Raw genomic sequence first — 130571 nt, 5'->3', positions numbered from 1 at the left:
GGGCTGAGTGAAAGGAGCCAGTCACCACCTTCTGACTCAGATTCCTATGGCGGACTCCCCTTCCCCAATCTCAATGGAGAGGTACAATGGATGAGGGATGCTTTTCAAGTCAGGGCCACGTTTTTCTCATCTCGTCGTCTTCGAAGGGTGCAAGAACGTGCAGAAACCATGTTAAGACAGTCGGGTGAGGATACGGTCCTAGGTCACGCACTAAAACAGGCTATGGATGTCTTGTATTTTGAGATGGAGACTCGGCCAGATGATTTTTCCAAGATGGTCCTGGAAAAACAAGCAATCCAGCCTGAGCAGCCTATGGAAGAAATGCAAGAGGGGGATGAGGAGCCAGAGAAAGATAATGAGCAGGAAGAGCAGAAGGACGAAGAGGAGGACGAAGAAGAGGAGGACGAAGAAGAGGAGGACGAAGAAGAGGAGGACGAAGAAGAGGAGGACGAAGAGGACTTGGATGGTCCTCACAATGGTGACGATCACAATAACGACGATGACGATGATGACGATGATGGCCAGCCTGAGGTGGCCAAAGAGCAGCGGAGGAAGGTCATACAAGACAAACCATCAGGTAAATAATAGTACATCCATTCCTAACCTTTTACCATTTCTAACATTGTCCATGTAGGTCGCAGAAGAAATGGTAAGTAGAGATTATTCAGTTGAATTAAGATACAAACTCTAGCCTTTAGTGTCGAGGAAGGATAGTGCCAAGCAAGGGTCGAAACGTATGTCCAATCCTTCAGAATCAGCAGTGCGCCCAAGTGATATCGGTCCTAGTTCCTCAATAGCAGTTGATGGTAAATACAGTATAGTCGATTCAATGTGCTAATGAGTTTGTTTTTAGTAGCACGGGAGGATACCATCTCAATCGAAGGGAGATATTTGGACATGCATATGGATCCGCCAGTGGACTCTACTTGCCTGCAAGAGTCATCAGAGCTGGTGGAGGCTACTATCCATATCAACGCCAAGCAAGCTGACCACGCTCCACTTGATGCTGCCCATACCACTGAGTCAATCTTGTCCACGTATCCAACTGACGGTGACCAGGCGCCATTGGACCCGCATGAGGCCGCCCCAGCCGCCGAGCCGGTCGTATCCTCATTTCCAACGTGTGCCCAATCGTCTGACTACGCGCCGTTGGAACCTCCCTACACCGCCCCTGCTGCCTGTTCGGTCATGTCCACTTTGCCAACGGAGGCACCAGCTGAAATGGCGTGTGATCACACGCCATCGGAACCACCCCATGCCACTGTTGAGCCAGTTGTACCAGAGTCTACAGCTGAAATGGCATGTGCCCACACGCCATCGGATGTGATTGACCCCACATTGCAGAGGAGAGTATTTCCGCCCTTCACGTTTCCTCGACCAAAACCCTCTCAACGACCATCGGGAGCACCATTCGCTAATATTGTAGATGGTAAAATTGACTTGTACCATTTTTTATGCTAACGCATTTCATTTCAGAGTCACGGCGAAAGTACTGTATCGTTTTTGATCTGAACGGTGTCCTTTTCTCCCATGAGCGTGGCTCGTCCTCGAATGTCACTGCACCCTCCAAAGCCTGCGGTCGCAAGTTGGTCAAAAGAGACAGATTCACATTAATCACACGGGAGAAACTGCGGGATCTAATAATGACCATGCGACACTTAAAACAGAGGGCCGGGTTCAATTTGCAATTGGGAGTTTGGACATCCATGATGCGCCACAATGCATTAACGTTGCTACAGATGATGCACGATCAGACGCGAGTAATATTACCATTTGACTTTCTCCTAAAGCAGGAGGATTGCTTGACTATGGTCCATGTGAGGGGTAGCAAGCCCATCTTCGTCAAGGCAGAGGCTGTAGTGATGAACCGGACTGCTAGGTCAAGTGAAATCCTCATCATCGATGACTCGCCGATTAAAACTGCAGCGAACACGCACACATATGCAGTGCACCCCATCTCTTGCAGTATGGAAACTAGGGAGAAGAAACCGTATGTTCTGGGGGACCTTGCAAAACGGCTTGAAGCGATGGTGATAGAGAACCGGCCAGTCCAGGAGGTGGCTGCAGAAATCAACCAAATGGCAGATGGAACAGTATATCAGAAGCCATTTGATCGGACAGACACCAGTCATCATTTATGGCATGTATATTGTCTAGCCAAGCACTATCCGCATCTCCATAATCTGCTCAACCGGATGGGTTCTTCGACCACTGAACATGAGCGTGGACGTATTAGAGAAGAGATGGCATTACTATTGGGTTTAAATCCTGATAGTGTGGAGAGTGATGAAATTCCAAGATTATTGTATAGGCGTTGGAGGCAAAAAATAACAGTTTGAGATGGCATGTATTTATTTAAAAATGTAACTTATTATGGCATGGGGTTCCATGCCATTGTATTAATATTAAAAGACAATTCTTTGAGAGGATTTGCATTATACTAGAAGTGTTACAGCATGTTATTGGAAGTCTACGAAGTTGTTTTATTAATAAGGGGAAAGTAAAGATTGAATGGGGACTTGGGCTCCACCTAGACTCGGAGCAACTGAGCCAATATTAAAAGGATGGAAAGAAATTGGACGACAATGACAAGGAGAAGAGAGAGGTGAAGCAGTGAGAAGTGATTGAGTAGACATTTCCTTGTTTAAAATAAAATGGCATGTGCCTCAATGCAGTTGAATTTTGTTATATTTATATACTATATAAAGGTTTGGAAACCTTATTTTACAAGTGGGATAATGACAATTCCCACTTTAACGAAATAGAGCTTTATTAGGGTTCTCTTATGGATGGGCTCGGATCTGAAGGAACATCAGGAAGAGGTATTGATGGATCTGTAGGTGGTGCGAATTGTTCCTGATCCCTTTATACAAAGTGTTTTACTTGTTGCATATGCATAATTTCTAGAGGATCGGCCTATTGGATGTCATGTCAAACCTCATAAACTTATGGTCCAATTTGCCACAACACCGATATAGACCTTTCCACTAAGTAAGAATCTCTTTAGATAAACCACATACTATAAAATGGGATAAACAAATCATCCACTTTGTCCTTCGTAGGTGGATGATGATAGGAGTTGTATATAATGAACCAACTCCCCAAGGTGTCGTAGGCTAAAGGATCCCTGAAAGCATGACCGAAATAACAAAGAGTTCATCGGATGAGACTGAGTTTGAGATCGAGTCCAAGACCAACTCTAAGACCGAGTTCGAGATAGAGTCCGGGATCGAGTCTGAGGCCGACTCGGAGACCGAGTTCAAGACAGAGTCCGAGAACCAAAATCGGGTCCGAGACCGAGTCCGAAATCGAGTCTGAAGTCAAGTCTGAGATCGGGTCCGAGATCAAGTCCGAGATCGAGTCCGAGATCGAGTCCAAAGTCGGGTTCGAGATCGAGTCCGAGATCGAGTCTGAGACCGAGTCCGAATATTAATACAGGTCAAGGGGTGAAAGCCCAAAGCGTGCGTCTCCCAGCGGGGGGGGGGGGGGGTGGGGGTTGTAGGGGGTTTCAAAGTATAGTAGAGATAGTGAGGTCCAGGAACAAGTTTTAAAGGAACTCTTCAGTAGGGCTTCCAAACTGACTTAAGGTTGAGACTGGGACCGAGGGGCCTTGGGTGGGAGTGAGCATGGACTACGTTGGTGCCGGAGGGGCCATCCAAGGAAGTGCTCAAGAGCAACTCCCACTCCCAAAAGGGAAACCGACTGCGGTGCTCCCAGCTCATGTGGAGTGGTGCCCCACTTGAGTACCTTGTGGCTCATTGGTCCTCGCCCTTCCTAGGGGTTTGGACCTTCCCTTCGGGATGGAAGTGGGGGGGTAGAGGTACCCATATCGGGCTGTTAGGCCATGGTGTTTCGCCCCGGCGTCCCAAAGCATGTGTTGCACTCAAGACTTGGGATTTAGAGGGTCCCATGATCAAGTCTTGTGGTACCAAGGGATGTTAGGAATATGGAGGCTTGGTGTCCTTGGCTGCTTGTGTCTGTGGGGAGTGTTGCCGAACCTTAAGTCCAATCTAACCCGGGGAAGGGGATTGAGAGAGATTTGGGAATCTGTGGATGGATGGCTAACGCTCCGTTGCTCGTGCAGTGAGTAGTTGAAACCAAGTAGGACCAAGTAGGAGCTGGTACCATAGGCAGGAACCTTGGCGAGAGAACTTAGCTAAAGCCAAAGCGGTGTTGGTCGGATAGACGAGGTAAGTTGGCAAATTGGAAGGGAAAAATTTGTGGCTTACAATTTGGTATCGGAGCCTTTTCCTCAGTTTTAGTGAAGGATAGAGGTGGATTGCTGGGAAATGGCAAAGGCAGGGTGTAAGCGAACCAAGGTGGAGATGGAACCTCCGCTAGAGCTAGAGCTAGAGCCTCCGGTTGAACAAGAGGCTATGGATGAGGAATCCTTGCATGAGGAGGACTTCAATGAGGCAACTTCCAAACAGGAGTCTAGTGGCAAAGTTCAGTTGTCCAAGGCTCGATTGGACGTTCTAAAAGGACAATTGGCACAGACCAATGCCCTGCTAGAGACTCTCATACGCAAGCTAAAGCATGATAAGAAGCAGAAGAAAAAGCAAAAGACTACGGATGCTGGCAGCGCTGACCCTTCGGTAGGGACTGAGGCAAAGCTAAACAAGGTCGATCAGACCGAAGTGGAGTCAGTCCCTCAGGCAGCTCCCAAGTACAAACCAAAGCCCCCACCGGTCTTCAAGGGAGTGAACGACTATAAGGTGGTGGAGGATTGGTTTTACGATATGGAGGACTACTTCTGAGGGTTGCGGTTACTGAGCTCGGAGAAGGTCCCATGTGCAAAACCATACTTGGCAGATAATGCCAAGTCTTGGTGGAGAACGACAGAGGCCAACGAAGGACCGGTGGCCACTTGGGAAATGATGAAGGCGAGGATTCGCGTGACTTATGTTCCTCCAAATGCTACTCTACATCTAAGAGACGAGCTAAGTAGGCTGAAGCAGACCAGAACCATTTAGGAGTATGTGAATGGGTTTATGGCAAAGAGGATACTTGTCACGGACATGGGGGATATGGATGCGTTCCATGCCTTCATATCAGGCTTGCAAACCTGGGCTCGCAGTGAGGTGATGCGTTAGAACCCGACCAACTACAAGGAAGCGTTGGATGCGGCCATCAAAGTGTATTTCAACGATAACCTGCGAAAGGGGAATGTGACGGGGTCGGGGTCCACATTTAGCAAAGGGGCCAAACCAAGGGGAACGTATAGCAAAGGGAAATTCAAGAAGAGTTTCTCTAAGAATGAGTCCTCGGGGTTTCGGAAAGGCAAATCCGGTGGCCAGCGAGCAAATACATGGGGGAGTCAAGCAAAAAGAGACAAACCCACGGATAAGAAATTTAGCAGCGTGGGAAACAACACATGCTACAACTGCGGTGAAGCGGGACATTTGTCCTTACCCGAAAAGGCCAGAGCCAATATGGCCATTAAGTCGGGTGACATCCAAATTGAGGTATGTGATCCAGTCCCTAGCTCAAAGTTACTCATTACACGAGCAACTTTGGTAGAGAGTCATTCGCGACATCTACTAGCCCTCTAAGGGAAGCTCGGAGGTAGTTTTGTTAAGATCCTTATTAACATGGGTGCTTCGGATAATTTTGTGGCTGCAGATATAGTCCGGCAAGTTGGACTAACGGTGCAGTGGTTGGGCGAACCAAGGATTATAGAGTTTGTTCAAGGTAGCCAAAGCACCGATGAGGTACTTCAACAAGCGAGAGTCGAAGTACGGACATGGAAAGTAGACATGGATTTCACCGTGTTAGACATAGCGGGATCTGACGTGATCTTCAGAATGGATTGGTTCAATCGGTTTGTGGCAGCCTTGCATGGACAAGGTAGGAACCTTGTGGTACTAGCGAATGCCCAAGGAAGAAGATCCAGAGTGGAGGCCCAGGATCTAAAGGTAGGGCAATGCAAGGCCAAAGATTCATGCCTAAACCTGGTGTCCACGAGAGGACAACTCACTAAAGGAACCAAGGCAGCCTTTTTGTGCTTACTCTCGGTGAAGAGTGACAGAAAGACGGGAACAGAAGAAGTACCTTTAGTGATCCAGCGGGTGTTGGACCAATTCCAGGATACCATGTCGGAGGAGTTACCAGTGGGGTTGCCCCCCGCATGATCGATAGAACATAAGATTGAGTTAGTCAAGGGTGCTGAGGCGGTGGTTCATCCCCTCTATCGTTTGAACGAGAAAGAACTCGAGGAGCTCAAGCACCAACTAGAGGAGTTGGTGGACAAAGGGTATGTTAGGTTGAGCAAGTCGCTGTATGGGGCACCAGTGTTATTTGTGAAAAAGAAAGATGGATCTATGCACATGTGCATAGACTACCAGTTGCTCAACAAGTATATAAAGAAGAACAGGTACCCTTTGCCAAGGATTAAGGACCTATTCGATAGGTTGGGAAAGGCAAAATACTTCTCGAGGATTGATCTAAGGTCAGGATACTACCAGATCAGAGTAGCAGAAGAAGATGTCGAGAAGACAACATGTCAAACAAGGTATGGGAGCTTTGAGTTTTTGGTGATGCCCTTCGGGCTATGCAATGCGCTGGCAACGTTTTCGGCATTGATGAACCACATCTTTGTACCCTATCTGGATCACTTCGTGGTTGTCTATATTAACGACATCTTGATCTATAGCGAAACGCTAGAGGAGCATGCTGAACACTTGACAAAGGTGTTTGAGAAACTAAGGGAACACCAGCTGTATGCTAAAGAGAGCAAATGTGACTTTGCTCAACAAGAGGTAAAGTTTTTTGGGCATGTGGTGGGCAAGGATAGGCTCAAAATGGACCCTGAGAAGGTCCAAGCGATCCAGGATTGGGAGCGACCATTGAATGTACATGAGTTAAGGGCATTCCTGGGGCTATGCAACTACTACCGAAAGTTTATCAAACACTATTCGAGAGTAGCCTTGCCCTTAACAGACCAAACGGGAAAAGGGAAGATGGTATGGACAGCGAAATGCGAGGCGGCATTTGTCCACCTCAAAGGGAAGTTGAGGAAGGCTCTCGTGTTGACATTACCAGACTTTGGTAAGGACTTTGAGGTAGAAACAGATGCTTCAGACTTTGCGTTGGGTGTAGTTTGAAGCAAGACAATCACCCAGTAGCGTTCTTCTCGAAGAAGTTGGACAAAGCTCAACGGAAGTGGCTTGCCCATGAGAAGGAATTGTTTGCGGTAGTCAAGGCGCTCAAGGAGTGGCAACACTACCTTGGGAGACACTTCAAGGTTTACACGGACAATGTGGCAACGAAACACTTTTTGTCATAGCCCGACCTGAGGGAGAAACAAAGTTGGTGGGCCAATGCTTTAGCCAAGTTTGATTGCAAGATTCTGTACAAGCCTGGGAAGAGCAATATCGTGGCGGATGCGCTAAGTCGAAAAGCGAGCTTGAAGTTAGCAATATCCAGCGCAACAACAACCTTTTGGGATGATGTGCGGATAGCATATGAGAACAATGGTCTAGCACAAGAAGTGTTGTTGCAGAATCTGGAAGCACGGGAAGCCCACCAGAGAGGTGAGCTGCCAACGGAAGTGAAAACAGGCTATGCGGAACGCAACGGACTCATCTATTACAAGAAAACGAGGGTGTATGTTCCAGAAGGGGAACTAAGGAGGGTAGCCTTAGAAGAGTGTCATGACGGACCTCTTGCAAGACACGGCGGAGTGCCCAAGACGATGGGCTTACTCAAGAGGAAGTATCACTGGCCAGATATGGCTAAGGATGTCCAAGACTATGTAAAGACATGTCTAACATGTCAGCAGGTCAAAGCCGTGACTAAGGCTAGTGGGGGCTTGTTGCAAAGCATCCCAATTCCAGATCGTCCGTGGAAATGTCTTACGATGAACTTCATCACGGGACTCCCCCCAAGCGGGGGGTTCGATGCGATATTCGTGGTGGTGGACCGATTTTCGAAGATGGCACATTTCATACCCACCACAACGGAAGTGGATGCGGAAGGTGTGGCGAAGCTGTTCTTCGAACAAGTGGTTCGAGTGTGGGGAAGGCCAGAAGAGATTATCTCAGATTGAGATAAGATCTTCACCAGTAGGTTCTAGAGAACTCTCCTAGAATAGTATCGCACCAAGTTGAAATTCAGCACAGCCTATCACCCATAGACAGGTATGGGGTATTAAGTCAAGTTTGATGGCACTAACACTTCTTGACAGACGGACAAATGGAAAGGGTGAATAGGCAGCTGGAGGATTATTTGCGATGCTATGTCTCGGGAGACCAGACCGATTGGGTAAGTCATTTGGGACTTGCGGAAATGTGTTATAACAACTCACCACATTCGAGTATCGGGGTGAGTTCATGGGAAGTCATTAATGGGCGAGCTATTGAAGGTCCTGTGGAGCTCAGCGTGGCTGAGTATCATAGAGAGTTACCCGCAATGGAGGCATTTACGGCGGAAAGACTTAACATTTGGAATCTAGTGAGGGATTCCTTGGAATGAGCTCAACAAAGGCAAACCAAATACGTGAACCAGAAGCGTCGGGATGTAGAGTTCTAAGCTGGGGAGAAGGTGTGTCTGAACACCAAGAACCTCAGACTACCAAGTGGGATCAGCCGAAAGTTGACCCAAAGGTAAAAATGCATGTATTCCTGGAAATGAATTGATGTTGAGTTCCTTAAACAGGTTCGCGAGGCCTTACGAGATTGAGGCACGAATCGGTAAAGTGGCTTATCATCTCTAACTTCCTCGAGAGATGGGGACGATGCACCCAGTGTTCCATGTGAACCTACTCAAGCCGTACTTTAAGGATCCGCTTCGCAAGGACTAAGTGAGACCTTTACCTAAAGTTATCCAAGGGGAAAAGGAATATGAAGTGGAAGCCATCCTCAATGCGTGCAAGAGCAAACGACAAGGACCCAAGGTGAGAGAGTTCCATGTGAAGTGGAAAAGATTTCCACACTGTGAGGCAACATGGGAACCGGAGGAGAACTTAGCAAACACGCGAAATCTAGTGGAGGAATTTCTGCAAGGCAGAACTCTATGTACATATGCAAAGTTCAATTAAAGTATCAATTTGTGAAGTTGAGCAATGGCATATGTTGGAACCCAAAGGCGTGCTGAAGGTAAGCTAATTAGCATGGGTTAGCTAGGTCGACCAAGCGTAGAGAACTACGCCCGACTCCCCACGGGGATGTCAAATCCGTAGACGTATTCTACAGAGGTTGGGTTTGAGTCCCAACCCCCTAGTAAAGCAAGGCTGGGTTCAAGTCCCAACCCCGTGTGGTGGGGTGAGGAGTATAGGGACACTTATATTCCATTGTCATGGGCTCCTTACCAGGGAGGCTAACTTAGGCACACCGCTAAGTGGGGGGATACCCCCGGAGACATGGTCAACAAGTCGTAGGATTAAAAAAAGAGATGTTCGATGTGGGTATCGAACTTCTTCTATGGGTGGTGGAGGTTTAAGGAACCAACTCCCCAAGGTGTTGTAGGCTAAAGGATCCCCGAAAGCATGACCGAAATAACAAAGAGTTCAAAGTTGACCCAAAGGTAAAGATGCATGTATTCCGTAAATGAATTGATGTTGAGTTCCTTAAGCAGCTTCGCCGGGCCTTATGAGATTGAGGCACGAATCGGTAAAGTGGCTTACCGTCTCTGACTTCCTCGAGAGATGGGGAAGATGCACTTAGTGTTCCACGTGAACTTACTCAAGCCGTACTTTGAGGATCCGCTTCGCAAAGACCAAATAAGGCCTTTACCTGAAGTTATCCAAAGGGAAGAGGAATACGAAGTCGAGGCCATCCTCAATGCGCGCAAGAGCAAGCGACAAAGACGCGAGGTGAGAGAGTTCCATGTGAAGTGGAAAGGATTTCACATTACGAAGCAACATGGGAACCGGAGGAGAACTTAGCGAACGCGCGAGATCTAGTGGAGGAATTTCTACAAGGCAGAACTCTATGTACTTATGCAAAGTTCAATTAAAGTATCAATTTGTGAAGTTGAGCAATGGCATATGTTGGGACTTGAAGGCGCGCTGAAGGTAAGCTAATTAGCATGGGTTGGCTAATTCAACCAAGCGTAGAGAACTACGCCCGACTCCCCACGGGAATGTCAAATCCGTAGACGTATTCTACGGAGGTTGGGTTTGAGTCCCAACCCCCTAGTAAAGCAAGGCTGGGTTCAAGTCCCAACCCCATACTAGGGCGTGGTGGGGTGAGGAGTATAAGGACACCTATATTCCGTTGTCATGGGCTCTTGGCCAGGGAGGCTAACTTAGCCACACCGCTAAGTGGGGGGATGCCCCTGGAGACATAGTCAACAAGTCGTAGGATAAAAAGAGACGTTCGATGTGGGCATCGAACTTCTTTTATGGGTGGTGGAGTTGTAAGGAACCAACTCCCTGATGTGTCATAGGCTAAAGGATGCTCAAAAGCATGACCAAAATGACAAAGAGTTCATCGGATGGGACCAAGTCTGAGATCGAGTCCAAGACTGACTCTGAGACCGAGTTCGAGATAGAGTCCGGAATCGAGTTCGAGGCCAACTCGGAGACCAAGTTTGAGACGGAGTCCGAGATCCAAGAATCGGGTCCAAGACCGAGTCTGAAGTCGAGTCCGAAGTCGAGTCCGAGATCGGGTCCGAGATCGAGTCCGAGATCGAGTCCGAGACCGAATCCGAAGTCGAGTCCGAGTGTAAGCGACTAATTTTTCCATTCTACTTTAGTCACTTAACCACACCTCCGACCACTTGGAGGAGTCTCATTCACAACCTCCATAAGTCCAACTCAAGACTTGGGGCTTGCTAGCCCCGAGAATGGCATCCATGCCACTCAACCTTAGCACTTGGTCCAAGTGCTCCCCATGTCCGATCCCATGATCGACACCCCAAGGTACCACCGACATATCGGCCCATTACGTTAAGGCCATACCTATTCACCTTGGTCACACCGGTGGTCCAACACCACCTACATTGCAATCCTGTCTCTCATAGACGAGGCCATCCATCCATGAGTGATCATCCCAGATCCACTCCTTAGCATCCTTAAGATGCTTGCAGACTTGGGGAATAACCTTGCCCAATATCTCTTTTCCAGTCCCCACCAAGTCCCTCTCTGTCGATGGCTGAGTTCACTAACACTACCACTGGATCAAGGCTCGCAGGCCCGACCTCTAAGTCCAACTTTCCTCTGGGACTTCCTCATTGGGTAACCGTGTCCTTTGTCACCACACCAAAGGGCTACTCCTTTTCCTTTCCACAGTCTGGGACTTTGGGACAACATTTCGGAACACCGTGGCCCTACGTGGGCCTCATGGGTACTCTCCTCGCCTTCTGCCTTTGGGTGCTCTAGCCATGGGCTTGGAGCGAGGTTCCATTGAGCCACACCAGGTATCCAAGTAGGTAGTGCCACCCACACTTGGACTGGGAGCATCGGCCAGTCGATCTCCTGGGGGAACTAGAGCCGGCTCTTGAACACTTCACCAAGCTACCCCGCTTGTCGGCTTGTGTTCACTCTAGTCTTGGACTTCCCAGTGGGCAGCTCATCACCCAACACTGGGTCCGGCCTTCCTGGGCCAAACTGGCCTTTCCTGGCCAAACTGGCTCCACTGCAGTCCTCCCTCTTACTATACTTTTGGAGCTCACCAAACCCCCCAGGGTCTGGGAGACGAACGCTTTGGGCTTTCACCCTCTTAGACTCGAACTCAGACTCGGACTTGGACTCAGACTCGGACTCAGACTCGGACTCGGGCTCGGTCTCCGCCTCGGCCTTGGTCTCGGTCTCGGTCCTGATCTCGGTCTCGGTCTCGGGCTCGGTCTTGACTTCGGACTCCATCTCGGGTCCATCTCGGACTCCATCTCAGACTCCATCTCGGGTCCATCTCGGGTCCATCTTGGACTCCATCTTGGACTCCATCTCGTGTCCATCTCAGGTCCACCTCAGACTCCACCTCGGACTCCATCTCGGGTCCATCTCAGACTCCATCTCGGGTCCGTCTCGGACTCAATCTCGGATCCATCTCGGACTCCATCTCGGGTCCACCTCAGACTCCACCTCGGACTCCATCTCGGGGTCCTTCTCGGACTCCACTTCGGACTCCATCTCGGGGTCCTTCACGGACTCCACTTCGGACTCCAACTCGGGTCCATCTCGAACACTTCCACGTGTCATGTGTTGGTCCTTTTGGGTCCCTTTTTGGAGCCTCACTTATTGCTCGCTTCGTGCTCGTTCCTCGAGCACTTTTTTGAGAGTTCCACTCCCGCTCTCAACCTTTCAAGTCGGAGCTTTTAGTCCAAACGTGTTACGCTCGTTTGGTTTTTGCTTCGGCCACCACCACATGGCACCCTTCAGGCTCCACTTTGGGGCCTAGGGATTTTGTGTCTCACACCGAGATCGAGTCTGAGATCGAGCCTGAGGAGTCCGAGTAGTAATACGGGTCAAGGGGTGAAAGCCCAAAGTGTGCGTCTCCCAGCGGGGCGGGGCGGGGGGGGGGGCTGCAGGGGGTTCCAAAAGTATAGTAGGGATAGTGAGGTCTAGGAACCAGTCTTGAAGGAACTCTTCAGTGGTGCTTCCAAACTGACTTGAGGTTGAGACTGGGGCTGAGGGGCCTTGGGTGGGAGTGAGCATGGACTCAGGTGGTGCCGGAGGGGCCACCCAAGGAAGTGCTCAAGAGCAACTCCCACCCCCGAAAGGGAAACTGATTGCAGTGTTCCAGGCTTATGTGAAGTGGTGCCCCACTTGAGTACCTTGTGGCTCATTGGTCCTCGCCCTTCCTAGGGGCTTGGACCTTCCCTTCGGGATGGAAGTGGGGGGGTAGAGGTACCTATACCAGGCCATTAGGCCACGGTGTTTCACCCCAGTGTCCCAAAGCAAGTGTTGCACCCAAGACTTGGGATTTAAAGGGTCCCATGATCAAGTCTTGTGGTACCAAGGGATGTTAGGAATATGGAAGCTTGGTGTGTTTGGCTGCTTGTGCCTACGGGGAGTGTAGCCAAACCTTAAGTTCAGTCTAACCCGGGGAGGGGGATTGAAGCTCTATTTCGTTAAAGTGGGATTTATTCAGTAAAATGGGACTAGGTACAAATTTTCAAGTATTTGAAAATGACGTGAAATTATATGTTTTTTGTCCAGGGGCTAGACATATCTGGGGCATGGTGACTAGCGCGGTGACTTTATGTCCAGACTGAGTCCATCTGGTTGTATAATAAATCTCATTGTCAAGGTGAACAAGCCGAATCTGAAGCTAAAGAAGAGCGATGGCATGCGCGCACACACTATTTGTTTGTTCATTGAGCGTGTGGTGAGCTTTCCAAGATGAATGTCATTCCTATTAGCCAGACATATCACTTAATGGTGAGAACATTTAGATATTATTCAATGTTATCTTTTTCTAACGAATCTAATTGTGAAGGTGTAGCAAGAGGCATTGCTAGTCTGGAGAAGTCATTTAACTCATTTGACCACCCTTAGTGTATTTTCATGAAACTAAATAACATTCATATTATTAAGGAATTTCTCTAGTACCTTTTTTTTACGACATAGAGGCTTGCATTTCTTTCAAAGGTGATTTAGTAAAAGGCCTGAGGGCACATGCCATTCTATTTCTCATACCGGTATTAAGATATACTAGTGCAAAGGGAAAAAGGTATTTGGTGATCAAGTAAATGGCATGAGGGCACATGCCATTATAAGCCTAAGCGCTAGTGGACACCTCCTTTTTGGTACTCTCAGCGGTACTATCATCCTTCTCCGGGTCAGTTGTTTTGCTTTGGATTGTTGTCTCTGACGTTACTGGGGCGTTCTCGATAGTTGTTAATATTGCCGTTTGTTCAGAAAAATGATCACCTGGAGTATAGTACGGGGAGTTTGGAAGACTTATATATTCTACATTTTCACCTATCTCCTTCTCCGTCTCCTTTTCTGCCTCACTTACAGATTTTGTGCTTGCCATGAGAACGCTCTTCACCCTAAAATATGGAGTTCGTTGTGTTATAAAAGGAAACCAACACACACGCTGCAAGGGAATGATGGTACATAAAGTACATAAGCCCACAATATGGGTTTATGTGCCATTAATATGGGCCACACGCCATATTATTAGATTTATGCACGTGTGATTGGTAAATGCATATGTCACATCATCTTTGTTTTACCTCACACACTATATCAGGCCTCCTCTGATTCAGATTCGGATTGTTCACTTTGAAATAAAATACATTAGAAACTTAGTAAAGGAATATTAATGAATCTCACCTTGAACCCGGGTTATGAATGCTCTTGCTGCATCTCTTGCATGGTCTGGCAAGGTGATGGTGGCACTCTGCTTCCGCATCCAACCATGCACAACATTATCCACCGATATGCTCATGCTGGGATCCCTTGGATTTAGCACCCATCTCTTTTCTGGAAGTCTGGAACCTCTGTCAGAAGTGCAGCTTCAACAGTGCCTTTGATGCAATTTTGGAATTCATCGTAGAGTTGTGGGAGGGTGAGGACATTGGATCGCTGGAGGGACTCTGCCAGGTGACTGAACATGGCATCGACGTCTTCATGAGTGTGCCCAACCATGAGAAAGCCAAGTGTAACCGTTTCAAATATGCCTTTGGCAACAAGCATCGCCAAGTACGCGAAAACGTACATGTTTTTGTTCTCACTGCCAGCATTGTCTGTTTGGAGCAGAAGATGGGGTGGAAGGCCACATCGGCCGCAAGAACTTCCTTGAGATTCTGCTTCGTTTGGATGAGGCTGTGCATTCACTGCGCGACCAGCCTCGTCGGAATGGCATGAGGCCTCACGTGATAACCCTACAATCTGACGGCCAACATATTCACTGGGATGGCATGGGGCCCCACGCGATACTGCAAGCCTTTGCTCCTCCTCCAGTTGAACCCTGTATGGGGTTCGATCGACAAGGGCCTTATGCAAGGGTTGGCCGTTCAGCTCAGTCTGCGCACTTTGCAGAGACCTTAAGTGTTTTGCTAGGGACGCAATCATCATGTTTGCACCCCCGCCACCCCATAGAGGTACAAAGAAGTTCCCATAGTTCTGGGCACCATGCCCATGAGCGATTATGCCAAACAGAGACACAGGCAGCTGCATGGATGAAGAGATTGCCTTGGGGGCAGGATTGAGTCGAAGTAAGCACGTCTTTTTCTAGTCCATTTTGTCGTGGATGATGCAGAGGTAAGAGTCAGGTCTCTCCATGGAGAGAATCCTGTTATGATAATATGCAGTCCTGCAGCTTCTCTGCTCGATGTTGTGGTCGAGCTGCCTTCTAACCAACGTCTCTCGCTCTTGAGCGCTGCAAGAATTCTTCGACAAAGCCATTTTGATAGCAGTGCACTCGTCACACTTTGAAAAGCTGGAGTACTTTCCTATACTCATATCCCTGAACCTGTTGCTCCACAATCTACTAAATCTAGATTGGCTCAGCTTCCTGTAGCCATTACTCTGGAGTTCCCGATTCACATCTTCCAATATGGCCCCCTTGGTATACATGGAAGGGAGAACTCGTTGGGTGTCTCGTGTTCCATCTTCCAAGAGGCGGGTTTTATGTGGTTGCTGCTCGCTACATGTCTCGACAAACCTCTTGAAGATTGCCTCTCCATATACAACATGACCCCTGGTTTTGTGCGTACCGTCGTTCCCATGGACTGCCTGTTGAACCCTTTGTTCCTCGAACTCAGTTTTGATTCTGTAGAATGTGGTTCGAGGGACTCCATAAATGATTCTCCATGCCTTCATGCAGACCAAACCCCTCTGGAAGACCATGCCCCCCACCTGATGTTCTGAAGCATCAACAGATGACCGTAATGCCTCATACACAAAATTGCGAGCTGCCTTCCAGGACAATGTCTTGTATCTTGCTCTCTCCTCTTCAATAGCATCCCAATCAGCATGTTGACAGCAGCTCCTCTTGCAACAAGCAACTGTCAAGACCATTCGAACCTCCATCGCCATTTTCTGCCTTTTCGGTTCGTTGCTCAGATCCCTTTGGCTGCGCTTTAGGAAGGTGTACTTTCTTTTCCCATGAAGAGATGTTCTGTCATCAATTGTAGTGGTGTTTGATTGTGAATCCTTCACATTCTCAAACACTAAGTGCCTCAATTTCCACCACACAATGCTTCCAATAGTCAGACTGTTTTCTTCTGTGTCAACAACCTCTAAAATCGCAACTCCAATATCATCCCAGCCCAATTCTTGATTAGCAACCGCATCTCTTGGATCGACAACTGTGGCTAAGCCCTCAGCTACCACCTCCCCCTCGGGGTTGTTTAGAAACACCTTCGCCTGAATCCATGTAGCACGGTTCTTAAGATCCACGGAGGGAACATGCGTCGCACTTGCGCTGTCCCCAACATCTGCTTTCTTCTGAAGATTTTTCAAGGCAACAACAACATTTACCCCGACGACCATCTCTCCTCGTTCAATAGCGACCACATTCCCATCGAAGACAGTCTCTACTGATACAGCAGCATTGCCTTCCCCAAGCCTTTGACAGTGTATAACAAAGTTCCGATCCATAGACACAAGGGTCCCTTTTGCAACTCTCTTCCCACCATTCAAAATGTAAACTTTTTCCCCAACCCTGAAGGCCATTCTGAAAGTGCAGAAAAGAAGTTAAGACCATACAAAAAATGATTAGAGAATGGCCTAAATCATAACATACCAAACAACCTTAATAGCATGAGGCCACATGCCATTATTCAAACATGCTATTGACACCCACGTGAAATTTTGCATTCACAAAATTGGCATGAGGCCTCATGCCATCTTGATATACACACAGCTGTAGGCAAGTAAAAACATACATGACAATACGCTAGCCATGAAATTGCAAGGGCCCAAGATGGCATGTGGCCTCATGCCATTTCTAAATGTGGTCCTAAGCCATTCCATGGTGAACATACCAGGAAGCACAAGTGCCGAATATCAAGAGGAAGCAGTAGCCACACCAAAGACAGTGCCGCTCGCAACACCGCAACTACTCGTAGCGCCGCTCGCAACACCGCAACTACTCGTAGCGCCGCTCGCACAAACTGCCACTCGCATAAACTGCCGCTCGCAATGGCGCTCGCAATGCCGCAACCGCTCATAGACGCATAAACCACAGCCCACAACGCCGCTTACACAAGCAGCGCTCACTGCGCTCAGCGGAACCAAGAACACGGCGCACAAAAATGATAGACCTAAGAATGAGTTCGAGAATTCAAAAATAACACACGCTTGAATGTCACATCAAATCCTCTGACAAACCAGATCTTATGACTCCTCTGACAAATTTCAAACTAAGTAGCTTCTAGACTTTGCTGTCGGAGGTTGAACTTTGTCACATCATGTCCTTGCCTCGATCCAGCTGTGCCATGTCAGTGATTCGAACTTTGCCATGCCATGTCAGCGATCCGCGCCAAGATTATTCGCCGTGTAAAGGAATAATTATGCTCTGTGTGTACGTCCATTTATGGCAATATAAGGCCACACGCCATTCAAAGAATAATGCTAGTCGAGCATTTTTTGGTGCATTTTTGGGTTCAAAATTGCATGAGCCCACACGCTATAAAGTTTACCTGTACCAAAAATAGAAACAGCTTTATTTACTTGGGAATTTAAGTGGTTGAGGCATTTTTAAACTTACAAACACATGCCCTACTTACATTCCTTTGGTTGCTTAAAATTCAAAAATATTATAAACCTTTCTTTTTGCATTTTCAATGTTTTCAATTATGGTTTTTGATTTTCACAGGACCAGCCTAGTAATCTATTTGCATCCCGTCATGTTTATAGCTAGCTTTCGTTTGTCCCCTTCGCTAGCCTGAGATACATCTGCTCGGCATCTGCCTCTTACAGCATTTGCCCAGAAAGGGCATCTTTCTTCACGCAGCATTTGCCACATGTTTAGGGTTTAGGGTTTAGGGTTTAGGGTTTAGCAATTCAGTAGCTTGATAAACATGCAAATACAGAACTTGATGCAAAATCCTTTGATATGTCACTAGGACCATAAACACATTTCAATAGAGAGGGTCCTTTCATTTCATAACTCTTTATGTAGATCTTGGTGAAACCAGAGTTAGTGAAGTTAGTTTCTTGTGATCCCGCATCTGATTGTGATGTCCCTTTGTAGTGTCGATGGAAAGGTCAATGCACACCAAACTGTAAAATCTTGGAGCAAAATAACGGTCGGATCTATGGCAAATGCCCCTGAAACATTGTAAGGCTCGTGTGGTCTCATGTGGTGTCCGATCGAGATGCTTCTTTGCAGGGTCATCAAGAAAGACATTGTATACCATTTTGTAAAATCTAGTTGCGATCTAACGGTTGGATCTCCAGAAAACTCAAAAAAATCTCGCGCGTGTCAGAATATCCTAGGAATATACTCCTATGTGCCCTTGAAAATGGCATGCGGCCCCACGCCATTCAAGAGATAACGCCAGATGACGCCGAGAATTTTTTGGTGCATTTTTTGGGTTCAAAATTGCATGAGCCCACACGCTATAAAGTTTATCTTTCCCAAATAGAGAAAAGTTTATCTGTGTCATGTGAGGTAGTTACAGTCCTTTGTGCTCGGCATCTGCCTCTTGCAGCATTTGCACTGAAAGGGAATTTTCTCCATTCAGCATTTGGCCCTGAAAATGGCATGCGCCCACACGCCATTCAAGGAATAACGCCACAGGACGCCTGGATTTTTGGGTTTAAAATGTTTAGGGTTTTTTGGGTTTTTTCAAAATATTTTGGGTCCAACGTTTTTTGGGTTTCTTTGGTTCAAAATTGCATGAGCCCACACGCTATAATATTGATTTGAGAGAAAAATAGAAACAGATAGAATTTCTTTATTTACCTGAACATCTGCCATTTTTGGAAATACAAGATGCTTTGGAATATCCAATCATGCATGGTATAAATATAGCGAGGGTATTAAATGATATCCCAATCATGATCTTTCTTTTGGATTTCGCGTGCATGCAGTCCGAGGAATGATGACGTTGCGGATTTCTTTTGGATTTTGCGTGCTTGCATGCGCACGGGAATCCAGAAATTAATGGTGGCGCCCAAGTCCGAGGAATGATGACGTGGCGGGATTACCAACCGTTGTGACATTTCGCGCGTGTGAGGTTAGGTTTTGCATTTTGCTTCGTACTCGCGCTCGCGCTCGCATCACACTCGCACTCGCGCTCGCATCACACTCGCACTCGCGCTCGCATCACACTCGCACTCGCGCTCGCATCACACTCGCGCTCCCGCTCGCATCGTGCTCCCACTCGCGATCACGCTCACTTCTCTACAGGTTTCTCGTGTGCATCGGCGTCCACTCGCGCTTGCATCACACTCGCGCTCGCATCGCGCTCGTGTGCATTGGCGTCCACTTCAAGACACACCCAGTTTGTAACTTCGCCGCCAACTCCGCCGCCCACTCCGCCACCCACACGCAGCCCACTTGGCGTCCCGGGAGATTTCAGCGCCACTCTCCAACTGTAAGTGGCAGAGTAGCCTTGCTGCTACGATCCGCTGCACACATAGTGCACATTCGCCAGCGAGTCCGGCCTCGATTGTCACGGCCTCCATTCGGCTTCAAATGGTAAGTCTTTTAGGCCAAGTAGAAAATGGCATGAGGCCACATGCCATTCAGTAGCAACATTGGCATGCACCGATTGGGCTCTCGAGTGCAGTCCGGTTACAGATGGCGTGTAGCCTCACGCCATCTTAGGATGCAACCTCAAGACATCTGATGCAGTGGTGAATGGCGTGTGGCCTCACGTTATTTCCAGCTGCTAGCTTTTCATCTGTCAGCTCTAATTGTTGTGCATTTCTGAACAGGCGAGGAATTGCGTTCTTCTTCCAACCACTGTCAATGTGGATGCAGAGAAGGGGGAGGAGCTCACCAGTTGGACTTTCGGGATGGAAGGCGAGGATCTGATGCTGTACAACACAGATGGTGGGAGAAAAGAATGCATGGGGATCCTCATCCAAGTGACAGACACTCCATGCAGTTCCATGCAAGAATATGGACTGGCACTTGTGGTAGAGACAGCATCCGCCTTCAAGATCCACCTTGCACATCCTAGCGGCTTCCCGGAGGGGGGCAGCGGCTATGAGGAATTCCTAGAGGGAGCTAGGGAGAGGTTGTCCAGGAGGCCCACAATTTCAAAGACGCTGCGGGTCTATGAAGATCACATGGAATCCACGGACCTCACCTACGGCGATGTTCAAAAACTATATTCCAACATTGAGCCGTTGAGAGTGCCTCCAGTTCGCGAAGCGAAGGGGAAGGGGGTCGATCTGGAAACTACCCTGAAGCTGAAAAGGGTGGTCAAGCTCAAGCCGACGTCCGACTCTGCTGCTCCAAAAAAGAAGCTACTCGGTGATGCCATTGCCTCGGGTTCGAACACTACACCCACCAAAAAGAAGAGCTGCAAAGAGCAGAAAGAGCAAGAAGAGGCAGCAAAAATCGTCGCAGATAATAGTACTTGTTACTATTCCAACAAAGTATATACAATCGACGTGAGCCGTATCGACATCCAAAGCAAATACAACCACAGGCTAGTATCTGATGAGTGGGTGGAGAAACTGAAGCAGAAGATGCTGGCAAGTCCAGTAACACCCGACATCGCAGACGTGATCCCCTACTACCAAACAATGAAGGGCGAGACGAGGTTTCCAAACTTGATCAATAAGAAGGTGTTGGACGATCAGAACATCTGGTTCTATGCCGTCTCCGGGCAGCATTCTAGCTTGGCGATGCAAGAAATAGTTCTGGATATTATGGTGGGCGAGGAGGTGAAGAAAGTCTTCAAGAGAAGAGTTGTCCGCCTGATAAAAGGCAACTCGCCCCTCCGATCTATCATATCCATCTCCCACGCGCAGAATGTCAAGCAAGAAACGTGCTACAAATCAGGTCTGCACGAGACATTGGCATGAACACAGAAGCTCTGGGTTCAACTGAAGAAGCCACAAAAACCAGGACAAGGACGTGCACTAGCAACTAGCGCCTGGCAGGTAAGCCTCGTTGCATGTGGCATAGCATGTGGCCTCACGCCATTTCCATTGCAGGAATTCTCGAGTCTTCTCTCGAAAACACTGGGGGTCAATGACACACTCAGCATCCATAACATTCTATTCGCGACAAAAGTTGTTTTTGACAAATGGGTAGATGTGCTGAGGAGGTACCATGACGGGGAGTTGCTAAACTCAATGGGTGTGGAGGACGGCCGGAAGCCCAATGATTTGAAGCTCAACGCCTTGCGTTTCTCGCGGTCTCTAGACGACGACGACCTTCTGACAGTGGCTAATGCTCTTCTATGTGGTGAGGTAGTCTTCAACAAGACCAAAATGACTCCTGGCCATATTGTGACATACGAGGACTTGTGCACGACTCTGAGAGCTCGTGCGCTATTGAAGGATTGGATCTTCGAGCAAGTGGCCGTGGAGAGGGTGAGCATCGACACCACGCAAGAGATGATGGAAGAGCTGGACTTGTCAAATGAAGACATCGACGAGTACGTGAAGGGGGCCCCCAAGTTCATCGATCTGCTGCGGGATGCCACGAAAAGTAAAGCTGAGAAGTTGGATTAGTATCCAAATTTCATTAAGAGGGATGTCGACCGTCGGCTTCAGAAACAGCTCGACCCCGCAGCAGAGGCCTATCGAGAACCTTACCGGGTATACGTGAATTCGGATGAGGATCAAAGGTGGAGGAGCATCGTTTCCCGCGGAGATGAGCAGGTCAAGAGCATCTTTTGTGTGATGGACTTCACAAACGAAGAGATCACTCATGCAGACGAAGTCAGCTCCATCATTGACTTAATGGTGGGACTTGCGGAGGTGGAATCTTCAGTCCACTATATGATCTACGACTCCGAATCCTATCACAAGTTTTGGAAGGCCTTGAACGAGGTGAAGGCTCGGTTGAAAGGCAAGGAGATGCGGGAGATCCATGGGATAATGGCTAAGAAGAAGATACCGACGAATGTCCGTATCTTCACACTCGCCCTTGTTATTGGTCCTGCAGCAGAGTGGGACTGGAGTGACTTCCCAGCTTCGTTCGACAAGGCCGATCGAATTGATCTGAGGGAGGTCAATTTACCCGTGCCTGAGGAACTGAAAACGGCTATGGAGCTTTCGAATCCAAAGAAAGCTCTAGGTGCAGCATAGGAAATGCTCAGCTGGGTCTTCAACGCAATAGCGGGTGACACCAAGGGCAAATGCGTTGTCGAGTACAACTGCGGCGGACTATTCTTTCGAGCCGCACTACTCAAGGGTGTCCCGTGTGTTGCGGTGACAAACTCCATTGAAGAGGTGACTTCAATGGAGCATATAATTACAGTTGCCAAAGAAAAACAGTATCTTCTCTGCGAACCTGGTGAGTACGCACTTTAAGTTTAAATGTTATCTCACAAGCTCTGTATGCAGGAGCGTGGCCACCCCCAGATGCTGAAACGGCGTTAACAGCTACTGATGTTAGGCCGAGCTCACAACCTGCACAAGGTAAGGTCACGTGAGGCCTCACGCCATTTTGATTATAGATCGTTGTGAATATTCAGACACGAGGACTGAAAAGCGCACTGGTGGCGCGTCGAAGAAGGACAAACAGACAAGCAATAGGAAAAAAGGAGGTACAAATTATATTTGCAATGGCGTGTGGTCTCATGCCATTCCTTGCAGGAGACACTTCTTCAAAGGCAAAATAGGCAAGCACCAGCCAAGCTCAAACTGACAGTGGTCATAAAAAGCGAAAGCACGTTGGACAGTCGTCGGGATTAGAGGCGTTTGATTCGAAAAGGAAGAAGGGCAACGAAAAGATGATAGGTAATGCCTCGCGGTTATGGCGTGTGTGCTCATGCCATTCATTGCAGATCAAGGGCTGAGTGAAAGGAGCCAGTCACCACCTCCTGACTCAGATTCCTATGGCGGACTCCCCTTCCCCAATCTCAATGGAGAGGTACAATGGATGAGGGATGCTTTTCAAGTCAGGGCCACGTTTTTTTCATCTCGTCGTCTTCGAAGGGTGCAAGAACGTGCAGAAACCATGTTAAGACAGTCGGGTGAGGATACGGTCCTAGGTCAAGCACTGAAACAGGCTATGGATGTCTTGTATTTTGAGATGGAGACTCGGCCAGATGATTTTCCCAAGATGGTCCTGGAAAAACAAGCCATCCTGAGCAGCCTATGGAAGAAATGCAGGAGGGGGATGAGGAGCCAGAGAAAGATAATGAGTAGGAAGAGCAGAAGGACGAAGAGGAGGACAAAGAAGAGGAGGATGAAGAAGAGGAGGACGAAGAGGACTTGGATGGTCCTCACAATGGTGATGATCACAATAACGACGATGACGATGATGACGACGATGGCCAGCCTGAGGTGGCCAAAGAGCAGCGGAGGAAGGTCATACAAGACAAACCATCAGGTAAATAATAGTACATCCATTCCTAACCTTTTACCATTTCTAACATTGTCCATGTAGGTCGCAGAAGAAATGGTAAGTAGAGATTATTCAGTTGAATTAAGATACAAACTCTAGCCTTTAGTGTCGAGGAAGGATAGTGCCAAGCAAGGGTCGAAACGTATGTCCAATCCTTCAGAATCAGCAGTGCGCCCAATAGCAGTTGATGGTAAATATAGTATAGTCGATTCAATGTGCTAATGAGTTTGTTTTTAGTAGCCAGTAGGGAGGATACCATCTCAATCGAAGGGAGATATTTGGACATGCATATGGATCCGCCAGTGGACTCTACTTGCCTGCAAGAGTCATTAGAGCTAGTGGAGGCTACTATCCATATCAACGCCAAGCAAGCTGACCACGCTCCACTTGATGCTGCCCATACCACTGAGTCAATCTTGTCCACGTATCCAACTGACGGTGACCAGGCGCCATTGGACCCGCATAAGGCCGCCCCAGCCGCCGAGCCGGTCGTATCCTCATTTCCAACGGACTCAACGTGTGCCCAATCGTCTGACTACGCGCCGTTGGAACCTCCCTACACCGCCCCTGCTGCCTGTTCGGTCATGTCCACTTTGCCAACAGAGGCACCAGCTGAAATGGCGTGTGATCACACGCCATCGGAACCACCCCATGCCACTGTTGAGCCAGTTGTACCAGAGTCTACAGCTGAAATGGCATGTGCCCACACGCCATCGGATGCGATTGACCCCACATTGCAGAGGAGAGTATTTCCGCCCTTCACGTTTCCTCGACCAAAACCCTCTGAACGACCATCGGGAGCACCATTCGCTAATATTGTAGATGGTAAAATTGACTTGTACCATTTTTTATGCTGACGCATTTCATTTCAGAGTCACGGCGAAAGTACTGTATCGTTTTTGATCTGAACGATGTCCTTTTCTCCCATGAGCGTGGCTCGTCCTCGAATGTCACTGCACCCTCCAAAGCCTGCGGTCGCAAGTTGGTCAAAAGAGATAGATTCACATTAATCACACGGGAGAAACTGCGGGATCTAATAATAACCATGCGACACTTAAAACAGAGGGCCGGGTTCAATTTGCAATTGGGAGTTTGGACATCCATGATGCGCCACAATGCATTAACGTTGCTACAGATGATGCACGATCAGACGCGAGTAATATTACCATTTGACTTTCTCCTAACGCAGGAGGATTGCTTGACTATGGTCCATGTGAGGGGTAGCAAGCCCATCTTCGTCAAGCCAGAGGCTGTAGTGATGAACCGGACTGCTAGGTCAAGTGAAATCCTCATCATCGATGACTCGCCGATTAAAACTGCAGCAAACACGCACACATATGCAGTGCACCCCATCTCTTGCAGTATGGAAACTAGGGAGAAGAAACCGTATGTTCTGGGGGACCTTGCAAAACGGTTTGAAGCGATGGTGATAGAGAACCGGCCAGTCCAGGAGGTGGCTGCAGAAATCAACCAAATGGCAGATGGAACGGTATATCAGAAGCCATTTGATCGGACAGACACCAGTCATCATTTATGGCATGTATATTGTCTAGCCAAGCACTATCCGCATCTCCATAATCTGCTCAACCGGATGGGTTCTTCGACCACTGAACATGAGCGTGGACGTATTAGAGAAGAGATGGCATTACTATTGGGTTTAAATCCTGATAGTGTGGAGAGTGATGAAATTCCAAGATTATTGTATAGGCGTTGGAGGCAAAAAATAACAGTCTGAGATGGCATGTATTTATTTAAAAATGTAACTTATTATGGCATGGGGTTCCATGCCATTGTATTAATATTAAAAGACAATTCTTTGAGAGGATTTGCATTATACTAGAAGTGTTACAGCATGTTATTGGAAGTCTACGAAGTTGTTTTATTAATAAGGGGAAAGTAAAGATTGAATGGGGACTTGGGCTCCACCTAGACTCGGAGCAACTAAGCCAATATTAAAAGGATGGAAAGAAATTGGATGACGATGACAAGGAGAAGAGAGAGGTGAAGCAGTGGCAGGGGGAGGAGAAGTGATTGAGTAGACATTTCCTTGTTTAAAATAAAATGGCATGTGCCTCAATGCAGTTGAATTTTATTATATTTATATACTATATAAAGGTTTGGAAACCTTATTTTACAAGTGGGATAATGACAATTCCCACTTTAACGAAATAGAGCTTATTGGGAAAGATTTGGGAATCCGTGGATGGATGGGTAACACTCTGTTGCTCATGCAGTGAGTAGCTGAAACCAAGTAGGAGTTGGTACCATAGGCGGGAACCTTGGCGAGGGAATTTAGCAAAAGCCAAGGCAATGTTGGACGGGTAGACGAGGTAAGCTGGCAAATTGGAAAGCAAAAATTTGTGGCTTACAGATAGGACTATCTCCCACAGGAAGTGGAACTGAAGGACATGTATCAAAAAGTGGAAAAGGCAATGTATTATAATGTTGTGCTAGGTGAAGGGCATCAAAGGTGGCTAGAGTAAGTGCATGCAGAAGTTTTACAAGATCTTGACAAAGTGTTAGCCACAACATTCCCAGCTTGATCCGCTCTGAGATATTTGGCTTCGCACAAAGCAAGAGACTTCAGAAACGAATGCCAAATTGCATCACTGACTCAGATGGCCCTTGACAAAGACGATGCAATTGTTGGAAGGCATCATCACAATTGTTAGCATATCTAAATGCGCATTTAAAGATGTTTAGGAGAATACTCCAATACTTATGAGTGGATGCACTCAAACTATTGTACCACTACAGCACCATCTTTTGGAGACACGTAGAAAACTCATGCAAACATTAAATATCATCCCAAGAATGATATGTAATAATCACTATGAAGTGATCAAACCAATAATACACATCATCTCGTATTTCCATAGAAGAACTCTAGCTGAACATGAGGATTCGCAACAAAAGCAAAAGGAGTTGTATTATGTGTTGTGAATGCCACCATCAATTAAGTTTGGTTGTTCAACTATAATCACATAACATCAAGCAATTGCACCAACTGTTGCTCTAGAGTTAAAGGAGGAAGAGACATTACTCTACTATAAAGATGAATAAAAAGGAAAGAGTAAAAGAAAAAAAATGGAAAAAAAATTAGAAAAAAAGGAGATTTAAACAATGTGAAAGTTATATCTAAACAAAAATTCCAAATCCAAGCACTCCTTAGGAACAATCAAAGTTGTTCCTCATCTCTACCAATGTGAGTGTATGGGATATAGAAAGATAATATAGGAAAAGTGTATATCAATTAACCCAAAAACCATAACTTATATACAATAGTGAATGGTTTAGATTGAAGTCAATCTGATTGCTACCAAAATCCCACTATGCTAATATTAGTATATGGCATTGTAATTGTACACTTGGACCTCATATATTAAGTTTATTATTTATATCTTGTAAATATAAATTAAAATAATCAATAGGATGAGTTATTGTAAAGTCTTATAATTTATAATCTCAAAATTCTTCCCATAAACTAAGATTGCAATAAATACATAGAAACTACTAAAAATTATCTTAATTGTTGTAGCATTTGAAATGAACATGCTTTATATATGCATTTTTCATTCACTCTATCATTATCAAGAAGTCTCATTTTAACTGTAATTTTCTGAAATGTGTGATATAAAATATTATCAATAGTTCTTAAAAATTCAAATGATGTTATACTTTTTTTCATGTAATAAAATAAGTCCTAAATGATAGTATTCAGTCTTAAAAAGGGGATACTAAATACATCCAAGAGAAGTTTCTCTTCCAAGGTTGCCGTTTGTCTGTTTATTAAACACATAATATAAACAAATTTGTAGATGTATTGCTTAGCATTTAAATCAGGTTCAAACCATTTTGTTAATATTGTTTCATTATATGTTGCATGATTTAGAGCATTTATCTAAGTTCCTTCTGTAAAATAAACATTTTAAATTTTTGATAGATAACTAGATTTGCATATTATAGCTTGTACATGATCATGCATTTTGAATTTAAACAACCACTAAATAGCTTTAGAGGCTCAAATGTATATTGAGTATTCAAAAAAGTTGAGATTCATCCCAATCAAGTGTGGCGTCATGCTGCTAAGTAGTAGTTTGTATTTGTAAAGTTGCACAATCATATCCTTTATAAACATATTGAAATAAATATTTAATACTTTTAATAGCTGCATATATATAAGCTTTATATTTTTTACAAAGATATGTTTTATATGGTACAATCCAACAGTTATCAATAATGTGATTCTTTTTAATATATATACAACTATTATCTAGTCGTCAATAACCATCAATACTCAATGTTGTTTCTTTGTTTAATTTTTTGGATATCCTTTTGTGCATACATCATTCTCCATACTACATGGAATTGGGACATTATAGTTTCAAAAAGTATAGCACTCACAAGATCCTAAATCCTGATACTCATATAGGCTCTTAATACTCAAATTTGAGTATTTGAGCATGTAACTGCCTTCTTGATGGATTGATTATCCCTCATGGGGATGTGTGTGTGTATAACACAAGAGATATGGGATGAGGAAATTCATGCAAAGATATATTCAAGAGATATTCTCAAGTGCATTAGTATATTCTATATATGAGATGCTTAGCATGCTATAATTACTTTCAACTTCTCATTATCTTGAATTGCAACAAACTGATTGAAGATTGGCTTAAAATACTCCTCATGGGTATCACTAGAATTTCAATTGCTAGCCCTCTTAAATTGTGATTTGGATTTAAATTGTAACACATAATGATAAAGTTTAATGAACTTGTCAATAGTTGTTACCCATCAACCAGCTGAATAAACTTATATATTACGAAATCATAATTAAATTTACTGTATAGTTGGAAATTTGATTTAATATAGAGTAAAGAAATATGAAAAGAGTATATTTGATTTCTAGCATAATCCTCAAACATATCAAATACCCATAATATACTTGGTTCTTTTGGTGAACAATACAGATAAATAAAAATAGTCATTCTAAATCATCTGTTAAAAATCCTAGCTGTTTGTTTAAAAGAGAAGAAAATAAGATATCCACAAAGGGAGAATTCCACAAAAATATCCATAAAAGGAGAATTCTGATTCTAATGGCCTGAAAATGCTATGCTTTGTACTTGGGCATCATAATTATCACTAGTAGATACATGCCTAAATAGAGGGAGGGGTGATCAATCACTGAATTGAGGAGGGAGTAGCTGCTTCACAATGGAGTTATCTTACAAGAGCCCAAGTACCATGAAAGGGAGTTGCCTTAAACTGCACATAGATGTCATGTGAGGGAGGGGTAACCAATCACCCTGAATTGATCATGCCAGAGGATGATACCCTAATGTAATAAGCCCTTCTTTGCTAGTCCTTCTATGCTGTAAGCTAAGTCAATTGTGGAATCTAGAGAAATATTACCAGTTCTTCGGAGTAGTAGGAGCATAAAGTTTCATGTGAAGGAAGAACTGATCTATCATCATACTTGGTCTCTATGGGTTCCTAGTAGTGATGGAGTCACTAGAGTGGATTTATTGGTCTATTCCATAGAGTAGCAGCAAAAAGTGTCACTGGGAAATTTGTAAGGCTCTTTGGCAATAGAACACACAAGCAATGCCTCCAAGAACTTTTAAAAAAGTTATGTAAGAAGGTTGAAACATTCTTAGTAAGTTGGCCATTGAATGTTAAGAGGATTTAGAATGTACCAAATACTTAAAATCACTGTTGCCAAAATCTAAACACACAAAGAGGTTACTCTATCCAAGAGAGAGAATTTTTTTTTCAAAGTTTTGGGTATTGACAAACCAGATACACCTGATTAATTGCCCAGATGTGCCTCTTCATTTGTGATTGCTTGGCTCCTACTTTAGAACTCTCTACCCTGTTGTAGAAGGGTAACGACCCACCCTTCAGGAGAGGATTTACTCCCTCTTCTTTGGAGCTTTTGCAAGAGCCCGAGCATGCAGCTTGAATTGCCTTAAATTGAGGGAGCTTTGGATTGCAGATGATGTGATCATCTTATCTAGGCATTACATTGAGCTGCTAAGTACAATAGTTCAATTGTGGTCGTGCCAACACTTAGGAACACAAATGGGAGGAAGTGAATGCCTCTTGTGCTCTAAACATGTGTCAAATTCCCGTCTTGCTCCAGCCAATGAGCATGACTACCAGGCCTGCCTGATCCAACAACTGTGAGCCTTTGCCCCTTATCATTTTATTGTTGTAGATATTTTTAAATCATTTGGAAATTCCTTTCAATTGCAATTTCATTTTGTTCATAGAGGTTTATTATGGAAAGAAAAGGAAAAAGAAAAATTGAGACAAAAGAAAAGCTTCATGAACCTTCCAATTCTTCTGAGGAAAACAAACTTCACAAATCTTCCAAGGAAAACATCATGCCAATCCTCATAAATTTGTGGTCAAACTTGCTGTAACACCTAATACAGCTTTTAGTTCTTCCCAATGCACCAGCTAAAGGGTCCTATAAATGAGTAATTGCCTCATACATACCATAAGGTATAGGCTCAAAATGTTCCCACCCTTGGACCACTGTACCTGCTATATAGATGCCAAACTCTCTCTCTTTTCCTTGGTCACAAGTAGTTTGAAGTTGGGTTGCTTGAGCGTTAAGCACAGATGGCACGGAAACTTGGATGCTTCAAATGGGTTGATCTCAAACCCCTCCACCAGAAGCTTGCACTCTGAATGAAAAACTCTTGTTCTATAGCAGATCCTTCATCTTGAAACCATTCCATGACACTAAACTGAGCATGAGAAAAAACAAACTTATATTGTTTGGATTGTTTCTTGCCACAATTGGTGGAGTACGTTGATCAGATTTTCCATCAAGTCAGATGTATGGGGACCGTCGGGCCATGGAACATGAAACCCCTGAAATGGCGAGCAGTATACAAGCGCATTGCATGGAACATGAAACCCCTGAAATTGGCAAACAGTATACGAGGCGCATTTTGAAACCAAGAGAGGACTAATAGCTCGTGCGCTACCGTTGCCATGAGAGACATGGATGGCAGTTCCTTCACATTCTTGCTTGCTTGTAGAATTAAGTTCAAACTTCTATAATGCAAAAGAAATAGCTCCTAGACCTTCTCATATGCATTGAGCTATAAGGTTTTGTGTGCTTTGGCAATGTAGAGCTCGGGATCAAATCCGGTAATAAAACCAAGCTCCCTCGCCAGATTTTCATCCCACTGGTAAAAGCGTCTGACGAGCTTTTTAATCACGGGCTTGTTCCTGCACATCCAAATAATTCAAAACCAAAATCTTACCTCGAGTAGATGAATTTTCCTAGCACTTCTAGAGTAGTATCAGATGTATAAGTCACACAACATTGCTATGCTTTTGTGTGACCACACATTGTTTCTTGCCAGGATAATCTGCTTGCTCTAGTAGAGCATTGACGCTGCAACACAATTATTTTCACTAAGCACACACACAAATCCAAGTAACATGAGAGATGGATAACTTAATCTATTATGTCCGGAGGCTTTTAACACGATAAACTAAACTATCCATATTTACAATTGTTAAACAAAAAAAAATGATACACTAAAACAACCATTTTTTATTTTTTATTTTTTGTCAGCAGGTATATAGTCGCTCGAAAGTAACATCAGAATGGTCAAAATGGAGGGGCTTGACAAAGGGCTTGCTTAGAACCTAGTCTAGAGCTCGAATCTTAGGTCACGAACCATAGAAATTATATTTATAGAGGAGGCTCAAGTTAAGGAAGCGTTATTAAAGTTTGAGACACACCTGTGATAAAATGTACGTATGATAAAAAGTATGGCATGAAGGCGTGTAGAACCAGAGAAAAGCTGAATCCAGGCAGTGAAGGCAGGCGCGCGGCGCGATCAGGGCGAGGTATGTGAGCATTCTCCAGGTTTTCTTGGCATGGAAATACGCTGCCAGGGTCGATTGGCATGGATTTCGAGGTCTAGAGCATGCATTCTAGCGGAATGAAGCAGCATTTGCTTGTAGATCTTCCATTTCTAGCGTTTCTTGCCCTGGGCACACGGATTTCCCTTGCTTGTTCTACGTTTTGCTCTACCATTTCGATTTCCTTTGTGCTACCATCTTAGAGCTTAGATTTTACTAAAGTTCTAAACGTATCGTTTGGATTTTCAGGATGGCGCCAGTGTATGCAAGTCCGATCTCCATTCCAGCAGACGATCAGGCAGGCGCCGTGGCTGTTCCAGCCTACACTCCTCCGCCTTTGCCGACCGCCAGGCAAGTCAGTGGAGTGCAAGTAAGATGAGTTTCTATGGCAAGATTGCTCGACTGGGCCTTGAGTCGGCGTGGAAAGGAAGGACGCTTGTATCGTCCTTGTTGAGGGCGGAGTGGGAAGAAAGGGCCACGAATATTGCGTCGTCGCAGCTAGAAACTACTTCGAGGATCAGCACGAGGATAATGGCTGCACCTGCCTTCGAAGTGGCTGGAACTATGTCACCGGGTGCCTTGCGCATCGGCTCAGGGATTCTGCCTGCAGAACTTTTATGCTTTGTCATTCCGAAGCATGAAGTACGACGGGGTGATGGACAGAATGCCTCTTATAAGACCGCTACTAGAACTTGATGACCGCCCTGTCGAGTTCCGGCAAATCGCAAAGCTCGCTGGTATAATGGACGTGCTCGTGTCCACCGAATGCAGATTTCTCTGCGATCTGGAACATGACAAGCAGGTTTGCACGACGCTTGTATCGGGAAATAACGATGCTGCAGCAGACTCGATACGGGCAATTAGGTATAGATCTGCAGACGGTGAAATCCTGACCATGCAGGACAAGTTTCCGAAACGCCCTCTGTCTCACTCAGATGTTGATGCTCCCGGCTTTCCGGAGGACTATCTCTGACGAGTACAAGATGCTGTCCAATATTCAGCTCCGGCTTTTGGTTATGCCTCCTCAGTTGAAGCCGATGCATCATCCTCGTCACTTTTGGAAGCAGCATTCCCTGGACAAGGTCATGGGCTTCATCATAGTTGATGCAGCGAATGTGGCAGAGCTGATGAAACTGCAGCGACATTCCTTGGGGCAATGAATACTGGTGATAGGCTCAAAAGGAAATTCAGATCTGTGAGACAGTTTGTAAGTGCAGCTCCCTCCATTCAACGGCTAAGTTGCGAGATCTATTAGCTCAAAATTCAGTCCATGCTTACTGCTTACTTTGTGAAGCTCGCTCTTTACTGAGTCTCCATGCTCACCTCTCATTTCAGCCTCTTCTCAGGCCACGAGTGTGGCATTGCTGCTTGGTAAAGCGTATGCTTGTCCTGTTGTTTTTCAGCAAGTTTGATTGGTAAGAGCTTGTATTATACCCACAGAAGCGAAGTCACCATCACCCGTGCCACTTATTCGGTAGCAAGTCACCAAAACCTTGAACTTATCATACAAAGCCCCACTGTTGCTGTTAGCCAGGAATCTTTTCTCACTCTGGTCAATCAAGTGATCATTTCCTCACCTCATTCGTTTTGCGGACTTTTTTCTCTTTGATATCTTCTCCGGTCCAGCAACAACTGAGAAGCCGCCATTAGATGAATTAGGAGGATTGCTATCTGGAGGAGCGGGTGATTGAGCTCCTACCAAGAACTTCTCCGACTTCGCTTCGAACAGGGAGTGTTCCTTTTCTTTTGCCGGATCAAAAGCCACCGAGATCGTCTTCTTCCCATCGTCATCACCTCGTGCTGCTAAGAATCTGCTAGAACTGCCGGCCTCGAAACCGCTCGCGGAGGGAGAAGAAGTTAGCGATGGAGCTCCACCACCACCAAAGTTCCCCTCGAGAATAGAGCTAGCTTTCTCGACCCGTGCAGCGAACTTGTCGATATCGGAGGCTGTCCCATTGGCAAATGAAACCGTAACGCTTCTGGTCTTGGTCTGATCCCTGCTGACAACCAAGACTTAAGAGCTGCTGGAGTTTAGAAAAAGGAATACCTTGTGATGACGGAGGGGGGCGATGGTATCTTTGGTGTTGGCGGCTCTGGACCAGAGCGAGAGCGTGTTGAAGGAAATGTGAAACTCGAAGAAGCTGACAATCCAGTCAGCGGCGCCAAGCCACCACGCTTCGTCTGGAGTAGCAACACAACGGTTACGAAATGGTCGCACTGGAAATGAAGAAAGAATGATAGATACTTGCCTTGTAAAGGGGTGGATTCTCTGGAACTGTATCTGTCGAAGAAAGCACATTTTCTGCCGCCGTAACTCTTTTTCCAGAAGAAACCCTGCTCGCTTCGGTGGTTTTTCTCGCGTCAAGGTCCCTGAAAGGACTTTTCTCCAGTGTGTCAAGGATTCTCCCAGCAGTGCGCGTTGATTGACTAGGCGCGGACAGCTTGAAACCTGTCCTCTCTTTTGTCTTGCGGAAGCAAGTCAAGTCCATCGAGTCGGCATGAGGCTTCCTCTTTTGCGCAACGCTCGGCAGGATACTTGGACCTCTAAAACTCATCGAACCAGTCGGTGAGAGATCCTTCGTGCCACGCGCCAAAGGCGAAGAGTTTTCGGCACTATCCCGCTTCTTCAAAAGCTGCAAAGAAAGCGTAGCGTAGAATTTATCCAAGCAGAGAATGTAAAATACATTACCTCGCGACCACCTGAGATTGGAACCTGAATCGGCGTCCACCGCTGAGCTCGAGACACACTAGTAGACGGCTTGCTTACATGCTCGTCCCCGTAAAACCTCGATCTGATGAGCTTGATGTAGCGCTCACATTGCTCCCTGCGCGGCACAAAGTTACTTCGTGATTGAAAAAAAAAGAAACTACCTTGTGAGCTCCTTTTCAACAAGAATGCTCTCAAGGTCATCAGCTTCCACAGGATCACAGGGACCATTCTCGACCCTGACAGGATCACACGGCCCATTCTCAAGCCGGGCATCGTCACGATCATCCTTAGCCACCTTCACAGCGAGAAACAATAAACTAGTAAACGAAAGAAAAAGAAAAACCAAGAAGAAAAAAACCAGACTACCTGCTCGTTCGAAGGGAACGCTAGTTCCAAAGAAGGTATATCATCGCCAGTTCCATCCAGTTCCACTTCTGCAAGATCAAACCGCAACTTCACAAAAACCCAAAAGAGATCAAACAAACCCACCAGCATTTGGCCGAGGAGGAGCTGCGATAGCCGGAGCTTGGCGCTTGAACAGTGAAGTGTACAAAAATGTAGCACTCTTGGTTAGAATCCTAGATGCCGAGCCTACAATTCTGCCTCCAATCCATCCTTCCTTGCTCTCCGCGAGCGCTGCCGCCTGCCTGGGATGCCTTGCGGCTGCCGCTGGCCTCTCATACGGCGTGCTAATCCTCGCGCTGGACGAAGAACCTTTCTTGAGCTTGAGCTTGCTGCTACTACCGCCGCTACCCGCGTAAGGCGTCCTATCCCCTACCTCCGGCGGCGCCATGGACGATTCATGCGCTTCCATGAAGAACCGCGATTGATCTGGCGCTCATGGCGCGCGTGGAGTAGGAGGCATCGCGCGCCACCGTGCTAAAACCCTAGCTCCTCACAAATGACTAAACCACTCACAATGCGATCAATCGAAACAAAGAAGCGCCGTTGGATCGAACAATAGAAGCCCTAAAACCCTAAAAGGAATGGGGGCAATTTAACCCACGGGTTAAAAGTTATGTACAAATAACTTTGTCAAAATGGAAGGGGGCCTAATCTAGGCCGTCCGTTTCCGTATCTAAGATCATCTCCAATCTTCGTCCTCTTTAGATAGCTCGCGATGGGCTGAATCCCACTGTCCTCCACCAGCATCGCTACGGCCTCTGGAGTATCAGGCCCAAAATCTGTCAGCCGAGGCCCCCAGTAGTGGTTCATCCTCATCTCCTTCTCCTCCGCCACGATCGTCGCCCCAATCCTCATCACAAACTTGTGTGGATCGAAGGTCGTCACGCCCTCGGTCAGCGCTGGCCGAAAGATCGGCTTCTGGCGGCTATGGAATCCCGGGATCGTGCCCTCGCTCTCGCGCTTCCTCCTCTGGTAGCGCTCGATCACCCAGTTCCCCGGATCGCCCATTGGATTCCCCATGAAGAGCATACACTGTAACAAGATCTGGGACACCTCGCTCGTGCCTGTCCTTCGCAAAAATCTGGCCAAAAATCCCGGATTCGTGTCCGTGGGCGAGAATGGGTACTCGTCCACATCCATCTCGATCGCCCAGCCGCCGGATCGATTGTAGTTCGCGAGGAAATGGGCGTAGGAATTGTCCTGCTCGTAGTGGAAATCCGAGCCCTCGAGCTTGGGGAAGAGCGAGTAGAAGCGGTGGTATGTGAGAGCGCCGGATTCCACATATGGCCGGAGACTTTCTTCCTGGGACTCGGATTCATCGTGGGCGGTGTCATACCAGTAGATGTGCTCCACCCCTGCGCTGCCCATGTAATCGATCCACTGCCGGCACTCGAAAGACGTGATGTTGAACAGATCTGCCGCAAACACCCTGTTGAAGATCACTGCGACGAGGAAGAATCCATCGCGCTCGTGTCCTTTGATCGAGGGGGCGCCCGAATCGCTCCCAAAGTGGACGATTAAGCCCGCAAGGAATATCAGCCATGCTGCCAAGAGAAGTAAGCATTTTCTGCCTAAATCGCCGCAGCCATTGCCATGCCAAGACGATCGTCCCGGGGAGAATCGCGCCATAGCTGCTAGCTTGCGCTTGTGCGATGGATCGATAGGGTTGGGTCCGCCCTCGATCAGATGAGATCCATCTCTAAGCTCATCGCGTAAATCTGAGTAATCTCCTCTGTTCAGCAAGCTAAGGGTCAACGTGGAAATTATGCATTAGAAATCCAATTGAATATCAAATGGTTTGGAGTGCAATCGTGCCAACCACCGTTAATAATATCCCTAATATTTTCTTCTTTATGTTGGTGGTGTAGAACTTTTCTTAAACAATCAGAAAAGCGAGAGAGAGAGAGAGAGAAAGAGAGAGAGAGGGAGAGAGAGAGAAATAAGCCAAAGGGACCCAAAGTCCTCAAAAAACAAAATGTTAGACTATGTATTCTTTCTTTTTTTCTTTTCCTTTTTCTCTTTCACTTTTGCATTCTGTGTATGCAAGGGGCCCTCCCTGCTCCGGAGTGTCCAAGACACATACTTTTTGTGCTATTGTTTAATTCTATCCAAAAATTTATCTACGCCAGGTAGTAGTATATATCGCTTTTTACTGCGCGTTTTTTGGAAAAAAATTTGCGAGCACATCCATGAAGATTCATTTCTCTCCTGTGGAAGAAACCGGCGCTTGTTCCTCTCTTTCCTACATGGCTCTTATGTGGAACATGACTTGCGCTTATGACATGGTATAGGCCTTCCCGAGATGGCTGGCGTAGAAGGATCCAAAGATTTAAAGCATTACAAGTCTTCAAGTGAGAGTGGAGCGCGTACCTGATGTCACTCCCCAGCGAGTGAAAGGCTGGTTTATGAGCCTGGAAATTGAAAACCAGCACAGGAGGCCAATTTTTGTCATCGATGAAGCTGACAGGTTGAAGCAGTGGTCCAACAATGATGTAGCTACTCTCTTGGGATGGTTTGTAGCCATGACAAAGCAGGACTAGACTACGGTAGTGATTATGTCCAGCTCCGGTGACTTTTTTCTGGAACGGTGGTTCCAGAGTCACAAAAACGTTCCGCAGTGGAAGCCTGGGGCACTTTAGTGAAAAGAATGGACATTTGTGGCTGCCCTTTGCTGCTTGAGAGCTGCGTGTTCGACCTGGGACTCAGCATGGAGGTAGTTCTAAAAGGCATGGTAGTGGCTGAGTTGGCCAAGGTTTATTTGGGACTGGAGCATGGTTGCGGCTGGGAACAGGCCAAGTTCAGGGAGGTGATGAAGCTCATTGTGGCGCATGTCACAGTTTAACGCTGTGTCTTCAACGGGGATATTGCCGAGTGCCTGCAGCAGGTCAAAGCCATGCTCTCTTGCAAGGTGATAAATGTTCGGCTGATTGGCTTACGATGACCTCGAGGACTTCCACAAACCTGCCAATGTCTATGACTTTATCATGGCAAGGTCTCCTGCTGTCGCTATGAAAATGTTTTGTGCCGGTGAGTTTGACGAATCTGACGGTTAAATTTTAAGATGTATGTAATTATTCTTAAATAAATTTGTTTTGCCGTTTGCTTTTCAATACAAACACGATTTGCAACCTGATAAGACTTTTCTTGTTAGAGTGTTGATGTTGATAATATATAGCAAATGAACAACAAGCATTGCCCCAAATGGTTGCTCTATAATTTATTTTAGCTCGCAGAGGTGTGTACTCGCTATAGAAATGCAAGCCTGTCAGAAACGGCAGCTTTGGCCTTTCTTTCCTTTTGAGGGTTGAGCTCACCATGCTTTGACTACTTAGCAGTAGTGGCATCGATGGATCAAGCGAAGGAAGTGAAGATGACGACTCTAACAACAACAATGTAAGGAATGTTTTTGCCTCGTTCGTCACTGCTTTAAATCTTGATGCTTTCCATCAAATGGTTATGGATCCGGAAGGTGACTGATCTTTACAGTCTGTTCTCTAAAGTAGCTGGAACTTCAAGAGCAGCAATATACAAGGAATGCTTAAAAGATGCTGGTAGCCGTAATGTATTTGTATTACATGTATTGAGTTTCCTTTGTTGGCCCATTCATACAAAACACTTTTATACAAATTTTATTAGCATGGTAAAATATTGTTTACTAACTATGCAATTCCCTCTAGTCTTTGTCCTGGATATTTATTCACAACTGCTTAGCAAAATTAAGGAGAAACTCTTTTTCCTGTCGTCATCTCTTAAATGGCTGTGTGGAGAATCGGGAGGAAGAGCTGGGACTGGAACTTTTTGACAGGATGAAGGCTATAGAAGCCAGACGATTGAAGTTTTGTTGCTGGTATCAAGGCCTGTGCTACTCAAGCCGAGAAAGAAGCTGGAATGGAGATCAATGCCAATTTCTCTACCAAGATCAAGCTAAAGTTTCTGGAGATAGGGATGACTTGAGCTCGAGCTCAAACTATACGTGTTTGGTCTCGTGGATCTCCTCGACTGTTGCTGGGTTTTTGTATGCACCGATACACCCGAAATCAGATATTCCCGAGATATCCTTTTTACTTGTCATTTATATAACAGCAGTTTTCTAGGGCAGGGAAAAGCTATGGAGGAGGTGGAAGCGGCCGTGGAGTTGCTTAAAGCAGTCATGGAATTCTCAAGGACAGGCGTGAAACCTGACTGGATAGAGGTGGATTACCGTCGACATAAGGATTGTAGGCCTAAACAGGTTAAATCTCAAGAGGAGTTGGAAGAGATTGACAGGAAGAAGAAGGAGCTGTGGGAATTGTACAGCCATGGAAATGTATTTGGCACTATTTGCTCCAGGTGGTTAGCTATGGGCGCTGTGGATTTGATGATTCGGATCTCTTGTGTAGCAGGGAGCATCCTCCAGAGTATCGAGGTAAATCAGGCTCTATCCTAGATAATGATTTAGCGTTCGCTCGCCAGAGAGTCCAGAATGACCAGGTTGAGAGGAGGATCTTGCCTCTAATTGGATCTAAGTCATTGAATAATGAATGACGATCATTCTCCCAGAGAAATTTCTTTCCACTCGCAAAATTTGATTTTGCGCGTTGCCGTCATCCAAGAGGTGAGCCCCCTTGCTCTCTGTGTGTTTTCCAACCTCTCTTTGTAGGCCGGGGTGGAGAACGGTTTGGCAAGCTTCTGCATATGGTACGGTATTTGCTCGGTAAGATCTTCGACTTTTCTCTCTAGCCAGGATGCCGCAAGATACACACCTGTCCATTGTCATCACGTCTGGAAAGGTTGTTCGTTTGGTACATGTTTCCAGTACATCAGTGCCGTAAGCCGCGATCCCGAAGTTTGAGAGGGCAGTTTGTTTATCTTTTTCCCTTCTCATCCACAATGTTCCAGAGGACGTAAAGGCTGCAGTTGATACTGTGATCAACAGAAACAAGTAAAAGCTTCGCTATGCTGCCTTTAAAGGTGAGGTTTTCGCTTTAATAATCTCCCTTCTGCAGCGGCATTGGATTCCACGACGGCAGCCGTGCTGAGCGCTGATCAGAGAGAAGCTGCTAGGGAGAAAACAGAAAAACCAACAAAGTTCGTGTTGGACCATCAGGTTTGTCTTCGTCACCTTTGCTTGATCTCCCCGGTACTAAAGTTGTCCGATTTTTTTGTTGCAGGGGGTCATCTGCTGGGTTCCCGAAGCTGCGACGGGTGACGGCCGAAGCTCAGCAAGCTGTTCAAATCAGAGGTAAAGTATGAGAATACCTCTGGAAAACTTTGTCTTTTCATACCTTTGTGTGTAACTGCAGGATCCACAACTCCACTTGAAGTGCGGGGATTGCTTCCAGTTCGAGCGCAAAGGTATCACACTAATTTTTCTTTGGGACAGTGATTCCAGCTCGCGCAAGAGAAGCTGTGGGGACGCCATCCATCCAGTCGCAGCAGAATTGTCGCTTCTGGGGTTATGGACGAACCAGTTGACGTGATGGAGGAGGAAAGAAGTCTTGAAACACACAACCAGCTCTAGCAACGGGCGGGGAGGAAAAAGCTGCTCCAGAAGAACGAGCTGAGGCGTCTTTTTACACTTCTCGGCTGCTTTTGTTGGTTTTCTAGCTGATCTTGGTTCCAGCGGCAGCAGCAAAGCAGAAGCATCCCTGTGCCTACGACTTCGTTTGTCCTACTTTTTCACTGAATCTCTAGTTTTCTGATGCTTGCGATCGCGCTAGATTTCGGACCTTTCGTTTGCTTATCACGCACTAGTCCAGCATCAAATCGAGGTAGTCAATTGCAAGGGGAAGAGGTTTCAAGCTCCCAGCTGAGGAGAGGTATGCCACTTGCTTCATGGCTCGCAAACGCTCGAAAATATGGATGGGGGCGTGGTTCTGTTTTCGAGTCAAACTCTCTGGTTTATAAAGAAAGAAGCTTTTGTAATAGTTTAGTAAATGTTCATCGGCACATCACTAGAAATTGTCCATCGGACAATACACTGACAATAGACCATCCACTGGCTAAAGAGTCTAGGCATATTCTGCAGATGTCACTTGCAGTGGTTGTCGTCGTGTGCAGCCCAGCTGCCAGCAGGGCAAAAATTGATGTGGCCCTTTTTGAGACATGTGTTTTTTCAAAAGGCCCTTTAAATATTGGGCCAAAATTTCTTTCACCTGAAAGATGTGCTTCCATATAGCTTCAAGGGCAATAAAACAAAATATTCTTTCAGAATATTCTCTCTTTCTTAATGGACAAATGAATATTCCAAATTAAATACAATGTTTCTCTAGGAATCTTCTCTCAATTGATTGAAATTTAGATTGCAAGCCATAGTTGTCTTGTTTAGGGTACATTTTTCCAGAGAAGAAAATGGATGGGCAGTAAGAATCTTCATCCAGTTCTAGAAGGTATGCATACTATACATTGATGCATTTAAGTTATAGATCTTAGGAAAAAGTGTGGCCCATTGCTGAATTGGCTTAAGAAAGCCTAAAAAACCTTGGAAGAGGAAGTAGTTAGAGCATTAGTACAGGAAATACAAGAGGAAGAAGATTATACATAAAAAAAGCAATGGCCACTCAAAAAATTTTCAACCAATTGGACCCCTTTGTTATCCTTGGGCTTTTAATAAAACTAATGACAAAAGTAAAATAAATTTAAACTTTTTCTTTTCTTAATTCTTTTACACATGGGACTTGAGAATTAAGCTATGAAAAAAATGTTTTTACTATAGTAAAATCTACTATTATTCAATTAGGAGGTTTAAAAGATCATGATAATTTTAGTGATCATGTAGCTTCAAAAAGGGATAGAGATTACAAATGATGATTTGAAAAAGACAAACAAAGGAGAATAGAAGCATCAATAAGTAATTTGGTTTCACAGGAGGAAAGGAAAATCATACAAGGTTATGAAAGTGAGTTATACTTATGCTACTCTAAACATACCATTACACAGATTTGAGAGGCTTTGTGAGAGTTATAGGAAAGTTAGTGTTTCAGATTTCCAAAGTTGGTGAATATAATTTTTACATGAATCCAATCTCAAGAAGGGAAATAGTTTTAGTAATTGGGGATGTTGTTAAAGAGGGATTTCTTTTAGAGTTGCAAAGAAGTATTTTTTTTAGCTTGATGTTGGATGAAAGTACAGATAATCGATTTAAACACACTTAATTCTTTATGTGAGCTATCTCAGAGACAAAGAAAAGGGTGTTTAAATTACAAAGTTCATTCAATTGCTACCTCTTCAAGATAATACAACTGAATTAATTTACAATGGCTTAATTCAAGCAATAGATAGTTTAAATTTGGACTTAAACAAACTTAAATAGATGTAACACTATGCTAGGGTCTATTATAGGAGTTGTCCAATATTTCAGAAATAATAGTCTAGGATTACTTGGTATATATTGTATAGCATATAGAGAAGCATTAGTAATAAAGGATGAATTCAAATTGGATGAAGAGATTTTCAAGTTTATAAATTCTATCCCAAATAAAGTATATTCTTGGTTGAGAAGGAGTGCAAATTGTTATCAATTGTTGTTTGAAAGCTATGATCTTAGCTTTGTTACAAATTCATAAAGTGTAATGACTGTTATGAGGGCAAGTTATGAAATGGTTTGTAGAAATTATGTTGGTGGTTCTCTAGCTTTGGCAATATAAATTGCCCAAGTGGTATGACATCTTGAGAATCTTTTAGGTATGTTTGTAATTGTTTTTTATTATAACTGTTCATTTTTTAATAATTTTATATGTTTATTATAGGTATAGTTTTTTATTCACTTCCTAGCTGATGTGTTTACAGAGTTGAATAAACTTAATCTAGTGTTCCAACACAAGAGAACATTATTGGTGATGATTGGCAGCTTTTAGATTTAATAATCTAAAACTTTTCAAAGGGATATTTAGTAGATTGCAGGATAGATTCAAACTTTATTATTTGGTTTTTTATCTACTGTTAAATTTGGAAAGCTAGAGTACTAGGTATATAGATAAATTATTTCTCATGTTTTGAGTTATAAAGAGATTCTTTGTAAGATTAAAGTTTTGGAGTTGAATGCAATATTAAATATACAAAGAGGATCACTTAAAAACTATAAAAGTATTGCAAAGAAATACATTTAAGAAGTGGCTAATGGTTTTAATTGATGCTTTGAAAATCTCTCATTCTTCAACAATTTAAAGACTTTTCATCTTTGTTCAATTTTAGATGATTTAATAGAGAAGAGAAAAAAAACTCAACTTAAGCTAAAGAGACTTCTTAACAAGATCAATTGTAATCAAACTATCATTAACATGAAAGCTATGCAAGAGTTAAATGATTTTACTAGAATGTTGAAATCAACTAAAGAAAAAATCATGAATGATACTTAGCGTGACTATAGAGATGAAAAATTTGGTGGAATATATTTTTAAGTAAGAAAAAAAATTTATTCAAGTTTAGTTTTAACTTTTGTATTTTTAGATCTTATAAAATTATAACAACTTTGTATAACAATTCCAACTAATACTATTCCATGCAAAAAAGGATTTTTCGAACAAAATAACATAAAAAATAAAGCTAAGAGTGGATTTACTTTGGAGATGTTGGAGGCATTGATGATGATATTCATGAATGTTTATAATCAAGATGATGTGAATTGGTGTAAGCATTCTAAATTTAGAATGCAAAGAAAGAAAAACATTCATGTAATTAACCTTTCACTATAATTTTTCTTTTTATCAATGAGAAAAAAAATTTAGCCTTTTTTAGATGAAAGGTAGATAAAAAAATTATTTTTTAATTGAAGGTCAAACTTTACCCTTCAAATTTATGCCATACAACCTAAAGACAATCTTCAACTAATGCTTTTAATATACCATATAAACCTTGCATAATTGGTTGCATTTATCCATTGAAAAGAAAAAATTCTCATGGGAGAAGTTTATGTATTGTTTATTGGGTTCCTTTAATTCCATAAATAGCATACATTGGTTTTGGGGTCAATTATGAAGAGAATTCTATAAGGTTTTAGTTGCTCCTTCAGGATTGCAAAATCCAGAATGACGCCATTTACTACTAGTGCAACCGCTATTTACTAAGGTTCCATGGGTTTGATAAAAGGGCCCTTATACCTTTGTCATTTTTTTACTTTTTTACTTAATTAAATTTAATTTTATTCATTTAGTTTTAAGTTTAAATTTAAATTATTAGCCTGGTATTATCATTTTTTTACTTTTTTACTTTGGTGAATTCATAAACTTAAATTTAAATAATTAAATTTGATGAATTCATAAACTTATTATCTGTCTTAGTAAACTCTTTTTAGCCTCTCTTGGATTTAAAGTTTAAAATTTTTGTGCTTTGTAATGCATGCTCAACAATAACTCATTTTGCAATTTAATCGGTCTATAGATGCCATAAAGCTAATTAAACTTCATGATTGTCTTTTTGAATTCCTTGGCTACTTTCTTGAACTCCACTATTGATTCCATGGGTTCTTCTAGGAATTATTGAACCATCACACTAGGGCACAACATAGTCAAATTATAGTTGTTACGTAAAGATTGCAAAGGCATTTGGCACAATACCATATGCAAAACTATTCCAGAGGCTAATAAAACTATAAGCACCACCAAAACTCATTTACATCATCTAACTCTTTTACGTAAACTTTAGAAGCAAGATATTGAAGTCTAGCAAGGATGCTTGTTATCCCCTCATGCTTTTTGGACTATTCATTGATGGACACAAACAACTTTTGGTATAGTAAGAACTCTCTACCATCCAATTGGCAAGGACTGAAAGGGATTTTTTGAAATATCTTAATTGCATCATTGATCCTCCTAGACTCAATGATTGTGTGTTCTTCTATCTACTACTTAGACACAATAGTAGCTACAAGACCAAATTAATGTTTTGCATGGAGAATGAACTCCAACTCAACCTTAGTAAAACCAAGATCATGGTCTTTGGCTCCAACTAAGAGGTGACTTTTCATTACAAAGGCCAACAAATAGAATACAAGTATATTAGATATGTTGTCCATTAGACCAAACCATGGAAGTTTGAAGTTGAGGAATGCAAGAAAGCAGCCACATGCCCACTCAATCAGACTGCTTTAGAGCACATGTCACTAGTTGGGAAGTCAAGAAAACATACTACTTTACAATAGTAGTTGTCAGGAATCCCCCAATTCTTGCCACATTCCTGACTCTCGCCGGATTCCTGACCCATTCCTGACTCTCGAGACACTTCCCTATTCCTGACTCTCGAGACACTTCCCTATTCCTAACTCTCGAGACACTTCCCGATTCCTGAGTCTCGAGCCATATTCCTGATGATGATGTGGCGCCTCCTCGACCTTAGCTATATTTAGGCCGTCCTCGATCCAAGAGTGGTGGAGCTTCATCAACCTATAGTATATATAGGTTAGCTTTGTTCCATTTCTCCACAATCTGAATCAACGCCAGTCTAAGGCCTCTTCTTTGTTTCCACTAGCTTTTCTCTTTGTCTTTAGCATTTTCTAGTCTTGATCTTGTTGGGGGTCTTGACAGTTTGATTCAGATTGTGCTTTTTGCTTTTCTTTTAGCTCGTTTTGATTATTTGATTGCCTTTGTCTTTTTCCCCCCTTTCTTTTCTTTCTTCTTGCCAATGGAGTCTCCAAGCCATCCTGATTTCTTTGCCGAAGTCCTTGCAAAAATCCAGTCAGAGAATACCGAGCTGAAGGCGACCCTTCTTCGCATGCAGCAGGAGCTTGCTTCACTTTCGGCTCAAGGATCCAGCAAAGTTCCTGAACCGAAGGTGAGTTTCCCGGCGAAATTTTCAGGCAAGTGTTCGGAGCTTCATGGATTTTTGAACCAAATGGAGCTGATCTTTGCACTTCAACATCGGCGGTACCCCACTCCTGAGTCTCAAATCGGCGCGATTGGGACGTTGCTCGAGGGTGCAGCTTTGTCATGGTTTTCTCCTCTTCTGGAGAAAAGCATGAAAGGGGTCGTGGTTCCGGAGCTGATGGATCTTCAATTGTTCAAAGAGAAGCTCGAAGCATGTTTTGGCGAGACGGATCGGGTTCGGGCTGCTACCACAAAGATGAGACGTCTCTCTCAGGGGTTTCGTCCTGCCTCGATCTACGCTGCAGAGTTCCAACTCCTTGCCTTGGACACTCAGTGGGATGAACGGGCCCTGATTGACCAATTTCGTTTCGGCCTCAACAACGGTGTCAAGGATTTGTTGCTCACCATGGAGGATCCCAAGGATTTGTCGGACGCCATCAACAAAGCTGTTCGATGTGACAATCGTCTCTTTGAACGTCGTCAGGAAAGTCGCCGCGCCGCTGTTTTTCCGTCCCAGACTCAGGAATCCCAGCTTGAGTCTTTGGGGCATAGTCCTGAACCTACTGCTCCGGTCCCGATGGATATTTCTGGTACTCCCCGACTCATTAGAGGGAAGTTGAGTCCTGCTGAGAAGCAACGTCGAATATCTCATAATCTTTGCCTCTACTGTGTTGATCCTAATCACAAAGCAGCTGTGTGTCCCAAGAAGCCTCCCCGACTGCTCGAGTTCACTCTGCCTCAAAGTCCACCTCTGTTGCAATCGGGAAACGACCCTGTCCAAACAGAGTAGGAGCTGTCTGTTTGGACTCCCCGAATAAAAATCACTTTTCTTCCTTATCAAGCTCCTCACCACCTTTCATCAAAGCCACCACCAATTCCCGCAACTTCCGCGTCCCATGTCTCCTTTCTTTCACCGGACAATCAGGACTCAAGGCTTTGGCGCTACTGGACTAGGGTGCAACTTCCTGCTTCATGGACACGGACTTTGCTGCCCGACATCACGTTCCTCTTTCTCCTACCATACGGGATCTGAGGGTTGAAGGCATCGGCGGGCATTTTGTGTCTCCATCTTCTGGACTTAGGGAAACGTTGCCCGTTCGAGTACACATCGGGTCCACCGTCACCGATATCGCCTTCAACATCATCAACAGCAAGTCCTCCTCTGTGGTGCTCGGTCTTCCTTGGTTCCAACTACATCAGCCTCAGATTTGTTGGAAGGACTTACAGCTCATCTCTCCCACATCACCATCACCCATGGCTTCCCTTGCTGTTCATCAAGTTCGAATCAGGAAAAGTTCCCTAAACTCAAATCGGGGTTCTGTTCCTGACTCTACGAAGTTTTCACCCTCTTCTTTTTCCTCTCTTCCATCTTACCCTGGACAGTATCCTCGTCTCATCATTCCATTTAGTCGTACACTTCCTCCTATCTCCACAATCACTATGAAAGAACTCCTTCATGAAGAACCTATTTTCCTTTTTGCTTCGCATGTTTTTCCTGTCAGTCTTCCTGAGAAGTATCATGATTTTGGGGATGTGTTTGACAAGAAAAAAGCTAGTGTATTGCCTGCTCATCGGCCTTATGACTGTCCCATTGATTTACAGGAAGGAGCGTCACCTCCGTGGGGGCCTATCTACGGGTTATCTCCGTCCGAGCTTAAAGCCCTCAAAGAGTACGTGGATGAGAACCTTGCCTCGGGGTTCATTCAGCATTCGCAGTCCCCAGCTGGAGTGCCTGTCTTCTTTGTCAAGAAGAAGGATAGGAGCTTGCGGCTGGTCATTGATTACCGAGGTTTGAACAAGGTGACTGTTCGGAACCGTTATCCGCTGCCCCTGATCTCGGACCTGTTGGAACGCCTCGGCGGTGCCCACTTCTTCACCAAGATTGACCTCCGTGGCGCATACAACCTGATCCGGATCCGGCCTGGTGATGAATAGAAGACTGCGTTCCGAACCCGCTATGGCCACTTCGAGTACACTGTCATGCCATTTGGCTTGACAAATGCTCTAGCAGTTTTCCAACACATGGCAAACGACGTCTTTCGGGAGTTTCTTGATCAGATGGTGATCGTCTACCTCGATGACATCCTCATCTACTCAAAAACTCAGGAGGAGCATGACGAACATGTATGCAAAGTGCTAGCGAAGCTGCGAGAACACGGCCTATACGCGATACGCGAAGCTTGAGAAATGTTCCTTTGATCAGCAGTCTGTGGAGTTCCTTGGGTACATTGTCACTCCTGAGGGTATCACGATGGATCCTGCCAAAGTCAAGACTATTCTCGAATGGGAGCCTCCACAATCAATGTCGGACGTTCAGGTTTTCCTTGGCTTCGCCAACTTCTACCGCAAATTCATTGATCACTACTCTGACATTGTCCTTCCTCTCACACATCTCACTCGCAAGGATGTTCCCTTCTCTTGGTCTGCTGCTGCCCAGCAAGCCTTCGACACACTCAAGGCGGCCTTCAGTTCTGCTCCTGTCTTGATCCATGCTGATTCCTCACAACCTTTCTTCATTGAGGCTGACACCTCCGACTTTGCCATTGGTGCTGTGCTGTCTCAACTCGGAGCGGATCACGAACTTCATCCGGTCGCTTTCCATTCTCGGAAATTCCAGCCTGCGGAGATCAATTACGAAATCCACGACAAGGAGCTCCTTGCCATCGTGGATTCCTTTGGAGAGTGGCGCTGTTTCTTGGAGGGGGCAAGCCATCAAACAACAGTCTGGATGGATCACAAAAATCTCGAGTACTTTGCCACTTCCCGAGTTTTAAGCCGTCGTCAAGCAAGGTGGGCACAATTCCTGAGTCGGTTTGACTTTGTTATCAAGTACAGACCTGGAAAGTTTCAAGGCCTTCCTGATGCTCTTTCAAGGCGCTCCTATCTCAGTCTCAGGCCTGGTAATCCTGCTTTCGATCAACAGGATCAAGTTATCCTCGGTCTTGATCAGCTTCAAGTTATGGCAATTTCCCTGGCCCCTCAGGACTCCTCCTTGATGGATGCAATCAGAAACGATCTTCAATCCGATGATCTCGCTAGCGACATTTTCCCCCATCTTCAGGCTGGACACCCAGTGACTCCCGACTGCCGGCGATTTGACGAGTTCGAGTTCTTAGATGGCTTATTGTACCGTGGGGAGCAGCTTTACGTTCCTAAAGGTGATGCTCGAAGGTTGGTCCTGATGGCGTGCCATGATAGCCCGACTGTTGGTCACTTCGGCATTGCGAAAACCTATGAGCTAGTTGCACGGGACTTTTGGTGGCCTCACATGGATGACTACATCAAAGCTTTTGTTACCTCCTGTGACACTTGTGCTCGGAATAAGGTACCTCGCCACCTTCCTTCAGGTTTGCTTCGTTCCCTTCCGGTCCCTTCAGGTCCTTGGGAATCCATCTCCATGGATTTCTTGAGTGATCTTCCGAGTTCTGGAGGCTTCAACAGCATTTTAGTCGTGGTGGATCGCTTCACAAAGATGGCGCACTTCTTGCCATGTACCAAGGAGTTTTCGGGCGAGGACATGGCAAAACTGGTATTCAGGGAAATTTTTCGACTTCATGGGATTCCTACAGATGTGGTTTCGGATCGGGGGCCTCAGTTCATCTCTCATTTCTGGCAACAGTTTTTGCAGCTGCTTGGAGTGAAGGCCAACCTCTCTTCGGCATATCATCCTCAAATTGATGGGCAGTCTGAGCGAACGATTCAGACGTTGGAACAATTCTTGAGGTGCTTCATCAACTATCATCAGGATAACTGGTTCGATATCCTTCCCCTTGCTGAGTTCTCCTATAACAACTCTGTTCACTCCTCTCTTCGAGTTTCCCCCTTCTTTGCGAACTCTGGCCGAAATCCCCGATTCAATCTCTCACTTCCTTCTCCATCTGAATCCTCTCGTTCAAATCCCCGCTCTGAGGCATTTATCTCCAACCTCCAGGAAATCCACAACTCCATCTCCTTCCACCTCCATCGTGCTCAGGAATCTCATAAAACATTTGCCAATGTCCATCGTCAGGATTGTCCCTCTTACAATATCGGGGATAAAGTCTGGCTCCTCAGATGAAATATCTCCACCACCAGGCCCTGTCCAAAACTCGATTTCAAACGCCTTGGTCCTTTCCCTATCACTGCCATCATTAATCTTGTCACTTATCGCTTTGCACTTCCCTCCTCATATCAAATTCACCCCGTTTTTCACTCCTCTCTCCTTGAGCCTTATATTCCCAGTCCTATTCCAAATCGGGTCATTCCTCCGCCTCCACCAGTGCAGCTCGAGGATGGGTCTGAGTACGAGGTTCAGGACATCCTTGATTCCAAGATTTCACGGTCTAAACTCTACTATCTGGTGGACTGGAAGGGTTACGGACCTGAGGAACGCACTTGGGAACCTGCGGACAACCTGATTCATTCTCCTGACCTTGTTCAGGACTTCCACCGCCGCTATCCTTCTCGTCCCAGTCCTCATTCTTTATCTCCATCTCCCATCCCTCGCCGCTCATCTCATCCTCCTCTTCGTTCTCGTTCACATCCTCGTTCCACTCGTTCTTGAGGAGGGGGTGCTGTCAGGAATCCCCCAATTCTTGCCACATTCCTGACTCTCGCCGGATTCCTGACCTGCAGACCACATTCCTAACTCTTGAGACACTTCCCTATTCCTGACTCTCGAGACACTTCCCTATTCCTAACTCTTGAGACACTTCCCGATTCCTGAGTCTCGAGCCATATTCCTGATGATGATGTGGCGCCTCCTCGACCTCAGGTATATTTAGGCCGTCCTCGATCCAAGAGTGGTGGAGCTTCATCAACCTATAGTATATATAGGTTAGCCTTGTTCCATTTCTCTACAATCTGAATCAACGCCAGTCTAAGACCTCTTCTTTGTTTCCACTAGCTTTTCTCTTTGTCTTTAGCATTTTCTAGTCTTAATCTTGTTAGGGGTCTTGACAGTAGTGCTCTAGGGAGCTGAAATGTCAGGGATATGAATGACATTGTAAGCGACTAATTTTTCCATTCTACTTTAGTCACTTAACCACATTTCCGACCACTTGGAGGAGTCTCTTTCACAACCTCCATAAGTCCCAATTAGGACTTGGGGCATGCTAGCCTCGAGAATGGCATCCATGCCACTCAACCTTTGCACTTGGTCCAAGTGCTCCACGTGTCTAATCCCATGACCGACACCCCAAGGTACCCCCGACATATTGGCCCGTTACGCTAAGGCCATGCCCATTCACCTTGGTCACACCTTTGGTCTAACGCCACCAGCATCATAGTCTCGTTTCTCAAAGACTAGGCCATCCGTCCGTGAGTGATCATCCCAGATCCACTCCTTAGCATCTCTAGGATGCCTGCAGATATGGGGAATAGCCTTTCCCGACATCTCTTTTCCAGTCCCCACCAAGTCCCTTCTCGTCCATGGCCGTGTTTGCCAACATTGCCACTGGATCAAGGCCCGTAGGCCTGACCACTAAGTCCCACTATCCTTTGGGACTTCCTCACCATGTGACCGTATCCTTGGTCACTGCATTAGAGGCCTACTCCTCTTCCCTTTCACCGTTTGGGACTTTGGGACAACATTTCGGAACACCGTGGCCTTACGCAAGCCTCATGGGTACTCTCCCCACCTTTCGCCTTTAGGTGCTCTAGCCATGGGCTTAGAGCAAGGTTCCGTTGAGCCACGACAAGTATCCAAGTAGGTAGTGCTTGGACTGGGAGCATCGGCTAATTGATCTCCCGGGGGAACTAGAGCCAGCTCTTGAACACTTCACCAAACTACCCTGCTTGTCGGTCCGTGTTCATTCTAGTTTTGGACTTCCCAGTGGGCAGCTCATCACCCAACATTGGGTCCGGCCTTCCTGGGCCAAACTGGCTCCACTGCAGTCCTCCCCCTTACTATACTTTTGGAGCTCACCAAACCCCCCAGGGTCTGGGAGACGAACGCTTTGGGCTTTCACCCTCTCAGACTCGAACTTGGACTCGGACTCGGACTTGGACTCGGACTCGGACTCGGACTCGGACTCGGACTCAGACTCGGACTCGGACTCGGGCTCGGGCTCAGTCTCGGCCTCGGCCTCGGTCTTGGTCTCGGTCCCAATCTCGGTCTCGGTCTCGGTCCCGGTCTTGGTCCCGGTCTCGGTCTCGACTTCGGACTCCATCTCGGGTCCATCTCGGACTCCATCTCGGACTCCATCTCGGGTCCATCTCGGGTCCATCTCGGACTCCATCTCGGGTCTATCTTAGACTCCATCTCGGACTCCATCTTGGGTCCATATCGGACTCCATTTCGGGTCCATCTCGAACTCCATCTCAGACTCCATCTCGGGTCCATCTCGGACTCCATCTCGGGTCCATCTTGGGTCCATCTCAGACTCCACCTCGGACTCCATCTCGGGGTCCTTCTCGGACTCCACTTCGGACTTCAACTCAGGTCCATCTCGGACACTTCCATGTGTCATGTGTTAGTCCTTTTTTTGGGTCCCTTTTTGGAGCCTTGCTTATGGCTCGCTTCGTGCTCATTCCTCAAGCACTTTGTTAGGGGTTCCACTCCCGCTCTCGACCTTTCAAGGCAGAGCTTTTAGTCCAAACATGTTACACTCGTTTGGCTTTCGCTTCGGCCACTACCACGTGGCGCCCCTCCGGCTCCACTTTAGGGCCTAGGGATTTTATGTCTCACAGACATGAAAAGGAATAGGACAAAATGGAAATGGTGCAATATAGTTTTAACCTGGTACTATATGGAATCATGATCATGGAGAAAGGCTTGTTCTAGCAAAGGACAATCCCCCACATCTGAAAACTAATAACTTGTAGACCATTGCCAAGTCCAATTTAGACACACAAGCATGCCATGGAGGAAGCGAGGAGTGAGTGTGGCAAAGGGGCAACTGGGTGCTATATTATGCATTTCTCCTGAGGATCTCAAGGTTCATTTCAAGTTTAGCAGTCCACCACTTCATGTTAAACCACCAGCCATTGGAGGCACTGTGCCCTAAATGTTTAATGACTAACTCTAAATTAGTTGTTGTTAAGAGATATATTAATGACTATAATTTTATAATTAGCCAGTGAATGAACGGCTATAATTTATAAGTATATAACCTATGCTTGGTTTAGGTTTTTCCTCATTGTGTTTTATATTTTCTTTCTTATTTTCTTTTTTTTAGTATTATGGCTAAATTGAAATATGTAGATCATACTCAAGATAGTATTTTTTCTTTTTCTGATCTTATTGAGAAAACTAATAGTAAAGTAAATTCTTTTACTTTTTGTATTACAGTTAATCTTCTTCCAGAAGAGAGAGAATGTGAAAGATATCATCAACCAATGAAATATTGATTGATGCGGTGAAAAGATCTCTTCCTCACTATAGTACAACAAAAGGATTATATAGTTCTTACTTTCAAGAATATATTTGGCGAAAAATATATATTGAAAGAAAGAAAAATGCATTTAATATTCTATATAGTCATATTAAGCTATACAATCAAGATAATACTGTTTGAGTAGAATAGATAGTATATTTGATTTTGTACTTTTAAATACTTAAAAATAATTAAAAATAATATACTAGAACAATCTTTAATTTATAGTAATGACGTGCCATGCGTATGTAAACAATGAGGTGGCATGCAAATCCAAATAAGAAAATGGGACCCACCCTAAATAAAAGGGGTGCTGTAATGTGCATTCTACCCAAGATCCTCACATGGACTGGTCATACATTGCACTTGTAAAATGGATCAAGGTCCAGGAAGCCCACACAAAATATGACCCCAGGAGATCAATCCACAAGAACAGGTCAGATCAGCACTTTATGATTAGCTCTCCCCTGCGAGGCAACGCATTCTAGTGCGGTACAGGGTGGGAGCTCACTGCCTACTCATCACCACCTCCGACTTTGTCCAGTGTGCAGCATGTCCGTGGAAACGGTCAAATATGTAGTGCAAGAATGTCCAGGATACCCGGAGCTCAGAGACACACAGATCTCATGGGATGGATCCGTGGCCAACATCCTAGGCACATGAGAAACACAATACCAATTGCCAGGTTTTTGGACCACATGGAGGTCCTGTGACAGCGAATTGGCACTTAACACGTACAAACTTTGCTGCTACTTGAACGAGAAAGGAAACAACAATCAGAACATTGTGAAACATGTTAAGCCTAAAAAACCCTTATTTATACAAGCTTGCCTTTGGTTTTAAGGTCTAATCACATGGATGTAATGTGGAAAGCCAATATCCCAGAACAGCCTCCAAATCCATACTGCTGCTTTCTGTCACAACATTGTACTCCACCTGAGATTTCTAAATTAAAGCACTAGAAATCTTCAAACGAGAGCGGAGCGCGCACCTGGTATCACTCCCCAGCGAGCAGAGGGAGCAACCCCACCCTCAAATGTTAAACCAAACATTATGCACGAATTATTAACATGGCGATGACGTCGATGACGGTTTCTTTGACAGGTGCAAAGAAATGACCAATCTGCTCTCACTGCACGAGCTGTAACTGCGCCACTGTGCCACGATCACTTGTTAGATCATTTTATGAGTTTGTCCGGTACAATCAGATTGAAATAGGCCTCAACTGCATCGCTGTAGTGATAGGACCAAACAATTCTGGCAAGTCTCAAGCACCTTAGGAAGTCTGCTCAAAGCCCAGTTGCCGCTCTTCTACATCGACATGAGGGCTGCGGACTTCAGTACCCCAGAGCTGGCTGCTAAACAGATTGCAAGACTGCGAACTTGGGCTTCTTGTCTCCTTGGCGTGTCATCGGCCCTTCTAAAGACAATTGGGGCTGACGTTCAGGGGCGTAGACGTTGACGCATCGAGCTTTCTCCATCTGCCAGACGAAGAGCCAGAGAAGGACTTGGGCTCTGTCATGGGCTGGTTTATGAGCCTGGAGATTGAAAACCAGCACAGGAGGCCAATTTTCATCATCGATGAAGCTGACAGGTTGAAGCAGTGGTTCAACAATGATGTAGCTACTCTCCTGGAATGGTTTGTAGCCATGACAAAGCAGGACCGGACTATGGTGGTGATTATGTCCAGCTCCGGTGACTTTTTTCTGGAACAGTAGTTCCAGAGTCACACAAACGTTCTGCAGTGGAAGCTGATTAAGTTGGGGCACTTTAGTGAAAAGAATGGCAAGGCATTTTTGTCAAGCCTCGTTGCCAAACACATAACAGCTAGTGCCACAGTTCCTGACTCGTGGTTGGAGCAGAGGGTGTATAACATTTGTGGCAGCTGCCCTTTGCTGCTTGAGGTGTGATGGATGTGTTCCACCTGGGACTCAGGATGGAGGTGTAAAAGGCATGGTAGTGGCTGAGTTGGCCAAGATTTATTTACACGGTGGCAAATCTTTGACAGCCAAACTACAGCATGTGCCACAATCACCTCCCTGAACTTCCACCCATTACCATGCTCCAGTCCCAACTTCAACGGGGATATCGCAGAGTGCTTGCAGCAGATCAAAGCCATGCTCTCTTGTAGCATGATACATGTTCGCTATATTCCCGACAGAGTGGTTTACGATGATCTCGAGGACTTCCACAAACCTGCCAAGGTCTGTGACTTTATCATGGCAAGGTCCCACTCACCATGTCGCTATGAAAATGTTTTGTGCTGAGTTTGACAAATCCGTGTAATTATTCTTAAATAGATCTGTTTTGCCATTTGCTTTTCAATATATGAAGGCAAGCTTCGTTTCCTGTTTTTCTGTTTCTTTTTTCCCAAACATGATTTAAGACTTTTTTTGTTAGAATGTTGATAACATATAGCAAATAGCATTGCCACAAATGGTATGTTGCCCTATAATTTATTTTAACTCGCAGAGTGGACCTAGCCGATGCGCAACAAGCTGACTCGCTATAGAAAGGCAAGCCCGTCAAAAACAACAGCTTTGGCCTTTCTATCTTTCTTTCAAGAGTCGAGCTCGCCATGCTTTGACTACTTAGCAGTACTTCAAGTGAAGGAAGTTAAGACGACTAACAACAACAATGTTTTTGCCTCGTTTGTCACTGCTTTAAAACTTGATGCTTTCCATCAAATGGCTAGGTGACTGATCTTTAGAGTCTGTTCTCGGTCTCGGATGGAGTAGCAATATACCGCTCATATATTTATTAGGTTTGTTTCACAGCCGTAATGTATTTGTATTACATGTATTGAGTTTCTTTTTCTGGCCAATTAAGGAAATAAAACACTTTCAATTTCATTAGCATGGTAAATTATTGTGCTTACTAAATATGCAATGCAAGTTCACTCATGGTCCCTCTAGTCTTGTTGCTGATCACATAAACGTTCTGCCCCTTATCTAGAAATGATATTCATTCACAACTCCTTAGCAAAATTAAGAAGAAACTCTTTTTCTCCCTTATTCCTTCAAAACTGTGTACAATGCCAGGTGGACTGTTTTGAAACCACTAGTTTTTCTCAAGGCTGCGATGCTGTATTTTGATCGACGGCGGAGGTTCGCGCACCTTCGTAATGATCGTCGCAATGATCGATCTTATTTTCGCTTGCTGCTAGGCTAGGGCGATCAATCGCTTGATCCATGGCCGCGACACGCCGGGTCGCCGACAAGATCGCTAGGAACATCTATGACGACATCTACAGGTGTAGTTTCAAGCATCAGATCGGTGTCAATCTCAAGCTGATGATGGATTTCGGCGCATTCCCCACGGAGAAGAATCTCCTCATCGCCGCGCAGTTCTTGCGGAGGGAGCTGCCCGTCAGGCTCTCGCACAAGGTCGTGGAGCTGGAAAATCTTCCATTTGGTCTCTCATCTAAGGCGCCAGTTCTAAAGGTTTGGAGTTCTCTTTTTGAAGTGTATGGCGTTTTTTCCTCTCGTGAATAACTCCGAATGGAAAATGTTCCTGATCGGCGGCAGGTTCGAGATTGGTACGTGGAGTCTTTCAAAGAAATTCACGGATTTCCAGAGATCATGACCCCCAGCGACGAGCTCGAGTTCACGCAGCTAATTCACGACGTGAAAGAACGACACAACCATGTCATTCCAATGCTTGGCTTGGGCATCCAAGAACTCAAGGCGGAGCTTGGATCAACCACGCAACTTCCAGAAATTCACCAGTTCCTCAACCGGTTCTTCTTGTCCCGGATTGGGATTCGCATGCTCATCGGTAAGTAGTCTCCTTTACGCGTTCTTTGGCTATTGTTCTAAGAGAACTCTGTGTAAGAACTTTGGATGGTTTCTCCTTCGCAGGACAGCATGTAGCACTCCACCAGGAAAATCCTCCCGGCTACATTGGCCTCGTCTCCACGCAAGTTTCTCCCATGGAAGTGATCCACAATGCTGCGTCCGATGCACGGGCGATGTGCTCGCGGATCTACGGCCGCTCTCCAGACGTACACGTCGTTGGCGATAGCGGCTTGAAATTCGCGTAAGGATAGAACCTTTTTGTTTTCTTCCTCGTTTTGACTCGCGCTTATCTCTTGCACCTTTATAGCTACGTGCCGACGCATTTGCATTGGATGGTCTTTGAGCTGCTAAAGAATTCCTTACGGTCAGTCCAGGAACGTTTCTCTACAGCTTCCAAGACTCCTCCCGTGAAAGTCATCGTCGCTGGTGGCACCGAAGACGTAACCATCAAGGTAACTCAGATCAAATCTCCGCAAACTTGATCATCAAACTCCTGGTTTTACAGATATCTGACGAGGGTGGTGGTATACCCAGAAGTGAGCTTCCAAAGGTCTGGAGTTACTTCTACAGCACTGGTGAGATTCCACTGCTGGACCAGAACAGATTTCTTGAGCAACCAAGCGATGCCATGGCTGGATATGGCTATGGACTGCCAGTCACTCGTTTGTATGCTAGATACTTTGGGGGAGACTTGCAGCTTGCGTCCATGGAAGGCTATGGTATAACATTCTCGTGTCAAAAGCTTTCTAAAACTCTAAGAAAAATTCTTTTTTTTTCAGGGACTCAAGCTTATCTCCATCTCAGCAGGCTCAAGAATACAAAAGAGCCATATGATGTTTTGTGCATATAAATGCACTGACAGATTTTGTATATATATAGCATTAGATGAACTCAAGGTTTGGAATCTCTTTATACCATGAAAACTTGGAACTTTACAAGAATTGGTACATGCTTTCAAACTATCCCTCAATCTCTCTTGATTCCTTCAGCTTTTTCTATGTTTCTCCACTTATCTTTAAGATCAACCTGTTGAAAACAATCACTTCTCTGAGAAAAAAACATAATCCCACCAAAATTACCTCAGTCCTATTGTCAAATACGTCCAGGTTGCTCTGCAAGATGGCCTTCCAGCGACCTTTCCCAAAGCTGCAAACAAACGTAAAAGCTCAGTGGAGGAAAAAGGAGATAAACAAAAAACACTACATTTCCACTCCTTTCCGAAGTGCTTCTTCCTCTCGTGCCGTCCACCGCTTGATTTTCCTTCTCCGAAGCAAAGAGACTTTTGGTTCGATTTTTTGCAAAGGCGAGGGTGCCTTTGTGCTGCTACTGGGAAGATTTACGCGCCTAGAAGCCGACGGGGAGGTGTCCTCCTCAATGTCATCGTCGTCGTCGTTCCACTGGAGAGTCACCGTGAGCTCTGTCAGAAAAATGGAAAACATGCCTACCTCACGAGTTCGAGCGGTATGGTTTCGTTCCATCATGCTCATTTTCCCTTTGCCAGCCGCATTTCCAAGAGCTTGTGCTTGTTGCTCTTGCTGCTTCGAAGTAAGGTTTGCATCCAGTTGAGCTCTCTCTTCCTGTCGATTCCCACTTCCACTTGGCTGGGGTGGCTCATCAGGATGAGCTTCCTGCTGCTGTTGATCTGGCCGACCCTGCTGGTTCAAGAACCCATTCGCTGTGCTCGTATCTTCTCTTAAGCTCCGTGCAACCTCGACCGCCTCTGGAAGAGGATCGCGAACTTGCTTCCTGAGATTATACCGACTGGATTTTAGCTCGTTCACAGCTTTATCTACGGCCGGAGTCTGCAAAGCCTCTGACTCGTAGCACCGTCGTCTTAGCTTTCGCGTAACTGGTCTCTCAGATTCGCCTAGAAGAAAAAGTCCCATAAGATAACTATAACTAGGAAAAGGAAAAAGAACAGGGAGCTTACCACTCCATGGAGGACGACTCATATCTGCTTCTTCTCCATCCAAGCTTGCGAGCAGCGTCTTCCTCACTCGCTTCTTCTTTGGATCAGCACCACCATCGTTGTTATCCTCACACTCCCGGGGACGCTTCTCTCCACCAGGCACGTACCGTCCATTGGCGATATCCTCGTCCACCTTTTCCAGCAAAACCTGGCCAACATCTTCCCACGCGAGAGCCAAGAACCGCTTCACAAGCTCATCCACAGTCTCCCTCTTGTTCTCTGCCAGGATAAACTTCGAAAGCCTGTGGTTGGCCTTGAGGCTCCAGAGATCACACTTGATGTTGTTCCCTTGGCAAAAGTCGGGCTCCTCGGTGTCCTGGACCACATCTCCCCAGTGCCTGTCCAGAGCGTCGGTAAAACCCTCCCAGTCCTCTTTCCCGTCTCTCAAGTGCTGCAAAGCAAGCTCCGCCTTGACGAGAACACCCACCTTCGACCACATAGAATCCATCTCACGCCTCCGCCATCGCCTCCTCGTTTTCTCGTCGCCACCTTGCTGCCCTTCTTCTCGATCCACCACTCCCACATTTTCCTCCTCCTCGTCTTCTTCTTCCGGCCCCTTCCTAGTCTCGTCTCTAGCCAGCCGCTCCAGGCCTTGCAGCGCGAACAAATCCCTCTCGGCGTAGCACCCGGCCTCCACGTCCAGCGACAGCAGCTTGAGAATCGCCAGCTTCTTGATGAATGGAGTGTCGGGGATGGGGATCGCTTCCAGCAAGCGCGTGGCGATGGAGAAATCCTGGCAGTTCTTGAGCGCGTACTCCCAAATCCATTCCTCCTGCTTGCTGTGCTGCGCCGCCTCCTGTGTGCTACACTGCCCTTCCCCGATCAGTCTACCATACGCTACAGGGAGACTAATTCCTCTTCCCATGCCCAGCTCCTTCCACCTCTGCCCTAACCCTAAATTTCTTTCTTTCTTTCTTTCTTTGCTTTATTCCAAGTCTCTATTGTTCTTCACATTCGTAAGTTTCCACCTGAGAAAGAAGAAACACACAATGAGAGCGAGAGAACCAAACCAATCCATGGAAAACTTCCAAGCTTACCGCAGTAGACGAATTGATTGAAATCCAGAGTGATTCTTCCTTGGCGAGTTGTGTCGAAGGCATCAAAGAGGTTCCTGGTTAAAGAAAGAAAGAGTTTTTTAGACGAGAGGAAGAAGAGATCCTTCACCTGGCTGATTGCAAGTAGATGCAAATCGAGATGAAATCGTCCAGACGAAACTGGCCTGTTCGCTTTTGATCGAAGCTCTGAAAAAACCTGCGGTGAGCAAGCATGGCTTGGAATTCTACAAGGTACTCGCCTGGCATGCCATGAAAAACGATGGTTGATCCAGAGCGTATCCAGCCTGCGCCAAGGCCTATCGCAAAGATCAAAGGCGAAGTTGGCAGCAAAGAACAAGAACGCAAAAGTACCTTGTGCATATCACTCAATCCGAGAACTCCACTTCCTCTGAAGAAAAAAAACAGCGATGGAAGAACTCGTAAGAACTAGAAGTTCTTCCTGGAAGAAGATGAGCTCGAGACTACCTGCTGCTGGTTGTGAAAGCATTTTGGACCTGGTGTAGTGCACAGCTTGTTTGGATTTTTTTTTCCCCGAATTTTCAGCCAGGGAAAGAGAAAAGAACAAACAGTCTCCTCTTACCAGGGATAAGAACTTGTGAAGATTCACGAACTCTGCCAGGGATAGAAGAAAACAAACGATTTGATCGATCATGACAACGAATTTCCAAAGAAAGAGACTACCTTCGAATGACATTGTCCCGTTTTGATCCCGGTCATACATTCTGTGAGGAGAGAGAAGAGAGAAAGGAATTCACGCATCACTGTCTGGAGAGATCTAGCGCCAAGGAAGCTGACCTGATCATCTGAGCTACCATGGACTGGGAGAATCGAAGATTTCCGGCAGCCAGTGCCTCCTGCAGCGAAAATTTTCAAATCCGAGCTCGAAATTTGGCGAGATCGCGCATTCCAGAGCACAGACCTGGAGCTCCGTCACGTTGATCGAGCCAGATTGATCCACATCCACCGACTGGAACCACACGCGCAGCGCCTCCGTGTCCGCCATACCCACGAAGAATTAGGGCTCTTCCTAAGCTTTGACATTTTCTTCTCTAGGGAGATTCTCTAGGTAGAACTTTCTAGGCGCGCGAAATTTCCATCGACCTGGCTTTTGGATGCGTCAAGATCTTCTGGAACTCATCGATTCCTGCGGCAGCTTGTCCGAGGCCACCGAGATCCACGCGCTCGCTAAGCGAAATCTCCGCAGGGCCGATACCTTCGTCCACAATCGACTGATCCAAATGTATGGGCGGATCGGGAGCCCGGCGATGGCGCGCCAGGTTTTCGACGAGATCGCCACCAGCAGCAGGGATTCCTTCTCCTGGGTTTTCATGTTCTTGGCATACTCCAAGAACGGGCATTTCGACAACGCAAGAGAGATTTTCGATTCGATGCCGGGGAAAACTCTCGTGGCCTGGACCGCGATGCTGGGTTCTTGTGCCGACATTGGAGATCTTCACGGCGCCAGAGAGATCTTCGATAGAATGCCACTCTGGGACGCAGTGTCATCGAACACGATGCTTTGCGCATTGGCCCAAGCCGGGCATTTTGAGGAAGCATGGCAATTGTTCCTGGGAATTCCACACAGGGATCTTGTGATATGGACTTCCATCCAGGCAGCACTCTCTCAAAAATGTAATCTGGTCGATTCGAAGTGGGTCTTCGATGCGATGCCGCAGTACAATCTAGTTTCCTGGAACTCCATGCTTGCAGCATATGCCCGTGCTGGACATTTTGGAGAAGCCCAGCGATTCTTCTCCCAGAGTATGCCAGAGACGAACTTGGTCTCTTGGAACTCGCTGCTCCAGGCATTCGCGCAGGGAAATCGTCTAGATCTTCTCCGGGAGTGCTTCGATCGAGCAATGCCCCAACGGGACGTGATCTCGTGGACGACTGTTCTTGGCGCGTATGCCCAATCGGGACTATACCAGGAGGAGGTTGAGGAGATCTTCGCGAGGATGCCCGAGCACAATCTCGTCTCGTGGAATGCGATCCTCGCCGCCGCGACGCACAGCCAGCGATCGCGGATCTTTGGTCGAATGCCTCGGCATGATCTTGTCTCGTGGAAGACGATGCTTTGCTCGTATGCCCAGGCCGGGCATACGCGCCAAGCGCTGGATTTCTTCTCTCGCGGGATGCCTGCGCACGACCTCGTGAGCTCGAATCTAGCGCTCTCGCTGCGAGCGCAAGAGGGCGATTTGGAGCAAGCCCAGCAGCTCTTCGATCGAATTCCAGCCCCAGATTCCTTCTCCTGGAACACGCTCTTCAGCGCCTACGCTCACAGCGGCCACTTCCAAGCCGCCAGGGATGTGTTCGATCGAAACGCGAGGAACAGGGACGAGATCTCGTGGGCTTCGCTCATCGCCGCGTACGCGCAGCAAGGGCACGTCGATCGAGCGCGCCAGATCTTCGACAGAGTCCCAAAGCTCGATGGAGTAGCGATCTGGAACTCGATGCTCGCCGCGTACGCACACCACGGCAAAGATCCTCTCGACGCTTTCAGCCTCGTGAGTTCCATGGCAGCGACGTTCCAAGCGCCGCCGGATGGAGCAGCCTTTGCGGCAGTGTTGATCGCGTGTAGCCGCGCCGGGGATTTGGAGAGAGCCCAGGAGTTCTTCGCATCCATGGTGAGTGACTTCCAGATCGAGCCGACCAAGCAGCACTACTGCTGCGTGGTGGATCTCCTGGCAAGGTCGGGATTCCTTGACACTGCCAGGGACGTCGCGACGAGCATGCCATTTGCTCCAGACGCTACCGAGTGGACGTGCTTGCTGGGAGCCTGGAAAAATCACAAGCTCGAGCAAAGAGTTAGAGACCAAAAGTTTGTAACGCAAGCTTCTCACAAACTATAAGACTGCTTGGAACGTAGTAGTCTGTCCTTGCTTATTACCGCGGCCGTGTTATATAGCATAGAACTACACAAGCAAAAGGAAAGGAACGAGGAATTGAATTGCTTACACTAAGCTAGCAGAAGAAGGAAGCGTACTTGCGGGACGCTCTTCAAAATCTGGCGGACGGGCCACTCCCTGGTTTTAAAGACTCAAACTTGTCCGAGAAAGAAAAAAGAATCTCTGTCACTCCCCAACCGTCAACCCGAAACCAAACTTGTAGTCTTTCTTCCAGTGATCAATCTGGGCAGCCAGCAGCACGGGAGTTAGCAAGGAAGTATTGACAATGGCGGCGATGCAAACCTCCGCCGACAGGAGAAACGTAACGCCGACGTTGAGTCTTTCCTCCAAGAAAGCGGCCACGCAGCCGTTCGTGTCGAGCCTGCCTCTCACACGACTCTGCCGAAAAAATGCATGAAGAGCTGCTCAAATCTAGAAGCGACTTACCTGTCGCAAAATGTAGTCGTAGCCAATGCTTGTTATGGCTTCCTTCGTGAGCGCGTTATATAGAAAATCCGTCGCTAAGTTCACCTGGAAGTTCTCGTTTGATTAACGGAGAAAAGAAGAATATTTTTTACCTTTTGCGACACCCTTTGAACATAAGTTAATGACACCATTCCCGTAGTCGCAACTTGACCAGTGGCAATCTGGAAAGCCAACAAAATGAATCATAGATATACTTCGACTTGGAAAAATACAAGGAAAAGAGAACTAACCACTTTATCGTTGCTGTAGCGCGCAGCAAGTCCAAGACCAGATTTTCTTTGGTGACCAACCCAAAACACCTCACCGCCGAGAGCTAAGCTAGGAGTGATGCTCTGGAAGTCAAAAACCACACTGAGAAAATCTTTCTTCGAAATCACGGCCACTTTACCTGTATATAATTTGCTCCATAAAATGCTCTGTTGCCAAACTGGAACTGCGTTTGGTAGTCTTTGCCCTGCATTTCGACTCTTAGAAGAGTAAAATAACATAAAGATTGGAGGCTGACCTTGTAGTCGAACTGGAACATTCCCTGTGAAAAGTGTGGCTCGTTGGTTAACTGCCATGGACAAGAAACGCATTAGAAACGTCTACAAATGCCGGAAGGAGATGGAATCGTTATATCGTACCTGGGCGTTCAGCCTCATGGAGAAGTTTTCCGTGAAGTCGGCTTTCACACGGGCATTCAGCCTTCCATCCGTTAAAACTCGTCCTACAAGAAAAAGCTGGCATTCCAAGACACTCAGCTAGATTTACCAAAACATTTGAAGAGAAAACAAACCCGCGGGCTCAAGAAGTTCGCACCAAATTCATAGTGCGCGCTGGGAACTTTGACGATTTGCGGGGATTGCTGTGGAACTTCTATGGATCCCATCAAGACACTGTAAAGATTGGATTTTTACAAGAAATATAAAAAGAAAATCTTGATACCTGTGGCTCAGAGAGAACACCTCATTCAATGGCCTGTTGAAATCGAATCTTAGGCCCTCGAAGAGATCTGGCTTCAGAGCCACTGGAAGAACACGCGATGAGACAATGCAGCCATGGAAATCGCTACTTACTGGACACCTCCCGCTGGATTTCCTCATACTTGACAGGGCACGGGAGATTGAAGTAGTCGACCTTAGCATCTGGCTTCTCATCCTCCTTGGCCGGGGGAGCTGCTGGGGGCTGCGGCGAAATCTTGTCCGGCGTCGCAACTGGCGGAGGCGGCGGCGCGGCAGCGTGCGATAGATTGCTTCCCATTTCCCACACCGGATTGGAGCTGCGCGAGCGGCTCTCTCAGACCTCCATAGCTGCCCGGGCACGCGAAAGCGCCTAAACCCTAGGGCAATCAAACACCAAAAGTTAGGGTTAGGGTTTTGTGGCCATAGCTATAAAATCTTTGCCCGCCCGGGTTCGAATCTCTTTATAAGCGCCCTCTAGATTCGTTTTCCCAATGCATGAGGCATGGCGAGGCATTGAAACGAGCTGATTTGCGCGAGGCCGTGCGGCAAATCGAGCAGCAGCGGCGCGATCCGGATGGAAATCTCTGCGCGTTTCTCTTGCGGCAGTGCGCCGGATCCAAGGCGCTGCTCGAGGGGCGGCGAATCCATGCCGTGCTCGCCGATCATGGCATGGATTCACAGACCCTACAGGGCAATCTCCTCGTTCACATGTACACCAAATGCGAGAGCTTCCAGGAGGCGCGATCGGCATTCCAGCGGCTGGATCGCCCCAATGTCTTCTCGTGGAATAACATGATCGTCGCCTACACCCATGCCGGCATGGTGGAGTCGGCGCGAGAGATCTTCGAGATCGCGCCACAGAGGTCTGTGGTCACTTGGAACACGATGATCCAAGCGTATGCGCGAAACGGGCATATGGATTGCTGCCTCTGGCTCCTTGACAGGATGCCGGAGCACGACGCAATCTCCTGGAATACCGTGATGAGCGTGCTCCAAGATCTCGACCACGCCATCGATTTCTTCCACAGGATTCCTCACAGGGATCACATCTCCTGGAACGTCTTGATGAACGCTTTCGCGCAGAGCGGGCGAGAGGATCGGGCGGGGCTTGTGTTTGAGAGGATGCCACAGCTGAGCATTCTCTCCTGGAACATTGCCATCCAAGGCTATGGTCTAAAGGGGCATCTGGAAGAGGCCAAGACGCTGTTCGATCGAATGCCCGAGGAAGACGTGGTGGCTGGAAACGCAATGATCGGGGCGTATGCCCAGCACGGGCATCTGGGAAGAGCGATCGCGGTGTTTGATCGCATGGAGCAGCGCAATGTGATCACGTCCACTTCGATGATGGTGGCGTTTCTTCACGGTGGCGAGCTCGATCGAGCGCGCTGGTTCTTCGATTCCATGGCAGAGAAGAGCGTCGTGACTTGGAACGCGATGATCCACGCCTATGCCCAAGCCGGGCATATGGATCACGCGAGCAAACTCTTTCGCGAGATGCCCACCCGCGATGTGCTATCTTGTAACGCGATGCTCACCGGCTATGGCCTTTGCTGCGACGCCAAGAGCGCGCTCCAGATCTTCGAGAGAATGCCGCAGCGAGGAACCTCGTCTTGCAACGCGATGTTTCGAGCATTCGCCCAGAACGGCGAGCTCGATCGAGCGCGGGAGATCTTCCACTCGCTCATGCGACTCCGCGACGTCGTCTCCTGGAACATCGCGATTGCGTCTTACGCCCAGAGCAGCGATTTCTCCCCGGCAATCGCCCTCTTCCGCAAGATCCCATCCAGGAGCGTTGTCACCTGGAACACTCTCCTCCAATCTCTGAGCGAGAATGGCCGGTTGGAAGAAGCTCGCGATCTCTTCCAGTCGATGCCCGAGAAGGATCACGTCTCTTGGACCGCGATGATCTGCGTCTATGGAGCTCACGCTCGATCGGCGGAGGCGAAGCTGGTCTTTGATCAGATGCCCAGCCGGAGTGTGATCTCCTGGACCGCGATGCTCAATGGCTACTCGAGCAGCGGAAAGATCGAGCTCGTAAAGCTCGCCTTTGATCGAATGCCACACTGGACTCTTGTCACGCTCAACTCGATCGTCTCGTCGCTGGCCCAGAGCAAGTTCGTGGTCGCCGCGAGCCAGATCGTGGAGAGCATGCCCACGCGCGATGGAGTAACTTGGAACGCGCTCCTCGCTGGCTACGCCCAGCTCGGCCAATCCATCCGCGCGAGATCCATCTTTGACAGGCTCCCCGAGCGCGATCTCATGAGCTGGAACACGATGATCCAGGCGCATGGCATCGCGCGCGAAGCTCTGGAGGCCAGGGAGCTCTTCGATCGAGCGCCCGAGCGAGACGTGATCTCCTGGAACACGATGATCAACGCGTACGGGCTGAGCGATCGCGGCGAGCTGGGGCTGGAGCTCTTCCGGCTCATGGATCTCGATGGATCGGCCAGGCCCGACGTGACGACGTTCGTGAGCGTCGTGGAGGCGATTGCGAGCGCCGCGGCGATCGCCCAGGCGCGGATCATCCACGCGCTGGTGGTGGAATCTGGATTGGACACCGACGTGATCGTGGCCACCGCGCTCATCAACATGTATGGGAGGTGTGGGCGAGTGGGTCGAGCTCGCGAGATCTTCCAGGCGATGCTGCTGCACGATGGCCGCGAGGTGGTGGACGTGATCAGCTGGAACGCGATGATCGCGAGCTGCGCGAGCAATGGCCACTGGATCGAGGCGCTGGAGCTGTTCTTGGCGATGCAGCTGGACGGGAGGAATCCAGAGGCCGTGACGTTCGTGAACGTCTTGAATTGCTGTAGCCACTCGGGCCTCCAGGAGGATGGATATCGCCACTTTGGATCGATGATCCAAGACTATCACCTCACCCCGGGAGTGTTCCACTTTGTAATCCTGGTCGACTGCCTGGGACGAACTGGGCGGCTAGACGAGGCCGAGGAATTGATGGAGACGATGCCATTCCAGCCCAATGTGGTGGTGCTCACCACTCTACTGGGCGCTTGCAAGAACCACAAGGATGTCAAGCGCGCTAAGCGCATCGCCAGGAAGCTCGTGGCTATGGAGGAGCAATCCGAGTGTCCGGCGGTGCCGTATGTGCTGCTCTCCAACGCCCAGGCCGACGATTTGGACCAATCCATCCCCGAGATTTGCCAAACGATCCAAGACCAAGACGCGGAGGAAGAAGACGCCCAAGAACCCTAACCCTAGAAATAGAAACAGGGCATTTTTTTTCTTGCGTAGCTAGTCAGTGACTGCGATTTTGGGCGCCAAGGCCAGATCTGTGCTAGGGTTATGCTGGTAGTGGATCTAAGGATCTGAGCTCTGGGAGCCGGCGCCATGAGGAAGCAGTGGATTTTGATCGCGCTCGTGATGGCGTCGCTGCTTGAGGTGATTGGATTCGATCGAGGCCTGCATTGGCGGCTTGTGTTTCTCATTCTTTTGTGTTTGCTCTTCGCAGTGGGCGCAAGGCTGGCGAAAAGCACAGGTAAGCATACTTTCCTTCCAGATCGATTGATCACTCCCAAAATGCTGCCATTTTTTGTTCTCTTCTAGATTTCTATGGATGAAGCCATGAATTCCACCGGGGCCTTGATCCAAGCACCGGGGATTTTCAGCGGGTATGGTTTGCTCGACGCTGTTTTCTCGAGCTTTTCTATGATAATTGTCAGCGAGGTAACGTTTGCTCGTCCCGGAACTCTCCGTTGCTAATGGTTGCTGCTTTAGGCCTAATTCTTTTGTGCTCCTCTGGTAGATTGGAGACGAGACTTTCATCATCGCAGCTCTAATGGCGATGAGGCATCCGCGAGCCATAGTTCTTTCTGGAGCTCTCACCGCGCTTGCTCTCATGACTGTAAGTTCTTTCAAGCTTTCTTTGCTGTTTACTCAGGTGCTTTTATTCTTTTGCGAACAGGTTTTCTCCACTGTTCTTGGAAGAATAGTTCCCAATCTTATCTCGCGAAGGCACGTCAATAGTTTTGCCACTGGTATGGATTTCTCTTCGATCCTTTCTTTTCCTCAGTTTTCCCTTGTTGCAGTGTTGTATACTTTCTTTGGATTGCGGCTATTGTATATAGCGTGGAAGTCTGGCGTCACCGAGAAACAAAACGAGCTCGGAGAGGTACCCAAGCTTTGCTCGCTCATTTCCAACTTCGTTCCCGCAGGTGGAAGAGAAACTGGAAGGCAGCACGCATGGAAAGTCAAGAGTCCGACAATTTTTCACGAGGTTTTGCACTCCAATCTTTTTGGAGGTACGTTTTGGTGATACACTCCAAGTTTTCATTCTCTGGCTGATCATTTTGCCGGTCGTTTCAGTCGTTCATCCTCACGTTTTTGGCGGAATGGGGAGATAGAAGCCAAATCGCAACGATTGCAGTTAAGTTCGCATTGATTTTCCTTGATCCAGCTCAAAATTTTCGTCTTTCTAGCTTGCTGCTCACAAAAACGCTGTGGGAGTTACACTGGGAGCGATCGTTGGACACACCGTGTGTACGAGCATTGCCGTCGTTGGCGGTCGAATTCTCGCCATGAGAATATCACAGAGAACCGTGGCGCTCATTGGAGGTCTATTGTTTCTGGGATTTGCTACGAGCTCTTACTTCTATCCTGCCTTGTAGCACGATCTCCACCGTTAATTGACAAACGCCACTTTGACGGCCTCGATTCTTTGACGTGTGCTATCGTTTTCCCGCCCAGTGCAGAGCTAGCTAGGGTTTTTCGTGGATGAGAGCGCGATGGAGTCGCCGCGGACGGATCCAGCTGCCGGGGATTTAGATTATCAATGCATTCGATCGGAATTCATCGGTGGGCTGGATCTCGCGCGGCTACTCGGCGTCCTGGAGAATGTGAGTGTTTCTTGGTATAAGCGATTCTTTCTCACAGCTCTTCAGGTCCAAATCCATGGCTTCCAGCGGCGGCACTATATGGGCGCGTGGAGGAATTGCTGAAGCAAGCTTCAATCTTTTCCAATTCTCGTGACTGAGGAGTTTTTGGAAGCGCTGGCGAAGCTGTGTGTGATGATCTTGTGACTGTGGATTTCATTCGGAGGGAGGTCTTGTCGTTGAATTTGCAGCTTTTGTTTGCCATCGAAGATCTAAGCGATCATCCTTAAGGTGAGCGGTCGTATGTAGAGATGAGGCCTTAGTGATTTTCCTTTTTCTTTCGTTCTTAACAGGCAAAGTTCTTTGTGGGAAGCACTTCATTACTAGGCTTCTGACGTTGGCTTGAAGTCGGGGTCTTTAAAACTCAAGCGTGCTTCTGTGGAGACTCTCTGTGTCTTGATTACTCGATCGGCCGAGAACCAGAAGTTTCTGATACTTCACGTGACTGGATGGTGAGTTCGGCTATGCATTTCATTTTATGTTTCTAAGGTTTTCATGCAGCTACAAGCTTTTCAAGGTTTTACTCCCGAAGTGTGGAGACTTCCAACTTCAAGCTAGTGCTGCGGAGATGCTTTTTCAATTAACAAGGGCACACAAGAGGCTCATGGACATAGTTGATGACGATGCTGCGAAAAGGGCAATGCTATCCATGCACGAGATGAAAAGGCCAGATGTCAAGACCGGCACTAGGAACTTCGTTAACTTGGTCAATGAGTCCCTGGGAGCATCGAGAGGTGAGAGGTGCTTTAGCGTTTATTCTTTTCGAGCCTTACAAGTTTTCATCGATGGCAACGAACATACTTCTCACGAAGAAGTATGGGTGCATATCGGAGTGGAAACTCACCAAGCAAAGTACGAGAGTGCAATTACAATCAAAGTTGCTACTGACGTCAAACTTTACAGGAGTTTGAAGGCGCTGCAGAGATGGATTTTGATTTTAAGAATATCAAAGAGATCAAAGGTGAGTTACACTCACAAGTACGGCTAAGCTAGTTATGATGGTTTAGTGCTCTCCTCGTCATCTTTGGAGCTCGTTATTTGGAAGCCTCAGGACGATGCTGCCGTTCCAACAAGAACTATAGCACGCTTTCGGTTTCCTTCAGAAGGTATACGTTGGTTTTTTCTAATGACCGGTTCTAAAGTCTACGTGGATCGGTAAATATTCGTTGCACCTCAGGATTTGTACTGATCGATAGAGGCTCTTTGAGAAACATGCTAAACAATTAAAAAAGACGTTGGCTCGAGCTCGTGATAAAACTGCTCATATAATAACTTTCACCTCAGAGGCGATCAAATCGAAAATGATACGTGTTGAGCATAATCAGTCCTGTATCTTACACAATCTTACCAACAACAAATGAGAAAGCCAAGAGCTTCAAGATCTGAAAAGCGAAGTAGGATTCTCTCTCTGTTTCTCTGTGTTGTTTCTTTTTACTAAACGAGTTTTTGCTTGGATCAGAGCTAACGCGGAAAAAATTGATTGCGCAAATGCAAAAGAGGGATGATTCTTGCCGTCCGAAAGGTTGGTTGAATGTAGCCGGTTTTAAAACTGCAAGTGTATACATTAACGCTAGTCACAGGCTGCCAAGCACATGCAGGGCTTCCAAGAAAAATACTCCGGTAATGGACACTGTGGAGTTATAAATTGCGGGGTCGTTTAGCATCTTACAAAATCATAATTCTACGCGACGGTTTTCATTCTAAGAAAATAATTTTTAAGGCTGTGCATCAGGTATGTTTTTCAATTCTTGTTTCGAACCTTTGCTGCTTTGTTTCCTCTGTCCACTTACAGACACTGAACCGGTTATACTTCAAGCCTTTTGACTTGAATAAACAGCGTCCACATCATCCAGCTCCAGTAGCTTTTCCATAAGACCCTTGTTCAACTCCATCGCTTCATCATCAACCTAGGAGCATCATCCCAGTCGGAACAAAATCAGGCACTAGCGTTTCGATATGTTACCTCAACTTGCGCGTTTGACACGAGCTCTAGACCCGAGTCGACGCTAATTGGGAACCCGGCCTCTACAAGCTTGGATTTTACAGGTATGTAGTCTTCCGCCTTTGTTATCACTTTGAAGACCCTGTTGGAAAAAGTGTAGAGAAGCTTTGCTTTTATGACACTAAAGCAAAAAAGCTTTTGGTGTACCTGTCTTCCAGGGAGGCTTCCTCGTCTTCCGGAGGCTCAATGACATCCTCGGCACCAGCGTCGGTGGCTGCTACAAAGAGCTCGTCGGCACTCACGTCTGCGGCAGCTTTAACGCAAAGTACACCAGCTCGCTTGAAGTCGAAGAGAACCGAGCCGGAGCCAGCCATCTTGGCTCGACACTTCTTCACCACTTCTCGAATCTGACACGCCGAGCGATTAGGATTGTCCGTAAGAACTTCGACCACGATCCCAACGCCACCAAAGCCAAACACCTGCAAGCACAGCTTCACGTAAGAAAGCAAAAAAGCAAAGGTTCTATCTTTTTAGCTAACACGCGCTTTGTGTGTTTCTACCTCGTACAGGATCTCACTGAAGGATTGGTTCTCGGTGTCCTTCGCTTTCTTCATGTTTCGCTCGATGATTTCTTTCGAGACATTCAGCTCTCTCGCCCGTTGAAGCACCGCTGCCAGTTGCAAGTTTGACGCTGTGTTGGCACCACCCTCCCGAACACTGCTCAAGAAAAAAACGAGAGTGGGCAACAACACTAGAAATCTCTGCTGCTATCGAGAGCACGAAGAAGGCAAGTTACACGCTTTGGCGACTTCCTTGGAGATCCTGTTGTTGATCTTGTCCCGCCGCAAGCTCTGTGCAGCCTGCACCAAAACAACCAAAGGTCAGGCCAGCTTTTTCTTCTCCTCGCCAAAAACTAATCTTTTACTTTGGTACCTTCCTGGTTGCGATTTTCAGTGCGCGCCTGCTCATCTCACGGCACGAACTTTGCCGCATTGCGATGCCTGGAAAGATCCACGACGCAAGAAGAAAAGTTCCGCTAAGCATGACAAAGGAGAGAACTCTAAGAACCCACCTCTTCTCACTCGAGCAGCAGCAGCCCTCATCGTCTCGAGCCCTAAAAACTGCGATCGTTTCCAGAGTTTTGGCCTCTAAAAGGTAGGACAAAAATCTCGTCTCGTTTGGCATTTTCCAGTTCACCCATCGATGGCTTTCAGGTGTGCATTCACCAATTCCTGACAGCGATCCGTTGGCGAGCTTGTCCCTTTTACATGAAAAAATCTGCAACAGCAACACAAGCGTGTTCCATTCGCAACAAACGAGTGAGTTCTCGTGTTTTATTTTTCTTCTTCTTCTTTTGCTTGCAAGCAAGACCAGATCAAAGTTTTCGTTCTTTATCTTCTTCTCGCTAGATCGCTGCTTGTTCTTGCTTGCTTTTGTGCGTACACGAGATTTTGATCGCAGCGGCAGGAGTTCGTGATTTCTGGACGACCCTTGTCTGTCATCATAGATCCCCGCACGAACACACACACACACGTCAATCATTTGACAAAACGAAAACAAAAAATCGCGAGGCTTTGATCATGGTATGATCATGGGAAGCAAACATCATGATCCCAGAACTTTTGACCACTCGGACGAAGTGGAAAACAAAAACAAAGACAGGAAGACAATGGCCAAACACCCACAAACACGCGAAAAGTTTTGAGTCATTTGTGTCGTGCGGACTACGTCGGTAGCATCGTGCATGCATTTCGGATCATCATCGATCCAAAAAAAATAGTGGAAGAAATTTCTACCAAACGCTCAAAATCAAATCATCCACACCCACAAACACAAACGAACAAAACAAGGAGAAAGTACTTCATTCGTTTGCAAACACAGTTGGGAGTGACCATTTCCGGGACGGAATGGCGAGGCGATGGACGGGCCTTATGATGCCAGGCATTTTGGGGCCAGATGGACGGCCCTAATGACGCCTGGTATTCTGCGGCGGAAGAGCCAGCGGATGGACGGCCTCCCAGCCGTTAGTTGCGGCGGGCCAGAAAGCCCGACACGGGACTACAATTACGGGACGTGGGCCACATGGCCAACACTCAGGGAGAAATTCGGCCACCTGACGTTGGTTGTAATGTAACTGTCGAATACAGGATACGAATACCACACGACTAGACCCCGCCTTTCAGACGGATATTCCGGCCATCCCCTCTTACGACCGTTCACCTACCATGGTGACGGAGCGGTGGCGCCGCGCGGTGAAATATTCCACACGCCGCGGCGGAATGTACCCCCTCCGCGGTGGAATATGCCAGTGGCTTGGAGAGCCAGCCAGTGCGAGCAAATATCGTTGGCTCTGGAGCAAAATGGCAGGGCGTGGCGAGGCCCCCTCCTCTTCTTCTTCTACTCTCGCACGGCATTGACGCCCATCGATCGATCGATCGGGAATATATGTGCGGCAGCGCTCGGCGGCGGCGGCCGGGCGGCGGTGGTGGTGGCTCGGATGGCAATTCCTGGCCGGATCCAGCGGCGGCGCTAGGCAACAAGGGGACGAGCGGTCGGGAGGAGCTATCGTAGCAATGGCGGTAAGCGGCACAGCGGTCTATTCGTCGTCGTCGTCCTCCTCCTCCTCGCATTGAGATCTTGTAGTGTACCACGGCAGCAGCATCGATCCAGGGTCACTTTCTCCCTCCAATGCCGAAATATTTCCAGGGTTCTAGGGTCTGGACGGGGTCGCAGATCCCGCATTCTCGGCCAATTCACAGCGCGCGGTGAGACGCCGCGCAATGCACGTCGAGATTGGGAGGAATTTGGAAGATCCGTGCCAGGTCGTGGTCATCGTCACGCATTCTTCCACATTTTGACGAAGAACACGCGCAAAGAAGGTGCTATCTCTATCGCTTCATCTTCCTCGAGGGAGCTTGCTAGAGCTAGAGTAGAAACAGGGCGGTAGAAGGAGATGGGGTCGATCGATCGATAGGCAGTGGCAGTGGCAGTGGGAAATCTCGAGCCAGGATGCCGCCGAGCTTCGATTTGTCGGAGCTCTTTGGGAGCAGGGGCGGGGCAGTAGGGGGAGGAGGGGGAACGCCAGTGGTTGTCAAGATGGAAGATCCAAACAACTGGTCCATGGTGGAGATCGAAGGACCCAACGCGGCCCTTCACGGCGACAAGGATAGAGGGAAGAACGCCAAGCAGCTCACTTGGGTCCTCCTCCTCAAGGCGCACCGAGCAGTGGGGTGCGTCGCGTGGATGGCGCAGGGGATCTGGGCATTGCTCGCGGCCATCAAGACGCGATTGGTTCTTAGCTCTCGCTCGGGGGACTCGGACTCTTCTTCTTCGTCGGGGAAGCCACAGCACAAGGGCAAGCTCCACCAGTTTATCCGAGGATTCCTGGCCTTCGCGGTGGTGATGCTCGTCGTGGAGGTGTGTGCCCACATTTTGGGCTGGCACTTGCGCTTCAACCGACCACATTTCCATCTTCCCAGCCCCAAAGATCTCAGCCTCCATAGCCTGCTACAAACCATCTACCTGGGCTGGGTTTACGTAAGAGCTACTTTCATCGCTCCTCCCCTCCAGGCGCTGGCCGACGGCTGCATCGTTTTGTTCCTCATCCAGAGCGCGGATAGAGTGCTGCTGTGCCTGGGCTGCATCTGGATCAAGTACAAGAGGATTAGACCGGAAGCAAGCGTGGAGTTACTCGACTCTGGCGATCCCGAGCTCCCGTACAATGGCTATCCCATGGTGTTGTGCCAGATCCCGATGTGCAACGAAAGAGAGGTATGTGCACTTCTTGCTTTCCAGTTCCAGTTCCAGCAATGCTTTGATTGATATAGATTGGTTTCATGAGTTCTTCTCTTTTTTCTTGTAAGCAAACCCTGTCATCTTTTCTCTTCCTGCTCGATTGGTTGTTTGTTTTTAAAACGTTGAGCTGGCTTGCTTGAGCACTTTTCATTTTTTTCTGAGTTGCCTTTTCTGTTCTCGCTCGCTAAACAGGTGTATGAGCAATCCATTTCAGCAGTGAGCCAACTCGACTGGCCTAGGGACAGGATCCTAGTTCAGGTTTTGGACGACTCGAGCGACGAGGAGATTCAGATGCTCATCAAAGCTGAGGTCCTCAAGTGGCATCAGAAAGGGATACGAATTGTGTACAGGCACCGACCAATCCGAACGGGCTACAAAGCTGGCAACTTGAAGTCTGCAATGACCTGCGACTACGTCAATGACTATGAGTTTGTGGCGATCTTCGACGCGGATTTTCAACCAAGGCCTGATTTCCTGAAGCGGACAATCCCTCACCTCAAGGTGCTCCAGCTCAGCTTGAACTGGTTTGTCGTTTTGACATGCTGGTCTGTGTTCTGCAGCAAGATCCAAAACTAGCGTTGGTACAAGCACGATGGGCGTTCGTGAACAAGGATGACAACCTGCTTACGAGGCTCCAGAACGTAAATCTCTCGTTTCACTTCGAAGTCGAACAGCAGGTGAACGGAGTGTTTCTCAACTTCTTTGGATTCAACGGGACCGCTGGAGTCTGGAGGAAGACGGCCTTGGAGGACTCAGGTGGCTGGTTGGAAAGGACGACTGTGGAGGACATGGACATTGCTGTGCGAGCTCACCTGCGAGGCTGGAAGTTTATTTTTCTCAACGACGTCAACGTATTGTGCGAGCTTCCAGAATCGTACGAGGCCTACAGGAAGCAGCAGCATCGTTGGCATTCGGGTCCAATGCAGCTCTTTCGATTGTGCTTGCCAGATGTTGTCACAGCGAAGGCAAGTATTTCGTTTTCCTTCTTTGTACGTTGTTGCTGACTTTGAAAGGCTTTGTTGATTTTTCCAGATACCATTGTGGAGGAAAGCCAATCTCGTCTTTCTCTTTTTCCTGCTTAGAAAGCTCATTCTGCCATTCTACTCGTTCACCTTGTTCTGCATTATCCTTCCCATGACCATGTTCGTTCCAGAGTCACACTTGCCAGTCTGGGTGATTTGCTACGTCCCAGCTCTCATGTCCTTCCTCAACGTTCTCCCGTCCCCTCGCTCCTTCCCTTTCATCGTTCCCTACCTTCTGTTCGAAAACACCATGTCCGTCACCAAGTTCAACGCTATGATATCGGGACTCTTTCAGCTCAGCAGCGCCTACGAGTGGGTGGTAACCAAGAAGAAAGGCCGAGCGTCGGAAGCGGACTTGTCATTAGTCACTCCAAAAGAAGAACTGGCGGAAGCTCAACAGTTGCTCCGCGGCTCCTCGGATTCACAGGTGGAAACTCTGGCAAAGTTGCAAGAACAGGAACAGGTTGCAAGGTCCAAGGCTCCGGCTCCATCGCCACAGAAGAAACCGAAGGCCCGGTTCTACAGGAAGGAGCTGAGCCTGGCTTTCCTGCTGCTCACGGCGGCGGCGAGGAGTTTGCTCTCGGCTCAAGGCGTGCACTTCTACTTCTTGCTCTTCCAAGGGATCTCCTTCCTCGTCATCGGGCTCGATCTCATCGGCGAGCAAAAGGATTGATGTCCAGGTTCCCGGATTGGCGAGCAAAGAGCTAGAGTTGTGACCGTTCTACGCAGCGAGCGACAAAAACAAGCACGACGTGGGAGGACTTAAAAACTATTGCTGCTGGTAACAAGGTTCTCTTTTCGTTCTTTCGTTCTTTCTTCTTTCATTCTCGTCTCTCCTTCGTTTTCCTCCATTTTCTTCTCTCTCTCTCTCTCTCTCTCTTTCCTTTTCCAGTCGATTCATCGATCTCAAGAGTGGCTGACTGTTTGGTGGTGGCAGCCAATTCAGATTATTTTTACAGACTGGATTCTTCATTCGGGGCTAGAAACAAAACAGGGATATGGATAAAATCGATTGATTGCTACTGTCACTCGAGCTTGCGCGAGAGTTTCTATATAGACAACGAACGAGAGCGAAGAAAACTCCACAGCAATCGCTACTCCCTCGGTATTTGATTTTCAGGCCAGAGAATTCTTTCGGGCATCAACACCAAGAAAAAAAAACCATCGCAACGAAAAAAAAAAAGAAAAAAGAAGATCAACGAAGGAACATCACATCCATGACAAGACAAGAGTATGTGAATAAGCAAGCGAATGTGGTTAAAAGGGAAAATTTTTCTTCTTTCCTCTTCGTCCTCTATCCTTTTTAGCCCGGTTTCTAGATGTATATCGATTCATGGCGAGAGTTAATAAAGAAAGTTCCAAGATTGGAGAAACAAAAATCTGTAAACGTCGCTAAGATCAAAGGAAAAAAAATATCAGAAACGATAACAAAGAAAAAGTTTCTTTGCAACAAACATTATAATTGCCAACCACTTATGCCACCGAAATCCACCGGAAACCCAAGCTAATTCCGTCCGTTGCGCATGTCATTAAATCGTATGACATGGTACCACCCGGGAACCGTACATTAAGTTCTTCCGTCTCGCAAGGATTGTCTTCCGTACCAATGTTCTTACTAGCTAGAAGAGAGCAAATACTGCTCGAGGGCTTTAAAGGCATCTAGCGCCGATTGTTGCGAGCGACTCGCAGCATTGTCAGTGGAGTCACGATCATCCCTGCTGCTGCTACTGCTGCTGGTGCCAGTGGGGCGTAATTCGTAGTCCAGGCTCCAGCTCGCGACAGTGGTGGATGATCGATCGGCTGGACCCGGCCGAAACCTCACCGTGGCGACGTAATGCGTGTACTTGCTCGCCAAACTTCCACCGACAAGCGTGTAAGTCGATGTCATGGAATTGTTATCCTCTGCCAGGATCTTTTGCAGCGAGAAAGATCCAGCCGGGAAATCTGTAAGAAAGAGAGAGCGAGACTTTTAATATTTTTATCATCTTACTCGTTTCTACTCGTTTCAAGTTCGTGCGAGGGAGACCGTAGATTCATTCGAGCGTGGAATTCCCAAGAACTTGGGAGGAGTGAAAAAGGTTCTTGGAAAGTTACGTGAGATCCGGCAATGCAGGGCAAGATCACGAATGCAAGCACACGTAAATCATCGAAAGCACAATCTATCCATCGCTGGGATCGGATCAAGCTTAACACATGGATGATCATTCTAGGGAGGAGCAAACTTAAACTTGCCTGGACCGTAAGTGACTCGTCGCAAACTTCCAGCCCCTCTTCGTCCACCATCGTACTCGTAACTTTGGATGACATTGGGCATCATTCTTGGAAGCCAGGAGCTGGAATCTTTGAATGCTTCCCAAGCCCGATCGCAATTGACGTTGAGGATAATCTCCACCTTCACATTTGCCACCACCATGATTGATGATGGATCGATCAATCGATCAAAGGAAACCAAAGAGGAGAGGAGATCTATATGAACAGGAGAACAACGAGACGTGATTGATTGGGAGGATGTGTTTCTTTGGTTACAATGCTAGGAAAAGACCAGAGAAGAGAAATGCATATTTATATGTCGCAGCACAAGCGTGTCGGGGTTTGCGTGTCGTTTTGCGTTGATCCAAAAAGATTTTCTCCCCAGAATGTACAAAATCACTCCACTAGGCAAATGCAGCGTGAGGAGGACATAGCAATTGGCCAAATTACGTAAAAGCCCACGAGTTGAGCCAATTTCAACTCAAAGTCAATGGAAGTCAATGGAAGTCCAACACAGTCTTTGAAGACTTTTATTGACTGTTATTGACTGTTATTGACTGTTATTGCATTTTTCTTAAAGGCAAAATAGTAATCTGACCTAAAGGAAATGGGCGGGGAGGAAGCGGCGATCGTGGCTGGCGCCGACCCCTTTGGGGCGGCGCTCAAGGATCACCTGGTGGAGTATCTGCGCGGCAAGGGCATCGCGGTGGAAGATCGCGGCGTGGGCGACAAGTACTACCAGGTGGGCGAAGAAATTGGGCAGCGAGTGGCCGAGAACAAGGCGGCGGCGCTCAAGGGCTTGATCGTGTGTGGCACCGGCATCGGCGTGAGCGTCTTCGCCAACAAGTCCCGCGGGATCTACGCCACCCCCTGCTCGTCCGTGGCCGACGCCCAGAACGCCCGATCGATCAACAACTCGAACGTAATCACGCTGGGCGCCGTCGCCACTCCCCCGGCGGAGGCCGAGAAGATCGTCGACGCGTGGCTGGCGACGCCATTCAAGTCCCCGTGCCCCGCCAACCAGGGGAATCCATGGCCGGAGGAGATCCACACCTTCCTGGACAAGTCCCTGCCCGAGATGGAAGCAATCGGCGGCGCCGCCAGTGCGAAGAACCCTAATTCCAGCGGCGCCGCCGGTTCCGATTGCGCCATCTGCGAGCTCGCCAGCGCCAGGAGCTTCGATCCGGTGGACATCATGCCCGGGGGCTCGTGGAAGATCCTGCGCCAGGAGCCGACGAGCGCGGTGGTGCGATTCAAGGCCGGGAGCCTGGAGCCGGCGCACCACCACACTTTTGGGCACGACGTGATCGTCCTCGAGGGGCGTAAGCGCGTGTGGAATGTGACCAAGGGCGAGGTATTCGATCTGGCGACTGGGGATTTCCTCTACACGCCCGCGGGGGACGTCCACCGCGTCCAGTACGTGACCGACACCGAGTTCTTCATCCGCTGGGACGGTCTGTGGGACATCCTCCTGGATGAGGACCTCGCCGCCGCTAGCGCCGCCGTGAAGAAGGACAACTGATCGCACTGAAGATCCAGCATTGTGTTGCGCGATATCACTTGGGTGAGAGTGAGAAGTTCGATTGGATTTGCTAGAGAAGAGGTTGTACATCTACTATGTTTGATTTTATTTTGGTCAAACAAGTCAACTCTGAAATACTCGGTGTGATTATTGGGAGCGCATCATTCTTGCAACCTTTTAGAAAGTGAGGATGTCATATTGGACTAGGTAGTGGCAAAGGCTTGATTCCCCCGGTTTTGTGTTGAGGTACAAGAGTGCAGGCGTGCGAGGATCGAATGTGGTGGTGTTGAGATGGCATATGACACCCACGGATTTGTTTATCACCAAAGCAACGGTTTGAGGGATGAAGTGGCATGCATAGACAGCCCATGGGTGTGGAACCAGATGACACACGGTTCGAACTTCTGGAAGGTGCTCAATACTATGGATGGAGATGTTACTAGCTTTCTCACCAAAACGATTTATGTGGAGAACTTGTGTGACGCGACGAGAGTGGAGGAAATCCAAAAGGAGTTCAGGCGAGTGGAAGCAATGGCAAGTGGAACAGTATGTGGCATACATGTTTTGCATCTTTGTCTTCGTGGAGGGTGAAAGGGAGAAAGAGTCAAGGGTAGGGAGCGCACTGCCTTCTGGAAGAAAATGGCGGGGATGAGTGCTAAGAGCTGGGACCAAGAGATGCTTTCCAATATGGAGCTGCGCAGTTGTAAAGAACGAGCCGTTTTCAACCCTCCATTCGTTGGTTGTGTTCAAGTAGATCTGCAGGATGTAAAACCTTTGAAACGCAGAGCTTATAGCAAAGACCTCACCTTATACTCGAACCCGAGTGGCTCAATTGCCGCTGGCATTCTTGCAAACGAGCTCATGTTGTGAGCCTTGGTGGGGAGTATCAAGCTTGGATTTACCAAACTCCATCCGTAAGAACGAGCGACGATGATGCACAAAATGAAGAAGCACAAGGATGCCGAATTCATCTAGAAAAAAACATCAGAAAACAGATTCCGAAGTAAAAAGAAAGAAACGATCGTTACCTTGCTCCACCTTTGCTTCGTTTCCGTTCTACTCTATAAGCTCTAGCGGGCTGTTCCTTAAAATACCTGGTGATGGTCAACATTCCGTGCAAACATGTGGATTTTCATTTCATGTAGGGCCATTTGTGCTTGCACGGAATGTGCATACATTCTTTGTGTGCTAACCTAAGAATATCTCAACGCAATTCTTAAATAGTTTAGAGTATGTGTACGAAAAGTTCATTGATGGAGCAGCTCAGGCAGCAGCTCGGGGAGATCGAAGCCATTGGAAGCGTCATGGCGCTGCTACAATGGGATCAACAGGTAACACTCCCGGCAGGAGCGCATCAGGCTCGCAAGCGCCAGGTCGAAGCGCTGGCCTCGCTCCTCTACAAGATGCAAAACTCCGAGGAGCTTGGCAGCTGCCTGGAGCGCGCGCGGGAGATCGATCCCTCCACTCTTTCCGCCATGGAACGTGCCACGATCCGCGAGGCGTACCGGGAATACAGCCGAGTGATCAAGACGCGGGAGAGCTTGTACAGGAGGATCTCGGGCCTGGAAGTCACGGCGCAGGCTACTTGGGAGCAAGCACGCCGCGAGAACCGGTTCGATCTCATGGCCCCGGTTATCAGCGAGTGGATCTCGATCCGCAAGGAGGAGGCGGCGGTGGTGTCGCCGGGTATGGATCCATATGACTACGTGCTGGACGAACACGAACGTGGGTCCTCGGTGCAAAAGATGGATCGCATGTTTGAGCGGATCAAGCAGCCCCTCATCGGGCTCCTGGCCAAGATCAAACAGCCCGATTATGACACGCCAGGCGTGGCATTTCCAATGGAGCCGCAGAGAGAGCTTGCGAGGAAGATCATCCAGGACATGGGCTTCAATGGTCGGCTGGATGATTCCGTCCATCCAATGACAGTTCCAGTCTCGCCACCCTCGGACGTCCGGATCACGTCCAAGTTCATCGAGAACAATCCCAGGTCTGTGCATGATTTCTTCAAAGTTCTTCGAACATCTAATATCGTCTTTGAATCAGCGCAGGTTTGGCATCTTGGCGGCGATCCACGAGACCGGACATGCGCTATACGAGCAAGGGCGAGTCGAGGAGCCGGGCTTGATCGCGTTGCGACCGCTTAGCACGGGAATGCACGAGAGCCAGTCGCTCTTCTGGGAGCGCATGGTGGGCTTGAGCCGCGAGTTCTGGGATCACTACTGGCCGGGGTCTGGCCTTGCGAAGCACGGCGTGATAACGGGCGATGGCTTCTACCGCTACTTGACCAGGGTGAAGCCCTCGCTTGTGAGAGTGGAGGCCGACGAGATCACGTACCCCTTGCACATTCTCATCCGCTACGAGATCGAGAAGGGATTGTTTGATGGGAGCTTGAGCGTCACTGAGATTCCCAGCGTTTGGAACGCCAAGATGGAGGAGTACCTCGGTGTGACTGTTTCAAACGATGCTCAAGGTTGCTTACAGGCAAGTCTAGTCGATCGAATCGCTTCTATCTGGAGCTTGGAATCACGATACTTGGATTTGCAGGACATCCACTGGAGCTTGGGGATCTTTGGATACTTCCCAACCTATGTTCTTGGAGCGATCTATGCCTGTCAGCTGTTCGATGCGGCGGATAGAGATCTCGGTGGCCTTGTCCGCCAAAACATTGCGCAGGGAAAGTTTGCGCCACTGCGCGAGTGGCTGCGTGACAAAGTTCACAGCATTGGGCGCTTGTATGAGACTGCCGAGGAGCTCCTCCAAGTCGTGACTGGTAAAGGCATGGATCCCGATGGATTTGTCCGCCATCTCACTCTAAAGTATAGTGAGATCAATCTCAGTACAAGAGATTAACAGCGAGCCCGAGCTCACGAGCTAAAAAAGTCAAAACAGTCAATGTATTGACTGTATTGACATTACGTGACTACTCATTGACTTGAATCAACTGGATTTCCTGGAAGAGATCGTTTCCTTTATGCTATGCCGGAGTGGTGTGGTGTGATGAAATTCAATACTGGATGCCTACTTTAAAGCTGTTCGTCTTGGATCTGCGAAATATATATTTCTTCAGATGCCCGAGAGGAATCTTGTGTCATGGACTGCTATGGTTGCAGCAAATGCCAGAAATGGAGATTTGCTTTTGCTGGGAAGAATGCCATTCTGGTCCTCTATTAGGCAATATGTGACGGTTTGTATAGATGAATGCAAATGATGTTTTTATTCAATGCCCAGAAAAGATCTGGTCTCGTGGAACGGAATGCTTCATGCCCAACACGGGCATTTGTAAGACTGTCTTGGGAGCTTTGATCAGATTCCAGTAAGGAATCTTATATCCTGGAAAACTCTTCTGTTCACAGCGGCTGGAGAGAAAATTCTTCCGTGATACGCCAGTGAGGGCTTTGGTTTCGTGGAACTCGCTGCTATCGCCGTGTTCTCAGGATGACGATCTGGAATCCGCGAAGAGAGTATTCGATGTAATGCAGGCGAGAAACTCGGTTTCTTGGAATTCACTGCTTATACTCGCAGATGAAGCAAAGAACCTCATCGATGAACGGGATTGTGTGTCCTGGAATCTAATGCTCTCAGTGTTTTCCCTGGCTGGAATTGTGTCGATCCAGCTACTCTTGGATCGCATGGAAGAAAAGAATCTCGCCTCGCTAGCCACGATGATCCATGGGAATGTGATCCAAGCCGAGAATCTCTATGCTCGAATTCCAGAGGTAAATCTCGTCCTTGTGACTGCAACGCGTTTGTTTGCTTATGTCCCAAGCGCTATAGATGGAAAAAGCGTTTAATACATGGCTACAAGGCGACAACCTTTATGCAGTATCTGCAAATGGTGAATACTATGCGGGATAAAGGTGTTGAGCTCTATTGGCCTCTTGGACAGAAGCACAAGAAGATCTTTGCAGCATATCAGGCTAAAGGGCATTGTTTGTATTCAGTAGTTGGGTAATGGTCTCTCCAATCCCTTGGGAGGGATGGCTTTGCTATTTGAGGTGAAGGTTGGTATACACCACACACAAATGTCTACCTTTTACATATTTGGCAGCAATTACACTAAAGTGGCCACAATATCACAACAACTCCTTCAAATTCTCTCCTCAAGACTACAAAGTAGAATGTTTGTAACAGATCTGGGTCCCATGATCTTCTATGCCACCATTCCAGAGTGGACTATGTGCAGGAGTGATGTGGCGCTGGCTGGACCAATCGCCGTGCAGGGACTTGTGAGCTGGACGTCTTTGCTGGAGCACCTCCATGACGCGGAATGCCATGCTGTCTGGCATGCCACATCAGAGCCAGGTGGCGTGGCGCTGCTTGAGCTTGAGTAGCTCGTTTGCTACGCCCACACCCGCAACCTCGCGGAATTCCTAGTGGAGTGATCGCTGCTCTCCTTCGCGTGGATCTCTCAGGGCAAAGAAGAGTTTCTTTCATAACACTCGATTGATCGATCGTGGATCAAACAAAACCCCAGATAGACATCTAGATCTGTGCGAATCTAGTTCGTGGACTGGAGGTAGGCCTCGACCGCCTTGAAGGATTTGACAAAGGCCTCGACGATCCCGTCAATGTTGGGGTTCTCGATCAAAGGCTCGTAAGTGAGCACCCACACCATAACGCTCCCCTGGCCATTGGGCTTGACGGTGATGGTGGCGGAGTGAGATTTGAGCTGCGAGCCGAGGTATCCTCCCTCGATCAGAGAGGCGCCAATGGTCATGCTCGATTCATCCAAAATCGTTACCTTCTCCTTGATGTAGGGGAATCCAACGATCTCTGCCAAGCGAAGATGATGGAAACGATCAAGCTTGCGAGAAGAGGTGTGTGATGATCTTACCAGCGTTGAAGTTCACAGTTCTAATGCTTCCAATCGCACCGTCTCTGCCCTCGACCTCCACGCTGGTCACCACGGGCTTGACGGCCTTGGCGAGCAATTGAGCGTCCATAATCGCTGCCCACAACTTTGGAGCAGGGATCGCGAGGGGCAGCTCCTTGGTGACTGTGGAAGGGGCCATGTTGCCTACTGCGCAAGAGGGATCCAAAACCATTCAATTGGATCGAAGCAACCAAATCGAAAGCTCTGGCTTACCTTGACGAAGGAAAGTGTTTGCTTAGCTTGCTCTAGGCTTCTCGACCGCGATCAAACTTTTTTACTCCAAGTCTTGGCAGATGGAGCTATTGTTGCGGCAAGGAAATTTCTCGGTCAGTGGATTTGGTTGTTGGAGGTCTCGTCAAAGTCGTGTGTTCCAGCTAAACCAAGTCAAGTTCTCTGTATCTCGATTTGGGTGTTGGCTGCTCGTTCACGGCTCCAAAGATCAAGTGGAACACCATGCGCTCCTCCACTTAAATGCTCTGGATGAATAAACTACGAGGGCGCGAGCGAGAAGATCTCTCTCTCCGGAATCCTTGAGAGCTCGAGGCGATGGGCGAATCGAGCGTCGACTTACGTCGCTGTTCTAGCGGCCTGCACAAACATCCGGGAGGAACGTGAGCGTGGAGATGGAGGGAGCGAGAAGAACCCCACAACAAACTTGCAAACTTGTTTGCACACTCTTGTTGGGCACCGCAAGACTGCCAAACACAGAATATGGATAGATAGATAGATAGATTGGGGTAAAGACATCCACGTCCAGGCCATGGAGAAGAAGCTCGACGCGAACCACCTTTTTCATGTGTGGATCCAGTCGCAAAGCTTGCAAAATGCTGAACATCTGTAGCTACTTCAGCTCGAAAAGCTTTTTTGTTTTAGAGCTCTGATGGCTATCTCTGTTTGAAGAAAACAAGCACTTGTCCAGTATGCCAGGGACGTGGCAAATTATTCCTTGTGAACACCCATTAACTTTCAAGAACACTGCCAAAAGAATAGCTATAGATCTCACTTTTGCCAAGTCAGCTGGATTGCCTGGAAGAGATTGTTTCATGTAGGAGCCTCTCCAGGGCGCGGGAGCTCCACCGCGCTTGGGCTTGTCATCCCAAGAGCCGTGGCGATTTCCTGGTGTGGAACAGGGTGATTGAGATGTATGGGCGGTGTGGGAGCGTGGCGCTGGCCAGGCAGGTGTTTGATTCCATCCCTCTCGATCGCAGGGACTGCTTCTCGTGGGGAATGCTTCTCTTGGCGTGCTCCAGGAATGGCCGTGTCGACGATGCCAGGCGGGTGTTTGATGCGATGCCGGAGCGGGATGTGGCGTGCTGGAATTCAATGCTGGATGCCTACCTTAGAACTGGCAAGTTTGGATCTGCAAAAGAGATTTTTTCCCAGATGCCCGAGAGGAATCTTGTGTCGTGGACTGCTATGGTTGCAGCAAATGCCAGAAATGGAGATCTAGAATATGCTTTGAGCTTACTGGAAAGAATGCCATGCTGGAGTCTGATGGTCTGGAACTCGCTCTTTTCAGCAATATGTGACATATTCTGTATAAGAGAATGCAAATTTGTTTTTTATTCAATGCCGAGAAAAGATCTGATCTCGTGGAACGCAATGCTTCAGGCACATGCCCAACACGGGCATTTGGAAGACTGTCTTGAAAGCTTTGAAAAGATGCCAGTGAGGAATCTTATTTCCTGGAACACACTTTTGTTCGCAGCGGCGAGCCATGACAGCCTTGAGATGGCGAGAAAATTCTTTCGTGATATGCCAGAGAGGGATTTGGTTTCGTGGAATTCGCTGCTATCGGCATGCAGCGATCTGGAATCCGCAAAAAGGGTATTTGATGCAATGCCGGCAAGGAACTCGGTTTCTTGGAATTCACTCCTGGGGATATATACTCGCTGCGCCTCTGTAGATGAAGCAAAGGATCTCTTTGATCAAATGCCCGAACGGGATTGTGTGTCCTGGAATCTAATGCTCTCAGTGCTTTCCTTGGCAGGGAAACTTGACTCGATCCTGCTACTCTTCGATCGCATGGAAGAAAAGAATTTCGCCTCTCTGGCCACGATGATCTCTGCTCATTCCCAAGCTGGGAATGTGATCCAAGCCGAGAATCTCTTTGCTCAAACTCCAGAGATCAATCTCGTCCTTGCGACCGCAATGCTGAGCGCTTATGCCCAAAACGGGCATCTCAACGCTGCCAAGCGTTTGTTTGCCACGATCCCAGAGATGAGCGTCGTGACGCTTAACGCGATGCTGACTGGACTGTGTGCCGCGGGTGATGTGGCGCTGGCTCAGCAGCTTCTGGACCAATCGCCGTGCAGGGATCTTGTGAGCTGGACGTCCTTGCTGGCGGGCTATGCCCAGCACGGTCATGTCGACGTGGCACGGAGCTTGTTCGACGCTATGCCATGTCACAGCTCTGTGACGTGGAATGCCATGCTGTCGGCATATGCCCAGAACGGGTTCGCCGACGAGGCGAGACTAGTCTTTGCTGGTATGCCACATCGGAGCCAGGTGGCGTGGCGGGCGATGGTGTGTGCCTACGCGCAGAACGGGCGGGTGGACGCGGCGGAGCGCCTGAGCTTGGCTATGCCGGAGCAGCATTGTGTGTCTTCTTGCGCGGCGCTGCTCGTTTGCTACGCCCACACCCGTGATCTAGCAGAATTCCTCCACGAATTCGAGAGATTGGGAGCTCTGGGCATGGCGGACGGGATGTTCTTCACGGCCTTTCTCGTGGCTTGCAGCCGCTGGGGGCGGGTCTACGATGGGCGATGCTGCTTCGCAGCGATGAGCATGGATCATGGGATTACGCCCGGGAAGCAGCACTATAGCTGCGTGGTGGACCTCCTGGCGCGATCGGGTCACTTGGGCGATGCCGAGGAGCTGATGCGGTCCATGCCCTGGATCCCCGATGCGATCGATTGGGGATGCCTGGCTGGAGCGTGCCGGATCTACAGCGATCCGGGCAGGGGAGTGATTGCTGCTCAGCGCCTGATCTCCCACGATCCTGGATCCTTCGCGTGGATCTCTCTCGCCAACAGTTTCTCCTTGGCAAGATCTACACCTAGAGTAAAGCCCGACAGGGCAAAGAAGAGTTTCTTTCATCACACTCGATTGATCGACCGAGGAGAAACTTATTCCTTGGATCAAACAAAACCCGAGAAAGAAAGGCGACTAGATCTGCGCGAATCTAGTTCGTGGACTGGAGGTAGGCCTCGATCGCCTTGAAGGATTTGACAAAGCCCTCGACGATCTCGTCAACGTTGGGGTTCTCGACCAAAGGCTCGTATTGGAGCACCCACACGATAACGCTCCCCTGGCCATTGGGCTTGACGGTGATGGTGGCGGAATGAGATTTGAGCTGCGAGCCAAGGTATCCTCCCTCGATCATAGAGGTGCCAATGGTCATGCTCGAATCATCCAAAGACGTCAGCTTCTCCTTGACGTAAGGGAATCCAACGATCTCTGCCAAGCGAAAGCAAACATGATCGAGAGATGGGAATGATAGCAGTGATCTTTCTTACCAGCATTGAAGTTCACAGTTCTAATGCTTCCAATCACACCGTCGCCGCCCTCGACCTCCACGCTGGTCACCACGGGCTTGACGGCCTTGGCGAGCAAGTGAGCGTCCATGATCGCTGCCCACAACTTTGGAGCAGGGATCGCGCAGGGCAGCTCCTTGGTGACTGTGGAAGGGGCCATTTGGATCTTGGTAGAAATGTGGACTGCTGTGCAAGGAGATTCGAAACCATTCAATTGGATCGAAGCAACCAAATCGAGAGCTCACCTTGACGAAGAAACTTAGGCTTTCCTTGCCTCAACTTGCTCTGGCTTCCCTTTTATACCTCGGACCGGGATCAAAATTTTCTCAATCCAAGTCTTGGTAGATGGAGCTATTGTAGGCGATTGCGGCAGGAAAGCTTCCGGTCTTTCTACAGTTAAAGGATTTGGTTGGTGAGGTCGCGTTTCCTTCGTCAAAGCCGTGTGTTCCAGCCAAACCATTTTCTTTCTCTTCTTTGAGCACGCAAAGATGGGTTCAAAAAACTATGAATTGTTTCTTTACAGATTTATTGTTGCACAACGACCTTGACTAGCGCACGTTGTTTGTTGCAAGACTTGGAAAAATCTTGGTGTTCTACCATAGCTTTGAGCCCGTGCTTGCAAGCAAATCCTCGCATTTGGACCTCTCTCGCAAGTGAATCACCAGGAACTCGTCCGGTGGTAGCCCGGCTCGGCCTTCTCCCAAGTGTTGCTTGCCACGGGCTAGAACTCCAGTAGGATCCCACAAGAGTTTGCGTAAGTTGTCAGCCTATCTCCGGTTTGACGCATCACAGCTTCCGCCGTGTGGGTGAACTCGATCCCAGTGATCATCATCTTTTCTGGAGGACCTTCCGCTCGCCGGGAAAGAGCTTCGATGAGCGATGGCCACTGGTAGCCGTAGAGGATCCCATAGTCAACTATGTGGAGATACTTACACTCCCCGGCAAGCCTCGGGGATGGTCTGGTTCGCGAAGAACTCGGTGGCTCGAAGGATCGGGAGGTTCATTTGTACGGCCAGAGTCTGCCTGGTGCTCAGCTCACGTCCCTGCACATGATGTGATGCATTTGAGCTCCGTATCTTCTCAATCTCGCGACGAGTGCATTGGTGAAGTAGAGCGCTGATCGATGGAGTGAACTCTCTCCCGACGAGGCAAGCCTTGTCAATGCTTCTGCATGCCGGATCTTTGGCGTCCGCTGCTTGTGCACAAGCCATGTGGAGACCCTCGAAGTGTGCCGGATCGCTCGTGAGTGGATCACTAGGAGGACGAGCAGCTCCACCAGGGCGACGACCAGCGGCACCAGGAACTGCTGGTCGAGCTCATCGCGACAATCTCTTCCGAATCTCCATCGGGGGCTTCTTCTCCACCTGGTCGAGGATGTCTTGGATGCATTTGAGCCTGGAGTTTGAGGGCTTTTCTATGGGAATCCCTGGGCGAGGATAGATTGACGGGCTTGAGACGTACCTGGTGCTGGAGGAGCGCCAGCTGGAGCTTGGAGCACAGATATTCGTGTCCCATTATTTTGATTTCCTTGGTGCATAGTTTTGATTTCCACGATGGAGTGCACGGAATCCGCAGTATCTGTAACTGTCAATCACTTTTCACAAACATTTTGACAAATCGTGGCTCCATTTTCTCTTGCACAGTGTGTATAACTCATTTGTTCACAGTTTCCATTTAGTATATGTTTTAGATCCTAATTGCAAATGTGGAAGTGTCAGCTAAAGAGCCGCAGGAATGTAGCTCGAAAATTCCCGAATGCCTCAATTCAGCTGAAAAAAAGACGAACAAAACTTGCTCTAGAACAGCTAATGAACTGGCAAGAACTTCCCTGGCAAGAGCGTCAAGAAATGGAAAACATGCTGCAGCCCCAGATGCTGCGAAAAGGTATTTCAACTCTCTTTAAAAGATGAACAAACTTTCATAAACAGATTTTAAGTACTATATGAAGTCCAAAACATCTCTCTTCTACCTTCAAATTTTCTTGGGCACCACGTTTCTTCTTGCATTGTTATCCATTGTTAGGCGGCCAGCTTTGGTATTTCTTGTCAGGTGATCACCTAATCTTAATTTTTTTCCTTAATGAAGGGGAAAGTACTACACATTGGTTGCCATGCACTCATCGCCGTCAAAGTCACATCTTTCCAGCCCAGAAGCAGCCACTTCTCATCCATTCCATACGTGAACTTCTTGTGGCTCGTCCACACAACCTTGACCATTTGCAGCGCTTGATTGCTGATGGGCAGCTTCTCAAACCCTGCTCTCGTTGCCAAATAGTTCCAGGTTTTGTACGAGCTGAGGCGTTCAATCCGATCGGCTCCCTCGCAGGCCACCATGTTCATGACGGTCTTCTCCATCAACCTGTTGAGATACTCGAGCTTGGGCGGATCAATCACTTGCATAGTCTCTTCAATCTGCTCCATTCTGATGTGGATATCTCTCCAGGCCTCCCGGAAGCGGTGAATGAAAAACGGGGAGCTTAAGTCGGTGGTAACCACACACTGCACGAACAATGCTGGCTTGAGCCTAGCAATGTTCTTGAAGAAAATCTTCCTGGGGCTCTCCATTAGGATGTAACCATCCTCTCTCAAGTGCCTCATTCGCAGCTTACAGTTGATAACCAAGAACTCGTCCGAGGAAAGGTGGTACCGCGGCTCGGCCTTCTCCCAAGTGTTGCTTACCACGGGCTGGAACTCCAGTGGGACCCCGCACGACTTTGCGTACGCTATCAAGCCCTCGCCAGTTTGACGCATTGAGGCTTCCGCAATGCTCGTAAGCTCGATCCCGGTAATCATCATCTTCTTTGGAGGGCCTTCGTCACGCTGGGAGAGAGCTTCGATGAGCGATGGCCATTGGCAGCCGTAGAAGATCCCATAGTCAACTATGTGAAGCTTAAGGTTCCTCTGTCCCCGGCAAGCCTCGAGGATGGTCTGGTTCGCAAAAAATTCGGTGGCTCGGAGAACTGGGAGGTTCATTTGCACTGCCAATGTCTGCCTGGTGCTCACCTCCTTGGACATGATTCTATACATTTGGGCGCCGTATCCTCTCAGCCTTGCGACGAGGGCATTGGTGAAATAGAGCACTGCTCGATGGAGGGAGCTCTCTCCAGAATATGCAAAGCTTGTCAGCTCTTCCACGAGCTCGTACGCTTGTGCTGAATCGTTGGCGGCCACTGCTTCAGCACATGCCACTAGCAGACCCTCCAAATCTGCTCCATCGCTCCTCGCGAGCACTGGATTACTAGCCGGAGAAGTGGACGTTTGGAGCTCATCTTGATCTGATGAACAGGAGGAAGATGGGTAAGAAGAGACGATTGCTGTGAGCTCACCCAGCAATCCGCTAAGAACCTGCTGGGCCTCCTGGCTAGAATCCTCGGGCTCATCCTCCTGGTCGAGCATCTCCTGGATGAACTGGAGCCTGGAATCGTCGTAGACTTTGAGAGCTTCGTGAGAATCCCTGGAAGAGCTAAAAGGTACGGGCTTCAGACGCACCTGATGCTGGAGGAGGACCCTTTGGAGCTTGGAACTCAAATCAGCGTGACCCATGATGAGAAAAAGTCGCATGTCCAAGCTTGATTATTGGTTCACTTTATTGAGAGCTTGGAGCATTTGTGCCACGTGGCCGATATTCTCGGCCATTTGGTCCCACCTAGTTTAGATGTTATTTTGCAGGTTAACACATGATTTTATTTAATGTCCACTTTTGTAAATTATATGATGACATTTGATGGGCATATTCATTTTCCCACTTTAATTTGTTTTTCTTCATCCTAAAATTAGATTTCTTTTCAAACTTAGTATCATTGGAGAGGTTACGATGAGGAATTGCTATAATAATGAGAAAATGTATAGATTAAATCTCATGTCTCTAAGCTTTAAATTTACATATTTTTGGTGTGGTTAAAATTGTTTAGCTTACTGTATGTCATTATTTCTCTATGAGTAATAGAAGACTTCTTCGCTCCACAAGCGTATGTAGAAAAAAACGAAGCTGCTAGTAGTTTTAATAAACTCTTTATACACAGTCCTATTCAAACTTGTCTTTTACATAATTTTATTCAGGCTTGTGATAAACAGTATGTTGGCATCTGTGAGACCAAGTTTTGTGATAAGTTCGCTGTAGGGTAATGGTTATGACAATTAGATAGATTTCATAGTTAAATTGAAAAAATAAAGAAGAATAAAATAATTGAATTTAAAATTTATAGACACTTTACCTCATGATATATTGAATTTTACTCACTTGAAATATCATTATTAATCTCACTTTCATTTTAGTTTTCAATTTGTAAAGTTTTTTAAGAAGAACAAAAATACTTTATAAGAACAATAAACTTGCAAAAATGATTTTCCTATATTAAAAGCCTTCTTTTACAATGTAATATTTAAGATTTGCCACAATAAATGAGGCATAATTTACATCTATAATTTTTTATATAAGGCTTTTAGATTCTTCATACAGTGTATGTGTAGAATGTAATATAAAACAAAAAGTATTACTAAATTTAAATTTAATCTTTTTCAAATGTATTTTAACTTAATGTCATTTGTTTAAAAGATCAAGATGGCTTTTATGAAAATGAATGTTTTGGAGTTAACAGTTATTTCCCTCAATAACAACTCATTTTTCAACATCCTTGTAAATGATTTAAATGCCCATAAAGTTGCATAGAATAAACTTTTTGATATATCGTAGATAAATCCACTGAAATTATGCTCAGAATGATAAAAAATTTATTAAATAAGACTAAGGTTCAAGATTAATCTCTTGAATTTAAACTTCCTAGGGCTTTATATTATTTAAACACAAAGATATTTAACCTCAAATATCCAAAATCTCTTAACTAAAAACAAAAAAAGATGCATTTTTATTTATGGACTATTTTCATTTTATATTTAAACCTCTATAGATCAGTTTTTATATTTAAACCCTATATATCATCTTTTGATAATAAAATAAAAAATGACTTTACAATGACTTTACAAGTGATTGCTTATAAAAAAGTGGTATAAGGAGTTCCAAAATATAGTAAAGATAGTAAGGCTAAAGACTTAGTCTTGATGAAACTCTCTAATAATATTTCTTAACTAAATTTAAATTGGAACTAGGGATTAGTAAAATTTAGTTTAATAGCAATTCCCACTCTTAAAAAGAAAATCGACTCTAGTGTTTTTAGCTTAAGTAGAATGGTGTTTCACTTGAGTACCATAAAAATTATTACTCTTTATCTCTTCCCTTTGGGATGGAGGTGGGGAGTTAAGGTACTTATATAAGATCATTAAGCCACAGTGTTTTCCTTTGAAATTTTGAATTAAGAGATTCACCTAAAGCTTAGGATTTATAAAGTCATATGAATAAATTTTATTATACTATAGGATGTTAGAAACTTGGAGGCTTAGTTTACTCACTATTTATGCTTATGAAGAGTGTAAATAAACTTTAAATCCAATCTAACATAAAGAAGGGGGATTAGGAGAAAATTTAGAATTTTGTGAAAAGATGAGTATCACCTTATTACTTATGTAGTGCAAAGGAAAAACAATTCTGAGGCACTAGCTCCATTCGAATTTGTTACACTTGTCCTTATTCTACCACTATATTTAGTTTCATTCCACTATTGTATTAATTGAGCTTCACTATATTAGGGTTGGATGTTTCATTTTGACTCATTATGTTTATCCTTACTTCACAATTTATATTATTTATTTTTGCTCCACTATTATATTCACTCGTCTTCACTCTATCATTGGGGTTAAAATTCCCATCCATCCCCTCTACCCCCTCATTTGAAAAAAAAAAAGTTTAAAGTGACAAGGCAAAAAGGAGAAAATGAAAAAGGGAGGAAGAAACATTGTGGAAAAAGAAAAAGTGGATAAAGAAATTTTGAAAAGAAATTTTTAACAATTGTCAAAGTAAAAATAGGAAAAAAAAAGAAAGAAATATGTTCAAAGTTTGGAGAATAAAGGATTTATTGTGATAAAATACTTTGGCTAACACGAAATAAGTAAAAAATTCACACTACTCAACCTCATTAACACACAATTTAATATTTAAGATAAGAAAATTAATAGAAAAGTCCATACTCTCAAGAGAACACATAAAACCCTCAATAACAACAATAAAACAAACACTTTCAACAACACTCATAATCAAGGATATGCACTCAACCCAAAATACTAGCCAAAATAGTTTAACCTTAGAGATAGGGGAATACTTAACAGCACAATTAATCAAAGACTTTGCCAAAGAAACAGAAATAAGATTCTCAACTTTCTGCACACACTCAAGATTTAAATTAGTATAAAGAGGATAAAAAATATTCAGCTCAACACTAAATTGAAAATGAGAATCATAAAAGTAAAAAATGATCAATATGTCAAAAAAAGGAAATATTGTAGATAAGGAAGGAACACTAAGAATATATGTTTTAAGTCAAAAAATAAAAAAAGATTAGGAAAGAACAGAAGGTAAAGAGAAAGGATTAAATTACAAATTAATCTATTCCTTTTTAAACTTTATAAACATTATAAATGGTAAAGAACTTAAATTTTTTTCCCTACAAAATCTTCAACTTATCTCCAAAGTTATCTCCATAATAATCAAGCTCCTTATCACAATCCAAAATCCATTCAAGCTTGTAAATATCGTACTCATATAAATTTGATCCTCAAATATTCTCCAAGAACCAAATTGCATTATCCATAGCTTGCCAATTAATATCACGCTCCACATCAACAGAAGATGGCAAAACACCAAGAATAGAATAAACTATGTAATTACATCCCATAGAAGTTGGAGATAGCAACATATCAAAAATGAGTGCAACACTAATATGATTACACCCCACAACACCAAAAGTTCAATTTAACGGAGCAATATTGGGAACAAGTGACATACTCCTAGATTAATGAAAGTGTGGTATAATAGAAGAAAAGAATACAATAAATATCAGAAGAAAGAGTAAATCTAAGCACAGTGATAGTTAAAGTCATAGATTTCACAAAAAACTAACATAAATCTAAATCTAAAAGAGAATGAAGAAATAAAAATAAAAAACACGATCCCAAACACTAAGTAAAACACTGCCAAGAAACTCTGCCTTTTAAAGATAAATTGCAATATATGAATAAATATATTAATTAAGGTTTAGCCCACTATTTATATACAAGAATGAATGGACTATATTCAGTTTCAAATGGATAATTTATATGCTATAGTATTATAATGCCTAGCCACATGTATATATTTACAAACCTTACAAATTGAAATTTAAATTAATGAATCAAAAATTGAAAATACGGATTATTATTAAAAGTTAATTATAAATGCGAGCATATGCCAAGCATAACTGGCTTTAGGGTTTTTCTTAGGGCTCATGGGAATTTCACTAGCAGTAGGCATTCCCGCGGCTCTCATCCTCGCGGCGGGGGCGGCATTGCACGGCAGCATCCGCCATCGGATCTTCCTCCTCCCTCTCCTCCACACTTCACTGATCGGATTCACTGTAGCCCTCTTCTCCCACCCGGGGATCAACAATCCGCGCATTCTCGCCAAATCCTCGCACGGCTCCTTCCCGCTCTGGAGCTCCCTCCTCTTCTATCCCTACCTCGCCGGTACGCGGCTCTACGTCCGATTCCGCCGGCGCGCGGGCCTCGAGGCCACCTACACGGAGATTTGCGATGGATTGTTCGTGGGCGCGTGGCCATTCCAGCGCGATCACATCCCTCCGGGCAATCCCGCGGTCGTGGATTGCACCAACGAGCTACCCAGGACGGTGGGATTGGAGCTTCCCTATGTGTGCATCCCGGCCTGGGATACCAGATCGCCATCGCCGGAGGGCATCGAGCTAGCCGTGCGCTGGGCTCTCGTCAAGCGCTCCCAGAACCATCCCATTCTCATCCACTGTGCCAAAGGTAGGCTTCCCCATCACTCTTTTTTCTTTCTTTCTTCTTTTGCCATAGCTAGGCCTAGTTGAAAAGCAATGTTTTGATTGTCTTCTTTCAGCATTCTTTCGATTGGCATTTTGTTCCTCTGCATTGATGATCTTTCCCTCGTTCTTCCTCGGATTTTTATCGGCGCGCATTGAGCGTGCTTTAGTTTTCATCTTGGCTGGCGGGGCGGGCCTTAGACGATTTGGATGCTTGTTGTTCGTGCACAGGTCATGGGCGTAGTGTGGCTGTTACGTGCGCGCTGCTGGTGGCATTGGGCGTGGTGGGCGACTGGAAGGAAGGCGAGAGCCTGATCAAGAGACACCGCCCACGGATCCGTCTCAATGCAGCCCAAAGGAAATCTCTTCAAGAATGGCGTAAGTCTCAAACAAATAACCTTTTTACCTCTCTGTCGCTCTGTAGATACCGGGGTTGATTTTTATTCTTGTGTTATGTATCAGAGCTTCGGCGGTATTGATATGTTATGTACTGATGGTCTTCGTATTTGTTGAAGCTGAACCTTGAAACTGTGTTTTCTCTTCGTGAAATATACTTCTCTTAGTACTGATTTTAGACAAGCTTTATTAGATATTTGGGATATTTGTCACTTTGATTCATGAGGTATTTTTTTAAGCTGGTTCATGTGAAATATTTATATACTTTTCTTAGTATTGATTTTAGACAAGCTTTATTAGCCATTTGTATTGCTCCCTTTGATCTAGGAGGTATGGTTTAACAGCCATTACCTCTGGATGCACCATGCTCCCCATCTTTGCAGGAAATGGCCAAACGCATGAAGCTCGAGAGCTCTTTGATGCCATTCCCCAAGAGATGAAACCCCTGTTCTTGGGCAACCCTTTGGCTGATAGAAAGGCTCAAGAGGACTTAATTTTCTTAATTTAATCGAAAGCTCCCATGTGTTTCAATGTGCCTCAGCCGCTAGCTCTAGCTAAGGTGGCAATTTCAGCAACAGCTAGTAGAAAATTCACAGCTGTGAAGACTTCCCTTTATTTATATCGAACCTGTCTATGTCTACAGTAAGTTACGTCATCTCGCAATAATTGAGGCACACATACCATCTTACTACGAGCATTTAAGCGGAGATCATATCATCCTCCCTAAATAGCAGTAGCTCTCCCAATCTAAGCCCAAGTTACTCCTGTTCACAATGGCTCACACCCCAAATCCAGAATCCCCATTGCTCAAGCTTCCCCGCTTCTTCTCTCTCAAAGCCGACAATGGTAAGTACCTCATGCTCAAGTCCGATGGCACCCTTGCATTCGAGTCCGACACCACCACCCGATACACCACACATGAGGCGGTCTACAATGCCAATGATTCCAACGCCTCCTTCGTCATTTGCTCCGCCAACAAGCACTTCTGGCGCCGCCACTCCTCCACCTCTGCCGTGGTAGCCGACCTCAAGAACCCGCCCAGCGACACCGATGCCTCAAACCGGTTCAAGCTCCAACCCGAGGTCGCCCCAGGAAAGGTGGCACTCTCCTCCGTCCAAGACGGTCTCTTCCTCAAGCGCTTCAACACCCAGTACCACGCGTTGCTCGAGGAGCCCAATGAGATCTTTGCCATGGTAGAAGTGGTGGAGTCGTCCTACTACGTTGTCAACATGCCCGAGTACGTGGGTTTCAAAGGTAGCAATGCCAAATACCTCACGTGCTTGGTCGATTACCCTGTCATACTGGATCCGTTCGTGCTCACAGAAGAATCTGCTGACGTTCGTCTTACCACCCACCAGGTACTGCTGTTTTCGTCTTTCATCTGCTTGCTTCCATTCGCAGCCCCCTTACCAGGTGGAGTATCTCCTGAACGGCAAGATAGCTCTTCGATCCAACCAAGCCGCCTCCTGGACTTCAAACAATTACTGGAAGGCGGACCAGTGGATTACACCGGACGGTGACACTCCCGACCACCCTGAATGCCAGTTCGATCCAGTCCGAGTGAACAGCACCACAGTTGCTCTCAAGAGTGCCAATGGCCTCTACTGCAAGCGTGGAAGCCCGTCCTTCACCAACGCTCCGAACGCGATCTTTGCTGAGGCATCCGACTACGAGGAAACGTCAAGCCACCTCGTGGTCGAAGAAGCTGTGATGAGCAGGCAAATCTTTAACGTGACTTACCTGCTAGATCTGGCGAGTGCAAGCGAGGAGGAGCCAATCGGTGTCGCCTATGGATCTGCCACGAACAAGGGCAGTGAGCCTGCAGAGATGGAGATCAGCGTGAGCAAGACCACCACAGTGAGCAACACCAGGTCCTTCCACAACTCGTTCACCTTCTCCCAGAGCATCACGCAGACTTTGACGCTCGGTGTGCCATTCTTTGCCGACGAGAGCACCGAGATCCAGATCGGAGCCGAGCAAGAGTTTGGAAACCAGTGGGACGACACTTTGTCCGAGGAAGTCGCTTATCAGACGACTTACAAAGTAACGATTCCTCCAGGGAAAACGGTACGTATGAGAATCTGCCTGTGCGCCTTTGCTCGATTGATTAACTGACATCCTCTGCTATCCATCCAGGGAACTGTGCAGGTTGTGATCAGCACTGCGAAACTGGCCGTCCCGTTCCACTACAAGACGAGGGACACGTCGCTCAATGGTGTGGAGCGTGAGCCTGTGGATCGCATCGACGGTGTCTTTGATGGTGTGCTGGCTTTCAGGACTGATGCGGAGATATATGACGGTACCAAGACATACCGCATCCCTGTTCCCATGAAGCTGAACGTTACAAAATAGAACACTCTACCTTGGTGATAATAAGAAATAAAAGATCCGTACAATCGCATAAATAAATCTGTACTAACACTGAAAAATATCCCCCTAGAATTCATACAAAAGTTGGTGAATCTGGCATTTTGCATGTATGGATTTACTATAGGGTGTTCGCGAAATCGGATACCCTCAACTTTGCATCCACCCTATGATTTTATCCTTACACTTATTTATTAAAACAAAATATTTAGAGCATATATCTTTGCCTTGAACGGCGATCTAAAACTAAAACTTTCGAAAGAAGACCAGTTCGATCCAGTCACCACAATCGCTCTCAAGGGACCAATGGCCTCTCCTGTACGTGGAAGCAACACTCTGGCCTTGGTTTTGGTGGTCGAAGAAGCTGTGAGGAGCAGGCAAATCTTCAACGTGACGTACCTGCTAGATCTGGCGAGTGCGAGCGAATCGGAGTCGCCTATGGACCTGCCACGAACAAAGGAAGCGCGCCTCCTCGGATACAGTGTCTGGTTTCCGAGCTCCTCCTCGGCTCCGATCTGGATCTCGGTGCTCTCATCGGCAAAGAACGGCACACCGTTCGTCAAAGTCTGCGTGATGCTCTGGGAGAAGGTGTACGAGTTGTGGAAGGATGCTCACTGGTGTGGTCTTGCTGCATCTCTGAAGTCACGCACCAGACGTCTTACACAGTCACGATTCGCTCCAGGGAAAACGGGGAAAACGGTACGTAAAAGAATGAGGCTGTGCGCCTCTGGTCGACTGATTAGCTCACATCCGTCGGTATCCAGGGAACTGTGTAGGTGGTGATCAGCATTGATCCCGTTCCATGGATCGCATCGACGGTGTCTTTGATGGTGTGTTGGCTTTCAGGACAGATAAATCATTCCCTGTTCCCATGAAGCTAAAGGGTACGAAATAGACAAAAGGAAGCCTACCTCGGTGGTAATAAGAAATAGAATAAAACGATGCTGGATCACATCACAAGTTATACAGAAAACACTGGTTACTCATGGCTCCATCTGTAGCAAGATTGTAAGGCTGGGAAAATGTCCGATAGAAAAATAAAGCTTACTGCCCATATTTATCCTTCATTTTCTCGGCGATGCGATCCGCATTCTTGCTTGCTCTTCGGACGTCCTTCGCGGCCCTGAAATAGCAACACCCCATGAATCAATAGCCAAAGAAAACTCAAAGGAACCCATACAAGTCGACACTCAATCTTTGAAGAGCAATAGATCGCCGTTGAAAACTCTCCTGCGGTCCTTCCGAATTTTTAAGCTGGCGAGCCAGGCTCCCGAAGAAGACCCCCAACACCTTCACAGGGCGACAATTTAGTTAGCCAAACTTTGGCTATACCACATAGTTTGCAAACCTCGGCAACGACCAGGAAGTAAAACGCCCATGAAACACGTCCAATAAACGACTCCACCTACATTCACAATCACCTACAATAAAAAGATACGATAAGCCCAAGCTCGTGAATAACATGTACCTCATTCGCACTAAAGCGCTTAGATCGAAAACTTCTCGCCACTTTCTCTCTCTGCGACAAGCGAGTGAAGCTGAGCCCAAAGTGACAAGGTGATGCGTACGTTCGAAAATGAGGCCAACGAGTAGACGATGGATCCAAGAGCAGCAAAACAATTGAAAACGATATTTATCCAGAAGCAAGGACCGACTGTCCTTCCTATGCCTGAAGCACCAGCCACAATCGTTACCCCTCCAAGAATTATAAGAAGCCTACGCAAACAAAACAAGAAGTTAGATTCCCAGAACAAATAATTACATCACTGCAACTGACCACCCAGGCGAAAAGTTGGGACTCCCTCCTTGTATGACCGGAACCATTATAACAATCAAGCCTCCGCACACCTAGGTAGCTGAAGAAATCAATAAACGAGCCCCCAACAAAAGAAAACAAATCCGTGTACCAGAATGAAAAGATGTAGCAGGTTCAGAGCCCAATCTATCGCCGTAAGCGTCTTCATATCTGAACAGAGAACTTAGTCTCGCAAAGAAAATTTCGAAAGTGTACAGAACCTGATCGGATCCGAAAGGCTGTTTTCATCTCCAAAAGTCTCCCCCGAACTTCCCCTGCCATGTCATTAGCTCATACACGACACGCAGTAGTATTAAAAACATACGACTTGTTGTCCGAGTGAGAAAAAAAAAGTCGGGCCTAAAGCTTCAACAAATACAGCCCAGTTTACAATTAGAAAAGCAGCTACAATTATAGTAAAATATACAAACAGCAAGTCTTAGCTCTGGTGCGCTCCAACTCACGACTGAGATGCAACGTACGTCTGATACGGGGAACTGCGAGTGCCAGCCCCGTTACCACTCGTGGAACTATTCCCTCCCTGCGCTCTGAAAGAAAGAGGTGGGAAGTCCTCTTCTTTCATTTGGTAAGCCCTCTGGTTTTGCCTGAAGTAGCAAAACGAGTTTCAGTGGCCACAATAATCGATAAAACGTTTTGGTACCTTTGCTGGTCATTCGGGGAGGACGGCTGTTGTCTATCTTGACCCGCAGCCTGCTGCCCCTTAGAGCTCACACGAACGGCCCCAAGCTCAGAGCCCTGCACTGCCCCAAGCGTCCCAAACTCAAGCGGTTCGTTGGACGGGTATACAACAATCGACGTGTTCCCATTGCCGTTCATATACACCTGAGAATAAGCTTCCGGTGTCCCCGGCGGATTGCCAGAAGATAATGTTACTGGAGCTGCATGAACTGCGTTCCTGTTAAAGCTGTCATGCCATCCTCCTTTGTCACCTGCTTTCCCATGTCCTATGCGACTATTCTGACCACGGCCCACACTACGCTGATAACGAGGAGGTGCATCTCTTTCACACTCCCGTTCTTGATAGCCATCATGTTGGCCTCTGTACTGCCTTTCCCGGTAAGTCTGCCGCTGCAAGACACAACTTAATCAGAACCAAGGTTTGAAAAGTAGTTTATGACAATTACCGTCCCAGGAAGATAGGTTCCGGTGCCCGCGCGAGCGTCTCCATTAAAGCCAACAGGTCCAGGAAAAGATCTTCTAGGAATTCGTGGAGACCCCGGCCCATGCTTCAAGTTGACGTTCGAATGAGGTCTCCCAGGACCTTCCCAGATGTAATGACCTTGTAACTCCTTAGCGAAGGGGAAAAATGCGTGCTGCGGAAGGAACATAGGACCAGTCTGGCAGGCTCGCCCGTAGTCCAAGTTCCGAAGATGATTAGCGAAGTCACTGCTCAAGAGATCAGACTGACAAACTTGAGCACCATGTCCATCTGTCAACCTGTCTGCGTCTGGATCACCAGAACTAACAGGAATTCCAGCAGCACTGAGCCTTTCCCCAACACCGAATACCATGTGCTGCCCCGCCTGGCCGTCTTCGTGTAGTGCATTTGGTGGCATCTCGTTCAGTGTTTCTCCCTCTCCACCCTCGCGCGGCAACACGTAGTACGAGTTGTAGAGAGGTACATAAGAGAATGGAGAATAGTAAAACGGAGGAACTTGGCCGTCCCCCGGTCTTTGCTTCCGAGACTGCATGTTACTTGAAACGGCCGCATCGTATGTCGAAGAAAGTAAATGCCCAACCGGTATACCAAGAGACGTTGATGGCCGTTGTGGAGAATACACAGGACTAGATGCTTCGGAGCTCGGACTTGGTGGTACTGTGACGTCTGTTGGAGGACTTAAGCCAGAATACACCTGAGAGCCGCCTTGTAGAGCTATATGCGGATACGAAAAAGTCCCATGGTTTAGCGCTGCCCATGATCCTCCAGGCGGCGGCGGCGGCGGTGGTGGTGGTGGTGGTGCGGGAACAGTATCTGTATAGGGCAGCTTATCTTCCGAAATCGGCCTTCTGTCGTCCGAACACTCCACTTCGCCCGTCTTATCACCTGTCTCCGAAATATAATCATTTTGTTGAGAGCGTACTGCGTAATTATTCAGCTCCTGAATAAGTTCACCAGCTGTTGCATTCTTATCAACCTGCTGGTCGTTCTCCGCCTCTAACACACCCTTCTCCACAACCCTGGGAGATCCTTCACTGGACAGCTTTTCATCCGGCGAAGACATCCTCTCAATGAACTCGGGAGCATCAGGTCGCCTACCGCTCCCATGCCTGTCCCACGTGTTCAAAAAGAACTTATCCACCTCGTCGGCTACATCCTCTAGAGGGCATTCCAAAATACGGGCTAGCTTACGCGCGCCAAAACCAAATGCATTGCGAATCCGGTAGAAATTTCCTGTTTCGTCCAATGACAGACACTGTCAGGAGAGAAACCTTACATTAGCAACAAACCTTTGTTCACGCTGCGGCCAAGATTATTGGTAGTTTTTAAAGGATCTACCACGTTTAGGTACTTCGAACCAAAGACCCGGCTTTGGACAATACTCCCGTTTATGTTCCCGTTGGGCATAACTGCATATGCACGGCTGCAGGAGTCCAAGAAATGCTTAGTAAGTAGCAAAGGTCCTCCATCTTTCCGCGGTGGTTCAGCTGTAACAGCACAAGGTTAAAACCTCGTCCAGAAAACAGAAAAGAGAGGTTACCTTGCATATCGGGAAGAGCCGAGAGTGGAATAGGTCCCCATAAACTCAGACAATATTTATCCCAGTCGAAGTTGCTAAAGAATTCCAAGAAACGATACAGTACCTGCATCAGCCACCCTTCAAACTAAACGGGCAATAGAATGGTTATAACTTACCCCCAAGGGACCGCGAAGACTTGCATGGAATACGTGAAATATATAGAGCACGAGTGTCTCTAATGCGTATGTGGATATCAAACCATGATGTGCTCCGAGAATGCGGCTTTCGTAATAACACCAAGCCTTCACAAGTATAATGCTGCGTTTAAACAAATGGTCTCGGCCTATCAACCGATCGACCTGATAAGTTACGAAGGATTAGAAAACGAGCAACATGTTTAGAACTAATACCTCCTCCAGAAAACATAGTGTGCATAAACCACCCAACTGATTAAAAGAAATGTCGACAACAATGTTCTCCACCAGACACTTGATGATCTTCACCTGCAAAGCCAGGTAGCAAGCTATCATCTATTCGTCACGCTACAGAAAGGAAGAGAAACGAAAACTACCTCGGCCTGGATGTACTGAACCTCTTTCACCCGAAATTCAGCATCCTTACTGCGTTCCTCCGCTTCAAGCACAGCGCGGACGTCATTCGCCCATGATTCCTGTAAGTGCTGATGCCCACTGAAAGCAGTCAAGTCGATATCCCCATCCGGAAGGTATGTTCTCAATGGCACCGAGCCGAATGTAAACACCTACACAGTGACCCACACACTGAGCTAGAAACTTGGTGTCCACGTACCGCAAACAAACAAGAAAAAAAGGAAAACAAAGAGAATTCTCACCTCACAGTCGAAGCACTTGCGAATGAGACGCTCCACGTAGTCCGCGACGGCCCGCCGCCGATCCTCGGAGAATTTGGTGGGCTGAATGCGTGTGATGAGCTCGCCAGTCCTGTTCTCTGCCTGGAGCCAGCGCTCATCGTCCAGAGACGAGAATAGAGCCGCGAAGGAGGATGATCCGTCAGGCAAAAGGCCGCTTGGCTGTGGCCAGCCTTCAGGATCGCCCATGCAAGCCCCAATGCAGTAAGGCTCACAAAGATTTCATGAACTGCAGCGCCTAGATATCCCACTACCGATGATTCCAATACCTCCTGCGCGAAATGTAGCGCCAGTTCTGGAAGCACCGACGCCCATCCGCTCGCCGGCGCCGACGATCGATCGATCCCCTGAAATTTCACGATCCTCCGGCGCCGACAGCCGCTGCTATCTTCGCCGCGAATCTCCCCTCAAGAGGATCACATTTACAGCCGCCACACCGCCCCACCCACCTCCCTCTTCCCAGCAAACCCTAGAAACCCTAGCTATGGCGTGCTAGGTGCAAGGAGCTAGTAGAATTACGTTTTGACTTTTACTTAACCAGATTGGCAGCATTGTGGTTATTTACGTCTCTCTGGGCGGTCCCCGGTTCGAATTTACGGTGGCGTTCTTACTGGCGACCAAGATTATCACATTCCAAACGTTGATGTAACGCGGGATCTCGACCGTCGCGCGCCGCGTGGCGTGGAGCGAGCGCGGCCGTGGATGGCAGCACCCCGACGGCCGCGATGCGCTCTCACTTGCGCATGGCAACTGCCGTTGGCAACTGCTCTTTTCTCGTTTTGTCTTCTGGTTTGTTTTGTTTGGCCACACTTCGCCTCTCAGGTTTCTCGCTTGCGCCCTCAGCGACAAAAAAGAGGGGGAAAAAAGAGAACAAGAGATTTGCTCTAGGGCTTCCTCCAGCTCTCTTCTCGATTCTTTCGATCGATCCATTCTTTTGATCTTCTCGATCTTCATCTTCCTCGCGGGAGCTCAATCCACCGCCGCGCCATAATCCAGGCGCGCGGCTCGAAGGCGCGCAGGTTTGTGACAATCTCGCTGTTCTTGTGTGGATCCTACATTCTTTCCTCGTGTTCTTCCCCTCCCTTCTTTGTCCTTTTCTTCTTCCTCTCGACCGGACACCAGGTAGGGCTTGGATCAAGTTGACCTAATCTTCGTCTTTCTTGTGCGCCTGGCAGGGAGAGCACGACGATTTGATGGCTTCTCCAGCTGGAATCTCCAAGCTCCTGCTCGTGGCTTGCCTCTTGGGGATGATCTTGTCCGCGGCGATCGCCCCGGTTGAATCGCATCGGCCTCTCTTGGATGGGGCGGGCGGCAGCTCCTTCTTTGGCCAGGAGATCGACGATCTCTCCCTGGAGCAGCAGGAGAAGGTCATGGATAATCTGGCGCGCAGCATGGATTCCGCCAATCGGCGCCTCTTGCAGCAGGATCCTTACAGCGGATGATCGATTGCGAGGATCAAATGGCCTCGCAGTAGCTCCTCCACACCCAAAGATTTTTAGATGATTCTTCTTTCTTCTTCTTCTTCTCATAGAACCTACATTCTCTCTCTTTTGGTTGTTTGATCCACTCCAATAAAGGGCTTCTTTCGTTTCACGCTGTTCTTCGTCTCCATCGATCACAGAGAAATTTTGGGAAGCTCCCATCCATCGATTGATCGATCGGCCATTCCTTTTCAGTTAGAGAAAACATTCCTGGATTTTCTGTCCGTTATGGAAGTTTATATTCCTTTATAGGTACTAGGATTGGCGGGCTAGGGTAATTTGAGGGCGCGAGGCGCGATCGCCATGGATCGTGGAGGAGACGATGCGGCATCGCTGTGCAGCAGCTCCACCAGATCATCCGGTAAGCGGCGATCCGATCTTGATCCTCTCTAGAGTCCAGCATTGTCCTCTAGCAGCTCGGAGGTCTTGCTTCCTGATAATCCAGCCGTGTTGGATGGATTTCTTGCTTTTCCTCTGGAGATATCGCCTGGATTGCTGGCACTGGCGATTTCATCGCAGTCCAGATGGAAGGGGAGTGTGTCTCTGTCGTAAACGTGTGGTTTCGTGTGACAGGAACGAGGTGCTCGTTTGGGCCGCTACAGTCCATGGCTGCTCGTGACGAGCTACGACGCCGGCGGAGGGAAGAACTTCGAGCGAGATATGAGAACACTAAAAGGCAAAAGGAAGTACGTCAGCATTGCGTTTGTTTTTCCTCATCTTCCAAAGAGTTTGCTTTCTTTTCAGATGGAGCTGAAAGCGAGGGTGCTGAGAGAAGCGGAGCTGGAGAAGCTACAGAGGAAAGCTTATGTCGAGCAAAAGAAGCTGGCCGAGAAACAAAGGCTCGAGGTTGGTCAATTGTTTTTGGCAAGCTCGGATCTGATGATCGATGAGTTTTCTTTATTGGTAGAAAGAGGAAGAGAAGAAGAAACAGCGTGAGCTGTGGTGCCAGCAGTTCGAGCTTGCAGCATTGCATTGCTCGCGGAAGAAACTTGTGTACTACGGAATGCTGCCATGGAAGAGACTGATTTGGAACGAGAGGTAGGCGCTCTGGAAAACTAAGTGGGATGATTGCAACTACAAGTTCTATAGGTTGGCGTTACATGAGAAGGTCGCTGTCTGTACAGAACGAAGATGGACAAGGCGTGGACGCACTGTTCATTGGTTCTAGAGCGGAAGATGTTTGCTGCCTGGTGGAGCTGTGTCTCGGATAGGATGAACGAGGCTGCAGAAACAATCGGAACGTTTCGGGGGAGATGGTGCCAAGTTCTGTGCCTGCGCTTGTGGCTTAAGACACTGAAAATGACAAAGTTCTACTGCTCCCACCTGGTGAAAAGAGGTCTTTATGGCTTGAAAGAGGTACTGCTAGTCCTGAACACGCGTCCAAAGCTAACATTCTATTGCAACAGGCTGTTGAAACTAGAAGTTTCTACGAGGAAACCAGCGCCATTTGTAACCATATTCGCCTGTGCGAATGGATTTGGAACAAGTGGAAAGTGGCATCAAAGACCTCCAGGAATGAGCTCTTTCTAAAAGAGCAAATCGCAATCGGCCACGCAAAGAGGTACGCGGATTCTAACAAGTACAGCTCAGACTTAGACGTCTCTTTTGGTTGGTGGTATCAGAGCTCGCTGCGTGCGCTGCATGAACGCTTGGAAGTATGCCATTTCAGACGAGCTGTCTGAGAAGAAGAAACAGGAAAGCCGAGCGGCAACTTGGGCCAAGATCAACACCTGGCTGGAAGAATATCACAGGGTATGGTTAAATCTACAAAAGCTTGTGATGACGCTAATTCCCGGCAAACCATGGCAGGAGAGAATCGCAAAGCTCGAAGAGAAAACAACACCACCAGAAAGAGGTTCTCTGGAGCAAACGATAGGATCTTCGTGAAGGACAGGTGGCGGCCTATCACGTGGCCAATGAGCGTTTGTTCCTAAAATTAGCGACGCCATCGCCGCCGTCTATCGGGTCTCGAGGCGCATGGAGGAAACGCACAGGGGCAGGGAAAAGAAGGAAGAAAACGAGCTGCGCACTTGCTCGGGGGGTGGGAGCTTCATTACTATCGTCGTCGCGGTGCTCTAGCGACGAGCAACGATTGCTGGGGAAAAAAAATGCTGGGCGGAGTTGGGAAGCACGACAAGTGATGCGGGGAATGTAGGCAGGGAGATTTGGTTTTTCGGGGGATGGCGTCTTCGATTCTTCCAGGTTCGGTTGCTCGAGAGCCTGACAGCGGTTGCTTCCCCGAAAGGGTCGGCGACAGCGCGTCCGGATCGTCGTGCGTGCTCCATGATGAAGAGGTGGCCGAGAGCTCGGGTTTTCGCCAGGCACGCATCGATAAAGGGGCTGAGGAGGACTCTGGCGAGTGCTCGGCCTCGGGGTCTGGCCGTTTTGAGGTTCCCGACGTTGACAACGGATGGGAGGTGGCTTTTGATTCGGACGAGGACGATGGTGGCAAGCATCCGGACATGGATAGGCAGCCGTTGTTGTTCGAGAACGGTAGCAGTAGCAACGAAAGTCAGGGGGCCGATGAACAGGACGAGGGGCTGACAATGCCGCCGTTAGTCGAGAAGTCTGCCTGTTTTGAGACTGCTCCAGTCCCGGCACCGGCCCCGCATCGAAGAAGAGAAGTGTACAAGATGCCAACGCACAAGGAGCAGCCGGAGAGCCATCTCCTGCTATGGCCAGTTGGTTTTTTGATCAACGCGATCGGCTTCCAGTTCAAGATGATCGGCTACACCATGTCAATTGCGATGCTACTGTTTAGCATCTGCTTCTCGATGGTGACGGAACCAATCCATAGGACTGTGGAGGCCAAGAACAAGGTGACGGGGAAGATCAGCGATGGCATCTCGGTTATAACTCAGCTCCAGATTATGCTCTGGGAGGCTGCTGCAGACATTGGTCCAAAGGTGAGCAGGATGGTGAAGAGGATGGGATATGGTGTTTTGTCAGCGGCATACGTGTTTATGCTCTTGAACCTCCTCTTGGTTCCTGCCATTCTCATGGACATGGTGCTGATGTCCCGGCTCGTGGAAGAACCAGTCCAGCTGCGGGAAAGCATAAACTTCGACTACACCGAGGCTCGTCCGAGTGCACGAGTTCCTCTCTTCCCTCAGGTTGTAACGGACAAGAGCGTCAGCAGCTTGAAAGCCTGGGCAATCCCGAAGACGCACAGCTTCCACATCACGGCAACCTTGCAGCTACCCGAATCCGACCACAACATACGCCTCGGGATGTTCCAGGTACGTATGGAAGTTCCTTTTCTTTCTTGCTTTCTGGTTTTTGTTTGCTTTGGACGTGGTTTGCTCACAGACTTTGTGAAATAAAACAGGTGACGGCTGAGATCCTGGCAGTGAACGGCGTGGTGCTGTCTCGGTTCACTCATCCCTGCATGCTCCGCTACCGAAGTCGTCCGATCCGGTACGCAAAGACAGCTATGCTGGCGGTGCCACTTATCCTAGGACTGGAGGTGGAGTCGCAGACTCTCGTCCTAAAGCTGGTGGAAGCGTACGAAGAGCGATCGAGCAGCAGCTACCCGGGCAGTGCCAAGATATTGCTGGAACCGAGGGCCGGATTCGGTCCTGGAGCCGGGCTGCCGGAGATCTACAACGCGGAGGTGCTCGTCCAGTCGCAGCTTCCGTGGCTCAAGTCGGTCCTGTACAAGTGGAAGTGGACGTGCTACGTGTGGGGGGCGGTGCTCATCTTCGTGCTGGAGGTGGCAGCCATGGTGTGCTGCTGCCGGAACGTCTTGCTGGTATCACCGTCGGGAGCTTCTCCAGAGAAATCACCAGCGGAAGAACAGGCGGTGAGGCGGCCAGCGAGGAGGAAGAGGGTGTCTTTCAAGGACGATTTGCCGCGGGCGAGGGCCGCCGCCGCTGGAATCGGGACCCGGCCCAGCGACATTGATAAGTTTGTGGAGAAGGAGCTCGAGGCCTTGTCCGGGACCAAAGAGAAGCTTTCGTCCGTGCAGGAGGGAGGAGGAGGGGCCTCGAGTCAGTAGTAAGTAAGTTTGCTTCTCAATAAACAAGAGCTATCCAAGAGCTATCGCTTCAAACAAGTATACGTGGATCATGATCTCACGACTTCTTTCAAAAGAAAAGTGAAAGTGATGCTTTCAGCTTGTTCACGAGTGGTGTGATTCGTTCCTTCTCAAATTTTCCTCGGTGGTGTCTGGTGAAACTTTCTACCTGAAAAAACCATGAAATCAAACTTCAAAATGAGTTTACCTGGTCAAAAAACCTGGGCATCTCCTGGACACTGGGACAGCCCGTGCAGATCTTTCTCAATGATTTTCTCAATGATTTTCACAGCAAAGCCTGTCATAACTTATCGGTTGCCATGGTTGGTCAGGTGGTGCTTAGAAGAACTCTCGCAAATGGTGCAAAGGACACTGCACTGCAAAACTCTTCAAAGGACGTCTCTGCCCGGTCACAAAACAAATGTGAAGCACAAAACAAAGAGAAGAATACAAAGAATAACATACCTGAAGCTCATCGAGTCTCTTAAAACAAGCTGCGTAGAATCTTCGCAATTTCCTCTGGAGGAACAGGCGCCCAGGAAAATTGACTACCACCAACCATGGCCAAGAGCTGATCCATTGTAGGATCTAACCTGGTACGTTCTTCTACCAAGCCGTTGATGTATACCAGACATAGCAGTTCCAGAATGTCATCCATGTCGTAAATCATTTTGTCCACTTCTTGGTCGAACTCAGAACCGTGATCTCGCACTCTTAGATTGGTAAGCAGTATGGTGTTTTGGGAGGACCATCCTAAAAAAGCTTTTACGAGCAAAACTTAGACATTGCATTGAAGCTCAAGCACCTGTAGAGAGTCGAAATCCCGGGCGTGTGAATCTGACAGTGCAGTAAAAATGTTTGTTCTTGAGAACCACAAACCTGTTCCAAGAGAATCAAACTTTCATCACTGACCGTTCCATCGGAGGAGCAGGCTGTAAGCTCAAAGATATTATCATTAAAACTCAAGCAAAGGAAACGCTTTCACGCAGATCTTCGACGCTGGACGAATTGTTTAACAAGAACGCAAGCTCTTAAGGTACATGCTGTGGTTGCCAGACATGGATTTGTTAACACCTATAAACAATATCACTATATGCAAATGGATCAATCGGTTCAAGTTACCAGCGTGGTGCACCGGACTCCAGTCGAGAGCAAATCCTTCCACCCCGTGAGAAAAGATAGGCATAGCTTCTTTCGGTGTAAAGTTCTGGTCAGAGGCTCTGGACGTCTCAAACCCGGTGAAAAATAGGCATTAACGTCAAACCATGGCCAGAGGCTTCAGACCTCAACAAGGGGTTCTTGTGGTGCTTTCATTTTTCTCGGAGAAAAGTTCTTCCCAGAGGCAAAGAGTGAAAGAAAAAAGGATATGCTTTGATTACGACTTTTCATGACTTTCTGGTCAACAACACCCGTGCTTTCCAAAAATTAAAATCGTCTTCACGAGCGCTCGCGTCATCGAAGGTCGCCGCTGACTATTGGATGGTCAACTTTGCGACCATGAAAGCCACCGGGTACAGGAGCGGCTGCCTCATGGACAGGACGGTCGAGACTCTTTCGGTGCCGATTGACTGCCCCTGGAATCCGGAGGTGGTCAAAGCTAGAATGGCCTCCAGAAGCTGGTAAGAGTTGCTTTAATCCCCGGTCAGGGATTTTTTCGTTGCCAAGGTTGCTGAAGAGCCAACTCTGGCGATTAATCTCATTCCCTTCGACCTGTAACTACTACTCAGCGATCGAGCCACGAGTCCGCAGGGCTGGTCTTTCAACACCGACGTGCTTACCTTGAGCAGCTAGTTTCCAGAGCTGAACGCTTGATTGTGCGTCTGCATTTCGACTTATTTCAAAGAAGAGTGAAAGCAAAAAATGGATGTTTTGAGCTCGCATGTTTGTCAATTCTTTAATTTTCTGTGTGTTGCATGCAGCAACTTTAGTATTATTTGTTAATCCATTGAAACATGTTTAAAGAATAAACTAGAATATATTAAGTGTTTAAGGAAGTTTATAAATTGTAAATACAAAATTACAACCAAAAACCAAAAAGCTCAAACCAAACTTTAAAATAAGTTTCTTTCACATCTCTGTGACCAGGAACACCACGTCATGCTTTCCAAAATTTTGCACTTCATCTGCTAAGTACTTCTCAGCCAGCATGTTATAGCTCTTCGTGAATTGTCGTTTGTGAGTTTGTATCGGACAGCTCTCACTGATGGTGGTGAGGACTTGCACTGCGTTGCAGAACTCCTCCAAGGACATCTTTGCCTGCTCACAGGACAAATGTGAAGAATTAAACAACAAACCAACATACCTGAAGCTCATATTCGAGCATAGAAAACCAATCTAAATCCTTCATATGATTATGGATTTGAATGGAACAATTAATAAATCTCTTTAGCATTTTCTAGCCTTGCAGCTTCAAGTAGCTTTGGACCTCTTTAGGGATCACCTTTGGAGGAATCGTCGCCCATGAAAGGTGATCCATCAATGCTCCATTGGAGTCAATCCAGCCCTTTGATGTAGTTATTATGGATGTTGTTTGTTCATCGCATCTATGTTGGGTTTTGTAAATTCTCTCTCAAGATCATGATCATGTTCTGGCACTTAGAGATGCATAAATCATTTTGTTCAAAGTATCAAGGTGTATCAGTAATTCATTTTGAGATTTCAGACTCCAGAATGAAGGCCTGGGTCAATCCTTGTTCGTCCGAATCATCAATTTCAACCCTCGTCAGAGCTAATGAGTGAAGTGAATGTAAGGGTCTTGTAGCGACGAAGTTGCATGGATGGCAAGATCCTGAAAGGGATCTTGATGACTCGAAATGCTGGGCTCACCTAGTGGTAGTGTGAAAAAATCTGCTTTTCATGAGTCTCACGACTGAGTAATTGAGCAATATCCAGGCAATACCAAGATCATGGGCGAAGGCCTCCTCACTTCATTTGCTTCACCTTTAGTTATAGGCTAATCCTTAATTCGGAGCTTTTGCGATCCAACTGCTAAGCCGATTGGAATCGACGGAGGTTCCTTTTTAGGGTTTACCAATCTTTTAACAACAAAGATAAAAAGGCTTAACGACCTCCTCTTAAGATTAAATATCTTTTAACGTTATGCCCCTTTGACCATTTTGAATCCAAAATACACTATCGGCATCTTAAAACGTGCTTGGATGGATTTTGAGATTCAAATATACTTCACTTCTAGAGGAATGCTTGCACAAAACGTTCTTCAATATCAATCTCACACACCATGACACTGCTCCTCCAATGGATGTGCTACTCGCTCTCGCTGCTCATCGATGCCAATGCCCAGATTCTTTCAACATTTGGAGGACAAGCCCCACATCGTGCCCCACATTTGCGAGCGCTTCCAGTCCGGGGTCTCATCGCGTTTGGCGATTCCCTGTCCGACACAGGTAACGCGCAAGCCTTGTTTCCCGACGGTGTGCCCGGGGGATTCCCTTCCGGACTGCCGTACGGGATCACCTGGCCCGGATCCAGTAGCACGGGAAGATCCAGCGATGGAAAGCTCATGGTGGACTACTTTGGTACGGGGTCAAATAGTTGTTTTCATGGGCAATCATAATCGAGCAATCCGTGGTTTCCAGTGAAAGCTCTCGGTCTTGGAGAGGGCGCGGTGGCTTATTTGGAGGATTTGCGCCCGGATCATAGGAAAAGTGTGAATTTCGCGCAGACTGGAGCTACTGCCGCCGCTGCAAGCTTCCAAAATCCCTTCCACCTCATGCTCCAAGTGAAGCAGTTCTTGCAGTTTCGAAGAAGGGTGATCAGCCGGGCTCGAGAAATCGATCAAGGGACAGGTACTTTTGTTGTGGCTTGACAGAACTTTGACGATGGCATTTTTATCCTCAGTAAAAGGATGCAACAACTTGTTGCCAGCCCCGTCTTTCTTCAAGAAATCTCTGTACTTCATTCTCGTCGGCGGGAACGATATCAATCACAACTTAAAGCCGGAGTTCGGGAACAAATCGCTCGAGGAGATTCGCGATTCGATCATCCCTCGGGCGGTGGCCGCTGTTGAATCCGCAATAAGAGTGAGTAACCCGAGTCTCGATGGCAAATCTTAGAACTTTCCGAGCAGACCTTGCACCGGCATGGAGCGAGGAATTTCTTGGTTTTCGGCCGCCCTCCACAGGGTTGCACGCCGCTCTTCAAGACGCTGTACGGAGGCAAGAACCCGGGGGACTATGACGCCGGCGGGTGTCTAATTCCGTACAACAACCTCACGCTCACGCTGCAGCTCGGGCTAAAGGCCGCCACCGATCGGCTGAGGAAACAACACCGCGACTCGAGATTCTTCTTTGCGGATCTCTACAACTCGTTCCTCCACATCAAGAAGAACGCAGAGCGTTACGGTGTGGCTATTCTCTTGAAGTTTCCTAGCTGATGATCAGGATTTTCATACAGGTTTCGCAGACACAGACAACGCGTGCTGTGGATCCGGGAGTCCGTACAACTTCTCACCCCGGAGAAAATGTGGATCGCCCGGAGTTCCAGTCTGTGTTGATCCCTCCAAATTCGTCTCTTGGGATGGAAACCATTTCACGCAAAAGTACCACAAACTGGTGGCCAACTTGATCTTGTCTGGCAAATTTGTTGACCCCCCCTTTAATTTACGCCCTAAAAGTTAGAACCCTAAACTAAAAGGAAAGCCCTAAAATGTTGACACCGCGGCGGACACGCAAGCCCTAGAGTCACTTCCTTCAATGCGCTCTACCAAACCGTGGAATGGAGATCTGGCATTACTCTGTTCCATCCTTGATTGGATCCGTCCATCCATCTTTTCCTTCAATGGCATGGCGTCGCAGTCCTGGCGAAGAACGCGTCCCTCTCTCTCTCCTCCTCCTCTGATCCCGAATCGGCAGTCGTTAATAAGGTAGTTGCTGCGATTCCATCCTTCCCAGGCAGGCAGGCGATCGATCGATTCCATCGATCCACGCGACGGCGGCCACGCAGCAGTGGATCCATCCGTATAGGGATTATGGGGCGGTCTTTGCCGGCGGCATTGGGATTGTCCAGGGACAAGAAGAAATCCGGCCATGGCATCCGCAGCTACCAGAGATTCGTGAGCTCCATCGATGCCGCGGAGTGTAGCAGCAATGTGGAGCTCCCGCCGGTGATTCGCCTCCGCCCGGCCGATCGGCCAGGCGACCGATCGGCGAAATCCAAGTCGGCTTGCAGGAAATCTCCGTGCCCGGTGTCCAAGATCCACCAGGCCATGGCCAGGGCGCCCGGCGTGGTCGCGAGGAAGATCAAAGGCGCGTGCAGCAAGGTTCTCGGCAATGGCGGCAGCTATCTCACGGATCTCTTCGCGAGCAACCAGCTGCTCATGCATTTCACGGCGGCGCCAGTGAGCATGCATCGCAAGCGCCAGATGTATCCGACTGTGGGATTCCGGCCTACATCCAGCGACAGCGTGACCCCGTGACCGCGGAGGAGTAAGAGCTCTCTCGAAATATTTCCATTCTTCCTGCCATCCACCGATCGGTGCGATTGCTCACTGTAATATTTCCTGGATTGGATCGATGGTCGCTTCGATCCATTCCCCCCAAAATTTCTCATAGACAAGAAGCTCATTGCCTCTCCAGTGCTAGGGTTTCTTTGTTCTTTCTCTTCTTCCCGGAATGCGCTGCGCCAAGAACGCGGTGTGAGAATCGCTTGGCTCGATCTGTGAGCAGTCACTCGCTTGTCGCAATCCAGGTATGGCGATTGTCGCTCTTGCGCGTCGAGATCGATCGAGGTCGATCATCTATCTCGCTTCTGGCTTGTTCTTCCAGACACAAGAATCCACAGCTAGTTTTTAACGTACCAGCGAATGATACTTAGTGCATATTCCTCATATATATCGTTGGTTCTTGTGCTCTTGGTATCTTTGTATTGGAGGAACCCTTCGCTTTTTCACGACTCTGCAAGAATCTTCTCGCCGAATTATCGGAACATGAGCTCTTCGGATAAGCCCTCTAGCATCTACGACATTACTGTCAAGGTTCGCTCGTTTATACATCTCTCCAATTGTCTAGAAGTTCTTCCCATTGTTTTACAGGATGCTACAGGAAACGATGTTTCTCTCGGCAGCTACAAGGACAAAGTTCTCCTGATTGTAAACGTTGCATCGCAATGGTATGTTTGTTGTCAATCGAGGTGTGCTCTAACCGGTTTTTCTTCTTCGGCAGTGGCTTCACTACAACCAATTACAAAGAACTCAACGAGCTCTACGAGAAGTACAAGGACAAGGGTATGAATTTCTTTTTTCTGGCTGTGAAACTTATGAGCTCTCTCTGACTCCAGGCTTTGAGATCCTGGCCTTTCCGTGTAACCAGTTTGCCGGGCAAGAGCCTGGCTCTAACGAAGAAATCCAGCAAACCGTGTGTACTCGATTCAAGGCCGAGTTCCCGGTTTTTGGGAAAGTAAGTGGTGATTATCTTTTCAGTTCTCTCCTAATTTTTCCATCGTGGTGTTGTGTCAGGTGAACGTGAATGGAGCAGACACAGCTCCTGTTTTTAAGTACCTCAAGTCTGCCAAGGGTGGGGGCATTTTCGGCGACTTTATCAAGTGGAACTTCAGCAAGTTTCTGGTGAGCAAGACTGGTGAAGTTGTTGAGCGCTATGCTCCAACTACAAACCCATCCAAAATCGAGGTCAATTTCTTGCCGCGCTACTCTCTTTCGGTGCACTAACTTCTTTTCTTGCAGAAGGATATCCTGAAGCTTCTGTGAGCTTCGTGTGTGAAAGCAAAGGTACACCAGTAAAGTTACAATAAAGAAAGGCTATCATCGTCTGTGAGTGAGAAGGTGTTTCTGCACTTCGCCTTCTCTTGTTTTCTCGCTAAGTGAAGCAGATGCTAGAAACAAGCGTGAAAGCCCCGCCATCCGCAACACCGGAAGCAACCACATCTCGGGCAACGAAAGCTCCCCGCTGGAAATCCGCCTGGTCTTTACAAGAGCTCAGAAACGCCGTCCACGCCACGGGATCCTCGCGAGCAGCAGGCAGGTCTTTGATCACCTCTTGCGCATCACTCGTCTGACCCGACCTTCCCAGCATGTCCACAAGGCAAGACCAATGCTCCGGAGAAACCTCGAGTGCAAAGTCGTGGACCATCGAAGCAAAGCAGGCTAGACCGATACGCAAGCTCCCAATGCGGCTGCAAGCAGTGAGGATTCCCACAAAGGTGACGGCGTTTGGAAGCTGGCCGTGGAGATTCATGGCGTGGAAGAGCTCGAGCGAGGCAGCGGCGCTATGACCAGCCTGAGCATACGCCACAACGAGAGTCGTCCAGGACACCACATCGGTCTCGGGCATCGAGCGAAAGATCTCCGCCGCGACGTCCACTCGGTTGCTCCCGGCGAAGGCCTCGCAGATCGAGTTCCACGACACCAGGTCGCGCAGCGGCATCGCATCAAACACCGCCTTGGCTCGATCGACGCAGGAGTTGAGCGTCAGCGCGGCCAGCATCGCGTTGCTCGATGTGGTGTCGTGCTTGCTCATCGAGCTCGCGAAGAACTCCTCGGCGGCTTCGATGAGACCGGCTCGGGCATAGGCGGAGACGATCGTCGTCCAGGAAACGATGTTCTTCTCCGGCATTCGATCGAAGGCGAGCTTCGCGGCCTCGAGATCGCCACTCTCGGCGTAGCCATGGACGAGGGCAGTGGCCGCCACCACTCCAAACTCGGGCATTCGATCGAAGAGCTCTTGGGCTTCCTCCATCTTCCCGGCCTGGGCATACGCAGCAATCATGGTGGCGTACGAGAACGCGTCGGGCTCTTTGATCCGGTTGAAGAACTCTCTCGCTCGATCGAAATCGCCGTTCCTCGCGTGCGTGGCCGCGATAGACGTGCACAACACCAGATCCAGCTCCGGCGTTCGATCCAAGAGCTCCACGGCTTCTTCCAGATGCCCTCTCCGGGCATACGCTGCCGCCATCGCTGTCCAGGAGACCAAGTTTCTCTCGGGCATGGCGGCGAAGATCTCTCGCGCTCTTGGCAGCTCGCAGGCCGTGATCATCACCGTGGAGGAGATCACGTCCCACTCGGGCATGGAATCGAAGAGCTCCTGCGCTGCCGCGGGATCCCCAGCCTGGGCATACGCCGCCACCATCGTCGTCCACAGCACCAGGCCGCGCTGGGGCGATCCATCGAAGAACTCGCGAGCGAGAGGGAGGCGATCGTGGCCGATGCAAGCCCGGATCACGAGGCCCCAGGAGAAGAGATTGGGGCGATGGATCGAGTGGAAGAGGTGGAGCGCCTCGGCCAAGCCCCCGCATCGAGCGTAGGCCTCGAGGGTGGTGTTGGAGAGAAAGGTGTTGCGAGAAAAGAGGCTGTGCTCGAGGATCTTCGCGTGGACCTTGTGGCAATCCTCTAGCTTGTCGAGAGATTTTAGAAGCTTTGCGCAGGATTTTACTTCCACTGGCAGTGTGTCCATCTTAACATGATCGATAAAAAAAATCAATCCAAGCTATGAAGTAATAAATCAAACTAGAGAATAAGATGGGAAGAAAAAAATTATGTATATTATTACCATCCTTTGTATTTCACATCAATTTGCATTTATCCTTGGGTTTCGAGTCCGATGACTTGGGTGGCGGACTGGCACTGCTCGGTCCCTGCCAGATAATCTTTTAGTTCGGCGAAGGAAGTGCTATCTTCTTACCGTGACTAGCCTTCCAGGAGTGATCCCACTGGATTGTCTGTGTCCCTTTCGCGGAGAATTGGATGGCTTTCGAGGGGACTGCTGCTGCTGCTGTTGCTGCTGTTGCTGCGGTTGCTGGTTTTGCTGGTTTTGCTGCTGGTCGAATTCTTGTTGCTGCAGTGCCATGGCTAGCTCCAAATCCGAGCTGCACCAAAGACGTGATGATAAGAACCGAGACACTATAAAACCCAGTCATACTTGTAGCTTGGATCAATGGAAGTTTGCGGTGCCGGGACTGGCTTTCCCATTTGAGAGATGTAATCCTGCAGCAAAAGTAAAGATAAATACAGAGATCCTCCACTGAGATAGTTTGTAACAACTCACAGCTGTGGCAGCGACTGCGTCACGCTCATTCCAGGAACTCGTGTTCCGATCGTCCGCCTTAAACAACGTGAAGTTGCCGGTGAAAAAGACAGAGTCACCGTCCACCTACAGCACGCAACCGTCAAGCAACGAACGTCACCCTTCAAATTAAATCACCTCAGTAAGTTTTTCCCACACGACATCGGGTTCGTTGAGGTAGCCTTGATCTGTCACAAGCAGAAAGAGATCTCCCTCGTACTGCAACACGACGATAAGCACTTGTAGCAATTACCGAATAACACAACCAACCAGACCTTAAACATCGCACTGAAGTGATTATTGCGGAAAAAAACACACAGCTCTCTTTCTTTCAGCCCTTCCTGCAAACTAAAGAGACTGGAAAAACAAATCGGGAAAAGACAAATATTCAGCAAAGAATAAACAAACGCTTGCAACGCACCCGTAGTATGTGAGTTGACTTGCGTGGCTGCTCAAAAAATTCTCAATAGCCAGCGCTGGAAAGTTTCAAAGCATCCAGTTACACATATTAGCCCCAAAAGTTTGCTTGAACTAAGAAACAAACAAATGGAAATCATACCTTCTGAAGTTCTCAAATCAGATCCACTGGATCCCGGCTCCGAATCAGCTATAACCGCTTCCCCTTCGTATAAAAGCTCCCGGTTCTCGAAGTCACCTTCAAATGACTGATATGTTGTTTCACCCTCGTAAAGCGGCTCATCGATTCCAATCCGTCCTTCATTCTCACGACCAGCATCCTCAGCGATGCTGTCAGCTGTCGCGGATTCCATCTTTTCTGCTTCTCCGCTGAGGTTCGAAGAATCAGCAGTCCTACAATCGTCTACTTCTACACACTCGAAATCTGACGAGCTACTGAGCTGCGAGCTCTCCGTTGTGTCGCGATCGATTTTGGTCTGCCACTCACTGTCCTCCGCCACCGTTACCAGTGACTCTGTACCACTGCCACCATCTTTTTCAGGCACCCATACTGTCATACTGGGCCACTCCTTGAGGCCTGCTTCCGTTTCCACCGGGTTCTTCTTTGGACTCGAAGCTCCATTTTCCGTATCCACAAGCTGCGTGCTTGGGACGTCCACTCTGGACAGGTTGAGAGCGTCGAGCAACTGAGCGGCTTCCTCTTCATCACCTTTCCTCTTTCGGGTTTCCTCCGCTTCATTTGAACCCTCTGTTTCTGTCTCCAATGACGTATCAAGCGTCTCCGGGGCTTCCTGCTTTTGATCCGTGAAATCCAGAAACTGCAAGCCCTCAAAGGACGTTCTCGAGCAGAGACCTGGAGAAGGCACTCCTAAGCTAGCAGTGGTTGCAGCGGCAAAATCGACAGTCGGCTCCTCCTCCACAGCAGGCTTTCCAGCGTGCAATGCGACAAGCTTTTCAACGAGGACGTTGTAAGAGTTTGATCCCACTGCTCTGCTTGTGGTCTCATCCTACACCAGCAAAAGAGTAAGAGAATCGACCCTTAATGGCATGGTTACCTGAGGATCACAAAGCCAGCCATGGACAAGGCCAATGTCTAGAAGATCAAATATCGCGCACTCTGGGGTGAACTCAAAATCATGAATACTGCGAAAATAGTGCGAAAGTATAAGCGCCCGAGCCAAAGAAACGGCACAGTCCGGCTTACTTTCTAAACCGAACATTAACATCAATTCCAGTGGCAAGCCGAGGAAGCAACGAGATGGCATCCGAAATGTTCTGCTGCTGGTTCTGGATATAGTTCTCGTCCTTGTCCTGAACCAGAGGAAGAAAAAAAGAGGAGCAAATCCGTGGAAAAATGGCATTAAAGCTTGAGTAACTTTACCTGGTTGTTGCTATTCGAATCGAGCAGTCTCTCGGCTACCAAAATCAGTAGACTTTGTAGTGAGATGTCGGGAGAATCCTTGTGAAGTGTCACGTTGTTTCTCAAGAGAAGAACGTTACCTGAGAAAACAAGGGAAAACAAAGTAAGAGAAAAGCTCCTAATGCAAACCAGTAAAAGTTTACTCACAGATAGCGATGAGAGGGCAAGGACCGTTATCGTTTTGGAGGATGATAGGCACGGGGCGGCCCAAGAAATTCACAATCTTCGTCTTGTACACGGCATCAGTCCTATCCTGCTCATTACCGCCCATCGAGCTAGAATCGACCCCCCGCAGCTCACTACATTCCGAGGATCAGCTTCTCAGCTCGCCGCTCCTCCCACCGCCACCGCCATCGCCATCATCCAAGTGTTCCTTCGTGGAAATAAAAAGCCCTAACCCTATGGTGCTGGAATATCCTCAAAGAATAGTTTAACTTGGGCAGACCCTTCCTCAAGGATAGAACAATATAGAATTTTGTATACACAAAGTGTGCTTTATGTGAAGATCCAAGGCAACTAATTATAGGTAAAGTGGTTCTTGCAGTTGTTTGTTGCTCTTCAAGTTCTGACTATTAGTCTAGTTCCAAACAAAGATCTCACTCCACCATCTCCACGAATGAATGCAGTCCCACAGCATTAGTTAATAGCATTTCTTTAACCTTTTGCTTTTTTTTCTTTCATAAAACTTTGCTCATAATTTCGGCATTAATATTAGTGCATCCTGAAGTTCTAAGTGAAGATTAGCACTTAATGTAATTCTTACCAAACATAAAATCTCAAGATAGATTCTTTTAAATTTTCTTCTAATTCTTAGAATATAAAACAATATGGAGCATGTGAAATATAAATATTAAATTAGGATCATTTACTTTTAGACCACTTCATTTATAAAGATTCTTATCATATGTGGTTTAAATTTAATACAAGAATTTTTATTGTATATCATATTTTCAATTTAATTTCAGAATGTGAGTGCTCAGGATATGGGTTTAAATCCCTACTTATATACAAAAATGGATGGATCACATTCATTCCCATATATATGCTATAGTATTATAATTAGAGTAATACATACATATATATATATATATATATATATATATATATATATATATATATATATATATATATATATATATATATATATATATATATATATATATATATATATATATATATATGTATATGTGTGTGTGTGTATATATATATATGTGTATATATATATATATATATATGTATATATATATGTATGTATATATGTATATATATATATATATATATATATATATATATATATATATATATATATATATATATATATATATATATATATATATATATATATATATATATATATATATATATATATATATATATATATATACATTATCCTTCCTTTGGGAAGATGAAAAAGTGATGACAAAAAGTCAAGTAGAACATTTAAATATTTTACTGGGGAATTATAAATTGTCACAAGAATTAAAAACCCCTATAACACAACCAACATAATTCGTGATAACCATGATAAAACCAAAATCAAAAACTATGGCACTAACATCAGTTAATTATGAAATTTTGATGAATTAATTGTAACTATGTGTGCAACTTCTAAATGCTTAAACCAATTTTAAATTCATAATTTTAAACCTAAACAAAGAACATTAAAGGCCACAACAACTTATAAAGCACCATTCTAGTAAATAATACATTTTATTTCTAAGTCTTCTCTGATATTATTGTTAATTTAGACTCATGACCATCAATATAACTTACTTTTGTATCTTCCCTTTAGTCAACTTTTATGACCATAGATTTAGATTTACTATTTTGGCATGTTTACGAAATATAGAAATTGTCTTGAACACAATGGTGTTCGTCCCATGCCCAAATATGCAATCTAGTGCCATTCCATATTTAGTAAGTTTTGAGACCTTACCAAAATTTAAATATTAAGTATATATACATTAAAATTTTAGTATCTATAAATTGTTTTATGAATACTTTTATACTTTTAAAAGTCTACATCAAATTGTATTAAAAATATTAAAAATAAATTTACAATAAATATTTATAAGAAAGACACAATAAATATATAGTAGTTTTTTTAAGTGGAAAAGTACAAAACAAAAACCAATATCATTAATACTGTTAATGTATTATTATGCTGTAATACTTTATTTATTTTTCAACTCCACAATTACAAATTAACACAATTTTTAAACATTATTCAAGGTTATAACACTTTAGATTGAGTTAATAACGAAAATACTTATATAAAAATATAATAAACATTTATATTTCTAAATTTATATATTTTTAAAATAATAATTATTAAATAAAATAAATTTATTTTGTCTAAATTTTAAGAATGAAGGTACAATTGAATACTATGGTGAATAAAAGAATGATGACTTGGAATGAACCAAAAGGCAAAAATATTTTAAAATGATTTTAATTAATGTATAATATCTTATCAATAAAAGAATATAACATTAGTTTTGATATAATAATTAATAATGTAAATATTTATAATGTAAAAATTTAATGGGTTTTATGTTAATATGATAAATATTTAAATTTTCCAAAATGAACTACTCCCAATTAAACATTATCACATACATTTGAAAGAGACTATTATTTTAAATTTTAAATTTTATGTATTAAATAAAGTATAACATTAAAAATTGATCCCTCTTTCCTATCATTTTACTTTTTGATTTCTTGATAATAAAGATAACAAATTTTTTGGACTCTGTTTCATTTGAAACAATGATTATGTTAGTAGTAGAGTTGGAATACTATCTATGTTGGAACACTTTGACAATTACGATCAATCTGTCTCTCTTTCACAGGGGAAGATCCTTTCTCTCTCTGGCTCCCTCAGCTTTTCGCTGCTATTACCTTTTACCTCTTTGTATTACAGCTATCTCACGGCGATTTCCAGTCGAACGGCAAGCTTGCAAAACCATTTGCCGCTCCCAAACTGCTCAATATCCCGTTCTCGGCTAGGTCATGGACTCCTCCACCGTGATCTTGCGAAGAACTCATATACAAACTCTTTTGCTGCTGTGTACTTCTCATGCCCATCCCCAAGTTGGACGTGCTCTCCAGCACCGAGGCTCCAAAACCGTTTACGTTCCCAACGCCGTGGCTCAAACTATTCCCTGGCGAGATCATCCCGCTGCTCCCAGCGTTCATCATCATCTCTTGCAAGAGCTGATGGACGACGCTATCCTGCTGCTGGTGCTGCTGGCTGCTAGGTTGCTGCTGGAGCATCGAGGCGCTGTTACTGCCCATTATTGCCGGAGGAGAGCTCATCAAGTTTCCGGAGCTCGTTGGGCTCTGGAGATTGCTGCTGCTCGTGAGGATCTGCGCGGCCTGGAAGCTGTTGTTGTTGGCGGTGGTGGTGGTGTTCTTGGGGATGATGAGCGATGAAGCTGGAGATATCGTAGCGCTGTTACTTTGCTGCTGCTGCTGCTGCTGCTGCTGATGCTGGTGGAGTAGAGAAGGGAATGAGCCGAGAAGGCCCTGTAAAGAAGTTCCTAGTTGCTGCTGTTGGTGTTGGAATTGATATTGGTGTTGGTGTTGGTGTGCGTGATGTTGTTGTTGTTGTTGATGATTATGTTGTTGTCTCGGCGGAGCAATGGTGGAGGAGCTCATGAGTTGATGTTGGTGATCGTGTTCTTGAGAAGTTGACGAGATTTGCAACTCCTGCGGCTGCAATTGTTGCTGTTGCTGTTGCTGATGCTGCTGCTGATGCTGCTGCTGTTGATGTTGCTGGAGGAGCAAAGTTTGCTGCTGCTGCTGCTGGTGATTTCCATTAGCCATAGTAGTCGAGGCACCCCCAAGGCTTGTCCGACGAGGAAAAATCTCCAAGCTCGCTGCGATAACCAAAATCAATCGTCACAGGTAAAAATCAATCTATGAAAGTAGGAAGTACCCTTGGGTCCCATAGAGTTTTCTCGACTGAAGTCAATCAAATCTTTCATACTGTTTACTACCTCTGATATCTGAACAAAAAAACCCGAGTTCTCATATAGTTTCGTACATTGAAAATACAAAAGTTTACCTGAAGACACCTAACGTATCTCTTCGTATAGCCAAGGTCATTTACCGTCGGAACTTCCAAGTTTCTTGCAAGATTTCGCGAGCTTGTTACAAACCTGAAAGAATAAAGGATGAAAAACCACAAACATAAGGAAGAGAAAAAAATTTCTCACATGCTACAATTTGTTTGTAGGTCCTGTGACGATAGTCCAGCAGTTCCCGTTTGCGCGACACTTTGTTGGTACTTTTGTGCGACGGTGGCCAGCTGGGTCACCTGCAAGTCGAAAACTTTGAACCCCGGATTACAAAGAAAGAAGAAGTCAACCTGTGGAACTATCATTCTTCGAGGAAGCAGTTCTTCATGACTCCTTGCACAAAATTCCCAAGAGTGTATCTGTCAAGAAGAAAAACAATTCAAGTATAACTACACCTCTCAATGTTTGTTTTCATTTGTTCTTCTGTCTTACCTTGAGATCAGGAGAGAAGATTATCCGGAGCTGACCATCCCGCACAACACGCAATTGATCAAAGATGCTCTCTTGAATGGCTTTCCCATACTCTAAAACGATGACCCCCGACGCCAAGCGGTACTCGTGAGGCATGTCCACGAACAGGAGCTCCTCGAGGATGCCACTGTCATACTTGATTTTGCAAAGCCGTGGCAAAACCTCCACAGTCGTCTCTAGAACAAGAACGAAAATCACAAACACTCCAAAACACATAAGCAAGGAAAGAACTCACCAAAGCCTCGACCCGGTTTTGTTCCACAGATTTCACATTGCCAAACGTCCTGAGAGAAACCAACAGAGTTTTGTCACGTCAAGAAGTATTCTCCTGAGAGTTTTCACCTGAGGGAAGACACCAGTTGGCTGGCGGCCATTGTTCCCATTCCCGTACAAAGAAACACACCAGCGCTTCTTCGCACGGGGGGCAAAGTACTCCGCGATGAATCTCCTCCAAAACGTTATGCTATTGTCCTGCAAAAGCTTGCCGAGTTTGTGGAACTCCGCGAGAAAGAGAGTGGAGTACCTGAGGCCGATGCCTTTGGTGATAGATATACTGCATGACACGGCGCGAGCAAGAGCCAGGCTCGTAGACTTGCTTAAGCTGAAGAGCCAGGAGGTGCTGCGGCGGAGGGGCGTTGCTCGATGAGGAAGAACTCGCGACGAAGCTTTGGTTCTGCTGGTGGAGCTGCTGCTGCTGCTGCTGCTGTTGCTGCTGCTGCAAATGCTGGAGCTGCTGCTGTTGCTGCTGCTGTTGCAAGTGCTGGAGGTGCTGCTGGCGCTGGTGGAGATGAGACTGGTTCTGAGGCAGCGATTGCAGCAGCTGCTGCTGGTGGTGCTTGAGCAATCTCTGCTGGTTGAGGAGGCTGAGATGAGCCTGGAGCTGCTGCTGCTGCTGCCGGGCTTGCTGCTGCTGGAGCATCTGCTGGTGGAGCTCCTCCTCGAGCTTCACCTCCACTTTCGGGATCAAAACGCTGTTTTGCTGTTGGTGGTGATGCTGCGACTGTAGCATTTGCTGGTGGAGATGATGAGTCTGCGGCTCCACCGGTTCCAACTTCACTCCCCCAGCCGCCATCGCCGCCTGGTGATGGTCTTGCATGGTGGTGATCGTCGACGTACCATTATTACCGCCACCACCACCACCACCGCTTCCGCCACCCCCGCCGCCACCTCCCACCACCGCCCCGCCGCTGGCTTGCTCCTGCGCAGCGCTGGAAACCAGCTGCATTGGAGGCTGGAAGTTGGCCAGCCCCGGATCATGCTCGAGCCTCGACGAGGAACTCCTCAGCAAACTCGCGCTCGAGGTGGTGGTGGCGGCGGCGGCGGATGGATTATTTCCAAGGTTCCCGGAGGAAGAAGTTGGGCTGAGAACATCTACGCTGGATCCAAGCAGCGCATAATTTAGCGAGCTGGGAGAAGGATTGCTGCCGCTATGGAAAGCTCCACCCGAAGAGGACAAGTTTGATAAGTTGGCTAGGATCCCAAACTGTGAGGACGGCGTACCGCGCGGTATACCGCCAGGCGAGGGCCTTATGCCGCTGGCGGCGGGCGGCGGTACCGCCAGCCGGCGGTTCTCTAGGTACTGGTCTAGAGCCAGGCCGCCTGGATAGAGAGGAGAAGGAACCCAGTAGAGCCAGGAGAGGAGGCGCGCGGCGGCGGCGAGGAGGAGCCTAGGACAAATCCCTATCCCACGGGGAATCCCGGCGGCGGAGGCATCGACGAGATTGGGGGCTGGCGGAGGAGCTGCGGGGCGATTCCGCTCACATTGGCGGCGAGCTGGGATTCATCAGCATTGGCATTCCAGCGGCGGCGTCGTCATGGTGTGATCACGGTGGCGGAGGAGGAGAGACGATGCCGCGGCGGCTCCAATGCCGCCATACCTGGCTCCCTCTCTCGCATCGCTTGCCTCGCTCGCGCGGCTCCTCCTTGCCTTGCTGCTATGGCTTACCTGGGAGTGAGCGCCTGGCACAAGCAACCCATGAGAGGGAAGCCCTCTAGCTTGCTCCTCCAATTCCTCGCGCGACCCAGATGCCCAATGCCTCGCCCGCCCGCGAATCTCACTGCTCTCTCGCGCGAATCCCAGTGCCCGCCGGAGATTCAACCGCGGATCCGAGGCTCCGAGAGAGAGAGAGAATGGAATGGAATGGGGGGATCACAAGGGGGAAAAAGGGCGAGACAAGGAAGGAAGAAAAACTCTCTCTCCCTTTCGCGAGAGCTCTTCCTTCTCTCTCTCTCGCTCTCTCTCTTGTTTGCGAGAAAATAGACGCGATCCTCCGGAGAAGCAGAGATTTGGAGCTCGCCACTGTGTTTTCGTGTCCTCCAAAATGCCACGAGAGAAGAAAAAAAAAAATTCCAAGGGCCAAAGCAAAAGAACAGAGCAAGTTAATGTTACCGGTGGCATTTCCCGGTGGCCGGTTAGGGTTTTCCCGCCGCCGACGCCCGTTACCACCCGTCACCGCCCGTCGCCGGGTACATCCGTACGGTAGTGGGGGGAATGTTTCCCGGTGCGGCATATGCCCGTGGAATCTAGTTGTATCAATGACAAAAACACGAGCTTGGAAGGTATCTTTGCGGGCGATGTAGAAGAAGGGCCTCACTCTCACGCTCCCTTGGCGGTGAAATTTCCAATTTTAATCGCTCCTTTTACTTCGAAGAATCCAACCCATTCCAACGCATTGGCCCTTCTAGAAAAGTACAAAAGCGACACTGGATTGCGCAGGGAACCCTAATTCTTCGCTTCCCTTTATGATATATGAATGTTCTGCGTCACCTTTTCTCTCTTTTCTTTTGCATGGCGGGTTTGAAGAACCGTACGGAAGGGTTGCAACTGCCAGCCTTTTGCCACCTTATATTTTGTTGGAAACCTTTCCAACGGCCTTTTTACCTCCATGAACGCTCTTCGATTATCATTGATTGATCCATGGCAATGGAGGTAATTTACTTTTTACCGAAGGGAAACCTCGCCGGTGTATCTCTGGACCGGTAAATCCAAGGGCCGTTGTCGTGTCAGTGAAATATGCCCTAGGGAGAGGCGCCCGTCATTCGACGCCCCGTCAGTTGACGAGGCATTTATTGGCGTGTACGGTAGGTGTCCCGTACACTTCTTCTCGTTGGATATTCTCCCGCCCAAAGGCCGGATATTCTCCTCTCTTTTTTTTGTTTTTTTTTTTGAAAGAAAAAATGGTTTCCAATGTGTTTTGTTCATGTGCCCCGGGAATAAGATATAAAGCCAATTGCTCACGTCAATCGTGTCATAGCGTCATACCGATCTGTGGTTCTCATTCTCGAGTCCATTTCAAGCTGATGTGATGTGTATTCAATCATGATAACTCCCCTGCCAGGGTTCGATCCTGGCCCTGGCGCTAGAGTTCCCCGTCCTCGTCTTCCTGGGCCTTCGATCGGCGGAGCAGATCGGCAATGCAGGCGTAGTTCTCGGCGGTGGGCGCGATGCCGTGATCGAGCAGCATAGACGCGAGCGAGTCCAATCCATCGCGCAGGAGGCCGAGATGGGCACAGGCGGATTGGAGCTCCGCCATGGTGACCGCGCTGGGTGGCGTCCCCTGGAGCTGCATCTCGCGGAAGAGGCGAAACCCTAGATCCACGCGCCCGTTGCTCGCGAAAGCCCTGATGATGGAAGTCCACGACACGACGCTCTGGCGGCGCAGCGATCGAAAGAGGGAATCTGCCCGGCCCAAGGATCCACAGCGGCCGTACATGTGGATGGCCGCGTTGTGGACCATGCCCGTACTTGGGCCATGCTCTGTTTCGCGGTCTGCGTGTTCTTCCTCCTCGAAACACGCGTGGATTGCCTCGCCCTCGCCCAGCGCCGCGGAATTGGAGCACGCCGCAATCGCGCCCACGAATGCGAGAGCGATCGGCTTGACTCCCTCGAGATCCATTTGCTTGAAGAGATTGATCGCTGTCCGGGAGTCCCCATTTCGGGCGCAATTCGCGACCATCTTCGCCCACCCCGTGGCGCTGGTTGGATTCTCAAGGAAAATCGCCCTGGCGGTGTCGAGGTCGTCGCATCGGCCAAACATGTCGATCGTGGCGTCCCGGAGCCGCGGATCCGACCAGAATTCGCTGTCGCCGATCCACGACGCGATCCTCTTGGCATCCGGCAGCGAATTGGGCGATGCGCATGAATCGATCAGCGCGATGAATGTGGCGCCGTCGGGCTTGATTCCCTCGAGATTTATCCGGAAAGAGAAAGAGATCGCCGACGCCGTCGCGCCACCCTTGGCAATTGCCGCGATGCCTATGTTCCACGACGAAATCTCCCACTGCGGCATTCTCTCGAGCGCACGCATCGCTCCATCGAAATCTCCAGATTGCGCACAAGCAGTCGCGATTGAATTCCAGGTGATTGGATCTCTTCTTTCCATCCGCGAGAACACGGCCCAAGATCTGGCCAGGTCTCCGTACCTGCCGTACGCAGAGAGTACGGCGTTCATCACGGCGGGGTTCGAATCCCTGGCCAGTTCTTCGTCCTCTTCGGCCGTACAGTGTATCGCCCTAATCGTAGAGGTGGAATGGCTTCCCTGGAGGAGCGTCAAATAGATCAGAGTATTAGGTCTTGCGCCTTCCTGATCCATCGCCTGGAAGAGCTGGAATGCTGCGCTGTGTCGATCGCATCGCGCCGCGGCGGTGATGATCGCGCTCCAGCAGACGACATTCTTCGCCACGGGCATTTCTTGGAAGAGCTCCAGCGATCGATCGAAATATCCGTTCCTGGCAAATGCTGTGGCGATGCTTGTCCAAGAGACAACGTCTGGATTGGGGATGTCCGCGAAGACGCTCCAAGCGCTGTCCAGACGCTGGCATTTCCCGTACATTGTGATCAGCGTGTTCGCTACCGCGGTGTTGTGGACAAGGCCGGCCTCGAGGGTTTGCTCGTGGAGCAGCTTCCCATCTCGCAATGATCGCAAGATCCCGCAAGAATCGATCGCGCTGACGAAGGTAAGATCGTCTGGACGCTCTCCCTGCAGGCTCATCCGGTAGAAAATCTCCAATGCGTCTTGGCACTGATCGTTTCGCGCGCAGGCAGCGATGAGAGCGTTCCAGGATGCAAGATTTCGAGCCGGCATCCTGTTGAAGACAATCTTGGCGTGATCGAGATCCCCATTCTCGGCACTGGCGACAAGAAAGATTGTCCACGAGTAAATATTTCGATTGCGGGTGCTGTGGAAGATTGATCGGGCTTCTTGCAGGCACTGGCAGCTGCCATACATCTGGATCAGAGAATTCGCGACGAATGTGTGAGCGCCATAGCCATTCTTGTGGACTTCGCGGTGGAGCTCCTTGCCCTGGAGCAGCGATCGCGTTTTGGCGCATTGCTGGATCTGAGATCCAAGTTCCTGGACAATGCGGAGATTATGCATGCACGAACATGAGGTAAGAAGAATTAAGTTGCTCTATAATCTAAGGACGGGTCGTGCGCTAGGGTTTATGGATGGTTTTAGCGAGGGAGCATGGCGGCAGTAGCTGGCATTGTGAGCACAGGCACTTGGCGCTCAGGTGAGTGGTGGTAGGCAGCATTGAAGAACGAGATTTCGTCTAATTCTGGAGATTCCAGAGCTCATTGGCCACTACTCTCTTCCACGTTTGAGACTAAGCTTCTCCACGGTACACTACATTTTCCTTTCTATTTCAGTTTTGGTTTTGTGGCGTTTTTCATTTGTAGAGCCTTCTCCGAGGTGGATTTCGAAGACCGCTGGTTATACGATGTAGCGGTGCTGACGCTTCTGAGACACCCAAGCCCAAGCCGAGACGTCGGAAGAAGGCTGATGATCCTTCGGCTCAACCCAAGCAAGAAGAAGAAGCTGTGACTCCGAAAGTTACGAAGCGACAATCTCGAGCATCGGCAGCAGCTTCTCCCAGGGACTCGGATGAACAGCCCCTTGAAAAACCGAAGAAGAAAAGGGCAGCACCTAAGCGGAAAGTTGTAGAAGCTACAGCGGTGGAAGTTAAAGTTGTTGATGACAGAGATGGGGCAAAAGCCGAGGCGGTTGTTGCGCGGACCAAAAGAAAGAGCAAGAAAGAAAGTGATAGATGGAAAATCATGGAGGGGGAGAAGCTTAAGGTGATTGAAGGTAAGAA

General features: G+C 47.4%; 27 protein-coding genes and 2 long non-coding RNA genes across 36 annotated transcripts in view; 16 read left to right on the top strand and 13 right to left on the bottom strand.

Moving 5' to 3' along the window:
* Positions 1-32669: 32669 nt before the first annotated feature.
* Positions 32670-34929, bottom strand: LOC9654590. 2 transcript variants are annotated; one of them, XM_024688362.1, is made up of 8 exons: positions 34474-34929; positions 34351-34418; positions 34146-34279; positions 33964-34099; positions 33524-33907; positions 33322-33455; positions 32974-33271; positions 32670-32906 (listed from the first exon to the last, which is right to left on the bottom strand). In XM_024688362.1, exons 1-8 carry the CDS (start codon positions 34796-34798, stop codon positions 32853-32855), a joined length of 1533 nt encoding a protein of 510 aa, XP_024544130.1. In that variant the 5' UTR covers positions 34799-34929; the 3' UTR covers positions 32670-32852. The 2 variants fall into 2 exon arrangements, with proteins under 2 accessions (XP_024544130.1, XP_024544129.1); XM_024688361.1 differs by having other exon boundaries at positions 32670-33271; positions 34474-34902.
* A 4509-nt stretch (positions 34930-39438) lies between these two features.
* LOC9654794 lies at positions 39439-40074 on the top strand. Its single transcript, XR_002993995.1, has 3 exons — positions 39439-39475; positions 39540-39610; positions 39672-40074. It is a non-coding gene; the product is annotated as an uncharacterized LOC9654794 (long non-coding RNA).
* Positions 40075-55649: 15575 nt separating this feature from the next.
* LOC9654589 (pyruvate dehydrogenase (acetyl-transferring) kinase, mitochondrial) lies at positions 55650-57281 on the top strand. The gene is made up of 6 exons (XM_002983337.2): positions 55650-55965; positions 56050-56299; positions 56383-56560; positions 56627-56771; positions 56825-57038; positions 57099-57281. Exons 1-6 carry the CDS (start codon positions 55714-55716, stop codon positions 57167-57169), a joined length of 1110 nt encoding a protein of 369 aa, XP_002983383.1. The 5' UTR covers positions 55650-55713; the 3' UTR covers positions 57170-57281.
* Positions 57208-59188, bottom strand: LOC112351065. Its single transcript, XM_024688214.1, has 5 exons — positions 58250-59188; positions 57765-58186; positions 57523-57716; positions 57399-57465; positions 57208-57345 (listed from the first exon to the last, which is right to left on the bottom strand). The coding sequence occupies exons 1-5, from the start codon at positions 59151-59153 to the stop codon at positions 57286-57288; spliced, it is 1647 nt and encodes a 548-aa protein (XP_024543982.1). The 5' UTR covers positions 59154-59188; the 3' UTR covers positions 57208-57285.
* A 19-nt stretch (positions 59189-59207) lies between these two features.
* LOC9654588 (sorcin) lies at positions 59208-60375 on the bottom strand. Of its 2 annotated transcripts, none has more exons than XM_024688215.1 (10): positions 60263-60375; positions 60139-60197; positions 60025-60065; positions 59924-59955; positions 59809-59837; positions 59695-59731; positions 59583-59639; positions 59453-59529; positions 59326-59399; positions 59208-59256 (listed from the first exon to the last, which is right to left on the bottom strand). In XM_024688215.1, exons 1-10 carry the CDS (start codon positions 60344-60346, stop codon positions 59237-59239), a joined length of 510 nt encoding a protein of 169 aa, XP_024543983.1. In that variant the 5' UTR covers positions 60347-60375; the 3' UTR covers positions 59208-59236. The 2 variants fall into 2 exon arrangements, 1 of the variants encoding a protein (XP_024543983.1); XR_002993982.1 differs by having other exon boundaries at positions 59213-59256; positions 59579-59639.
* A 1100-nt stretch (positions 60376-61475) lies between these two features.
* On the top strand, positions 61476-62192 carry LOC112351080 (pentatricopeptide repeat-containing protein At4g16835, mitochondrial-like). The gene has a single exon (XM_024688256.1). The coding sequence runs from the start codon at positions 61476-61478 to the stop codon at positions 62190-62192; it is 717 nt and encodes a 238-aa protein (XP_024544024.1).
* A 77-nt stretch (positions 62193-62269) lies between these two features.
* Positions 62270-64043, bottom strand: LOC9654793 (mitochondrial import receptor subunit TOM40-1). The gene is made up of 11 exons (XM_002983205.2): positions 63773-64043; positions 63642-63723; positions 63493-63592; positions 63341-63436; positions 63220-63270; positions 63103-63168; positions 62945-63046; positions 62807-62875; positions 62676-62759; positions 62532-62627; positions 62270-62471 (listed from the first exon to the last, which is right to left on the bottom strand). The coding sequence occupies exons 1-11, from the start codon at positions 63954-63956 to the stop codon at positions 62415-62417; spliced, it is 987 nt and encodes a 328-aa protein (XP_002983251.1). The 5' UTR covers positions 63957-64043; the 3' UTR covers positions 62270-62414.
* A 79-nt stretch (positions 64044-64122) lies between these two features.
* LOC9654792 (pentatricopeptide repeat-containing protein At2g35030, mitochondrial) lies at positions 64123-66890 on the top strand. Its single transcript, XM_024688213.1, has one exon. The coding sequence runs from the start codon at positions 64154-64156 to the stop codon at positions 66869-66871; it is 2718 nt and encodes a 905-aa protein (XP_024543981.1). The 5' UTR covers positions 64123-64153; the 3' UTR covers positions 66872-66890.
* Positions 66891-66911: 21 nt separating this feature from the next.
* LOC9654587 (GDT1-like protein 3) lies at positions 66912-68337 on the top strand. The gene is made up of 9 exons (XM_002983335.2): positions 66912-67057; positions 67128-67154; positions 67223-67342; positions 67422-67520; positions 67581-67653; positions 67705-67787; positions 67831-67917; positions 67982-68041; positions 68095-68337. The coding sequence occupies exons 1-9, from the start codon at positions 67007-67009 to the stop codon at positions 68281-68283; spliced, it is 789 nt and encodes a 262-aa protein (XP_002983381.2). The 5' UTR covers positions 66912-67006; the 3' UTR covers positions 68284-68337.
* Positions 68338-68448: 111 nt separating this feature from the next.
* On the top strand, positions 68449-69285 carry LOC112351064. Its single transcript, XR_002993979.1, has 4 exons — positions 68449-68511; positions 68557-68778; positions 68841-68999; positions 69049-69285. It is a non-coding gene; the product is annotated as an uncharacterized LOC112351064 (long non-coding RNA).
* Positions 69286-70148: 863 nt separating this feature from the next.
* Positions 70149-71592, bottom strand: LOC9654791 (probable transcriptional regulatory protein At2g25830). The gene is made up of 7 exons (XM_002983204.2): positions 71562-71592; positions 71423-71490; positions 71288-71349; positions 71050-71206; positions 70697-70968; positions 70511-70631; positions 70149-70454 (listed from the first exon to the last, which is right to left on the bottom strand). The coding sequence occupies exons 1-7, from the start codon at positions 71590-71592 to the stop codon at positions 70359-70361; spliced, it is 807 nt and encodes a 268-aa protein (XP_002983250.1). The 3' UTR covers positions 70149-70358.
* Positions 71593-72930: 1338 nt separating this feature from the next.
* On the top strand, positions 72931-76685 carry LOC9654586 (probable xyloglucan glycosyltransferase 5). The gene is made up of 4 exons (XM_024688366.1): positions 72931-74260; positions 74477-74785; positions 74845-75249; positions 75317-76685. The coding sequence occupies exons 1-4, from the start codon at positions 73499-73501 to the stop codon at positions 75977-75979; spliced, it is 2139 nt and encodes a 712-aa protein (XP_024544134.1). The 5' UTR covers positions 72931-73498; the 3' UTR covers positions 75980-76685.
* A 236-nt stretch (positions 76686-76921) lies between these two features.
* Positions 76922-77719, bottom strand: LOC9654790 (MLP-like protein 423). Its single transcript, XM_024688255.1, has 2 exons — positions 77539-77719; positions 76922-77250 (listed from the first exon to the last, which is right to left on the bottom strand). The coding sequence occupies exons 1-2, from the start codon at positions 77717-77719 to the stop codon at positions 76922-76924; spliced, it is 510 nt and encodes a 169-aa protein (XP_024544023.1).
* A 444-nt stretch (positions 77720-78163) lies between these two features.
* LOC9654789 (DNA damage-repair/toleration protein DRT102) lies at positions 78164-79237 on the top strand. Its single transcript, XM_002983333.2, has one exon. It carries the CDS (start codon positions 78164-78166, stop codon positions 79076-79078), a length of 915 nt encoding a protein of 304 aa, XP_002983379.1. The 3' UTR covers positions 79079-79237.
* Positions 79238-80331: 1094 nt separating this feature from the next.
* LOC9654510 (carboxypeptidase 1) lies at positions 80332-83412 on the top strand. The gene is made up of 7 exons (XM_024688253.1): positions 80332-81068; positions 81130-81562; positions 81626-81877; positions 82149-82265; positions 82435-82797; positions 82905-83029; positions 83265-83412. The coding sequence occupies exons 1-7, from the start codon at positions 80332-80334 to the stop codon at positions 83410-83412; spliced, it is 2175 nt and encodes a 724-aa protein (XP_024544021.1).
* An 81-nt stretch (positions 83413-83493) lies between these two features.
* Positions 83494-84244, bottom strand: LOC9654509 (major pollen allergen Car b 1 isoforms 1A and 1B). 2 transcript variants are annotated; one of them, XM_024688414.1, is made up of 3 exons: positions 84168-84244; positions 83916-84098; positions 83494-83854 (listed from the first exon to the last, which is right to left on the bottom strand). In XM_024688414.1, exons 2-3 carry the CDS (start codon positions 84091-84093, stop codon positions 83580-83582), a joined length of 453 nt encoding a protein of 150 aa, XP_024544182.1. In that variant the 5' UTR covers positions 84094-84098; positions 84168-84244; the 3' UTR covers positions 83494-83579. The 2 variants fall into 2 exon arrangements, with proteins under 2 accessions (XP_024544182.1, XP_024544181.1); XM_024688413.1 differs by having other exon boundaries at positions 83916-84101; positions 84168-84237.
* A 256-nt stretch (positions 84245-84500) lies between these two features.
* On the top strand, positions 84501-87176 carry LOC112351079 (pentatricopeptide repeat-containing protein At4g02750-like). The gene is made up of 2 exons (XM_024688252.1): positions 84501-84565; positions 85004-87176. The coding sequence occupies exons 1-2, from the start codon at positions 84501-84503 to the stop codon at positions 87174-87176; spliced, it is 2238 nt and encodes a 745-aa protein (XP_024544020.1).
* Positions 87177-89528: 2352 nt separating this feature from the next.
* LOC9654788 (scarecrow-like protein 14) lies at positions 89529-91078 on the bottom strand. Of its 4 annotated transcripts, XM_024688435.1 has the most exons (3): positions 90979-91078; positions 90816-90904; positions 89529-90764 (listed from the first exon to the last, which is right to left on the bottom strand). In XM_024688435.1, exons 2-3 carry the CDS (start codon positions 90883-90885, stop codon positions 89554-89556), a joined length of 1281 nt encoding a protein of 426 aa, XP_024544203.1. In that variant the 5' UTR covers positions 90886-90904; positions 90979-91078; the 3' UTR covers positions 89529-89553. The 4 variants fall into 4 exon arrangements, with proteins under 4 accessions (XP_024544203.1, XP_002983247.2, XP_024544202.1 ...); XM_002983201.2 differs by having other exon boundaries at positions 90816-91078; XM_024688434.1 differs by having other exon boundaries at positions 89529-90904.
* Positions 91079-94782: 3704 nt separating this feature from the next.
* LOC9654787 (uncharacterized protein YnbD) lies at positions 94783-95988 on the top strand. The gene is made up of 3 exons (XM_002983331.2): positions 94783-95400; positions 95646-95792; positions 95877-95988. Exons 1-3 carry the CDS (start codon positions 94863-94865, stop codon positions 95891-95893), a joined length of 702 nt encoding a protein of 233 aa, XP_002983377.1. The 5' UTR covers positions 94783-94862; the 3' UTR covers positions 95894-95988.
* A 470-nt stretch (positions 95989-96458) lies between these two features.
* LOC9654786 lies at positions 96459-98272 on the top strand. Its single transcript, XM_024688294.1, has 3 exons — positions 96459-97168; positions 97224-97877; positions 97947-98272. Exons 1-3 carry the CDS (start codon positions 96584-96586, stop codon positions 98160-98162), a joined length of 1455 nt encoding a protein of 484 aa, XP_024544062.1. The 5' UTR covers positions 96459-96583; the 3' UTR covers positions 98163-98272.
* Positions 98273-100288: 2016 nt separating this feature from the next.
* Positions 100289-104035, bottom strand: LOC9654785. The gene is made up of 9 exons (XM_024688293.1): positions 103522-104035; positions 103243-103431; positions 103082-103174; positions 102848-103030; positions 102693-102795; positions 102442-102639; positions 101118-102385; positions 100634-101061; positions 100289-100577 (listed from the first exon to the last, which is right to left on the bottom strand). The coding sequence occupies exons 1-9, from the start codon at positions 103744-103746 to the stop codon at positions 100433-100435; spliced, it is 2832 nt and encodes a 943-aa protein (XP_024544061.1). The 5' UTR covers positions 103747-104035; the 3' UTR covers positions 100289-100432.
* A 2251-nt stretch (positions 104036-106286) lies between these two features.
* Positions 106287-109161, top strand: LOC9654784 (seipin-2). 2 transcript variants are annotated; one of them, XM_024688430.1, is made up of 5 exons: positions 106287-106394; positions 106445-106599; positions 106661-106790; positions 106848-108277; positions 108367-109161. In XM_024688430.1, exons 4-5 carry the CDS (start codon positions 107219-107221, stop codon positions 109033-109035), a joined length of 1728 nt encoding a protein of 575 aa, XP_024544198.1. In that variant the 5' UTR covers positions 106287-106394; positions 106445-106599; positions 106661-106790; positions 106848-107218; the 3' UTR covers positions 109036-109161. The 2 variants fall into 2 exon arrangements, with proteins under 2 accessions (XP_024544198.1, XP_024544199.1); XM_024688431.1 differs by lacking the exons at positions 106287-106394; positions 106445-106599; positions 106661-106790 and having other exon boundaries at positions 106828-108277.
* A 3130-nt stretch (positions 109162-112291) lies between these two features.
* LOC9654783 (GDSL esterase/lipase LIP-4) lies at positions 112292-113690 on the top strand. Its single transcript, XM_002983327.2, has 5 exons — positions 112292-112589; positions 112650-112859; positions 112912-113093; positions 113141-113414; positions 113467-113690. The coding sequence occupies exons 1-5, from the start codon at positions 112292-112294 to the stop codon at positions 113688-113690; spliced, it is 1188 nt and encodes a 395-aa protein (XP_002983373.2).
* A 984-nt stretch (positions 113691-114674) lies between these two features.
* Positions 114675-115836, top strand: LOC9654507 (probable phospholipid hydroperoxide glutathione peroxidase). The gene is made up of 7 exons (XM_002983326.2): positions 114675-114759; positions 114837-115045; positions 115103-115179; positions 115233-115294; positions 115348-115466; positions 115526-115696; positions 115751-115836. Exons 2-7 carry the CDS (start codon positions 114875-114877, stop codon positions 115772-115774), a joined length of 624 nt encoding a protein of 207 aa, XP_002983372.2. The 5' UTR covers positions 114675-114759; positions 114837-114874; the 3' UTR covers positions 115775-115836.
* Positions 115837-115883: 47 nt separating this feature from the next.
* Positions 115884-117476, bottom strand: LOC112351078 (pentatricopeptide repeat-containing protein At4g02750-like). The gene has a single exon (XM_024688251.1). It carries the CDS (start codon positions 117474-117476, stop codon positions 115884-115886), a length of 1593 nt encoding a protein of 530 aa, XP_024544019.1.
* A 66-nt stretch (positions 117477-117542) lies between these two features.
* LOC112351067 (ubiquitin carboxyl-terminal hydrolase MINDY-1-like) lies at positions 117543-120307 on the bottom strand. Its single transcript, XM_024688218.1, has 12 exons — positions 120070-120307; positions 119884-120002; positions 119707-119813; positions 119558-119645; positions 118645-119509; positions 118507-118561; positions 118361-118442; positions 118224-118304; positions 118068-118172; positions 117942-118006; positions 117705-117888; positions 117543-117657 (listed from the first exon to the last, which is right to left on the bottom strand). The coding sequence occupies exons 1-12, from the start codon at positions 120191-120193 to the stop codon at positions 117586-117588; spliced, it is 1947 nt and encodes a 648-aa protein (XP_024543986.1). The 5' UTR covers positions 120194-120307; the 3' UTR covers positions 117543-117585.
* A 2309-nt stretch (positions 120308-122616) lies between these two features.
* LOC112351066 (transcriptional corepressor SEUSS-like) lies at positions 122617-125617 on the bottom strand. The gene is made up of 9 exons (XM_024688217.1): positions 124999-125617; positions 124818-124946; positions 124711-124759; positions 124437-124651; positions 124295-124363; positions 124143-124243; positions 123992-124085; positions 123863-123932; positions 122617-123803 (listed from the first exon to the last, which is right to left on the bottom strand). The coding sequence occupies exons 1-9, from the start codon at positions 125569-125571 to the stop codon at positions 122851-122853; spliced, it is 2253 nt and encodes a 750-aa protein (XP_024543985.1). The 5' UTR covers positions 125572-125617; the 3' UTR covers positions 122617-122850.
* Positions 125618-127834: 2217 nt separating this feature from the next.
* LOC9654506 (pentatricopeptide repeat-containing protein At4g20770) lies at positions 127835-129853 on the bottom strand. Its single transcript, XM_024688250.1, has one exon. The coding sequence runs from the start codon at positions 129851-129853 to the stop codon at positions 127835-127837; it is 2019 nt and encodes a 672-aa protein (XP_024544018.1).
* LOC112351099 (protein PLASTID TRANSCRIPTIONALLY ACTIVE 12, chloroplastic-like) overlaps positions 129823-130571 on the top strand; it is a 2304-nt gene continuing 1555 nt past the window's right edge. Inside the window, exons 1-4 of the mRNA XM_024688377.1 lie at positions 129823-129866; positions 129916-129989; positions 130048-130097; positions 130156-130571. The exon at positions 130156-130571 is cut by the window's right edge and continues 292 nt beyond it. Of these exons, the coding sequence (XP_024544145.1) occupies positions 129944-129989; positions 130048-130097; positions 130156-130571 (512 nt within the window). The 5' untranslated portion in view covers positions 129823-129866; positions 129916-129943. The remainder of the gene's footprint in view (positions 129867-129915; positions 129990-130047; positions 130098-130155) is intronic.

Source organism: Selaginella moellendorffii, unplaced genomic scaffold (genome assembly GCF_000143415.4).
Source record: "Selaginella moellendorffii unplaced genomic scaffold, v1.0 SELMOscaffold_57, whole genome shotgun sequence".
NCBI classification, from domain to species: domain Eukaryota; kingdom Viridiplantae; phylum Streptophyta; class Lycopodiopsida; order Selaginellales; family Selaginellaceae; genus Selaginella; species Selaginella moellendorffii.
The sequence above is the reverse complement of the archived record's forward strand: the minus strand, read 5'-3'. Positions and strand labels throughout refer to the sequence as shown.

Excerpts from the sequence above, each read along its gene's own strand:
- LOC9654590 (XM_024688361.1), bottom strand. The coding sequence starts at position 34,798 with ATGGAAGCGCATGAATCGTCCATGGCGCCGCCGGAGGTAGGGGATAGG. Across the intron at positions 34,100-34,145 it reads GTTGAAAAGGAGCTCACAAG|GGAGCAATGTGAGCGCTACA; the intron begins GTAGTTTCTTTT and ends TGTGCCGCGCAG. Across the intron at positions 33,456-33,523 it reads AGAATCCACCCCTTTACAAG|ACGAAGCGTGGTGGCTTGGC; the intron begins GCAAGTATCTAT and ends TTGCTACTCCAG.
- LOC9654589 (XM_002983337.2), top strand. The coding sequence starts at position 55,714 with ATGGCCGCGACACGCCGGGTCGCCGACAAGATCGCTAGGAACATCTAT. Across the intron at positions 56,300-56,382 it reads TGGGATTCGCATGCTCATCG|GACAGCATGTAGCACTCCAC; the intron begins GTAAGTAGTCTC and ends TCTCCTTCGCAG. Across the intron at positions 56,772-56,824 it reads CCGAAGACGTAACCATCAAG|ATATCTGACGAGGGTGGTGG; the intron begins GTAACTCAGATC and ends CTGGTTTTACAG.
- LOC112351065 (XM_024688214.1), bottom strand. The coding sequence starts at position 59,153 with ATGGGAAGAGGAATTAGTCTCCCTGTAGCGTATGGTAGACTGATCGGG. Across the intron at positions 57,717-57,764 it reads ATACCGCTCGAACTCGTGAG|TGGAACGACGACGACGATGA; the intron begins GTAGGCATGTTT and ends GTGACTCTCCAG. Across the intron at positions 57,346-57,398 it reads TATTTGACAATAGGACTGAG|GTTGATCTTAAAGATAAGTG; the intron begins GTAATTTTGGTG and ends TGTTTTCAACAG.
- LOC9654588 (XM_024688215.1), bottom strand. The coding sequence starts at position 60,346 with ATGGCGGACACGGAGGCGCTGCGCGTGTGGTTCCAGTCGGTGGATGTG. Across the intron at positions 59,956-60,024 it reads CGGGACAATGTCATTCGAAG|AGTTCGTGAATCTTCACAAG; the intron begins GTAGTCTCTTTC and ends TATCCCTGGCAG. Across the intron at positions 59,838-59,923 it reads TTCACAAGTTCTTATCCCTG|GTCCAAAATGCTTTCACAAC; the intron begins GTAAGAGGAGAC and ends GCACTACACCAG.
- LOC112351080 (XM_024688256.1), top strand. The coding sequence starts at position 61,476 with ATGCCTGCGCACGACCTCGTGAGCTCGAATCTAGCGCTCTCGCTGCGA.
- LOC9654793 (XM_002983205.2), bottom strand. The coding sequence starts at position 63,956 with ATGGGAAGCAATCTATCGCACGCTGCCGCGCCGCCGCCTCCGCCAGTT. Across the intron at positions 63,271-63,340 it reads CCATGAGGCTGAACGCCCAG|TTAACCAACGAGCCACACTT; the intron begins GTACGATATAAC and ends TGTCCATGGCAG. Across the intron at positions 63,169-63,219 it reads TGTTCCAGTTCGACTACAAG|GGCAAAGACTACCAAACGCA; the intron begins GTCAGCCTCCAA and ends GTCGAAATGCAG.
- LOC9654792 (XM_024688213.1), top strand. The coding sequence starts at position 64,154 with ATGAGGCATGGCGAGGCATTGAAACGAGCTGATTTGCGCGAGGCCGTG.
- LOC9654587 (XM_002983335.2), top strand. The coding sequence starts at position 67,007 with ATGAGGAAGCAGTGGATTTTGATCGCGCTCGTGATGGCGTCGCTGCTT. Across the intron at positions 67,155-67,222 it reads AAGGCTGGCGAAAAGCACAG|ATTTCTATGGATGAAGCCAT; the intron begins GTAAGCATACTT and ends GTTCTCTTCTAG. Across the intron at positions 67,654-67,704 it reads CGTCAATAGTTTTGCCACTG|TGTTGTATACTTTCTTTGGA; the intron begins GTATGGATTTCT and ends CCCTTGTTGCAG.
- LOC9654791 (XM_002983204.2), bottom strand. The coding sequence starts at position 71,592 with ATGAGGGCTGCTGCTGCTCGAGTGAGAAGAG. Across the intron at positions 71,207-71,287 it reads TCCAAGGAAGTCGCCAAAGC|TGTTCGGGAGGGTGGTGCCA; the intron begins GTGTAACTTGCC and ends TTTCTTGAGCAG. Across the intron at positions 70,969-71,049 it reads TCAGTGAGATCCTGTACGAG|GTGTTTGGCTTTGGTGGCGT; the intron begins GTAGAAACACAC and ends CTGTGCTTGCAG.
- LOC9654586 (XM_024688366.1), top strand. The coding sequence starts at position 73,499 with ATGCCGCCGAGCTTCGATTTGTCGGAGCTCTTTGGGAGCAGGGGCGGG. Across the intron at positions 74,786-74,844 it reads GGACAATCCCTCACCTCAAG|CAAGATCCAAAACTAGCGTT; the intron begins GTGCTCCAGCTC and ends TGTGTTCTGCAG. Across the intron at positions 75,250-75,316 it reads CAGATGTTGTCACAGCGAAG|ATACCATTGTGGAGGAAAGC; the intron begins GCAAGTATTTCG and ends TGATTTTTCCAG.
- LOC9654790 (XM_024688255.1), bottom strand. The coding sequence starts at position 77,719 with ATGGTGGTGGCAAATGTGAAGGTGGAGATTATCCTCAACGTCAATTGC. Across the intron at positions 77,251-77,538 it reads ACGAGTCACTTACGGTCCAG|ATTTCCCGGCTGGATCTTTC; the intron begins GCAAGTTTAAGT and ends TCTTTCTTACAG.
- LOC9654789 (XM_002983333.2), top strand. The coding sequence starts at position 78,164 with ATGGGCGGGGAGGAAGCGGCGATCGTGGCTGGCGCCGACCCCTTTGGG.
- LOC9654510 (XM_024688253.1), top strand. The coding sequence starts at position 80,332 with ATGGAGCAGCTCAGGCAGCAGCTCGGGGAGATCGAAGCCATTGGAAGC. Across the intron at positions 82,266-82,434 it reads CTATTAGGCAATATGTGACG|CGGCTGGAGAGAAAATTCTT; the intron begins GTTTGTATAGAT and ends TTCTGTTCACAG. Across the intron at positions 82,798-82,904 it reads TCTATGCTCGAATTCCAGAG|TATCTGCAAATGGTGAATAC; the intron begins GTAAATCTCGTC and ends ACCTTTATGCAG.
- LOC9654509 (XM_024688414.1), bottom strand. The coding sequence starts at position 84,093 with ATGGCCCCTTCCACAGTCACCAAGGAGCTGCCCCTCGCGATCCCTGCT. Across the intron at positions 83,855-83,915 it reads AACTGTGAACTTCAACGCTG|AGATCGTTGGATTCCCCTAC; the intron begins GTAAGATCATCA and ends TTCGCTTGGCAG.
- LOC112351079 (XM_024688252.1), top strand. The coding sequence starts at position 84,501 with ATGGGCGAATCGAGCGTCGACTTACGTCGCTGTTCTAGCGGCCTGCAC. Across the intron at positions 84,566-85,003 it reads CACAAACATCCGGGAGGAAC|GAGCCTCTCCAGGGCGCGGG; the intron begins GTGAGCGTGGAG and ends TGTTTCATGTAG.
- LOC9654788 (XM_002983201.2), bottom strand. The coding sequence starts at position 91,050 with ATGCGACTTTTTCTCATCATGGGTCACGCTGATTTGAGTTCCAAGCTC. Across the intron at positions 90,765-90,815 it reads GGTTCTTAGCGGATTGCTGG|ATCAAGATGAGCTCCAAACG; the intron begins GTGAGCTCACAG and ends CCTGTTCATCAG.
- LOC9654787 (XM_002983331.2), top strand. The coding sequence starts at position 94,863 with ATGGGAATTTCACTAGCAGTAGGCATTCCCGCGGCTCTCATCCTCGCG. Across the intron at positions 95,401-95,645 it reads TCTCATCCACTGTGCCAAAG|GTCATGGGCGTAGTGTGGCT; the intron begins GTAGGCTTCCCC and ends GTTCGTGCACAG.
- LOC9654786 (XM_024688294.1), top strand. The coding sequence starts at position 96,584 with ATGGCTCACACCCCAAATCCAGAATCCCCATTGCTCAAGCTTCCCCGC. Across the intron at positions 97,169-97,223 it reads TTCGTCTTACCACCCACCAG|GTGGAGTATCTCCTGAACGG; the intron begins GTACTGCTGTTT and ends CCCCCTTACCAG. Across the intron at positions 97,878-97,946 it reads CGATTCCTCCAGGGAAAACG|GGAACTGTGCAGGTTGTGAT; the intron begins GTACGTATGAGA and ends CTATCCATCCAG.
- LOC9654785 (XM_024688293.1), bottom strand. The coding sequence starts at position 103,746 with ATGGGCGATCCTGAAGGCTGGCCACAGCCAAGCGGCCTTTTGCCTGAC. Across the intron at positions 103,175-103,242 it reads TTCAGTACATCCAGGCCGAG|GTGAAGATCATCAAGTGTCT; the intron begins GTAGTTTTCGTT and ends CTGGCTTTGCAG. Across the intron at positions 102,796-102,847 it reads GTCTTCGCGGTCCCTTGGGG|GTACTGTATCGTTTCTTGGA; the intron begins GTAAGTTATAAC and ends TGGCTGATGCAG.
- LOC9654784 (XM_024688430.1), top strand. The coding sequence starts at position 107,219 with ATGGCGTCTTCGATTCTTCCAGGTTCGGTTGCTCGAGAGCCTGACAGC. Across the intron at positions 108,278-108,366 it reads TACGCCTCGGGATGTTCCAG|GTGACGGCTGAGATCCTGGC; the intron begins GTACGTATGGAA and ends GAAATAAAACAG.
- LOC9654783 (XM_002983327.2), top strand. The coding sequence starts at position 112,292 with ATGACACTGCTCCTCCAATGGATGTGCTACTCGCTCTCGCTGCTCATC. Across the intron at positions 113,094-113,140 it reads CTGTTGAATCCGCAATAAGA|ACCTTGCACCGGCATGGAGC; the intron begins GTGAGTAACCCG and ends CTTTCCGAGCAG. Across the intron at positions 113,415-113,466 it reads GAAGAACGCAGAGCGTTACG|GTTTCGCAGACACAGACAAC; the intron begins GTGTGGCTATTC and ends ATTTTCATACAG.
- LOC9654507 (XM_002983326.2), top strand. The coding sequence starts at position 114,875 with ATGATACTTAGTGCATATTCCTCATATATATCGTTGGTTCTTGTGCTC. Across the intron at positions 115,046-115,102 it reads TCTACGACATTACTGTCAAG|GATGCTACAGGAAACGATGT; the intron begins GTTCGCTCGTTT and ends ATTGTTTTACAG. Across the intron at positions 115,467-115,525 it reads AGTTCCCGGTTTTTGGGAAA|GTGAACGTGAATGGAGCAGA; the intron begins GTAAGTGGTGAT and ends GTGTTGTGTCAG.
- LOC112351078 (XM_024688251.1), bottom strand. The coding sequence starts at position 117,476 with ATGGACACACTGCCAGTGGAAGTAAAATCCTGCGCAAAGCTTCTAAAA.
- LOC112351067 (XM_024688218.1), bottom strand. The coding sequence starts at position 120,193 with ATGGGCGGTAATGAGCAGGATAGGACTGATGCCGTGTACAAGACGAAG. Across the intron at positions 118,173-118,223 it reads TGTGGGAAAAACTTACTGAG|GTGGACGGTGACTCTGTCTT; the intron begins GTGATTTAATTT and ends TGCGTGCTGTAG. Across the intron at positions 117,658-117,704 it reads CTCCTGGAAGGCTAGTCACG|GGACCGAGCAGTGCCAGTCC; the intron begins GTAAGAAGATAG and ends ATTATCTGGCAG.
- LOC112351066 (XM_024688217.1), bottom strand. The coding sequence starts at position 125,571 with ATGCAAGACCATCACCAGGCGGCGATGGCGGCTGGGGGAGTGAAGTTG. Across the intron at positions 124,652-124,710 it reads AAAACCGGGTCGAGGCTTTG|AGACGACTGTGGAGGTTTTG; the intron begins GTGAGTTCTTTC and ends TTCTTGTTCTAG. Across the intron at positions 124,244-124,294 it reads GAAGAATGATAGTTCCACAG|GTGACCCAGCTGGCCACCGT; the intron begins GTTGACTTCTTC and ends TTCGACTTGCAG.
- LOC9654506 (XM_024688250.1), bottom strand. The coding sequence starts at position 129,853 with ATGCATAATCTCCGCATTGTCCAGGAACTTGGATCTCAGATCCAGCAA.